At 40.6% G+C, this 142,145-nt stretch overlaps 8 protein-coding genes and 2 long non-coding RNA genes across 18 annotated transcripts in view; 4 read left to right on the top strand and 6 right to left on the bottom strand.

The window, feature by feature from the left end:
- Positions 1-19,415, bottom strand: part of map3k20a (mitogen-activated protein kinase kinase kinase 20a) — a 22,736-nt gene extending 3,321 nt beyond the window's left edge. Inside the window, exons 1-16 of one of the 4 annotated variants that reach the window (XM_085764263.1) lie at positions 19,218-19,415; positions 17,165-17,354; positions 16,134-16,221; positions 11,922-12,023; positions 10,947-11,012; positions 10,804-10,832; positions 10,009-10,146; positions 8,389-8,475; positions 7,301-7,375; positions 7,098-7,204; positions 4,818-4,953; positions 1,319-1,363; positions 1,200-1,230; positions 945-1,084; positions 773-835; positions 592-681 (exon numbers count right to left, since the gene is read on the bottom strand). In XM_085764263.1, coding sequence (XP_085620389.1) covers positions 592-681; positions 773-835; positions 945-1,084; positions 1,200-1,230; positions 1,319-1,363; positions 4,818-4,953; positions 7,098-7,204; positions 7,301-7,375; positions 8,389-8,475; positions 10,009-10,146; positions 10,804-10,832; positions 10,947-11,012; positions 11,922-12,023; positions 16,134-16,221; positions 17,165-17,323 — 1,356 coding nt within the window. In that variant the 5' untranslated portion in view covers positions 17,324-17,354; positions 19,218-19,415. Of the gene's footprint in view, positions 1-591; positions 682-772; positions 836-944; positions 1,085-1,199; positions 1,231-1,318; positions 1,364-4,817; positions 4,954-7,097; positions 7,205-7,300; positions 7,376-8,388; positions 8,476-10,008; positions 10,147-10,803; positions 10,833-10,946; positions 11,013-11,921; positions 12,024-16,133; positions 16,222-17,164; positions 17,379-18,076; positions 18,695-18,719; positions 18,828-19,217 lie in introns of those variants that run through there. The other 3 variants (XM_085764265.1, XM_085764264.1, XM_085764266.1) reach the window with 3 other exon arrangements.
- Positions 19,416-19,875: 460 nt separating this feature from the next.
- rapgef4a (Rap guanine nucleotide exchange factor 4a) lies at positions 19,876-56,498 on the bottom strand. 2 transcript variants are annotated; one of them, XM_085764521.1, is made up of 31 exons: positions 56,389-56,491; positions 51,638-51,780; positions 51,421-51,509; positions 50,657-50,803; positions 39,388-39,460; positions 33,145-33,209; positions 32,027-32,077; positions 31,797-31,903; positions 30,844-30,965; positions 30,558-30,741; positions 30,375-30,459; positions 29,880-29,940; positions 29,697-29,773; positions 29,449-29,595; positions 28,630-28,745; positions 27,268-27,353; positions 26,813-26,891; positions 26,548-26,698; positions 25,032-25,120; positions 24,778-24,808; positions 24,603-24,681; positions 24,104-24,250; positions 22,499-22,596; positions 22,066-22,191; positions 21,695-21,873; positions 21,494-21,584; positions 21,358-21,408; positions 21,033-21,120; positions 20,844-20,908; positions 20,712-20,766; positions 19,876-20,616 (listed from the first exon to the last, which is right to left on the bottom strand). In XM_085764521.1, exons 1-31 carry the CDS (start codon positions 56,454-56,456, stop codon positions 20,489-20,491), a joined length of 3,078 nt encoding a protein of 1,025 aa, XP_085620647.1. In that variant the 5' UTR covers positions 56,457-56,491; the 3' UTR covers positions 19,876-20,488. The 2 variants fall into 2 exon arrangements, with proteins under 2 accessions (XP_085620647.1, XP_085620648.1); XM_085764522.1 differs by lacking the exon at positions 32,027-32,077 and having other exon boundaries at positions 56,389-56,498.
- A 5,578-nt stretch (positions 56,499-62,076) lies between these two features.
- ppp1r9ala (protein phosphatase 1 regulatory subunit 9A-like A) lies at positions 62,077-83,139 on the top strand. 3 transcript variants are annotated; one of them, XM_085765715.1, is made up of 20 exons: positions 62,077-62,243; positions 62,742-64,834; positions 72,761-72,893; positions 73,191-73,311; positions 73,741-73,845; positions 74,250-74,382; positions 75,199-75,351; positions 75,503-75,556; positions 75,880-76,109; positions 76,806-76,902; positions 76,998-77,133; positions 77,319-77,470; positions 77,816-78,140; positions 78,227-78,284; positions 78,378-78,449; positions 78,646-78,853; positions 79,420-79,464; positions 80,413-80,529; positions 81,366-81,554; positions 81,816-83,139. In XM_085765715.1, exons 2-20 carry the CDS (start codon positions 62,900-62,902, stop codon positions 81,972-81,974), a joined length of 4,422 nt encoding a protein of 1,473 aa, XP_085621841.1. In that variant the 5' UTR covers positions 62,077-62,243; positions 62,742-62,899; the 3' UTR covers positions 81,975-83,139. The 3 variants fall into 3 exon arrangements, with proteins under 3 accessions (XP_085621841.1, XP_085621842.1, XP_085621843.1); XM_085765716.1 differs by lacking the exon at positions 79,420-79,464; XM_085765717.1 differs by lacking the exons at positions 79,420-79,464; positions 80,413-80,529.
- A 1,095-nt stretch (positions 83,140-84,234) lies between these two features.
- On the bottom strand, positions 84,235-92,254 carry pdk1 (pyruvate dehydrogenase kinase, isozyme 1). 3 transcript variants are annotated; one of them, XM_085765711.1, is made up of 12 exons: positions 92,010-92,254; positions 90,118-90,257; positions 89,842-89,983; positions 89,682-89,753; positions 89,387-89,571; positions 88,467-88,562; positions 88,275-88,352; positions 87,962-88,038; positions 87,768-87,866; positions 86,793-86,903; positions 85,795-85,908; positions 84,235-85,687 (listed from the first exon to the last, which is right to left on the bottom strand). In XM_085765711.1, the coding sequence occupies exons 2-12, from the start codon at positions 90,224-90,226 to the stop codon at positions 85,547-85,549; spliced, it is 1,224 nt and encodes a 407-aa protein (XP_085621837.1). In that variant the 5' UTR covers positions 90,227-90,257; positions 92,010-92,254; the 3' UTR covers positions 84,235-85,546. The 3 variants fall into 3 exon arrangements, with proteins under 3 accessions (XP_085621837.1, XP_085621839.1, XP_085621838.1); XM_085765713.1 differs by having other exon boundaries at positions 92,044-92,062; XM_085765712.1 differs by lacking the exon at positions 92,010-92,254 and adding an exon at positions 91,855-91,981 and having other exon boundaries at positions 90,118-90,270.
- A 1,154-nt stretch (positions 92,255-93,408) lies between these two features.
- On the top strand, positions 93,409-95,904 carry nup62l (nucleoporin 62 like). The gene is made up of 2 exons (XM_085765710.1): positions 93,409-95,359; positions 95,463-95,904. Exons 1-2 carry the CDS (start codon positions 93,728-93,730, stop codon positions 95,619-95,621), a joined length of 1,791 nt encoding a protein of 596 aa, XP_085621836.1. The 5' UTR covers positions 93,409-93,727; the 3' UTR covers positions 95,622-95,904.
- Positions 95,905-96,244: 340 nt separating this feature from the next.
- itga6a (integrin, alpha 6a) lies at positions 96,245-114,673 on the bottom strand. Its single transcript, XM_085765709.1, has 25 exons — positions 114,388-114,673; positions 106,021-106,145; positions 105,739-105,818; positions 105,363-105,624; positions 105,148-105,279; positions 103,933-104,146; positions 103,551-103,744; positions 103,369-103,463; positions 102,983-103,110; positions 102,811-102,900; positions 102,656-102,717; positions 102,404-102,573; positions 101,415-101,558; positions 101,214-101,323; positions 100,736-100,898; positions 100,320-100,406; positions 100,148-100,227; positions 99,951-100,028; positions 99,756-99,858; positions 99,474-99,647; positions 99,299-99,394; positions 99,101-99,208; positions 98,912-99,010; positions 98,699-98,824; positions 96,245-97,117 (listed from the first exon to the last, which is right to left on the bottom strand). Exons 1-25 carry the CDS (start codon positions 114,579-114,581, stop codon positions 96,953-96,955), a joined length of 3,279 nt encoding a protein of 1,092 aa, XP_085621835.1. The 5' UTR covers positions 114,582-114,673; the 3' UTR covers positions 96,245-96,952.
- A 2,525-nt stretch (positions 114,674-117,198) lies between these two features.
- On the bottom strand, positions 117,199-125,864 carry LOC146965012 (uncharacterized). The gene is made up of 3 exons (XR_015034634.1): positions 125,725-125,864; positions 117,768-117,813; positions 117,199-117,321 (listed from the first exon to the last, which is right to left on the bottom strand). It is a non-coding gene; the product is annotated as an uncharacterized LOC146965012 (long non-coding RNA).
- dlx2a (distal-less homeobox 2a) lies at positions 124,330-125,877 on the top strand. The gene is made up of 3 exons (XM_085765707.1): positions 124,330-124,866; positions 125,219-125,403; positions 125,550-125,877. Exons 1-3 carry the CDS (start codon positions 124,548-124,550, stop codon positions 125,874-125,876), a joined length of 831 nt encoding a protein of 276 aa, XP_085621833.1. The 5' UTR covers positions 124,330-124,547; the 3' UTR covers position 125,877.
- A 1,722-nt stretch (positions 125,878-127,599) lies between these two features.
- LOC146965009 (uncharacterized) lies at positions 127,600-138,620 on the top strand. The gene is made up of 3 exons (XR_015034635.1): positions 127,600-127,719; positions 129,080-129,166; positions 138,520-138,620. It is a non-coding gene; the product is annotated as an uncharacterized LOC146965009 (long non-coding RNA).
- Positions 131,765-134,442, bottom strand: dlx1a (distal-less homeobox 1a). Its single transcript, XM_085765708.1, has 3 exons — positions 133,850-134,442; positions 133,392-133,591; positions 131,765-133,089 (listed from the first exon to the last, which is right to left on the bottom strand). The coding sequence occupies exons 1-3, from the start codon at positions 134,157-134,159 to the stop codon at positions 132,838-132,840; spliced, it is 762 nt and encodes a 253-aa protein (XP_085621834.1). The 5' UTR covers positions 134,160-134,442; the 3' UTR covers positions 131,765-132,837.
- Positions 138,621-142,145: the final 3,525 nt, after the last annotated feature.

The following is a 142,145-nucleotide window of genomic DNA, read 5'->3' as shown; positions in this document are numbered from 1 at the left end:
CCGAACACACTGAAAGAGGACTATTTATGATGGGACAATGAACAGCTGAAAGATTAAATAACGTTTGCCTTTTAAAAAGAAAATGACTTCTGGCTAAATGGGCTATTTTTGATTAAATTCAAACAGCAAGTGAAGAGCCACCCTTTCTCCACAGTTTGAGACCCTAACAAAGGGCTGTGCACAAGTTGAGGTGGATGTGGTACATGGCTGAGAATGAGATGTTTATTTTTCTGGTTTTTATACATGTCTAGTGACGCCTTCAGTGGCCAGTGTAGCATCCATCATTGCGAATCCTCAGAACAAAGAGCTCCAGTGCAGGGAGGCTGATTCAAATCATGGCAAAAACATGATTCAGATCTATTCACAAAGTAACTATTTTTGCAAAACTTATTGGAAATGTTAGCATTTAATACCAACGCTGATCAAAGGAGATGGCAGACTTCTTTGTGACTGTCCCTGATCTTGTAGTTGTCCTTCACAGAGCCGGTGATGTGCTTCATCACATGCTCACAGCTGCATACTATGTTGCTGCAGCGCGTGTATGTGTGTGTGTGTATGAATGCGAGTGTGTGTGTTTTGCTGCAAACTTACAGAATTCCCAGTTCCTGGTTTCCAGTGGTACCCAAACACCAGCTCCAGATTAACTGTTTTCTTACTTTCCACCTCCTGTTCCAGCTCATCCTGAGAGGGATGGGAGATATGTACTGAATATATGTATGTATGTACCAAAAAGCAGAAACAACTTCCCGACCAAAGAGAAGAAACTCCATACCTTAAATAGTGGTGGGAAGTGGAGGAACCCAAGGTAATCATTTGTGAGCCTTTCAATTTCACCCTGCAGAAGAGAACATGTAAGATTCAAGCTCAGACCTCACTCTGTGAATTATAATGTGGGTAAAAAAAAAAAAGTTGACAGTTGTGGTTAATGGTTAACTGTGTCTTGCCTTAAGGTGCATGACATGACCTTTGGACTTGACCCCCATGTCTCGCATGTCGTTTTCTGTGAGCAGCAGCAATCTCTTCCCAGTGATGTGATTTTCTTTAAACAGGTCAGCGTACCGCTGCATGTCACATGTACCTTCCCCTGAGAGAGAAAATGAAAAAACAACCACAGGGCACAAAATAAAGTGTTTGAAGTTTCCAAAGTCAGATTAAAGAGGATCTTATAGTGTAAAACTTCACAAAGTAAACAAACACACCTGCAGAGAACATTTGCTGCATCCAGAAATACTAGAGAAAACAAAGTATTCACAGATTAATTTTTAACAGTGATGTTATCAATAAGGAAGTCAGTAGGTATAGTATTATAAATACTGACCACATGCTCCTCAGTCCAGGCGTAGATGTCAAGGGTGGGCAGCAACTGCATGGAAACACAAGACAAATAGATGTAACAGTAATAGTATCTGGATGGATTCATTCATCATGTGTGTCTTTTGACACAAAACTTAAGTAAATGTTATTAAAATGGAAAATAGCCATGTTTTTCATGTCTTCAAGCTATTACTTTTCCGGTTATTGTGCTGCATGATTAAGAATAGTCTAATGGTCTATACCAAACCGAAATGTCCATCTGACTGATCTAACGTGATCTGTTTGAATGATAAGTCATTTATTGCTCATTAAATGCAATCAGGCAGAAACTTGTCGTCCAAAATAAAGATTTCATCATTGTGATTATGAGACTGGTGTGTAATGACAGAAATAATGCAATGGAAAATTGGAGGAAAGATGACTAAATGAATGAGTAATCCCCATTCACTGTCTTCTTCCCACGACAAAGTGAGCGGCGGTCTCAACACGCAGCCGCTCACATACATTTTGATGCAGCCTCATAAAGCCACTCAGCCCTGCAGCATTTCTCACCTCCTCCAGTGCTGCAGTTTAGGGAGTGAACAGATCCACAGCCACAGTGTCACTGGAGTGACTGATCTGAACATAGTTTGTTTTGAAAATATGCTGTCATGCTTCTTCGAGACATGGGATTGACAAAAGGTAAAAAATCCCAAATTTAAATTTATAACAGGGCACATTTCTGATTTTTTTTCCTGATTTTTACGTGTGGAAACGACAGAAAAAAAGATTTTGACTTGGGTTTATTTCACAGAATTCTGGCCCCATGTGCCCTCCATAAAAACGGCCTGTGAAGAAATATATTTTACAATCTTATCAAAACGGTGGCAGTTGAACTCTGTCAAACTCTCAGTTTATCAACAATAGTAACAGAACAGCACAGTTTTTGGGAAATATTTGTCCTTCTGTGACTATTTCTTCACACTTGGGTGGTTATAAAATCAATCTACGACAAACAGGTAAGCAGAGAGAGTTGAAAGAAACTGATTTATTGACAGAACAACGAAGGATGCAGGAAAATAAATCACATCAAGAAGCTGCAGGTCGTGTGACTTCGGTGGAAGCTCAAGTGTGGAGGGCTAATGTTTCAGGATGTGGCTTGATTTCACACAGGGAAATGTAAATACTGGTGAGAGTCGGTGTTAATTGTTATGTCTGGTCTAATAACGTCTAGGGCCTGACGGCACATGGCCATGCTGACAATGTTTGAATAGGAATATTAGCTTGTGGCAGGGAGCTAACAAGCAACAACACAGGAATACAGAGGATTACATCCTCATGAGACTAACTGATGATAACAATTTAATGGGTTATGCTCAAGGAAGCATGTCCCTTCCCCAGATGACGCATAATACCTAACTGAACACTCATGCTAATACGATTTTCTCTACTGTAAAGTGCAGGTCTCTAAAATTCAATGCTGTTACACTGTATATAAAATGCATCTATATAGGGAAATTATTAGCCACTAGTGCAGAAACATTGTTATTATTCTAAATAATTTCTTTTATATTTTTTAAAAGTCTCTTTGGCCTCAGGACGAAGTCTGTCAGGAAAAGTAAAAAGTAAAATGAGAGAATGAAACTGACAGTCGCACAGCATAGTCCCTCTCCTGCTGTTTTGAACCTGGGTCAGTCAGAAGAAAAAACATGTACTTTCTCATCCCGCGTCTCAACAACTGCACTCCACCACATCCAGAACAAATTGGCCAATCTTAATGTCAGCAAAATGTCACTTCATCATAAAAGCCTCGCCTTCTCTAAGCAACTGGCTCATGAGGCTCTTTCTTCACAGCATGGCACTATACATCCAGTACATTAGGCATACAGTAAATGACATCCATAATATCCATAGGTGGAGGGTTTCAAATATATTCTATAATATTCCTCTGTGCTACAATGATCTATTACTGAAAAATACAGCGTGAATACACCTTGAACGGCAGAAGAAATAGTTTACTGAGACATGTTTTAAGCAATGATTGTTGAAATGACAAAATCGTCAGCGTGACTTAACAATTTGTTAAGAAATAGTGCTTCCACAACACGAATAAAGTGAGATCACAGTATTTGACAGATGCAGCTGTGGCAACACCAAACATTGCAGGGGTTTATTCGCTGTCGTCTGACCAAGAGAAGCGTCCTGTCCCCACAGTCATGTTGATTTTGTGTCCTTCTCTGACACAGCTCGACTTGGAGGAGTTCTGCTTGGCCTGCATGTTGACCTGCATGCCAGAGTGCAGGACAGGCCGGCCGAGGTCCGCTGAAAACATGTCCCCAAAGCCTTTCATCACCGACTGCAGATTCACCTCCTCGTTACTGGAGGCTGTGATCTGACATGACATCTGCGAACTGTTTGATTCCTCCGTCTTTGACTGATAGAACGACTTAGCGCTTATCTTTTTTGCCACGGGTAAGAAGAGCTGAGAGGCAGGGAAAGGTGAAGAGCAGGGACAGAGGGGGTAAAAGAAAAAAGAGAGAGAGAGAGAGAGAGAGAGAGAGAGAGAAGATAGAAAAGAAAAGGAAGAAAGTAATCAGTTTCAATCCCCCAAATAAAGTGTAAATAAGAAAAGTGGACAATTTTAAAACCCAACAAGAGATGTGATTTAGAAAACAAGACGGTAAAGGGAGGTTAACGGAGCCGAGCAGTGGAGTAAAGGTTTGATAGAGCAAGAAAGGAAACACATGAAATGACTCCAGTGTATTCGATTCAAAGCTTTTGTAGGAACTGTGTATTGTCAAGTGAAATCCTCCAACGTGACTGCACTGTGCACCACTGTGCCATGCCGCTTCAAGTAAACCATTGTGTATCATTCACAAAAACACCAGTGAAAACAAGAATAGACAGAATTGGACTGATTGGTCAAATCATTGACGATTAATCTGTAAATGTTTTGATAATCAACTGATTGATCTTTGCATTTTGGACTACAGGTCAGCTAAACAAACTGGCCTTATGTTCATAATATGCTTTTTTCCCCCCAACTTTCTGACATCTTGTGATTATCAGTCATATTATCATCTGTTATGTTTTGTGTGATGTTATTGCACATCAACATTTTCTGCATGCAAAAAAAAAAAGAAAACACAAAAGTAAACAGCAAAACCGTGAAGAGACTGAATGCTGACAATCCACTACAAATTCTTCAACCATGCACTACACCGCATGTAAATGCCGTACGGCCAATGGTGTCTACTACCCCATAATGTTCTCATAATGTGCTTCCCCCTCCTTCTCATTCCACGCGTTTTATTTTCATTTCACTGCTTTCCCATTTCCACTTCACCCCAGAGCAGGAAAAATTCTGTCCTTCTCTTAATGTGAGTGAGGAAACCAGGAAATACACGTGTGCACAGCAATGTAAAAGTGAGGCGCTGCTGCTTGTGACCACTTGACGGTGTGTGACTGCTGTCCTGCGGGGGACAAGGTGAGACAAGGTGAAGAGGAGATAGCGAGGAACTCACCGGGCTGTTGGACTGTTCGATGAGTTTGCGCTCCCACATCTTCAGACGACGCTCTCGCTCCTTCAGCTCCTGCTCTTTAGTGCTCAGGTCCCTCTCCAGCTTCTTAAGTCTCTCAAGAGTAGCTTCAATCTCACACCTACAGTACACAACAGGAAAGACCAAAAAATGAGAATATAATTTTAGTCTGTCTCTCAGTATATTCCCCTCCCTGTCAATGGCACTCCAAGCTCATACGAAAAAAATCTTTACAGTTCACAAACGGGGTAAATTTGTTCGGGGACTATTTTCAGTCACAGATAAATACACATTAGATGCACAAGTGGGTATTTGCAGCAGCAGGATGGTGTAAGTGCATCTCATCGTTCTGAAGGAACATGCACCCAGTGCAACTTGTGTCCATCATTTATGTGTTTTTATAAAATATTCATATAAGAATCCAATCCAACCTATTATTATTAAAACCCAGTTTTCAACACCCATGTTTATTATTTTTTATAGCTGCATCATTCCATATTGGGTATCTTTGTAAACTTTCACTGATTTACTAAATTATCATAGTAAATAGAACTACACGCAATAAAAAAAATAGAGATAAAGAACATGATTTTAACATTGGTGACAGATTTACAGCATCAGGGCAGTAAGCACTAAGCAGTGACACATAATAAAAAAAATTACAAATGAAACTCTTCTGTAGGCTGCCCAGTGATGCTCTGCAGGCGGAGGGTGATTAGGCTTGGAGTGTGTCTGATGCTTTGAATGCCAAGGACAGGACAATAGTCTCGTGCTCACTTCACGTTGAGGAAGTTTGTTTTGCCCAGCAGGTGGGGCTGCACAGTGTGTTTCCCCACACTCTCTTTTTCATAAACGCACAATACTGGACCAGGCTGGCAGGAAGGCCCACCCTTACTCCACCGCTTCCTCCCTAACCCCTGACGCTTCCCCCCCTCGACCTATTTCTACTCTTACTCCACCTCCCAAACCTCCCAAAACAGTAGTTCTCTTGCTTCCCCAATACATTTTTGCTCAGCATTTCCCTCCACTGACACGCCAATGTCACATCTTCTGCAATTTCCAATGCAGCTATGCTTAAAACTCTAATTTCTATAACTGTTTAAGGTGCAAGATGAGAGAGGGAATGACAACTCCCTCTTAAGGGCTGTGCCTAGACTTGATATAACTGGAGACTTCTATTGTGTATCTCTATTTAAATTAACTTTCAATCCAAGTAATTAAAAAGGGGATATTAATACAGTGGTATTAAGACATAAAAACACTGCGAGCTACTGGCATCTCACTTCTATATGGTACAATGTATTATGACCTTGATATTATGTAATAACTTTGAAGTGTCAGCATTAATTTGATGGTTTTTACATTCACATTAGATCAACGTTATAACGTTTTAGTAGCTATATTTATTCTATACACATACGAAAGAGAACTTAAACCTGATCATCTTCTTTCATTCTTGTTAAATGAAATGAGACGTAACAACAAACAATGAAAAACATGCACTGTACCGACACATTAGGCCTGTAAATGGACATATACACTGTCCATTTCTGCGTGTTTCAGATCAGCTTCCTGAGAACAATAGTCACAACAACAAGTCTTTTCTCTTTCAAAATAACACCTCTGTACCACCTCTGGTAAAGCTGCTTCCTGCCATGATCAACCACACGTCTCTGCCTTCACTCTGAGCCAGTTAAGATGATAGTACCACACTTCATGGGTATAAACAGGTGTTTCTATCTGTGTAACAACTTCTTCGTTTCTGTTTTCCAGCAGTGAGATTCACTCCAACCTGCTCCACCTGCAGATGTCTGCCTGGACATGTTGCAAACAGCACAACTTCTGAGGAAAAACCTCAGAGTACAGACAAGCCCCGCAGAGAGGCAGACAGAGAATAAAGTAACAGCTGAGACTCAGGCTGTGCTGAACATCACCAAACCTCCAGCTGCTCATACAGGCCAATTAAACACTTCTACTTGAAAAAGATGGTGATTATTTTTAGGGCCTTATGGGTAAAGAGAGGAAGTATATCCAGATGGATGATTCTCTGGAGGTTTTCATGCCTTTATGTAGCTATCAGTGTAATTATTAAAGATCTATATGCACAATCTCAAGTCCTTTTTGTATTTCACGGCCCCCATCAGCTACATTTCCACATCATTCTTTGAAAACAGTTGCACATTTCCTTAGGCTGAGGCGGTATATTGGTGAAAAAGAGGGTTATAAATACATTTACTGGGGTTGGAGAATGGGTGATCACATTACCTCCATTCAGCCTTGTTGTGAAGGAAAGAGTTGCACTGTTGAGGAAGTTGGCTGTCGTTAGACATGGACTCCAAAGTAGAGAGGATCTGCTTGAACATTGGCCTTTCCTAAGTAAACACAAAACCATTTGTCCCACACGTGATTCAAATGAAAATATACATATGCTGCTCATACACATGCTGAGTCTTTGGTGTATTACTCACTTTTGGCTCTGTTGCCCAGCAGCTTCTCATTAGCTCAGCAAAGCTGACAGGACAGCCACTTGGGATGGTTAATCTCTGCAACACACATGATGAGATGGCAAAATGAGCTGCTGCTTTGTAAATGTACTGAAGTGGAGGGATGCTGGTGTAAAGGGAGAGCTTGACATTTTAAAAAATATGCTTATTGACTTTCTTGCAGAGAGTTGGATGAGAGAATTGATCCCACTCATGTCTCTGTTATGAAGTAGTTGCTAAAGTGAGCTTAGCATTTAGACTGGAAACAATAGGAAGCTGCTAGCTTATCTCAGTCCTGGACTCCCCTTTGGTTTCTACATGGTGACAGGAGTATAAGAAGTCATTGTTATTGTACTCAACAAACAAATGGTTGTGTTCATTATTTTTCTCCTTAACAAAAGTAAATCACCTTTTTGAAGGTCTAAACTGCCTAAAAGTCACAACACTTACATGTGATAAGAGTTTTGCACATGGGTGTGGTAATAGTGATGACATTGACTTGAAGATTTCAGTTACCCACTTCCTCACCCCACTTTAACCTACAGGTACGGAAATCGGTATGTATATGGCATGCCATAGACAAAAGGGTGTCTTGCACCCATACCAAAAACAGGAAGTCAGCCACTTTGAATTTCTGTTGCTGTTTTAAGGATGTGATACTTTGACAAACTCCTCTGATGTAATTCATTATGTCAATGTTATTATTGGTAAAAAATCAGGAATTTGCTGTAACTCAAATATAATTTCCCCAATCTTGAGTAACCCTTGACAGACAATCACTCTTCAATTTACAGGTGTTTCACTGGTTTACACTTGATGTATAAGAATATCATGCCACAGTGGCCCTGATCAACACTGCTTGCAGCAAATCCCAGTCCAATTGTCTTTCTATTGACTCTGTATGCTATTGTATTGCCATTGTTTCCCCCCTATTTCCACTTTTTATGCTAAACTAACCACACAGTGTCCTCTCTCCTGCTCCATAATTAACATACAGGTATGAAAGTGGTATTGATCTTCTCATAGCTCTCTGCAACAAAAATATATAAATTCCATTATGAGACCTTATGTACCTCACATTTCTCGACCACAAGCCAGGCCACCTGTAGGCCTTCCAGGCCTTTGAAGGGTATCTCACGGGTGAGCATTTCCCAAAGCACCTGCAACAGAGGTCAACAGCCAAGGTCAGGAAACAAACAAATTCATTACACTGTAAAATAGCGCACATACTGTATGTGTGTGTATTCAAATGCAGTGCTGTTGCAGCCAAGGATCTACTGTGTTGCTCCCCCACACGCTGGGATTTCACAGCATAAATACTGCTGAGCAGGTAAGTATGTTTTATCTGTTAATATAGCATGTATATTCATGTACTCATACATACAAATAGACATTACAAACACTACTCTGTCGCTCTTGGAGACCAAATGCAACATACAAAACAAACAAAAACCTTCACTTGACTCATCAAAGGGTGCCATGATTTCTGAAGCACAATAACATGGCGCCCTTGAAAATATAAGTTCTTTTCAATTGGTATTCAGCAACATCAGCAATGACAACCTGTGTTGACATCTCAAAAGAAAATGAGATCATGAAAAGGGGGCAGAAGATCCATTTTCAAACACCCACGGGTTTTACTGTATATGTGTACCTTATTTTTGCATTTTTGCACTTTCCAACTGCTTCTCATTACATGTATGTGTGTTACTATAGAAATCTGTTCACCACAAATGTGTAAGGTGGTAGACTACATGCTTTAATCGGCAATCATTTTGCAGTAACTCTAGCGTAATAAGGCATTCATCATCGCAATCATAAACATTGTCTGTTTAGCTTGTAAGGTCTTGCACAGATCTAAGGAAACCTAATCTTTTACATATGTCTTTGTAAATGCCTTGGAATTGTACTTCCCAATTTACTCTTGTGTAACAAGGATTGCAATTTTAAGCTGGTTGAGGGTAAATCGTAATGTCTTCAGACAGCAACAGCACAAGAGTTTGAAGCATGAGAAAGTCCCAATAAGTGTCTAAGAGGCAGTACTTCTGCAAAGGTCAAAATCACTGCTTTTGTCCACTTAAGCACAGAAAGAAATGCAGAAATGAAGAATGGGACTGGTTTACTTGGCTTTAGTGCAATCTAAGTGTATTACACTGATTCTGAATTGTTCAACTTTCACTGTTCTTGTCGATCACTGTGATCTTTGATGTGCCTTAATGAATACCTTCTCACAGGATATGATGGGAGCTTCTTCAAATAATTTAAAGAGAAAATGACACAAATCAACTCGTCTTCAGAATGAGTCTTCCTAGATAAAACTTATGTGAACAATAGCAGATACAATATTTGGAATATACATCATATAATTTAAGATAAGTTAAAAGGGGGCTATCTAGCTCTCTATTTAGATGTATAACCTATATTGTCAAGCTGTAACACAACCACCTGCTGTGACTCCTAACCGATTTATTAGATGTCTACATTTTCTAAAATAATCTGTAGCTGGGACCCACTTTTAACACGTAAGATTGCTTGCGCAGAGCAGCTATTCTCAAGAATAAAGGGCCCATAGCATCAGCATTTGTCTGATGAATCCTGGTCTTTATAGTGTGTGAAAGAAAAATATGCCAAACAATAAACTGTACAATAAAAAAATGAAGATAATGCATAAGAGTTTCCTTTGTGTCACTCACCACACCATAGGAGAAAGTGTCACATGTCTCAGACACTGGCAGGCTCTGAATCACTTCTGGAGCCATCCAGGGAAACGTGCCAACCAAGGACATGTGTGTTGTGTGGGACAAGAACTTAGATGCCCCAAAATCACAAATCTGTGGAAGAAGGAACAGAATCGAGTCTAATTTTGCAGCTAAATCGAAATGTTTTTTTTCTATTCATTGCCTTCTGTGATCAATGTAGTTACTTTATGTATGCAAGACTTAACATGCAGCAATCAAACCAGCAGTGCTGAGTTTTTCTTTGCTGAAAAAGAGTGCCTGCATCTAGATGTGATGCTAACGTCAGTAGATGCTATAAATATGGTTTTCTACTGTAATCACATCATTCAAACCTGCTATTTTCATCTCTGGCATAGGTGTGCGTGTGACACCGCCGGCTCTATCATACATCAGTTACATACAGAAAGTCCCTGAAGAGGTTTCAAAATACGTTTGCAGTAACTGAACAGTTTTCCAAAATACACAAACTACACAAATAAATGGTTAAATATTGCTGAGATTTGTCATGATTTTTTGATACATCTTTTCCTTCTTAGGAGTAAGACAGCACTAGTGCTGTCAGTGGTTCCTTGTACATGCAGTGACAAGTTAGTCACTGCCCTCTTGTGTCCATATAATGTAGGTAAACCACATACAAGGTTTTAGGTCTGTATTCTATTCAAATAGGTATAGATAAAAGATTACATATCCTTTTCTGACTCACTGCAAAATGACTTATCACCAAACTCAATCATATTAAAAAAAACCTACCTTGAGAACTTTGTCTGCAGCTAAAACAACTGGAAGATAAATCAGGATTTTTAGATCAATAGAAGCAGCAATATCTAACATGAAAGCAAATGAATATTCATTTTTGACATGATAAAATAATGCTGTTTAGTCAAATGTGTTACCATTCCTGGACTTCAGGTCTCTGTGGATCACCTTAACAGGTGCTTCTGAGTGTAAATAGTGCATCCCTAAAGAGGAAAAAAGAAAATACAGATACATTTTTTAGAGGGAGATCATTGGATACACCTTCATGTTGTGCCTCTTTTATGGCTCTAATAGCTCTAATTGATCATATCGGAAAGTGAAGCATCTTTCAGCTACTTATAGTGTTCAGACTCAAACATGTTTGGAATGTGGATGTGTGAGTAGGCCTTAGGTAGAACGGTAAAAATAAAGACTGAACAAGCCTTGTTTATGTTTCTATTTTAGTACACCTACGCTGCCTACACAATCCTGCACACACCAAACCACACAAACTTGTTATCAGTGTAAACATCAGTAATGACAACAGTTACAACTAGTGAAGGCTGAAGCTTGAAGCAAAATGTCAATTACAACTTTTTTAATACAGAGGCAGCTAAGTGGGCTTTATCTACAACTCTGATTAAAACTGCTGACAAGCTGGTTTCAGAAATATGACACATGGACTGTTTACATAAGTTAGCATAATACTGATGTTAATTAATCTATCACTGATATCCTATATCAGTATGTAAACATTCTTGCAAGAACTGGCTTTAGGAGGATTGTATGTAGCTGGTCAATATGAGACCTGCAAAACTGTCTTTAGGTGCTGTAGCTAAAGATGTGACAACGGACACTTTGGAAGCAGAAAATGTGTCACTGAAGAACGTATAAACAGTTGTTCTTGGCCTCACTTTTTTTCATCTCTTTCGATTGGTCACAGTTTCATTAAACCTGTTTGCCATTAAATAGGAAATCGGTATAAACACAGGCCGGCAGCATGACGTTTTCATTCATAAAGACACAAACATTTCACTCCAGCCTTGTTCGGTGTTCAAATTCAACTATAAAAGAGCTTGTTCTCTGTGTTAAAAAAAAAACCCAACCCCAAATTTACCATTAGTCACATTTACCTCTGGCAATGTCTGCAGCCCATGTCATGATCTGTCCCATGTCCATGTCCTCGCTGTTGTCGCTGGACAGGTAATCATACAACGACCCCCCGCTTGCATACTCTGTGGAGAAATGTGATTTGATTTTGAATGATATGGACTGGACAGAGTAACAATTTGTGCCCCTAAAAAGTAAGAAAAAAAAGTGACACAACTGTTCTCTTGAGGTGCTTCATTATAATGCACATATTAGTGTAGGATGTGGCAGCATCACGTAGAAACAATAGATAGTTGAAAATCAGACAGTGTCTTCTTTAGATCACTCTCATCACTGGCCTGTCGCTGTCGGCAAGCTCAGCTTATCACGGTGAAAAGTGGCCGCGAGGGCATCGTGTTCTCTCAGGGAGATCTGTTGTTATACTCTGGTATTTCCAAAGGTTTTATATACACTTCTAGTTGGGCACATCTTTGACAACCATGTCTTCTTTTACAAAATCCTCTTCACATGACTGTCACAAGAGATAAATGAGGCTTTGTAAATGAAGGCAAATCACCATTTTTTCTAGGCTATCTTGTGGAGTAAAGTGCTCGAATGAAGATTAGCAAGCATTATCATACTGACTAAAACAGTGGGGAACCTCTGTTTGTGTATAATAACCCAATCATGTCCAAACACAGTAATGTAAACATGCACAGGCACCAAGACAGGAGTCTAATTAACAATCATAACGCATGCCAACCGATTTTTACTCTCATGGGTCTTAATTCTGCAAGCTTCAAGTTACTGACAGCAAATGCAGAAAGTGTGCTTTGAATATAAAAGAATGCAAATACAAAAAAAAGATGACTTTACTTCACCTATGCTTGTGTCTGAACTTTGCACTTGAACATACTCAACCACATTCCATAGATAATACGACCTGAGGCTGTGTTGTAAAGCGTGCTTTCACTTTAGTCTCATCCACCCCCATAGAGTGAATTATCTTAATGTCACAGAGGAGTTTTAATTCACTCGTGTGAAACAGTCTTGCAATTAATCTAACGGGTAAATGTACCTTTACTTCAAACCGATAACTAACCTTAATTCATTAAGTTTATGAGGGTGCTGAGTGACAGGAGATATTGTTTAGCTCCTGCAGGTCAACAGAGACACTCAGGCCTCTCAGACAGGTTGGAGATAGCGTCCGTGTGAAAGCAAGACCTGCACTGACCGGATGCTGTCTGTCAACAAGACAGGGGGAAATTTATAACAGAGCTGATGAATGTGGACATTGCATGGTCAGGATGGCAATAAACAAATTTCCATGTATCCAGAACTAATTAGATTCTGCTGTAGTAAATAAAAGCCACCAACAAATCCTTCTTCTTTCGCTCCTACTGCTGCTGAGGGGGAACCACACACAACAAGTTTTTCCTTGCTCTAAAACCACAAAGTCAGTGATCAAAACATCAAATCCTCTCCTTTAATTATTAAGGAGCCATGGTTCTTTCCACAAAGTTGTTTACATTTCTTTTTAGAAAGTCCTCTTCACTTCTCACACAACTGTTACACTGAAAGAATCTGTTCGGGTTGGGTTGGAATCAGGTTGTAATGGAAAACAGACTTTATTAACAGATTTTATTTCATTTTTTAAATTACCACCAAATAATTTAAGGTGTTTTAAAGAATGTGTTTTTCCTTTTTCTTTTTAGGATGTCAGGTTTGTGGAGGTTTTGACCACACAAAACAATTTTGAAGATGTATAGTTATAGGTATTTATTTAAGTTGACCTATTTTTCCTTCTATAAATCTAATATAAACCAGGCATTGGATAAAAACTGTAAACTGTTTTTATACGACATACACATATAAATAAAGAGCTCACTATGACCAGATTACAATCTGCTATTTGTTTGTTGTTGTATTGTTATGGAAAGTGTTTTTACTGTGTGTTATAGTTTGTGTTATTGTCTTACAGTCTCAAGTTGTTGCTGCACATAAAATTTCCTGATAAACTGAAAAAGATTAACTTGGCATGAACTAACCTGACATGTTTCCTTTATTCATCTACTACTGATATTATATTTTAGCTTTCAATTTGCACATTTCAACTTACAGAATAACACTCCCAAATCAGTGTCAACCCCTTTGCCAAAACAATCAGAAAGCAGCAGTGACACATGCTTTCTATTTACAACATTTCTAGGAGAAAATACACTCTATATGAATGTATGGGGGAAAATAATGATTACATCAAAAGGCATAGCAGTGGTTAACCCAATAGACCGCGAGTTTCTGCATAAATGTTTCCAAATCTTGCTGAAATACAGATTAAATTCACACAATACTCTTCTGGTAAAATGCTGAGATTTAACAGTGACATACAGAAAAGCCAAATTAGATTGAAAGGATGTAGCACGATTGTTACCGTAACTGTCAGTAACATCCTCACAAAGGTAAATAAAAACCACAACCCGTCAGTGTTTCAGCCTCCTAATGTTGTTTACTAACATGAGATAAAAGACAAACGCAGACAAAAAGCGAATGAAATGTAACAACACCCATAGTCATGGGGAAGAAACAATTCACAGTTTAATGTATTCAACAACACATTAGATTTAGTGAGGACAGATAGAGACCGTGGGTTTGTGTTTATCAGCTTCATTTCTTTTTATTTATCCAGGATGTTGTGTATTGTCCACATGATGAAAGGAGGTGATTCTCCCTGTTCAGGATGTGAGTGGGGACTGGTATGACTTTCATTCAGCGCGTTCTACTGTTTTCCTGGCAGGGGAGCGATCTTTGTAGCAGTGTGGACGAGGCATTAAAAATATATGACCTGTGGGGCAGCCAGTAGGTTTCTCAAACATGCAGTGATCCCTGAATGTCACAAACCTTTTTCTAATGGCACAGTCGAACAGAAATAACTTTGTTAGTTCGCCCCAAGAGGCTCAGAGGTTCCTCCTTTCATGTACAGTGAGTAAACATGTTAAGAGCCTATAACACAGCTTCCTATGTAGACCGAGTTGTTAGAACTGAACTGCTGCTCGAGACCCGATCTGTTGTTGTTTCAAGATAGAGTTTGTTTTGTGTTATTGTCCAGAAACTGGGAAAAGTCCTAGGGTCTACAACTGAAAGTAAGTTGGTCTGTGTTGTAACTAAGTGCAATCTTGAAACCATAGGTATATCAATCGATAATTTGATTTGATTTGAGAACATTTTGCAAGCAATTTTGATTATTGATTGTTAATTAATCACCAAGAAATGTGTTTGCTGTTTCCAGCACCTGTTTGACATCACTGTAAAGTGAAGAACAAAACTAAAATTCTGAAACATAACTCTGGACTCAGATGGGCATTTTCTATTGTTTTCTGACATCTTAAGAGACTAAAAATGCTCAGTTAATCAAATTAAACTGATAGATTGATTAATTAGTTTCTTCTATAATTACATATGCCTAAATCTACACGTGTAGCTGATGGTAAAAGTAAACCCAGGTGAGGGTCTTTGGGCCTTGTTTTTGCCGCAGACGCCTCGGTTTGACTTCCTCTCTCTCTCAAGGTTTTTACCTGGTCCTGTAGAAAAACCTACTCTCCCTTGCTAATCTCCAACTGTCCCTCCTGTCAGTGCTTAACTTTTCATGTTTCCACTCTGTACTAGAGTGAGTTGTATCATGGATCGTGTAAGGCTTCCAAAGAGCATGTGATGTCCCTAAATCCTGATTGCATACTGTATACTCCTCTTAAACTCAGATTTACGGCAAGCTTAGTTTAACAGATGAACGAGACAACGGGCCCTGTGTATACATCATTCTGCACAGTGAAGCTCAAACATCCAAGTGAAACATACTTTTGATTAGAGGGGGGACTTTAAATGTCATTTCCACAGGATAACTTCAACATTCCTGCTAAATGAAAGTTTGTGCAGAGGCATCGTGGGCCCCTTGTTTTCTACAGTTCACGTCTACACGGGCTTTAGAGGGTGCATTATTCTTCTCAGCCTCTAAATCACACACACATACACACACAAAAACATGGGCTCACAACTACTGTATCAATGTGTGCACTTCCTGAACCCTCTGGCATTCACTAATGCTTCCATAGAAACCTCTGCAGCCTTCACTGTTAAGCAAACTGTGCAACTGGTGCAAACAGATTCAGCTGCTGCGTTTTCTAACATGATGCAGTCCAGGGTCGATCCCGTATACTGTTTATCGGGTGTATCAGTATCAGTATGAATGTAAAATAACTTACCAGTGACGATTCCATAGTTGGGAGCCTCAACGATTGCGCCATAAAACTGAATGATATTACGGTGGCTGAGGACACTGAGGATTTCAGCCTGAGCAATGAGCACACAAGGACAAAACATAATTAGACATTTTTCATCCTGTTTAAATCATTATAAAAGTATGTGAAGAAACAATGAACAACAGTGTAATAGTCAACAGCCATTGAGCTAGCATGCTGATGTTTAAGCTTTATGTTTACCATGATCTCCATCTCATTACTATTTGTTCATTAGCACGAAACAAAGTACAGCCAAGGCTGGTGGGTATGTCGTTAGTTTTGCACATATTTTGTTATAAAATAAAGTGATAAAGTTCAAATTAGGATGAAAGAGTTAAGGGACTGCCATCATGTTTGTACCACCTGTCATGGCTATACATCCAATAGTCGCTGAGACAGTTCAGTTCAAAGGAGAGTGCGAATAAAGACATATTAATATAATATACTGACCCAGAAAGCCTTACATGTCACCACTCAAAGAATGAACCGAAACCTGACAAAACCAATTCATTTAACTGTAGTCAAACACTACAATTAACAGAACAATTGGTTCAGTGTGAAAGGATTACGTTATTATTTTCACTGAACAATCATCTCTCCAACACTTGAGTGAAGTTGAATGGATATCTGTGATCTTTTACCATTTCATAAAAGAAACGATGAATAATTTTCTGAATATCCTATCACCAGCCTATACATGTAATACAATTTCCCTGAAAAGATCTCAAAGATAATTCTTTTTTGTCTTAAAGACAAAGAGCCTGAGCTTTCAAAGGGATTTCAAGAACAGTCTCTTCTGTAATTGGGCCAAATACATGCTTTCATTTGGCAATAATGTTTCTCTTGCAGCACGTGTCTAAGAGTGGGGGAGTATAATGACCATGAGTGATAGGTACAGAAGTCACCACATCCCACTAAGTGGGGTAGCAATTAAAATGATTACTATACTGACAATTAAAAAGTATATGAAAAGCCCAGGCAATTATGACTCCTACCTCGTTTTCAATCTTCAGCAGTTTTTTCACAGCCACCTCTTTGTCCTGGGAGATCCACCTGGCTCGGTACACACTTCCAAAGCTGCCACCGCCACAGTTCTCGTAGAAGAGAACATCGTCGAACTTGATTTGCACGAAGGAGGCGCTTGGAGACGACATCTCATAATGACCCTCAGCACCAACTCAGCTTCTGGGGGGGATCACAGGAAGGGAAGGAAGTCTGGTTCATTCAACAGAGTCCTCTATGGTAAAGCAAACTTGTTCCTGTGCTTCAAAGAACAGCACCACAGAAGTTGTGGGTGTGACTGCAGGTTAGACAGGACTCCGACATGACCCAAAAGAGGCCGCTTATGCAATTGGCTGATTTTGCATGTAGTGTCAGTATCCTGCTTTTAGCTCTATGCTTTACTGAACATCCTCAGTCTCGTTCTCTTTTCCACACACAAGCCTCAGTACCAGTAAGCAATGAGCTCAGGGTCCAGACTCTGTTTGTATAAGGACGATGGCATGCACGGCATGCTGTGATCACGCAGCCAAAGTAACTCACAGACTATTCCAGCACAGTCTACTGTGTTCGGTACAAGTAAGGCCAGAAGCAGGGAGAGCCAAAAATAAAAAAAACCTGGAGAGCCCCTCATATTCTCTTTATCTTTTCAACTATAAAATGAGCTCTCCCTGCCCATGAAAAGGCCATACATGCAGTATTTGTGTAAGCCAGGGTTAGGAGGAGCATAATGCTCCCAAACTGGAGTCCACACAGATTGATTATCACTTCCTTTTGTTTGTGCGTAACAGCATAAAAGCATCTTGTAAAGAAATAATTCCATCATTACAGGAAATTGTAGAGCTCTGTTATTGTTCATAGGTTTCCCATTTACAGCTGAGCAATTATAGCTTTTAAAAGCCTGTTACCTGGGTCTCCATTGGGATTGCTATCCATCCCAGCGGGAAATGCCTCCATTGTCACAGAGGGGAGCCATCGCTTTCTGCTGATTTACTTCTATTCATGTTATACTTAGCCTCACAGCAATCTGCTCAGTGGACCAGCCCTCCAGTATTGTCCATCCACTCAAGAAGCCGGGGTTACTGGGATATGGTAACACTCCTGCACTCGCTCCTGCCAGTTTCTCACTGAATAGCAAACACTGTTTTAAGCACTGCAACAATAAGGGCCTGATGGCCATATGTCAAACTGCAGGTAGTTACTGTAATCAAAACTAAATGAAAAATTAAATCTCACAAATCCAACAGACAGACCTGTCAGCCACAACAGAAAGGTTACACTTCATCACAGATATCAATACTTATCAATTAGGCCTGTTACACAGTGGATGACAGTCAGAGTTATCTCCCCGAACAGTACCGAGCCCCGAGCAGCTGCTGTTGCCATGGCCACAGCTTGTCTGTTTGCCCCACATATTAGCTAACTCACGAGTTAGCAACTGGTAAATAACGATGGAAAAGCTCAGTTTTAGGGCCGGAGGAAGCTGTTTTAACACTTACACACTTACACCACGCAGTGACGACACACGGTCTCTCACTTACTTTCACTTACAGGACTTTTACTTGACGCATCGTGTAAAAGTGGGGCTAACCCATCCCAAACATCTGGCTAGCGTAAAAGTCAAACGCCCCTCCTGTTCTTCAGCGGACTTGCTCGAACTAGACCCGAACCAGACCCGAATTTGTCCGAACTCGACCTGAGCCGAGTCGGATGGATACACACCTTCCCGCCTATGTGTGTTATTTTGTTTCTTACATCACTGATAAAGTTTCATTACCTCAAAACGACAAAAGACAAAAGGAATGCGATGGATTACTAACGGTCTCGTTATTATGACAGGACCTGTTATCATAATACTATAATAAACCAGATAAACAACATAAGCCTGCGCAAATGTCACACGGACTGTAAATTATTATAAACAACTTTCGGTGTTTATTTTACAGCCTGGATGTCAGGGATGCCTGTCAGACAGACACCAGTAGTAGTATGATCATGATACTAACTCCTGCGCTCTCTCTCTCTGTCTGACGGTACAAACATACGTACCGACATTAAGTTCAAGGAGTTTTCGGCTTCGAGCTGCTCGTCCTCCTCGGTGCAATAACTTCAGGTTGGAGTTTCCGGGAAAGCTCATGTGACGTTTTTTTTTTTTATGATTTCTCCACTCACTTCGCGGTGGTTTCACCGGTTGCACAACTTCTCCCAAAGACAGCCAGTCCCAACTGGGCTGGTTCCTTCCCAGTAGGTTTTCTTATGACAACAGCTCCGCCCGCTGGAGGAAAGTGGGACAACCTCTCTGAGCCCGTCTACCGCCACTGTCCTGGGACACTGGTGGTGTTCAATGTGTGGTCGGTGGACCAGTACAGGTCCCCCGCTTCATCCAGTTTGTATGTTTCTTTTTGCAACTCTGAACAGATTCCTATTTCTTGTCTGAAAATGAAGCTGCAAATATGTGTTTTTATTATGCTGTTTGTTCTCATTGATTTTATGTTTGGTTTACTTTTAACTTGTCACGGAATTTAATGCTAGGGATTTATTTTGTTAAGCATGTTCAAACCTGTTTTTAAAAGAGTATGTCATGCCGTACCATACCAATAATGGTGAGAGGGAATATTTATATTCAATTTGTACCTGGTAACTGCATGCGTTAATGTACAGACCCATGTTTACTGTATGATGAATTATAGACTACTACTGGCACAAATACATCTAAAATATTTAATATTTACAGCACACAAAAAATTTCCGGACATTCAGACAAAGATAAATGTGTTTACGTAAATAGAAAGTCAAACAATCATAATCTTTTGCATGCTGATGTCAGAATAAATACATAACAAACACATAGGAATCTCACAAACTTAAATATGTATAAATATTGTTTGATACAAAAGCTATGAAACAACTGAATATCAGGAATATAATTGAGACTTTGCATTTTTAAAGCATCAGCATCACATAGTGTTTACATCTGAAATGTTACACAATAATCTGATGAATGAGACCCCCCCCCCCCCCCCACACAAAAAAAAAACATCTTTCAAATGTCTCTCGTTTAAGTTGGAGATTATGATATCTGCAGCACAGTGATATGAGAGGTACTTCACCCGCCAACAATTACTGTTGTCAAAATATCACAAATTACTGTAATAAAAGGCTTCACAAGTCAGGCAATGGCATCTGAGACAATGTCTCATTACATGATACGTCATTAGTGCCTCCATGTGATCGTCTGTAATGGAGTAGATTCATCAATGTAAGAACACATCATGTAGTGAAGCAGCATCCGAGTGTAACACTTCTGTCCCTGAGTGGGTTCAAGACCTGCGAGGCTCAAGTCTGTGTGAGAGCTGGGTTAGCGTCCTTTGGTTGTCGATCACGTTGAGCTGGCGAACGTAAGCCTGAACCTCTGGATGGTTCTTGCTGGTCAGAGATGAATCTGGACCTAATTACACAGGGATGGAAAGTGTTGCAGAAAAATTGGGTCAAATCATGAGGAAAAATGTCTCGTCTTTATCGGAAGATCAACTGGGAACTTACTGAATGGCTGGCTCCTACAGAATCTCACTATCTTCACCGTGTTGGCTATCATTCGCTGAAAGACAAAGGGCTATATAATCAGCAATCGATATCAGGGATAAAGATAAAAGATCTGCACCTTTAGAGCCTCACCATTTTTTCAAAATTGACCAAACTATCGATAAATGTCTTGTTGCCATCGTGAGTGAATGTCATATCTGAAAAAAAAAAAAAAAAAGGGCGAGTAAGGTTAGAGCAAAAGGCATATCAGTTTTTTAAGAAAAGCACAAAACAATGATGTCACATTAAAAATAAATGGTCATCAAATGAAATGGCGCTGACCTTTGATCAGCAGCGGCATGAAGGGAATGATGGGAGGCTCCAGCTTGGCAACTGTCAGTCGGTATGCTCTGTGGTTCCTGGACGGGTCCTGTGGAAAAGGTCACACTGTTCTGAGATCTGTCATTGCTGCTATGTTAAACGCATCCATCACAGTCCTCCTGGCCAAAGTGGATGCTGCTAAATCCACACTCAACTGCAGTGACCAGCTGACAGTGCAACAATCCTGATGATTTCTTACTCGGCGTTTGTTTGGACTAAAAAGAAAACCAATAGCAGATGGAGAAAATGTATGCCTTGGAGTAGAAAATTAGTCATTTCTGCTCACCATCAAGTTTTCAAATTCACTGTAAAACTTCTTAAATTTGCTGGGAAGTTTCTGTGGACACAAATAACAGGGGAGGTTAACGCATTACTCTCTAATAAAGACTAATTTAGAGGAGATCGAGTTGACATATACCCACCTCCCAGGTCTGACTCAGCCTGCTCACTGCTGGGTTACTCAGGCCCATTATCACGGCAAAGAAGGTGTTTAGATTCCTGTACTCCTTACAGCTTTGACAGTAAACATGAAAAAGTAGGAGAAGGGAGCAAATAAACAACAGTGCAATCAGGGTCAAATTAAATATAGATGAGAATGGACAGTGGAAACGAGGTGCACTCACTGGGCTGCGATCTTGATGAACTTCTTGAGAAGTTGCACCCGCTTGCTCAGCTGGGAACACATGCACATCTCAGTGATAACCCAAAACTGAATTTCATTGAACCTTCTCAGGAACAGGTCCAGGTTCACGGTGGTTTTCTTGAGGTTTTGCCTCCCAAATGTGTGATAGATGAGTTCAAGCTGTAAAATACCAAAGAAAAACACAACTGATCTTCTTGTGAATAGAAAAGCAGATTAACCAAACACAGCCAAACTAATTAAACTCTTATTTATGTTATACCAGTGCAACAAGTCTTTAATTACTTGTCAACCAAGCTTGACAAGGAATTAGTGAATAAGTTCTGCTGAAAACACCCGGTCTCTCACTTATACCTCATGTACACAGTGGAAAAGCTCCCAGTCATAGGCGGTCATATGGTAAGCCACATCCTTAGAGCTCATCAGTTCGAAGGTTGCCAGTGAACCTGTAGAGGGACCTTCCTGCTCAGGTAAAGGGGTCTAAAAACAGAGAAAACACTGTTGTTAATTGTTGTTTATATTTTACAATTATGTAATTTACTGTTTTGGGAATTCTGGTTTTGAAATGTAAAAAAAACAAATCAACAGAAACACGTGTTGATGAGTCAAAACAGAGCAAATGTTGAACAGAAGTTAACAAAACAACATAAAAATAGGTGGGAAATTATTTAAAATGTTCATTTATATGGCTGCCACAACCTCTGCATTCACTGGATTTCTCAAAAGGTACTGTAGGTGGCTGTGAAAAGCATGGAAAACCTGTGTGTTTTCTGAGACTTTAACGCACCAGAGAATCCAGCTGGTCCCTTCTGCAGGCAAACAGTCGACCATTTATGCTGAGAGTGGAAAACACGGAAACATCGTTGGGCTTGAAGATCACTTTCTCTGCAAGAAGAAAACAACATAACACATCAGGGTCGTAAAATTATTATTATTTGTTATTGTTGTTTTCTGGAAAATGCTGCTCGCCATTCATCTAATGCAAAGTCCTTCATGGCTCAGCCTGACATTATTTTTTCATAATGCCCAGTGGAGGAAGTCTACTGACTTCAGTGGTCATGTGACTTTTCTTTGATTTGTGGTTTTTAATAAAATGTCTTCACAACTACTGCTCGGAACTGCCGTAACATTTGGTCGTCATTTGGTCTTTGTGCCAATGTCAGGTTATTGCATTACTATGTCTTTGTCTGAAACTGCTTTTTCACCTCGAAAAATACTCAGAATCTCAGTGTGGAAAAATCTTTTTACAGAATACGCTTCAAGCCTTTGCAGAGCTAATAACACTGAGGGAGGATGACAGTATGGGACAATACCCCATTTTCATTGAAGCTGCCTTGCAGCAATGGTCACTTGAACTCATAACCTCTGACACTAAGAGCCGTCCCCTAACACATGGAGCTAATTGGCCAGAGGTAAGAACTGGTGTGTGGCTTCACAAATGGACTCAGGCAGTCACCAGGGTGACAGCAGTTGTCAAGGCAGATTTCAAAAATTGTCAAAACGTCAAAAATTTTGTTACCAAGAGAAAAATCTGATAGAAATTGCATCTTGACAGCATGGAAATGTTGGTCACTTGTTTTTTAACAATAAGTGTTTTCCTCCATAAGTGAAAATCTGATGTTTAAAAACACCATTCTTACATTGACTCCAGTTGTTCACATAAGAGCCGAATTCAAAACATTTTCAAAAATTCAGGTTTTTTTAAGAAGATTGAAAATGTTTATAGCAAGAATTTGCTGGTATAATGTTTACAGTACTACAGTGTTTACAGTCAAATGTTTTCATGCACTGTTGGCTCAATTTCTCAAACATCAAAACCCCATGTGGTATTTTTGTGGAGGGCAGTCTGAAGATGTAGTGCAGTAAATTTGGTGTCAATTGAGTAAAAATTGTGGGAGGAAAATGGCTTAATAAGTTTTACAGTTTATGAAAAAAACAGGGATGGACTTCATATTTTTTTACTGGATTTAATCGTACAAAAGTTTCTGAAGTATTAGGGACTACATTTTGGCGAAAGAAAAAAATCAGAGCAGCAGAGAGCAGCTTCTGCTTTGTTCTTGTTTACTTGCAGGTGGTATGTGAATGATGAGTGCAGGTCCAGTGTGGACAAGTACTGTAAGAGCTGCAATAGTGCAGAGACAAAGGAAAATCTCTGCAGTAAGGAGAAGCCAACAGCCACATGTTGAATGTTATGGGAAAAACTGAGCTCAGTTTTTTTTTTCTCAAGCTGTTTTAAAGGCCATTCTTTAGCACCTACTGTTCACAGTCAGCAAACCCACAGCAACGGGCGGTTTGATTCCCACTAAATCAGCCTGGGATTAATTAGTTTAACACCCTGCTTTGGCTCTCCCTTGTGCCGTCTTGGTTAACATGTAGCTGCCGCTGATCTCACCTCCTGCCGAACTGAGGCCGACCAGGAGCAGGTCCTCTGCTGACCCCAGTTTGTCAGCCACAGCACCGATGACCTCCCTGACTGAGGTGGCCACTGGGGCTCGGATTGTGGTGTAGGTATGGTCGCAGCAGTAGACTTTGAACAGAACTGGAGTCGGGATTCAGAACAAAAATAGAGATCGTCAGTGGTGTGTCAAGCTCCACATGTTAATTCAGTATGTGTCACCAGGAACCGATTGGAAAACAAAAAATATTCAATCAGCATCTGTCACCATTGCCAAATCAAATTTGTTACACCAAGTCTCTGAGTCAAGGAGTGAAAATATCTGTGTTGATACATCCACTACATAGCAGTGGTCATTCCTGCTGCTGCTTTAAATGTACAGAAACAATACCCACTCCAACACAAGTGTTTGTCTGATTAGGACCAAGGTAAAAGGAACCCACAATAGGTTTGATATGGCAACATTAAACTTCTGGGAGACGCGTCCTTTACTTACTTTCGTCATTACTCTTAATGGGCTGACGTTTCTGAAGCTTGTCATCTCCCATACTGAACTGCCTCAGTAGGATTTTGTGCTGTGACAAAGTGCAAAGAGTTCAGAAGTGTGAACATTACAATAAAAAAAAAAGTCCATCATATTTTATTTGAAAGTAAAAGCACTGGCCTCATACCTTTTTCAGTGAGACTCTGGCATCATCAGAGCTGCAACATGAGAAAAATAAGCCAAACTTAAACCCAAGGTTCTGTTGAACCAACCATGTTACAATAACATGGGGAGGGAAAATATTCACAAATATTGAGGATTCAAGGGGGTCATGGTGAGTACAAAATATTAGGAATGCAAATTGGGATTAAGGTAATTTTCATCCAACTTAATCCTCCACCATGAAAAAAGAAGAAAAGAAAAAACAAAGTCATAACTTACTTGCGCTTTACAATTCTCTCAAGCTCCGTTACCTGATCCCTGAGGGCTGGAATCGCTTTGGCATCATTAGATACCGCCATGAGAAACTCCTGCAAAAGAGAACCGTTAAAGACATTTCAGAAGTAGTAAAAACTGCTTTGGTGTATCTATGTGTCAGGAATCTTGTATTTACCTTTACTGCTGTTAAATAAAACTATTACCTGTCACAAAATGACCATCAAAATGTATTGCATAAATCCCTAATTTATCAGGCAGCACATACACATTCAGGGGTCAGATTAGAGACAAAAACATGGTCTAATTGCCAAGGAAGTATAATTTTTAGTCTCCAAACTAAAGGGACAGGAAAAGTAACACAAAAATAGCCAGACCTAGCTCTGCTCTTTATTTTCATGAGATAAATGTATAACAAGTGTCCATTTACTTCTAGTAACTGACAATATAATATACGTGGTCCTGATCAAAATGCATTTGTATTTATTTACATGACTCTTTAACATGCTTGAAATTAAGTGACATAATTGTGCAATTAAAAGTACATCAATGTGTGTGTGTCTTCTGACTATTTTTGGGTTTGTCTCATTACCAGTTGTACTTCTTGTTGTCTAAAAATACGTATGTTACAGCTTTTATAATAAAAATAATTTAACTCACTGGCCTTTTTTAACCATATGTCACTTCACCTTACGACTAACTGATTTCCTAGAGAGGACACACCTTCTGACTTTGTGCATTGTTACTGTACATGTTGCTGGTCTGTAAATTTTAATGCAAAAACCTAAAATACAAATAAATATCAATAATTTAAATTTTTGACTGAGAAAGGTACTTTAATTCATTGTGTATGGGAATGTCCCAAACTGGTAACTTTTTGGAAAATGGTTGTTCACACTCTAAGTAAAATTACAGGTATTCAGGTACCCTGTGTAGCAAAACTTTGTATTTTAGGGATATACCCAGATTGCTTTTCTGTTAATGTGTAAGACTCTGATCAACTTTGGCCTCCTGCAGGCCAGGAAGATGGTTGCTTTGTCTTGGAGAGACACTGAAATATCATCTACACAATCTTGGATTAGAGAGATGGCAATGTATGTTACACTAGAAAAGCTATCTTATGTAATCAGGGGTAAAGTACAAGAATTTGAAGAAGTGTGGGCGCCCTTAATGGACTTTCTCAAGCAACAATAGATTATATTTATCTGTAGAGCTATTCTGTGTGTGACAATTTTATTTTATTTTATCTTATTCTATTTTATTTATTATTGTTATTATTTTATGTATGTATGTTTGTGTGCGTGTTTATCTTTTCTGTATGTATGTGTATGCAGCGAGGTTCACCTGCATCTCATTGTGCAACTTGTGTGGCATATGTCAATGTGCTTTGTATGTTCTTATTGGAAATTAATAAAAACATTGTTAAAAAAAAAAAAAAATCAATAATTTACTCTACATTGATTATCAAACATGGCTGCCGTTGCTACTGGTGTCATATGAGCTGTCCTATCTAAAAGCTGACCTCTAGGAAGGTCACCAAATCCCCCTCCTCCTGCAGGTGATCTGCGTGCACTGTGGCCCACTGCTTCGCCAGGCGGATCACCCTGCGCTTGTTGTTTAGCATGTAATCCAGCTTTTCCTGTTCGGAGCCCTGCAAGGCCTGGGCATGATAGGTGCGCAGCAGTTAAGGATCAAAACAATGTAGTTGAACTAGTTGTAACTGTTTTGGTTTTCTTATGACAATTAAAAAAAACAAAACATTAGTAAGCAGCCTTCTGAAAGGATATTGGGCCATCAAAACTGGACACAGTCGACTGTTTGGGATGAAGACACAGTGCATGAGGACAAAGTCGTCTAAGGCTGAGTCTGTGACAATAAAAGAGAGAGAGGGGCTCATGTCAAACCCCTGTGATGCCAGAGTAAGGGCAGATCAAAGAGTGTCCAGAGCCCTGAACCACATGGCCCTGTCTCTGTCACCTCTGCAGGAAAAGGAAAACCATATGTATCCACACAAGCGGGAGTAATTAGATCAGCTCTGTGATGTGTGGCTAATTAAAGATGAGAACAAACAGGTCAGTGCAGAGCAGCAGGGCAGAGGACAGAGGCTGAGCCGGGGAGAGCAGAGGAGACAGTAAATACACCGCATGGAAGGAAACCCTTCATAGCAAATGGTTGTCATATTGATAGATTATATTAGATGGCACTAATATTGCCGTACTGAATTTTTTATACTGCGCTGTACCTGACTCTGTGAATTGAGAATCCAACCGCATCATTTCGAGGAGGTGCTCCAAAATCTTCTCCGGCGTCCCCGACATTACCTTGTATCTGGAGCAACACAGAATAAAACACACCCTTCACTAATCAAGAAACACTGGCTCTTAATGCTTAATGACACGGCTATGGCCCTCGACCGATTTGTGTTACTTGAACATGTGTCTGTGATTGCTTCATTTGATAACAATCCTATTTACAATCACAGAGTTCTTGGCCGGCGTGAAGATTGAGGGGAGACCAGGCTAAGAGCTGTCAGAGAAGCCACGAAAAAAGGAAAAAAAAGGTGGGTGGCATCTTCTTTGTGAAGGAGAATCAACACAATCCAGCCTCAGCTGTTTTCATTACTTGATAGCAGCAACACAAGAGCGAGCTACACAAGCGGTGTTGTGCCTTCCCCACTTGTGGGGGAGAGCGCGGTCTTGACACTCTCATGTGTGAGGAGCGGAGCTGATTAGAGGGTGACCCCGGACGAGTAATTGTGACTTGCCAGGCCTTCTTGTCCCCTTAAGAGCTAGACCATCATTACCATTAATGTGTTTCTCCATATTACTGCAACTGTTGAGCAGTGACAGATGCCTCTATTGAGATAACACTTGTTGGCTGCAGTTCACAGGATTGCTCTGTGCGTCTGCTGTCTGTGCCATTAGGAAACATTTTCATTTGCTTCCAGTGTCCTCCAGGGAGTTGCACTGTTTTTAGGGATTATATTCTGTTTGTTTTTTTTGTTGTTGTTCAGATATCCTTTGAAAAGACTAAAACCTACTATCTGAAAATAAATCAAAGAAAAACAAGAAACTAAAGCACTTCTAAATCTAATCCGTTTAACTTGAGATCAATCCATCCATCCACTTATCTGTGATTCAACCCCAAACCGTCATCACTGCTCCACTGTGCTGTCCTTATCCTCAGCTAACTAAGCTTATTTTCTCATGCTAACAGGTTGATTAAGATCTCTATCTATCTATCTATCTATCTATCTATCTATCTATCTATCTATCTATCTATCTATCTATCTATCTATCTATCTCTCTCTATATATATATATATATATATATATATATAAAAACTTCTCAGGATAATGAGATAGAATTTCAAAAGTTCACAGGATGAATGGTAAACTTAAAGATGAGTGTGGTTCATTTGATCACACCAGAATTTAGGCCTCAAGATCAACAACAGCAACAAGAGGAGACACTTTTCAGACAAAGAAATTATTGTTTCTGTTTTAACTACGACTCCATTTAGTTCAACAAACAACTGCCAGGTGAATGTACACTGTGATGTACACCTGTTCAGCAGAGAGCAGCACAGTGGTGGGAACATTTACTTGTAATGTGAGGACGAGGTTCCCTGGGCGGAGGTTCGACTGCTGCTGAGACTCTTCTCTAACACCAGAACGTCCTGACCGTGCTCCTTCAGACGCACAGTGTTGGCCTCAACGTCCTAAACATATACACAAACACACAAACACGAAACACAGAAATCACGCAATTTCAGAGTCCTGAACTGTGTAGATGATGTTTGAGTTGATCGTGACAGTTAAACAATATGATATAGCCATGATAATCACAATATTTACAATGAACTGAAGGATTGTGTGTAAGTTCTATCTGATTGTGTGAAGTGGACATGAGCGGTCTCTTTGGCAGCCAAGTGAAAATGACATGTCAGACTGAACGCAGAGTTTACTCCATTACGCTATCACCAATCATCTTTAAATTGCATAGATTTGAGCCTCGCCGCTCTGAATCGGAACTAGCTGTAATTGTTGCTACTGCAGATATAGTGGCATAACACTGGGCAGATCAGCTGGAGCATGACTCTGTTGATCGTAATAATTCAAAGAAATGCTGAATTAATTTTCTAGCAGGTAATTTATGATGGTGTTAAAGCTCCCACATGAAAGTTTTTTACGCAAACAAGTTTCTATCCACAGCTAAATCAGCCTTTTATCTCTTGTTTTAAGTGACATGCATCATTGTAAAAAAAAAAAATTGTATTTATTGCAATGAAAAAGCTTAAGGGTGCAGAGGACTGGTATGGTTGCCCAAAGGCTGCTTTATTGAGTTTTCACCAACAGAGGGCAGTAGTGCTTTTTTGCTGTTTCTGTAATACTATCAGTTGATGTTGTTGAACAGAAACTCACTCTCAAAATCCTGTTGAAGTCCTCCTTGTCTACTCTCAGGAAGTGACAGTTGTCCTCTCGCAGGACAATGGAAGCAGCACGGGGGGCGTCGTTGACAAGTGCCAGCTTCCCAAAGTCGTCTCCTTCATGGAGCGTGCAGACAACACCCTGAGGAGAACAGCATGCTCATCCGTTACAACCACTCATCAACACACTTATCTTGAAGCACTGACACATTCTTAGGATGTTTATTTTGAAGAAACACCTACTTTTCCATAGATGACGACGTTGACTGAGCCCTTCAGAATAATATACCACGATGTGCCCTCCTCCCCTTGATTGAACACTGATAAAATAAAGTGTCATCTGGTATTTGTTGGCTTACTATTGACTCTGTTATGCATCTATGAATTAATTACACACAACAGTTTTTTTTTAATTGAAATACTTACACACTGTCCCTGCCTTTGCATGAGACTCAAAGATGAGCACTCCTGCCAGCTCTCTCTTCACCTGGGCAAGCAGGGGAGAAGATAAAAGACAAGAAGAGCGATATTAAAACACATTTGTTTTACTTACTGGTACAACAGGGAGCAACCAAAAAGAGTACAAGTGCAAATAGAAAGTTTTACTTTTCTGCTATTCAGTACCCACTCATGTAAAATAGATTTTCCAAAATCAAATCTGAGTAATATTATCCATAAAAAAGGGACACAGTTTCCAGAAATTCACAAAATACTTGTTTTTAAATTTGAATTAATTGCAGCAGCAGTGACACACAATTGACTTTACCTGCAAAACATTTCCCCAAACATTTATAAAGACTGTCCATGATGAAAAACATATACATAAAGTGCGTGTTTGTATTCTCGGATCTTTTCCTTGATTTGTCACCACCCCCTGAAATCTGACAAAGAAGGAGTGAGGGGCTGAGCATTTCTACTCACAGTGGTGGACAGATGAGATAAGGCCTTTATGTGGAGCAGCTCTTCATAAATGATCTCTAAATCATCCGCTGTTCTTTCGGATGGACTGGAAAACGGGAAACACATAAACAAACTCATACCAGCATCTCACTGATTCACTTTATTAAATGATGCTCTCGAGGGTTCTGCTTTTAAAAGCCTTACTGTTTCCTCAGGATCATCCTCATGTGGGCGTCAGGTCCAATCTGTGAGAGGAGGAGCAGGGTGTCCTGCAGCTCCTCTTGGCTCTCCTGTCTCTGCTCCTCACTGGGCACAGGGGCGTCCTCCTGTTCATCGTCCAGGAAGCGGTAGAAGAGGTACTTGTCCTGGAAGCTGAGCTCCTGGTCCACTGCGTCACAATGACAACAGGCAACAAGGCTTAGATTTAAAATCTCTGGCTCACACACGTGGCCGACATGTGCACGGACGCAGGCACCACGCTGTGTCTCACCATGGTTGAGAACACCTTCCTCCAGCAGCGCCTGCCACATGCCCACAGCCTGAACGCGAGAGTGGACGCATGAGCTCTGCTGCATTTGCCAGTCGACCAACTCTGTCCCGACACAACACTGCCTAGGAGAGAAACACGTTATTATTAGTCATGTATTATCGAATATTGGTTCATTCTCTGTTTGGGACTCAGTTAAATCAGTTCCATTTTTGTTTTTTTCCTATTCTTCGTCTTCTAAACAGGTTGAAGAGCTTTTATGTTTCTCTCACAGTATAAACTGTGTATAAATGGAATTAATCTCATCAAAATAATGCACAAAAAATAAAAGGATTTGATCATGCAATGAGATATTATTAAGCAGCCCACCCAAATATGAGTATACAACAAAGGAATATGCACTTGGCAGCAACACAACCAAACATAACCTTCACCTTCAGGTATAAACTGATTTGGACACTGAGGTTTTACAATAAGCTGTAAAGACAACACTGACATGTAGTATGATAACATTATCATTTATTTGGAGGCATGTTTGTGTCTATCTGAGGAGTGTAAGTCAGATATTCACTCTTCTTCAGCTCTGCTTTGTGAAAAATGACTGTGGCAGGTAGCAAACAGTGGGTTTTGATAAATGTTTTGAGAGCTGCTAGCTGTGTCTGAAAACGATGCAGATGAGAAGTGAGAGATTCAACCAAAACAGTACATTTGTGAGACCAAAACAGTAAGCTGGAGGAGGGACTGCGGAGCTTGAAGAAAGGTCAGGTGGTGATTCTCTAGGTGGTGTGAAATGTTTAAGAATAATCAATAAGAAAATAAAAGAGTTGAAGCATCATCAAATGTGTGTATGTGAAAAAGTAAAATAAATATGTAATATTAATATATAAAAGGGATGGGGGGGACCAAAGGCTAAATGCAATCTCTCCCAAATCATTTGCATTAAAATGTCCACCAACCTGTATGTTTTCAGGTGGTACTTCCTGTCTCTGATCATGTGAGGCGCCCTGGACAGGATGATGTCACGGATAATCTTCCCAGCTCGCAAGATCTTCTCCGAGGGCACCTGCACAGTAGGACTGGAGTCAAATCACAGCACAATAGAGTCCTACTGAGCACATGCACCACCTTACAGTAAATAGCAATGATCGACATCGATCTACAAACAGAAGGTCACTGGGTTTACTACCTGAGAAATGCATTTGGGGTGGGGTTTGGCTGGACTTTCAATGAATGACTTCTGCAAAATAAAATAAAACATAAATAAGTCGAACTAAAATAAAACACTTCATGGATGACAATGACATTGACAGAAAACTTAACATCACAGGAACTGGGTGAAATTAAAGGGTTGTTGATGCCAAACACAGCAGTCCAGTAATTGGAAAATAAAGACATCAGGGAAACAACATGTCAGACAAGTCAAGGTAAATAACGGGTGTTTTTCCCCTCACCGTGGGCCGCAGGATGTCTTCCTCAGCGCTCGGTTTACATTATGTGTTTATTACCTGTCAATTTTAATTGAACTCACGGCTTTCTATAATGCTCCTGAGTTAAAATAATAGTATGTTCCCAGAGTCTTGACTGATGCATTCAAGTGCGTAAATGGGACACAGATATTGTGTTGTGCGTGTTTTTCCCCCCACTGGGACCACAGGGTGGGCTGCAGGGTTGTGACATTTAAAATGCATTGTGCATGCCTCAGTGAGCATCGTTAACTCATGCATTTATGTGAAGGCTTTAAAGCCTCATCATTTATTCACAAAAATATTAGTCCACTCAGTAGCCAAAGACGCTGGGCTTTCATAGTTATAATTTATATGTTAAAAGTAAATTCAAGCTGTTTGTTACATAACAGAACAATCTGGTAGCCATGCTGTGACCTTAGGAACAAAACAGGGAGCACCATAAATCTACTGTAGTGCCACGTTATCAACCCAGTGGCCAGGAAACAAAAACAGGAGAAAGGTGGGGCAGGAACTTCTGGATGGAGACAAGGACTCCAGCCACCTTGTTATATTTAGACCAACTTTAAGCAAACTTCACATCCCGCGCTTATTTCCAAACTCTGCTGAAGAGGCCACGAACACTAAAGGATGCTGTTACGTCACGTAAAATAGAAGCAATGACAAAATGAGTTAGAGCAGAGATTTAATCTCTAAAATTTCCAATGACACCCTTCAAGATAGGAACCAGGCCAACAGCCACTCTCCGTCTTTCATAACATGTGGTAACACTACATTAGATAAAGTTAGCCTGTAATAAATAATCAGTGTGTGTCAAGTTGTTGAGTGTCGGAGGAATTACCTTATTCTGGTGTTTGGAGACCGAAACAATCGAGTTGTTGCTTATGTTCTCTTTGTCCGGCGTTTCTGGATGGGGAAAAAAACAGAGAATATATTGCAGTACATTACAAGAAAAGCGACTCGAAGAGATAGAGAGAGAGAGAGAGAGAGAGAGAGAGAGAGAGAGAGAGAGAGAGAGAGAGAGAGAGAGAGAGAAAACATTACTATCAATGAGAAGTGTGTCAGCAGCTTGTCCCATTTTTATTCAAACCTCCTCTATGTAACTCTAACAAATAGTCCAACAGATCCCCTGCAGGGCCTCGTGATGAAGGGGAAAAAAAGTTCAACTCTCACTTTTAAAACTGAGAAGAAGATTCAGCAGTTTCATACAGAGAAATAAAGGTCACCAGAGCAAATAAATAAACAAGCTGCATCTAACCTGCCATAAAAAAGCTGATTTAATCCTTGAAAATGAATTTCAGGAAGACCCATCTTAAAGAACAGCTCCTCTTTAACACCTCCAACACACCAACATGTCTCAGTAGGGTTTTCTTATTGCATCATTTCACTTCTTTACCTCATTTCCCTGCACATTGAATAGATGGAGTACTTCTCTGTCTCCCACTATGCTGAAGCTTCGGCGCTGTGCTCACTTGTAAGATGTTTTGGATAAAAGCTTCTGCCATATTAATCGATGTAATGTAAATTCAAATAGATGTAAATAGACAACAACAAAATCATGTTTTACTGTACATTTAAATATATTCTAGATAACTTTAAAGCAATGAAATAGATGCAAAACACATTAAATTAGCCACTTCTTCATTTCCTGGTCAGTGTCAGTTTTCCTCGTTGTTTAATTCTCCTTTTTTTTTACCTCTGGTTTGAATGCCATGTTATGTGGTTATCATGTATTAAAAAAAACAAGAAATGTTTAATGTCACTCTTTTCTGTCACCTGGAAAGATCTGCATACTTAACCAGAGGTCACTGTTTATTCATCCACCTTATTTTCCCTCCTTTGAGTAACTATCCACTTTTATTTTAGCTTATTGTCTTAAAGTTACAAATAACAATGGCCTCTGTTACCCTTTAGAGAACATACATACCCTCAAATGTACTGAAAAATGAAATGTTCTTCTTTTTGTTTATTAATTAAATGTGTTATTATACTCAAGTGCTTAACCTGGGGGTATGGCTGTTTCTGTACAACGGCAGCAAAGTGAGGGAAAAAGAAGGGAACTACTGGGGGAATACTTTTAACAGAGTTTATATTCTACATGAAAATCCTGCAGAGGAATTGTTGAAAGGGTTGTGGTTATTTCTCAATATTCAGAGCTTTAAGCTTGTACTGTACCACTCCCCTCCAGGACAAATACTCAGTCAGGGCTGCTCTGTCACAACTGTATCTGCAGGGGGAAAAAAAACTCAGCTATTCTTAGATGTGCCTCAGACTGCTGATACCACAAGACACATACACGAGGCGCACAATACAGAGAAACTGGAGCATAGCTAGAAATGTAACATTACACTTGCGGTAATCCTTCCAGGAACAAAAGCCAAGCATCAGTATCTTGATATCAGTCTGTTGACAGTTCTCTGTGTAATTTCTGGTCATTTTAGTAAATATTCATCCCCTGAGAGATTTTTCTGATGTTACTATTTAGACCATGTGACCACTAGACAAACTAGGTCTGTCAGGGGAAACATTAAAGGGACAACGAGGAGTTTTGGAAAGCGAAGTGTTTTCATACTACATTTACCATGAGCACGGTGAAATTCTTGGACTGGCGCAAGACGGACGTCTTGCCAAGAATGTTTTCATTCATCAATAATGAAAGTCAGAGGTTCGAAGTAGGGCTGTCAAACGATTAATTTTTCTAATCGCGATTAATTGCATTTTTTCCATAGTTAACTCGCGATTAATCTCTATTAAAAATATTATATATGGCGCTTTGGACTTTCAACACTCCAAAGTGTTATAATCTCTAGACAAACAACTTTTAGACCAGACCTAGTAGGCCTACCTAATCATAACACATGATGCATGAAACTCACACAGAATTGAAACGAATTGCATCCAGTGGAAATTGCCCTTTACTTTGCTACACCTCTGCCTGGCCATGTGCATATGTTGACAACAAAGCCGTCAAAAAATGAATGGATGGAGCTGTGGATATATGTTAGACTGTGTATATTTGTGTAGCAACCAACTTGAAGGTGCCTTACCGCCACCTACTGGACTGGAGGTCCCACACTCCAGTCCTCCAGTCCAGCAGACAGAGGACAAAATGGGCCGCGATTAACAGCGATTAAAAAATTTAATCGCGTAAATTTTTTTAAATTAATCGCATCACGATTAACGCGCTAACTCTGACAGCCCTAGTTCGAAGACAATCAGATACCGCCGTAGTTCCGACCATAAACGGCGATTCGGCTGCGTTATTCCAATGACCCGCGGGCAGCGTCAGCGAAACCGAAAGTAAGGAAACGCTGGTCGGCTCGCACAGCATTTCCAACATTAATTATAATAACTAAATAACGATAGACACAAAACGATATTTATCGAAAAGGGAGCCATTAAAAAGTGTGGGTAGCGTAGATTCATCCACATTAATGTGAGACTTTTTTATAACCAAATACAAACTCCTCGTTGTCCCTTTAGTAATAGAGAAATATATTACATGATTCAAATGTAAAAACTGTCAAATTGAAAAACAGGTTTTCTTTTAATAGCTGATATAATATGGCTAATATGAACAACAATCAAATCTAGGATACTTATTTCTTTCTCATGCTGGGTGAAGTTTATTAATATCAGAAATATTTTTGATTACCGGAGGAAGGTCAGACATACAGTAGGATCTATCTATCTACACTATTAGATAGATAGATAGATAGATAGATAGATAGATAGATAGATAGATAGATAGATAGATAGATAGATAGATAGATAGATAGATAGATAGATAGATAGATAGATAGATAGATAGATAGATAGATAGATAGATAGATAGATAGATAAGTCAGGCAGCTAAAAATGACACAAAACATGAACACAAAAACTAAGCATAATCCTAAACCAAGACTACACACTACAAGTAGCTTTAGTTAGCTAAATAGACTAACCAACTGACCAAGCACATCAGGAAACACTCACATCATTTACTATTACAACATATTAAATGTATTTTAGTGGGTACTAACAAATAGGGCTGTTGTTCTAATGCAGGCAGAGGCAGATCATAAAATACTAAAGGGTCACTTGAAAACCACTGCCAAGCAACCTATGTAACAGAAGACCCATATGTTTGAAGATTTTCACTGGAGGACATGTTTTTCTTTGGATCCTGGGTTATATTTACATTTTTATTTTGCTGTCGGCCATCTTCTTGAACATTTCTTGGAATGTATTTCTATTTATATGATGTGTTGTCCGTCTGTATACGTTTTGTGCTACTTTGACAAGTTAACACAGCTGCCCATCATTTTGTATGTGAAGCTGTCATGCTGGACCGTGTGGCATCATTGCGTTCATTCAAGTGTCACATCAAGTCCGTCACATCAGTGGGGGATGTAGTGTACACAATGCATGTGAGAGGTTAAAGGGATAGTTCAACATTTTGGCAAATTGGCCCATTGCCATAATCGCTATAGTCATAGCAGTAGGTTCGTTACCTTTATTTGTCGGTGTAAGCTATTTTTAGAACGGAGGAGCGGAGCGGCAGGCTGCTCAGAGCTACGCTATGGAGGCTAATGGAATTTCTTGGTTTCCCTCATCAAACTCATCAAATACAAAATCCCCAAACTCCAAAACGCTTTCATGGACAAGTTGTGACCTGCACAACCACCACGCTATGAGATAATAATGGAACGTTACGAAACGGAGCCGTTTTTGAGGTAAATACAGGGTAAATACAGAGTCTGCTTGCTGAAAAACTGTCCCTGAACGCAACACGCATCAGCGGTTTTGCATGAATTTACTTCTAAAACAGCTCCGTCTCGTAACGTTCCATTATTATCTCATAGTGTGGTGATTGTGCAGCTCACAACTTGTCCACGACAGCCTTTTGGAGTTGTTGGGTTGTGTATTTGATGAGTTTGATGAGGAAAACCAAGAAATTCCCTTAGCCTCCATAGCATAGCCCTGAGCAGCCTGCCGCTCCGCTCCTCCGTTCTAAAAATAGCTTACACCGACAATTAAAGGTAACGAACCTACTGCTATGACTATAGCGATTATGGCAATGGGCAATTTGCCAAAATGTTGAACTATCCCTTTAAGATTAGGTAAAACCATGGTTGTATGCCTCTGCCAATCAGACAAGTTGCAGGACAAAATCAGTTATAATAGTTACAGGAGTGAGTTGCTACTGTTTTTGCAGAACATTATGATGTCACGGTGAAGTTGACCTTTGACCAATTGGATAAATCTCAACATTATCCTATTTGTCATCATCAGTGTATCAACTTGTCACTTGAGGCCAAAAATGTGTGTCAAGTGAATTGTTGTGTCAGGGGTAATGAAATTCCTTCTGGGTTTTCTTTATACTTCAACTTCACATGGATGTGAGGTCACACTGATTGAACTTTAATCTAAACCGTCAAAATATGATCACGTGGTCATCGAATCCAAGTGAATGTTTGCTACAAATGTGAAGAAATTCCTGCAAGCATGGATACAATGGACAGACATAGGGATGGACCACCCAACACATACTGCCTCCAGCCCTGGATAAAAATCAGAAGTTTAATTTCCTGAGGAAGAAAAGCACGTTTCATCTGAACACTTCAGGGCTGACAAATAACTTAACAAATAACTGCAGCTATTATTAAAAGGCCCAGGAAGAGTTGTGCTGAATGTAGTGAATGAAACAGCGCAGACTTTAAAAGCATCCACCTGTTAACACCGAAGTGCTGTAAAAGCAGAATGTGTTGTGACTAAGAAAACTATTTAAAACATGTTTAATTCATGTGACTCGACCACTACAGTTACAAAAACCACAGAGCAGCTGTGCATGTTCTGTACAGGAGAGTGCATCCGCCTCCAGCTGCTTGATGCTTGTGTGATTTCTGTCTTTGTGAATTCATGCATTGAGCGCAGTACTGTAAATCCCCTAAGTATTGTACTGCATGTTAGAAAAACACTCAGAGCCGTGCTGCTACAGTGCTGCTCCAAAGCACAAAACAGTGAATATTAAAGCAGACATATCCACTTTTAAAAGTAGAACAGGCACTACAGTGGTTAATGCAAATCCATGTTTTTGATGAGTGTGGGTCCAGATGTCACTTTAAGAAGCCATATTTGTTTGGAACATAAAATAGAGAAACATTTCTTTCTAAATCCGTCCATCATTTATGAACTTTCCTTAAAAATGCATAACACACAGTTAATCCCAATGCCAGGAAGCCATCAGGCTCTGGACTCTGTTGTTCGTCATGTTTATGGCACATGACTCTGAAGCAAGTTTAGTGCTCTGTCAGAGCTAATATATAATAAGTTACCTAGCAACAGAAAAAAATGAAAATGAAAATATATTGCATATTGTACAAAATAAGAAACTATTTGTTATATAAAAACTGTTTGAGAAACACAAAATTATGCAAAAGAAGTGCTGCAATCTACCAGTATTGACAATAACCATGATATTTTAAAAGGGAAATATTAATACAGTGTTGGTAACACACATTTGTCTGCCATTGCATAACATGTGATGGCAGTGATTGAGCTTCATGGCTTTTTAATTAGTTTATCTTGCTGACTTTTCTATATCCATTCAGTGTCACTGTTTTTTGTACTCACTTGTGCAACATTATGGTTAGAGACTGTCTTCTCCTCACTACACTCATCTTTAGAGTTAAACTGAACAAAACACACAAACAAATTCAACATGAATTTTCACGTCTACACAGTGGACAGTTGAATGATGCTTTTAAGTCCAGCTAGAATTAAACTGAATTTAATTAAGTATTTCAAATCAACAACAGCCTGTGTTAACCATAACTGTGATGCGAGACTAAACCGCTCAGGTTGAAAAAAAAAGTGAGCACACTCCTAAAAGTCTCAAGTTCAGGTATAGGTGCACGGCAACAAAACTAAGAAAAGAACAGATAGCCAGCACTCTATATAATACATAAAACTTCTTATTAGTTTCTCATTTTAATCTGTTTGTCTGTCGTGTTTCAGCCTACTGCTTTCTTCAGCCCCTGCTTTAAAAAGGAGAGACTAGACCACTCAGAAATGTAAGCAGCAATGCAAGGTTACTTACTGTCAGCACTGCAGCCACTTTCCATCACACCATAGGGTGGGGCGAGGAGACCTGCCATGCACTGATGATATTTCTGTAAAAATAAAGAGAATACCAGAATTAATTCATCTCAGCCAGTAACAGGCTCCAGCTGACAAGAGAACATCGATCATACAGATTATGTGACGTAAACCAACATATAAACAACAGAGTGTCTATTTACTTATAGCTGCAGCTGACATTAAAGTTATTAGTAAAGCAGCGATTTGTTTCAACATTATGCCCAGACATGGGACATGCCAAAATAAAATCGTCCAGGTGGCACCTGGGGAATCACAGAAGTCAACAGGGTACATAATATTTTACAATATTTAATTTCATCCCATCCTTGAAACCATACCACTAGCATAAATGTTGCTAAAATGCACTAAATCATCTTTTAATGCAGCATGTTACATGCCATGTCATAAGATAACAGCAGTGGTCATGTATTATACATCATACCATCAACCTGCGAAAAAACGAGCCCATAGTTTGTTTGTGCAGGTTTTTATAATCCATAGTTACTTTTTGTTGTTAGGCAGCATCTAGTGGCCATAGTAATTATGACTGGAGCAAAGGGGGAAGTTCAGTGACGTAGTAGAGTGCTCAAGAGTGAACACACGCAGATGAATCCATCAGTTGCAACATTGGGTTGTCTGTTTTATTTGGGAGCCTTAAACAAAGTTAAGCAATTAATTATATATAGTAACAATGAAAACAGAGATTGTTAACTATAAGGAAATACTTGTTTTAACCAAAATCATAACATTTTCCTAAATCTAACCATGTAGTAGCGTATTAGGCATCTTTTTGTTAGGGTTAACACCAAGGTCCATTACATGTGCTGCTGTAGGTATGATATATGACACTATGAATTGTATCAGAGGGTTGAAAATGACCTATAACATCTATAGTTGTTTTTAAAAATGACGTAAAGAGACTTGCATCCCAGTAAAGACCCTGATATCATTATCTTACTCCTTACAGTACAAGATTATCTCTGCCAACAAGAGGTAAACTTAAAAAAAGCAGATAAATCTGTCAACTTGAATGATACAGAAACACAAACTATGGAAAGCAAAGCGTCTGTGGTTTGTTTCTGGCTGGAAGTCGTTGTTGCATGTTATTTCCCTTCTGTCTCTTCCAACGAGAGATACAAGAACCCTTCTGTCAGCGTTTGCCTCCAGGATGTGAGGACAAGGAGAAAGTCATTGAGAGTTTGGGGTGTTTGCTGATATTTAATTTTCATCCTCATTAGTCCAGACACGCAAATGTAAGTAGGGTTCACTGAGACATAATCACAACAACCCGAGGAAAATACCAGAGGAGTGTTTTTTATGATTCACTGTGAAAACTGAAAATGTGAAGATAAGATAATGTACAGTAACTTAGCTATTAAAAAAAACATTTGCTGTACATTATAAATAACTCTGGCTCCATTCTATACTTAATTCCAGTTTTGAATACTTGTTTGAAAATGTTTATTGTCTTTCTTTTTCCCAGTCACGCAAATTACATATTTCAACTTGTCAAAAAGCAGTTACTCCTTCATGCAATGTGCAAGCCGCAGAGAGCCACAGAGCAAACGGAGCATGTCAGTACAACTGTTACGTGTCTTATGCTATCACTGTGCCCCGCAGCATCACAGATGTTATGTAATGAACATCATGCAGCCATATAAATGTCAGGTTTTTGTTCATGACACCGGTGCGCAAAGAGGTCGATCCAACCGTAGCCATAAGGAAATGTCACATCATGCACCTTGTGCAGGTGGAGAAGTGGTACGAGACTGCAGTGGGAGGAGTACGCATCTTTGACAATGTGGAACCAACAGGTAGTGTCTGGAAATTCAACATCATCTAAATCATTTAAATATATTCCCTGTTATCTGCTTTTTGAAATGGGATTTACTTGCTAGCACTGTATTCTCAACACTGCCTCACTCTACTACAGTAATACTGTGGTAATATTTTAATGTAAATACCTGATAAGGGGATATAGGAGCCGTATACAAATGGGAACCACATGTGGCTATAGTTATTGTTGTTGTTTTTCCTTTCCCCACTCTCTTTGTCATGTTTAAAACCTAAAAATTGTCTGATCTTTAAGTTCTTTTAGGTCCTTTACCACAACATAATCTTGAGCCAGGCTTACACGACAAATTGTTTAAGACCTAACCTAAACCCATTACGTGCGACAGAAGCTGTGTTCTGGGTCAATAAGAAACTGATTGAGGACCACTTAGTGAGTGGCCGGTTCTCTCCGCTTTCATATCTCCTGGTCAGAGGAGACTGAATGAAAGCTAGAACTCCTGAGCCATTTGTTCCTGGATGGTAATGTACTCTCAGAGGTCATGTTTTAAATTCAATTCTACCCTCTGAAGTCAGTTAATCACTTTAGCAACCCTCCTGGGGCACACAGCTTTTCCCCCTTAATTATGTAGGAGTTTGGAAATGTCTCGGTGACCTCAGCTTTTAAAAACATTTCCATGTGCCTACCCCAAAATTAGAGCTGACTTCCATCCTAGATTAAAGTCAACACCATATTCATATTATGAAAATTGTGCGGAGAGGTATTTGGACACACAAACAAGAAATTAATTAATTTTTCAAATTTAATCAGTGCAGGCGACATGAAGCCTTCAGAGTCACTTCAACCAGCCTATCTGTATTTATCAACACTTAAAGGATTTAGGATTAGGGAGGAGCACTTAAACTGAACCACACATGAACAAATGAACCTAAACCCACTGAGCTAATAAAGCCCGGCTCCCTGAGGGGTTGGATCTACTCTGCAGGGTGGGGATGTTGTTTTAGAGGAAGATTAGGACTGTTGTCAGGTGTGTTAAAAGCACTCAGTTTCTATCTTGTCATGTGATGATGTCTTGCCTCTTAAGGTGCACGATACACCTGTTCTACATCCCCCAGTTCCCTGTTGGCCACAGTTTTTACAGGTATCAAATTTACCCTTGCTTGTAAATTTGCTTGCTTTTTCTCTTTGACATATATATTTTTTTGTTCTTCTTTGTCTAGACTTAAAAACAATTAATTGATTAATTGATTAGTCAGTTGACAGAAAATCAACCAGTAATTGATAATTGATGGAGTCATTTAAGTCATTTGTATATGTGCTCTGATATCTTGCAATTTAATCTGATTATGTTTACGATGTTTGTGTTATGTTTGTTTTTCATTTTTATGTGCTGGACTCGAGGAAGATTAGTTGATGCCAAGGCAACTAATGGGAATCCATAAACAATAAACAATTTGTCAAGCAGCATGAGCTTTTCGACTATACTCGAAAAACTATAAATATTTATCATTTTATATTAAAAATATCATGACAAGAGGCTGTATTGTGAGCAATTTAAAACATTATGAATTTGTTGTTTTGAAATATTTAAGAATGGAAACTTTTATTTCTGCTACTGGAGATCCCTGTAATATGCAAAACAAATGAGTTTGTTGTATTTATCATTACACTTCCCAATCTTAAATCAATGGATTTAAAGAATGTGCTTTAACTTCATTGTAATTTAACCAATAATAAATTGGAAGTAGCCTACATGTGCACCTGAACCCCTGGAATTAAAATGATGCTGTGCTCAGTTGACTTAATAGATCAACATCCTCTCATCTAATTAAAAGGAAGACAGCAAATGAGCATAAATTTCACAAATGTGAAACCCAAACTCCTTTAAATCAGTCCTATTATCCATTGCCCTTTATCATTTAATTCCAACAGATTATTTGAATATTAAAATCAGTTCAGATATAGAGATAACACTGCAGATTTACTCCAATTATAGTAAATACATCAAAACTGACTTAATTTGCCTATTGACTTAATAGTTTTGTTTTTAAAGGCATCAAAGATTAAATGCACTTGCAGCAGAAAAGAAGATAGCAATACTTCATGTCACAATAAAACAGCCACAGTGTGTGATTTGTGCAGCTACTTCCCTGTTGTTTGTCACTTTATGACCATAACACTGACAGAGCTTTCCTTATCGTCCCTTATCTCCAGTTGTAACGGGAAGGCAGAGCAGTACATCGCTTTTTAAGAGCTTTTTGGCATCACTTTAGTTGTAACGACATGTCAGTGTTTATTGGCAAAGGGACAGTCAAGAGTCAGAAATAAGCACCACTGGCTGGGACTCACTGACATCTCAGCACAAAATTTCCACAGTGCAAATGTTTACTGAGATAGACCTAGAGGGGTTTTCTACTGAGTCAGATAATCTGAAGAGCACAATGGTTTAGTCAGAGAGGTTACGGTCTCTGAATATACCTCCAACATATTATTACAAATTCATTATCATTGTTATAATCATAATTCAAGTGAATTTACAAGACAAGACACCTGACTGACAAGACAGGTGGATGTGTAGCAGTCCAAATCCCATGACATTAAGTAACTAGGAATAAAAACTCACATTCAACAGATCTATGGTGATAATTTCATTCTAATACAAAATCAATCATCAAGCAGACAACAGCATTAACAAAATGCCACCATACACGATTTGACGACACATTACTTCCTCACTTGTAATGAATTATGTTTTTGAAACCGATGCAAAATCTGCATTTGTTTATGCGACTTTATGATATAAAAAGATGAAGAGTTTCAAAGCCTCAGGGACTCCTTAAAGCAGATGAATAACTGTTGTAGTGTGGAGGAGAGATTTTGAATCTTTTTTTTTTTTTTTTAAGTTCAGAATCACAGGGATCAGGAACCCACAGATAAACTCAGTCTTATCTCTGTCATAACATCAGAGTGAAGACATTAACCATCTCTTATCAGTGCATTTTCAGCGCAAGCTCATCCTCAGTCTTTCATGCTTGAGCACATTATGGTATTGTGAGCATCAATGTGCATGAATGCACCCCTGTGTTCAACCCAGATTACATAAGCAACATGGTGCAAACTGTCCTCAAAGCATTCAATAATTATTTTAAACAGTGACACAAATCAGGACCACTTGCGGAAATAACCGAGGAAGGAAATTCATCTTCTTAAATATTAGAATTCCTCCAAAAACAGAGAGTTATAAAATAAATTCAACAAATTTCCCTTTTTTTGTTGTTGTTGTTGTTGTTGCTAAAACTAAAACTCTTTAACATTTTGAAATTCTGATTGCAAAGCCTAAATCCAGGTAGTTTTACATCAAAGTAATATTCTGCAGGAATTTAAATCCAGCCATGTTTTACCTACCCCAAATCTTACAAAGTATTTCTCATGAATCAAATGCAAATTTCCAAAAGTTTGAGAAAGATTACCTAAAGATGCTAGCAGCGTCCCATGCAGCTTACTATGGCTGTTGATCACGTAGGTCCTCCACGCTCACTTAATCCAGGCATGTAAAATCCACTCTCAAGATTCCCAGAGTGTCACACTAGTCATATAGGCACCAACATGATCCAGTAGTGCACTCGCAGCCTGCACACACCGCTGTGAGAGCTGAGCGAGCGCTGCCTCAGACCAGCAGAGTGCCAGTCAGCTGCTCACTTCTTCTGAGCAGCAGTTGCTAGGTGATTACTCAACTCCAGTCAGTGAGCACACAGGAGAGCATGCTCAATCTCTCTCTCTCCCTGCATCTCCCTCTCTCCCTGTATCTCTCTTTCTCTCTCTCCATGTATCTCTCTCATTTTCTGTATTGATTGATCAATAAGCAGAAATGTTTTTGTTTTTTTTAAATATTGCAATAATGTCTCTGCTGCTTTCATCATCTTACAACTCTTCAGGGAAACCCTGTCCTCAGTGGACGACAGAACTGTCCGGTCTCGACCCTCAGATGTACAGACATTATGATCTGGTGTCCTGCTCCAATCACTGAGCCACTGACTCTCAAGGACAGAGACCAGATGGTGTCATATTGTTAACCTTGTCACTCGCAAAGACACAAGACAGCTGCTCTAACCTCCCTGAGCATTTTCCCTCTAAGAAATGACCATAATCAGTGTTTATCAAAAGTATAATATCTTTACTCAATCGCAGATTTGTTAAGGATTTTTTTTTACGAAAGTGTAATATCAATCAATTTGATTTCTGCATTTTCGTATCACCTTGGTATAACTTTAAAACTAAAATTTATATCGGTTATTATTTCTAATAATCATCATCATTATCTGATATAATCTAACCTGCACATTTACAATTGGCAATTATTTTTTAATTAAACTGTATTTCTTTTCTTGTCCTCTTCATTTTTTCCTTCATCCGCATATTTAAAATTAAGAGATGAAAACACGCAGATTTCAAACAAGATGGGGCAGAAACAAAGACAGTGCAAGCCAAGGGTAAATGTGTGCCACTGAATCACTGTCAAGTTTTTGAGTTAATCTTGCTTTTTGATTTTATGTTTCCTTGTTCTGTTTACTAGTGTGGACTTTTCACTTTTGTTCTTCATGCTTAGTATGATTCCCTTTTCCAGGTTTTTAAAATCTCACCTATACAACCTGTTAATTGTATTTTAGTTATTTTGGTTGCTTGTTTATGTAATTGTGCAAATAAAATAAAATAAAAACACTTTGTTCTTTACTCTCCCAACTGACGTCTACAATTCCAGGAAAAAACATGATGGTAAAAGTCTCTTGTTTTGTATTTGGCTTATGTCATCATTCTGAATTTGTTGGAATCAGGGTTTGTACTGAACAGGTACTGGTTTAAGACTCAGATAAATTATATTTCGAATGTCTTCATGAGGGACAGCAGCAACCTGCAGTACTGGACAGAAGAACATATTTCATCTTCCTTGCTTTCTCCTCATGTCACAAATTTGATTTGAAATTTGAAACCGATGATGTGGTTACAATGGAAGAGTCAGGTTCAAACAAAGTCTTTGATACATTTTTTTCCAGACCCACATAAAAGTGCTGCTCTTTTTTGAGTCGGACTAAACTGTTAAATAAATCCTGTGAAAGCAGTTTAGCTTAAAGGTCTTGATACAAAATCAAACAAGACTTAGAGTCTATCACCAGGCAAACAGCCTTGTGAGGCTGTGATGCTCATTTTTAGACACTCAAATGGTTGAACAGTTAAAGTGAAGTAGATACAAAAGTACTGGACAGATCTAAAGGACTAAAAGACTGATTGTCAGCACCGATCTGCCGACAAGGGAATCTCTATTTAATCCTCCTTTAATTTGGGATTGTTATCAATTTACCAGCCATTGAAGATTTTCACTCTGAATCACATATATAAACCTCATGGTGGCGCTAGAGGACAGGCTGTTGGATCAACAAACAGTAGACTTCATCCTCTGTGGACCATGAATATGTGCAAAATGTCATGTCAATCTACAGTAGAGATGCTGAGATCAACATTAGAGCCGTGTAGGACGTAATACCAATAACCAGCAATGCCCACTGCTGTTTTTATCCTAGTAAAATGTAGTCCTGTCATTTCACAGGTTACAGTTCAGATTGCAGGCTTTTGATGATGTAACAACTGTGTGAACAGAGATAAGGGAATAAAACACAAATGTTTTTGATACAATCTTCCTGTTCTTTGCGTGCACGTTTCCGCTGTACACTTGGAGGGACTCTGGCTCTGGATGTGACATTGTACTTGGATGTTAAACAGCCAGAGTATTCATGTGGCCTTGTTTTTCCAACCTCTTCCACCCAATCCTCAGACACCAGAGGGCATGCTGCGTCCCTGCCACTTCCTGTTCATCAGCTTCCCAGGCTGCTTCTATGAACTGATAATAGTGACACACCAATCCCCCCCTCCCACACTCCCTGCTCAGCCCCCCAGCAGATATGCTGCGAGGGTAAACACACATGCAGAATACATACAGCCTCGTGTAATGCATTGTTTCTTCAAGCATGTGCAGTGCAGATGCCAACTGTCCTCCTGTGATGTGTAACAAAGCTTTCTGTCCACGACACATTCATGCTCACGTGACTTACAACCTTAAAATCACAAAATACAGTTGTGTTTTTTCAATCACAGTGGCCATCGGAAGCAGGAAACAAAGTGAAGAGCAAATTGATGATCAAGCCATCTAAGCTCCAGTCAGCGTGCCTGTGTGTGTGTGTGTCTGTATGTGTGTCTCTGTGTGTGTGTGAGCTGAGCTTGGCTCATGTCAGCTATATTAAACAAACAAGCACAATGCCGCTCATTCCCAGTAACAAAACCCAGCCTCTGTCACGTGCATGGCTGCATGAAAGCCCTTAACATAGTGACTGTAGCAGTCAGCAGCCCAAGAAAATACATATTAAAGTTGCATGCATGAGTGGTGTCCATGGGCCACGCATGCAGGCAAAGAGTCTCTGTATGTGCACTTGTCATATGCCACAGTCACATGAAAGAAAAACTGAAACAAAAATATGCATTAGGTCTATGCATGGCAGAAAAACACACTTACAAACAGATTTACTTTAGGAGAAGACTGGAGAAAGATATATGTTGAATAATTGACACGGACAGCCATGAATAAAAAATAGTATCTTTTGGTTCATTAGGGCGAAGCTGTGCTCACTCTGGCATAGTTTTGTAAAAGTCTTAGGCCACGGGCAGGAGGACAGAGCTGCGTGGGAGGAGGTGGTGCACAAGTTAGTTTCCTCAGGCTTACTCTTCCGCAAAGCAGGGTAAGTGGTACCTTCCCCTTAGCATCACTCCTTTACTGTCTGTGTCTTAATATCAGCGGGCCAAAAGAAATAGGTCTCTGTTCAGCCTGGTTTTCAGGGCTGTGAGAGATGAGACACAGCTAAATGGTTCTGTGCATCACAAAATGTACTTCTACTTTAATAAAGCATGTGTGAAGTAGCTGAATTTCATTTATTTACATAGCCAGAAAACCATGCAAGGGGAGGGAAGGGCCCCCGGGAAGTTGGTGGCAGTTAACAGACAGTCTTAAATCGGATGCCACCACTAACAAGAAAGAACATCAGACTTTTTTTCTGCATTGCTGTAAAACTGAGAGGAATAAATAAGGAAAGACGGCAGAATAAGGCAGAATAATTTGGCAAAAGTGTTGCAAGAAAAACAAATTGCAAAATACCAGAAGCGAGTGTAAAGATTTATTCATCCATGTGCTGAGTTTTTACTCAATAGACCTTCAGTCACTGTTTTGTTGCCCATGTGAGACAAAGGCAGCTCAGCACATCTAACAACAGAGGATCCATGTATTGATGCTAATGCTGTAAACTGTTGCCATGGTTTTTGGCTGAAGTATATCTGGAAACACAACGGAGAGCAAATATGGTGAATATGTCATTTGGACAACCCGTAAGTCGACCTGAACTGCATGAAGTGCAAACATTTTTAAAGAGGAAACATTAAAGATCCCCTCCAGACTTGTTTAAAGACATAATAAAAGCTCTCAACTTGGAATAATGACTTGTTCATGTTGTTTGTGACATCTTTCCTGCCACACATACAAAATTACATGGTTTTGAAAATTACACACCGTAATTAAAAAAAAAAAAAAAAAATTACATATAGGCTTTCTCTTCTCAAGATGATTCCTATTATACTACAAAATCCACTTTGCACCGGGTGTTACCATGTTGCAATGGTGCTCACACATCCAAATGAAGAAACAATAAATGAAACATATTTTTAGGGGAATCTGGGCTTTGAGACAAAGGAGCGGTGATAACACCTTCAGAAAAACGACTCTCCAGTTTAATTTTGTTCCTAAAGCGAGCGAGTTGGAATAGATGTCAATGACAATATATTATTTAACCAGTGCTATCCAGTCAAACTGTACCTGACCAGTTTAAATTTGTCATTCAGAGATTACTTTTCTCCTTCATACCTTCACAGTAGAGACAAAATTGTAACCCTGCCAAGTATCTTCCAATGCATCAAACTACATCTCATTTCACATGATATCATTATATTACATAACAAGCAAATCCACAGAGATCTGAGGACAACATACAACAATCTGGGCACCAGAATCAGAAGCCGTAAAATCTCAGTTGGAACAAACCTTGGTGAAGAGGTTGCCCCGGGGCAGAGGTGAAATGTGTAGCACGGTAGTATTTCCACGTGATCCTGAACACACATCCAGCCAGCGGGATTAAGTATCTCGTCACACTGCAGCTGGCCAGTGCACGGACACAGACACACAGATCATAATTTAACACGCTTGTGCGGTGCCCTTCAGTCCCAGAGGAAATGGGCTGTGTCTCTCAGGAAACCAGCCCAGTACACGGGGGGGGGGGGGCTCTGCACAGTGTGACATCTCATCTACTCACCAATATGAGCAGCAGAGGAATAAAGGAATGATGCATTGGGACCTACTTTAATTTGTCCATGCACAATGATGCTGGTCTACATCTTGAGACAATTAATCAATACTCCTGCATACAGTGAGGTATACTTTATAACTGGCCTGGCACAGTAAAATCTACCTCAAAAGTATGCAGTATTAATAGTTCTGTAACTTCTGTAATAATGAGTACATGGTTCAAAACCAGGGAGACTCTGTTTCTCCTCAGCACTGTGCTTCCATCTAGTGGTCAAACACTGTAAATCTCCTACACCCCCAATAAAAGCAATATTTTTGGACGGCTTCCATACAAACTCGGGAGCAGAAGATTACAATATAAAAAGTGTGCAGCTCACATTATTCCTGCAGGGAGGACAAACAATAAATTCACAACCCTCAGTCTACCAAACAACACGCCACCTTGACTCTACACCACCTACGCTCTGGCTTGTGCTCATCTCAATTCGTCACAGTTTTCACATTCAGCGTGTCATTTTCAAGACTAAGACAGGTGGCTGTTCCCTGGCTTACAACAGACTCCTCCACGGTAGATGATAATATTAAAGGATAAACGTATATTAATCTGTGTGGCCTTTATTAAGCAACCCACTCTGCTGCCTAGAATGCACTGAAATGCAATGTGCCCATGGATTTTTCTACAGATTTTCAGATTACTGCTTCTTTATGGCCTCATAATAAAGCTAAATTTTCATCCCTCCTGATGAATTGAATCAATAAAAAAAGGACGAGCCAGTGGGGACTCAGACGTCTGGAGCCAGGCTATAGTTTCATTTCGGAAAACGTAGTTAAATTCATCTTTCATTTTCTGTGTTAAAGATTTATGTAAGGTCTCTAAGCTTAATCTTCTTGGTACAAAGAAACAAAACAGAACACAGTATATGGCTCATTACCTTTTCAGATACCTTGAGTTTACCTCCCAAATGTGTCACCATCTGTAATGTAGCCAAAGACTTCCTGTGGTCTGACACATTTACATATGAAGCAGACAGTGGTACTCACCTCCCACAGAGTCCTGAACTCCCTCTGTTCAATGCGTAGGAGCTCACTGATCTCCCGTGTAACAATGGTGGCATGTCGGGGGGTGTTATCAAGGATCGACTCTCCAAACGCTGTACCAGCCCCCAGTGTGCATATAGTAACAGCATCCTATAACAGACACAGATATGGAGAGATGGTGCCCTAGGTGAATCACCCCTTTGTTAGAATAAAATATCGATAAAAGGAACACTGTGCTAATGTAATGTCCTTATTCTTCAAGTAATAATGCTATTGTGCACTGTACTTCAGAAGCAGTGCTCTGCATTGATCAGATCACTCTCGATGGTTAGAAGCAATCACCTGAACACTTGTGTTAGACGCACACACTTCAGTCTGCAAAGAAATTACTCCAATCAGCTCCCAGACAAACTGAGACACATAAAGATGCTGCATTAAGAAATATTCAGCCATGTCCCTGAGTACAACCCACACTCCAAACAAGCTTGGATAAGGACTCTTTTGCAATGGATTACATTGCAGGAATTTCAAGTGGGGGTTTACTATTAAAATAAATTAAAGTCTGCACAGAAATATGGGAGGGAGATGGTGCATATTTGAAGTCTTAAAAATAGATAAATTTGAGAACATTTGAGAACATGTTCGTATGTGATATGCTAATAGGCTAGATAGACAGAAGAAGAAAACCTTTCCGTCTTCTAATTTGTTTTGCCATATTTCAGTTAAAACTGGGGCATCATATGCTTGTAAAATCACATGAGTAGTACCTGATAACTTGATGTCTCAGATACTTTAACATCCAGTGAACCAGAGAGGACGGCATACCAGCTGGTGCCAATGTCTCCTTGGCGATACACTGAAAAACACAGCACAGTTTGAATAAATCAGCAGCTGATTCAAGAGGAACATTGTTATTTATTCTTTCTGATGGACCATTTTGCACTCAGACATGAGACAAATTTCAGATTTTGTGCTTTGACCTACATGTGATGCCTTTCTCCAAGCATTCATAAAATCCACACAGGCAAATCTGCTGCAGCAACCTGGGGTGAAATCTCTCGAAGGCCTTCACATTTTTCAGACGTGCAAGAATTATGTCAACATCTTCTCCAGAGCGCTCTGCTGGTCTGGGGAAATAGGAAGAAAAAATAATATACAGGTAAATTACAAAGTGCACATGAATGAGTCACTCTTGTCACCTCCAAGTAGGCCACCAGACTCCCAGGGCTGAAAAGTGAGAACATTACAGAAGTACAAAAAATGTCATAAAACACATTCACGCAAAAAAACAAACAAAAAAAACTACATTTTCTGTCTGTGCACTCTATTACCCAGAAATTTCCTGAAAACAGGGTCATTTAAGTTTTTATGTCACGCATAATTAATGCCACTTAGACAGTTGGCTGGCAGCTCAATAAATAACCCGCCAGTACAGTAGTTCATTTGTGGTGTGGACTCGTGGAGGAGTCTTTCACGCACACATCACACCGATAACACGGTCAACCTGTTGATTGACTGACCGAAATGTGTTTTCGTGTTTTTGAGGTGCGTGAAATCTCATTATTTTGTTTATGTTAGCAGTAAACAGTGAGTGTGTGGGCTCACCAGGCATACCTGACGTGTTGCTTGTTAGCTCAACTCCTTAACTACGTGGTTAGCCACCTGTGCTAACGATGCTAACAGAAGCTTATTTGCCTAAATTATTAAACTGGCCAAAGTAACTACCGGAATAGACCCAAAACCAGCCCCGGGGGCGTCGTCCATCGGTCTGGTTTAATCAGAGGTGCTGCAGATCCGATGTCAGGATTGGGGGGCTTTTTTTTTTTTTGTCCGTGTCTGATTTCAGGTGTCGTGCTCATCTGGCTCATCCCCGATAGTGTTCCCCCTCGCCGCGGGAGCGCGCGTGCACTGCGCTTGATTTCATCTAGGAAACTAGTACGCACATTTGCATTGTTTGTTTAATCGTTTTAGTGTTTTAGTTTTATCAGCGAGGTTTTGCAAAGTCTATCAAAATAAATGATTTAATCTGTACGTGTTATTCAACGCACTATTCACTACACTGAATTGAGAACAGGCCTACTGAAAAACTGAAGCATGCACATATTTGTGTTAGGCTACTATAACTTGACATAATGCGCTAGCCTATTTGTTGAATAAAATAAACACCCCTTTTCAAAATCAAGATTGCTGTAATTATTTGCTCATTGGATCAACATGATCTGTTTCCTCTTTTCCATTCAAAGTTACAGGGTTCTGACCATCAAATCATTTATTCTGTGTATAACTCAGACCATAATAAGTAACCTTGGTGAACATGAGCTACTTTCCAAAGTTACAGGGTCTTTTCCGCCTGCCATGAAACGTATCCCCCCTTATGGTGGACTGGTGAAGTCTGACCACCAAGTAATTTATTCTGTGTATTACTCAGACCATTTTAAGTAACCTTGGTGAATATGAGCAAGTTTCCTCAATTCAGTGTCAAACTATCCCTCTATGTACAATACCAGAGGCATGAATCAGTTTTTATAGCCTGATTTTTATATTGTAATGTCAAACATTATTTGTTCCACCATTTCAATCATTTCTTTTTAGATGTGAATCTAAAATGTGAAGAATGTGAAGTCTGAAAATACATTTGTTCAATTTTGAATAATTTAGGGTATTTATTGGGGGTGACAATTCATATTTTTCAGAAATTGGGGGGGACATGTCCCCCCCGTCCCCCCCGGGATCTGCACCCATGGGTTTAATAACAAACTATCTATGGTTGGCCCACGCCAGTGACTGTATCTGAGGGTCTGCAGGAGGGATGTGACACCAATTATTTTCTCCACAACACTGTCGCGTAGTGGATGTCAAACACATTATGTGATAGATGATGTATATTACAGCCTGCAGTTGCATCACAGAGTTGCTTCTGTGAGAATTAAATACTGTGCAATGACAATTTAACAACACAGATGGGTTCAGAGTCAGGCATTAAATTGGAAAAAGTTTTCCATTTGTAATCATGATATTGATATGACAGTATTATTTACAAATTATTATCTCACAAATGAGAGTGGGCAGCTTTGGAAGGTCTGAGGATTCAAATAAAACTAGATCAATTAAAAAACTGAAAAAGACACACAGTGTACGATTCATTAATTCATTATTCTTAAGTCGTTTTACTAAATTGAAAACAATTCTGATTTACAGACAATTTCAATTCAGTGTTTGTTTCCATTGGCTCATGCAAAAAAAAAGATTAGCTTATATGTAACAAAGCAAAGAATAGCTTTTAGATAAGGTGAATACACAGTGCTGTCACTATTCACTGTTCTTTATTACTTTGAGCTCTAACAGTCTCTGTGACTTTACACAGTAGCAGAAAGTGCTGATCACAGTGTGTGCTTTATCCCTCTGCCCCCTCCAGTGCCTCCTGTATTAAACTGCCCCACATTAGTTACACTGAATCCAGGCCCTCTGATGTAACATGTGGGTGGTTGCACTGTATTGTAGCTTACATCAACTTTGAATCCATATCCAGCCTTTAAAAAAGTGAAGCCAAACAGTATTAATAATTCAAAAAGGGAAACAAAGTTTTGATTCACCACTGCCAAGAAGGCTTAATGTAGCGTTGAAATCAATATATTGTTGTATATTATCTGCCCTGTCTCAGTACAATAAAAGTGTTTACACTGAGTAACAGCTTGCAAGCGTGACTCTTCATCATGAATTCTCTGGAAAGCTTTTAACTTACTGTAGTCACACAGCGTTATCGCCATACTGTGCACTTCCCGATAAGACTGTATTATCACACCTGCACATGTAACGTATGAGAGCCCCTTGCCTATACTGCCAAATTGTTTTTGAAGTGAAGGGTTAAGTCTACTCTCCATTATTTCAGCACCGGTGTACTTTATCAAACACACACTGCACAGTGAGGACAGGGAGGCAGGAGAGAGAGAAAGAGAGAGAGAGAGAGAGAGAGAGATGTGTGTGGGAGCTTGAGTTTCAAATATGAAGCCAAGGTGTCTATTTGGAAACCAGCCAAGTCAACAACAACAAAAAAAACCTTTCGAAAACTGCTGATGTAGAGACCGAACGAGGACAGACTGTTTTCATCCTTAGGAAGCTCAATACTATAAAACAAACAATGATGAATATCCACTTATATAAATTTGTATTAAAGATATAGAGGTATTGTTCATTTCTGCATCTGTCAAGCCTTTTATTCAAATGTAATAATATAAACAGTTTAAATAAATTTAAAAAAAGACACTCACAGCCTTTGTGTTCACTCATTATATGAAGAGTGCTGTTCACCAAGTTTTCAGAGAATGTGTTTCAAGCTCTGAAATATACATATTCATATGCTATATTTCATTGCAAAATTAGCAACATATTGATAAAGTCAAGCACAAATGCAATCTGCTAGGAAACCAGAAACCTGCAATTAACCAGAGGATATTGCTGTGTAAACACATCTGGCACTCACTGCGTCACTTTGCTGTTTGTAGATGATGGACTTTGGACGTCAGTATGTGATGCACCCCTCGTTCTCTCCCTCTTCATCCTGTGAGTCTAAAGTGGTCCATTTACATTTGAGTTACATACAGTATCCCTCTCGTCTGACACACACTGCACTCTTAACCTGACACCACAGTCTGAATGTGTGGATTCACAGTACGAAACTTATACAGAATGTAGCACTTATGTACATTACCCCTGACAAGTGAATATTATTTAATTTGCACATTTTGTGCTAAATTACATGCACTCTAGTTCTTCGCCCATACAGATAGATGATAGACCTCTGCATCTGTCAGTGGTGACTCAAAGGGATGATGATTCATAAATGTCTGAAATCAAATGTTCCCTTTCCAGTTTCTGAGGCTGGACATGTCAGAATCTGCTTGTTGGTTCAATGGATCTTCTTAAGAAAGGTGCGCATAGCCTACATCAGTGTCAACAACTGCTTTACAGTGACTCGTGGCTGGATTTAGTCTGAATATAAATTAGAAATCAACAGGTCAAGGCTGTAAGACAACTCAAAATAGCATATTATGCTTTAATGATGAATTTCATCTAAACCTCTTGAATGTTATAGATTACATAATGTCCAGCGTAACATCAATGTAGGTTAATTTCAGGGAAAATGTTTCTACAAGTCATACTGAAACTTTCTTTTAATGTCCATGTTTTTTCACGTGTAATCTCCATGACTGTTGTGTTCATCTGCCCAACCCTGGGAATAAACCATCACCTAACAATGATCACTATGAATATAATAACTGAGATATGGAGGTTAGATTGCATTGGCAAAGTGATGAATGCAGTCAAATAAATATGTAACCTGCCTGGTTGAGGTGAGTAGCCTATAGCCTTGTTCTAAACGTTGCTCCAACATTGAGTTTGCCCAGCCCTGAGCTACAGTTGTGCAAACTAATATTGTTTTAAACCCTCAGGTAGCAGAAGCAATAAGGTAACGCTGCATGCTCAAAACACTGGGATGAACCCGATATGAAGGCAATAATCTCACACATGACGCCCTCGGGAGTAGTGAGTCTCAATCCAGTTGGGAAATCAAAAGTATTAATCAATGTTTTTGTACAGGTGTTGGATCACAACGCCCGAGCGCTGGTGTTTGTGTGTGGAGGGGGGAGAAAAACGTCAATATGTCCTCAATCCGTCGCTCACACAACCACCTCAACACAGTGACATTGACGTGATGTGCACATGCATTAGCCTACCTCTTATCAAGACAAATAATCCACTCGGCAGATTCCGACGAATGGGAAGAAGTGTGCGCTGCTACCATCTTGCGATCCCGCTGCTGCTGCTGATACTGCTGCTGCTGCTTCTGCGGAGGAGGAGGAGGAGGAGGAGGAGGTGGTGGAGAGAGAGGAGGAGGAGGAGGAGGAGGAGGTGGAGGAGGGGCTGGACCAACACTTTATCTGCCTTCACTCACAAACTGTCGCCTCTGCTGCTCCTGCTGCTGCTGCTGCTGCTGCTGCTCACCTGCCCAGCATAGCAGATAGCCTAACACACTAAACAAATAAATAAATAAATAAATAAATAAGCTATTGTGGATGTGAAGCCAGTGAAAACCTGTAGTTCAGTTTTAAAATCACATTAATTTGAAAACATTTGATTTGGGTCATGTTTGCCCAATGAAGTGAAGTGTAAATCTGTCACAAGTGATTAGTCTCTCATGTGACAGTAGCCTATTACAAATAGCCTACACTTCATCTTAAAAGTGATACAGTAGCACCTCATTCCAGCTCATGTCTTCACTCTGCTGTCAACACCTGAGACTTTCACGCTCTCTTGTCACAGATCTGCAGTACTAGTCACTTTAGCAGAATTGAATTAGTCTAAAGAACCCCCCCCCCCAAAAAAAAATCAGATAAGGAAAGACGTAAACAGTGAACCATATGAAGAATACTGAAATGTGAAATAATCATGTGATTGAAAATGTTAACCACTTGAAGACACAACCTTCAATCTCCTTGCAGTTACTGAGCAGATGTTCAAGGTTACATGTGCACTGCAGTATAGGGTGACCTGTCAGCACAGTGAGTGACTTCTCTGCAGGATATCAGCATCGTGTTTCAAAAGAGAAACAGAGGGCATGATGGTGAGTAACCTTATGGGTTGGCTCTACACCAGAACATCCATAGCCTATTATCATATTGACTCTTCACATGACAACCCATTAGGAATATGAACAAGAAGCAAACAACACAAACTAACTGCATAAATCCATGCCTAATTAAACGGTGCTTGTATAAGTGACTCCAGCTGCCTCCTGCAGCACATTATACAGGGACTGATGGCTTGTCTCCTATCAAAGCGGCAGCCTTTCTATAATGGCCCTGTGAAAATGGTGCTTTATAGAACGAGGCTGCATAATAATAGGGTCATTGGTCTCTCTCAGCTACCGTGGCAACAAAAACTGCAACTGTGATGGAAAGATCAGTGGTGCAGATGTTTGTGCTTCTCTTGTTACATTTTCTTTTGTGTCACTTTATACAGAGTTTATGGTTTGTTTTGTTTTTTCTTTTTCCCCTTTTCCCTCTCTTTTGTTTGTGGTCGCAAAATAAGAGTTTGTTGGAGGTTTGGCTTGAGGCCTAATGACCATCTGAACTACAACCACGATTGCTGAAAGAATTATTGCAATATTATAAGTATATTTTTATAATTGATGGGACAAAGACATGAAATTGGGGAGGCAGAGAAAGGAGGAATTACATGCAGCAAAGGGCCACCAGATTCGGGACTCGAACCAGGGCCGGCTGCAACGAGGACTGTAGCCTCTGCAGATGGGGCACCTGCTCAAGACTTAACCAGTTCAGGACTAGGACTGGCACTGGTACTGATGCTGATACTGACACTGGTACCAGTACTGGTATTGATAAACGTCCCAATTCACTCTTCTGGTTCAACAATCAGGATTGTGAATATAGAAATGATGAAATTATTCATCTTTTTCTGTTTACTTTTTGTTATTTTATTTTATTTTGGGTATGTTGGGGGTTTGGGTGCAAGTTGACTGCTCTTGGTGTATATCCCACTTTTACAATGTTTAAGATTCTATGCTCCTATTTGCCACAAGATGGCAGCATTTACTGTGTTCAAGGAAAGAAAAGTTTTCAGGCATCAGGCCAGAAGGTGATGCATTCACCTTTTCCGGAAGCAAGAGGAAGAACGAAACCTTGTCTGGGGTAAAGTTGGAGACATAAATATTGAGTTTTGACTAAATATATGAAGTGAAGGTCCACTGACAAGCTTTTCCTATTTAATAAGTGACCCTTAACCATGTATCTTTGTCTGGCCAAGGTAAATAGTGGAGATACAACACTAAGCTCAGGCTGGGGCATGCATAAAACAAAACACACATTCCTGTTACGCTGCATACCACCAACACGCAGCAGACCAACACATAACAATGTGTGCAGATGTCAACATGTCAGTATGCACTGCAGCTCTTTACTACTACTCTTTTGTTACGACTTCACTGCACTACCAGGTCACAAACAATCCCAACGTCCTAATCACACATATTTGATTCTCCATTTATAAAATTTGAGAATGAATGTAATCTGCAGCAAGTAATTTTGAAAATTATCCAGTATCTTGTAAAAAACATTTAATTGACAGGCATCCTGAAAAGCAAAAGCCATATGGCAGTGTTTTAACATAACACACATTTCTGCAAGGATAGAAAAAAAAAACCAGGAAGAGTTTCGTGTTATTAGTTGTGCCACATGTCTGGACTGAATCTGAGACATTGTCTCAAAGGTTCCACTGGCCACGCAGACCAGATATCTCCACCTGCTCCCGTTTCCATGTGGTTTGTCTTGTTCACTCAATGTTGTTTAAAGTGTTGCTATAGGGACCACTGGCTTGGTTGCAGTGTGCCATGTTACTCCTGGGAGAAAGCCCACTTACTGAGTATATATGGCTTTTTAGGCCCACAGTTGCTAGGGGATGATCCAGCGAGCTGGAAGTGGTAAACACCCGGACACATGCAACCCTTATTATGCACACACAGCAGGATTTCAGGTGCATTTGGAGAGATTTTGTTAATGCTGGCATGTAAGAAGACATGAACTCTATTCAGTTATAAGACACTAAATGTGCTCATGGTCAAACTTCTTTACAGGTATATTTCTGTTCTCTTGTCACATAATCATTTTGAGATCATTTTGTTTTGTGAGGCATGAGTCTTACTTTTAAGAGCCAAGTTTAAATTCCACAGTCAAAATAAATGCTGTTAAAAAACAGTGCTCTCATTGACAGACACTATTAAAAAATGTTTGACTCCCAGTCTGAGAACTGAGAAAAATAAATAGAGTAATGACGACAAGTCATTATGTAAAGGGTAAGCAAACAAGAACTTCCATAAATTATGCACATTTGAGTGCTTATAAGAAGCCATATAAAACTTCATATATCAGATAACCAGATCTCTGATGGAATGTGAGGTCAGATAACTCAAGAGGAAATGCCAGAGGACTGGACTTTTTCCAGAGACGTGTTTGAATGTTTTAAAACACTAATTTATAATGTTGATATGACAGGGTATAGTAGCCCACAAATGGAATGAAATTACCTTAAAATTTAATTTTATGAGACTGGTAATCGAGGAGAAAAGGGTGTCCCCTCTAAGACAAAAGACTAAGAAATGCAGGTTCAATATTTCATGTTTTGTACAATTAAAAATGTAAATGGGATTACACTTTAGGCAACTTACAAAAATGCCTGATAAATAGATCACCATCTGCTTAAGCCACTTGCTACAGTCTGGTTCATATGTATCAATTATTACTACCCACATTGCATTTGTTACATAATGCTGCACATATTTAGTTGCATACATAATCATTGTTACATATTAAAATGTATGAACATAATGATCACACATTTATAGTACACCAAAACATGTCCAATACATCCAATGCATGTCCATACAAAACCTCTTAATACCACGACCCAATAAACATGCAAACTTGGATTTAAAGCAATGCATAAGAATCATACTGTATAAATGTTGCAATGTTGAGTGGATGTCCACACAGGTGGAATTTAAAGTATATCTTTTCTCGCTTGAGCTGGCTTCTGTTTCCTAGGTCAGTTTGATTGGATGGTATTTTTGCAATGTAGGTTTTCAGCCACCAAGGAAATCTGACTACTCTCATTCAGTATCTTTGCAGCTGATCTCAATGAAATCAGCTTCTTTATTTTCTGAATCAAAGCAGCAGGCAGGCACACAATGTAATGTAGTAAATATAAGCTTTGGAGCAGAGAAGTTCAATTGCACTGAAGTACATCTACAGTATATACATCTAGTTCAGTGAACAAGTCTGTTTAATAGTTCTATTTGTTTAACCTCAGCTCTGTAATATTAAATATGAGCAAAACTGTCCTGCCGTCTTTTAATTTGACAGCTTAAATCAGCATAATACATGAGAAACTAAGTAGCTTGTTGAAAATAAGACAATGCACTGCACACCGGAAAAGCAAATGTATGTAGAATATAGGATTCCTGCATGCTGACCTATTTTTATTCAGGCCATGCATACTTTTAGTAGATAAACTTCACCCACTGTGTTATGTGAAGCAAATATTGAGCCACAGTCACTGCCAGGACACATGTGACACATCTGCTGTGATTTCAGAAGCAATTGTGGAATAACCTTATTGAGGCTCCCAGTAGGAAAACTGTCGTATTAAATACATTTAGGTGGAATAACCTTCCAGTAGACTGGATGTAAAGATAGACAAAATCTACCAATGTCTGAACTCTGAATGTTTCCCGCGATCTTTACTTTATTGTATTAAATGCTGACATGTCTTTGTGAATATGTGTTAAAAAACAAACTTGCTGGTTTCACCTTACCAGCAACTGTGTGTATTTAAGAATTATGGGCCATTTGAGACACATAGGGTGCAGGCTTAGGACCATGGATGGACCACAGAATTATTTTTTATTTATGGTGTATCGTTAATCAGTCCATCTCTTTGCCTGCAGTGAACCTGAGGTTGGTTTCTGGGGCCCAGGTAGTTTCCCACTTTTTCTAACTGAGCCTGGGGCAATTATCCTGCCTATATTAGCAGTGTTACATCTTTTAAAGGGAAGCAAAATATAAATGGCAACCCAGCAATTTGGTATTGGACTTCCATGAAATTGCAAGATTTTGAACAAGCATGGTTAAAATCAAAGCAAGGCCAACATAAAGCTTACAGCTAATGCAATCCAAATAGCAACTTTTATTAGAGCCCTTTTGCCCCCTCACTGTCAATGTCTTTCAAACCGTACACTTTCAGTCCCAAGTCAAAGCCAAATAGACATCAGCACGTCTCCATTCAGAGCCAAAACATTATACAACCTCTTAATTTTTTACAGGCTGAGCAGTAGGCCTACTTTCCCTGACAAGCAAACTGAACATGTATAAAATCAGTGTAGCATGCTTTTAATGCTAAGATACATCAGCAATGGCTCAGTGAAAACACTGCAAAGGCTTATGGAAATGTGGTAAGGTAAACCCCCTTTTTCCATGTCAACTGGAAACACTTTACAGCAGCGGGTTGTAGGCCTACAGCATGGGAGTAGTAGAGGACTGCTGGGTTGTTTGTGTAGCCTAGGTTAGGTGTGGTGGACTTTTGCCTGTGTGCAGAGGTCTAGGTGAGCTCTAATGTACAGTGAGCTCGCTCTTTTCCCACGCCTTTGTCCTACTACAGCTCCTTGTGTCTCAGCAGCAGCAGCAGTGTGCAGTGGAGAAAGAAAGGGGAGGAGGGAATGGACTGGAGTGGTGGGTTACACTCCTGGAATGTGTGCGCGCTCCCGACTCTCTCTCTCGCTGTGTGTTCTGTTCTCGTCGGTCGGGAGCGCGCCGCACCGAATACTACTTTGAGTGCGCGCGCAGCCCCGCGACAGGTCTGGAAGTAGGAGGAGGAGGCAGGAAAGCGCTGCTGCTGGAGCGGGGGGAATGATGGCGGTGAGCTAGAAGAAGGGACGAGTTTGATACTGTAAAAACCGGGACGTTGTTGTGGGCGAGGGGGGCGAGCTTTCGGCGCCTACACACGATGAAGCAAGTACGAGGTGAGTTGTTTACAAAGTTGTTTACCTTTGCTCCGGTGTTGCGTGTTGGACTACTGTTCACATTCCCAACGGCTCGTAACTGAAATGCCACAATGAATTCGGACGGAGGCTCCAACGTTCGGGCTGTTGGCTCGCAGAGTTCAACTTTGTCCGGTCTGTTTAGTCTGGGCTGTAGCGTCAACAACACATTATTCACCCGGTCTAACTCAGTGCAGCAAGCTCATAGCAAGTTAAAGTTAACTTTCCGTGTTAATAGTTTTCTCCCAGCTAAAGGCCAGAAGTCAGATAAGCATCGAAATGCATACAAACGGCTGCACGCGCCAACCTTCCAACTTTTACAGTTAACGTTAACTCAGCATAGCTAACTGACGTTTTTATTTGAATTTTGAGAGAGGGATTCAATTATAAACCAGTTTCAAACGACTGTCTTCAGGGGGAATAAGATAATGATGTCCGCTAAGAGTTAATAGTTCTTTGCTGTGTGCTTTCTCTGTGTAGGCGATTTGGCTGTGGCTGCTTAGTTGAGACAACAGCGCTCCACAGAAGCTCCGTCGGACCATGGCACCGCTTGCGTAAAGTGGAGGGATAAAAGCTTCTGTCTCTCACCGAAACCGACTTCTTCTTCTCTAATCGGGCTGCACTCATAATCAAGAAAAATGATCAAAGCGGAGGGCAAGGGAGGCGAGAGGAACCTGAGGAGCGCGTCGCCTCACAGAAACGCATACAAGTCTGACTTCCACGCCATTAAATGCTCCTTTGATGGGCCGAAATCCGAGGGTGCTGCCAGATCATATACAAATGGCTCCAGTGACACCCGGGAAGACTCGAGGGGTAGGCCTTTTGGGACAAGGGTCAACAAGATCAAGAACATATTCCTTCAAATGGATGGTCAACAGCAGGAGTGCCAAGAACCAAAATTGACTGTAAAGGCTGAAGCATCCCAGGTGTCCCCACCAAAACCGCAGTTCCCAGTCAACACACACAGAGTTAACTCGAACACGGCCACCAGCCCCGACTCACTCACTTTAGATAAAACACCCAAGGGAGAAGATGTTGAGATTGACAAAGTGGCTTTGGCTGAGAAGTTTTCTGTGACCAGAAAGCTCTTTGAACGGGGCATCAAAGAGCAGCCTGCAGCTGAAAAGCAGTCTCCAAACCGAGTGGTGAACCGTTTGTCTCTAGGAAGTTCTTCTGACGAGGGGAAAAGCACAAGGAGGGTATCTGGATCCTCTGAAACCACTATCAATTCAGAGCAAACTCCTACAGCTAAATGTAGAACAGACGAGAAGCCTGACGGTGAGAAAAAGCATGCGTCTAGAGTTTCACTGAATGCAGGACCCATTTCTAGGAGGTTGGAGAATTACATGGCTGACAATGACTCAGAAGACAACAACACGGCTGCTGCAAAGGGGGATGTGATGTCTGCTAAACATCACAGTGCCACCGACCACCTATTGCCTACCTCTCCAACAAGGGACGTCGTACACAAACCTACTTCTCCTGTCAAAGAAGCCACTAACTCTTCGCCTTTTACAAACACCACTCATAAAAATGCATCCCAGGCAGCTTGTTTAATCAACAAATCGCCATCCTCTGGGTCTAATGTGGGACTCAAACCAACAACCCCAGTTACTAATGCAGCTTGCAAGTCTGTTTCTCCAGCTGATGCCACTCACAAACCCATTTCACCAGAGCAAACAAGCCCAATTAGCCATGACTACAAGCGTTCCTCGTCATCTGGTGATGGATTTAGCAGGACATCTGTTGGCGGGGATGAGGGCAAGCCACATAGTCCCCCCCCAAGGGACGTAAAGCAGCCTTTTCCATCAGCTGGCACCTCTCAGAACACCAACAGGGCTAAATACCCTGAAAAAGCCAAGAGTAATGACAACAATGTGGTTCACAGTCCTACCAGGGATAAGCCACCCAGCCAGACCTCATCAGTGGACCCCAGAGGGGTGAGCATGGTCCGGGCAGAACTGGTAGTTGTTCAGAATGAATCTTCGGAGAGTGAGGAGAACGAAGATGAAAGTGTCGCTGATGATGTGTTTAAGGAGGAGAAAGTGCAAAGGTCAAAAGACCCAGCGACAGACCTGAAAAGAACTGTTCCAGAAGAGAAACAAAACTGTAACACTTCTCCGCTCAAAGTTACAGACGGTGCAACAAAAGAGACACAGAAGTTAGTAGAGACCGCAGGCGAAGGTAGGATCCTCGATGACACAGAGCAGTTTAAGTTGAAAGAGCAGAAACGTCAGGACAGTTTAGTTGCGAGTCAAGAGGGTGATGAGAATCATGAGGAAGATGATGAGGTATTAGAGGAGGAGGCCGAAGTGGAGGAACAGTTAGGTCACAACATCCTGGATCGAGCCTCCCCTGTGGTGTATGGTATTGAAAACGCAGCCTTTGTGGATGACAGGGATGTAGACCAGGTCCTTAGGGAAGAGGAGGAGGAAGAAGAAGAAGAAGAGGAGGAGGAGGAGGAGGATCAAATGTATGGGGATTATGATGAGTGTTATGAAGTCGATGGTCTGTCGGATGAGGAGACGCCTCCTCCAAGGAGGAAAATCCAGTTCTCTACGGATCCAATTCTGGTGAGTATTATGTGTTGCGTTGTTTACATCTCAACTACTGGTGCTCACCTTAAAAACACACATTACAGGCCTGTCATTTCAATCCCTGTGTCATTGACTCAGCAGTGGTGTGTGTGAGAGTGTGAGCGAGCTAGGTGTTTCCTCGCAGACACGAGACAAATTAGTGTGGGCTGTAACCAGTGCACAGTGTGCACTGTATCATCTGACAAGCTCTGAAATGGTTAAGAAAATCTAATCTGTGGTTTATTTAATCTTTGTGACCAAGGAGGTGGGTAGACAACATTATTTACTCAGTGTTGCAGAAGATCAGCAGAGATTGGAGAAGATTTTGGGGGGGGGCGTGTAGGTAGCAGAGTCATTTGGGATATTTTTGGAAATATTGTTGACTTTGCATAAAGGCATGTGAGAGCGGGGCGGCTGGGGCCACAGCTGAACGAGGGCAGGAGGGAGACGGAGACATGTGAAACATAAGACTGTAGAGTTAGAAGTAAGAAATCGTGGTCACCCTTGAGTCATTGCACTGCATTGGTATTTTTACTTGTTCAGAGTGGTTCCTCTCTGTTCATGAATCATGTCTTGCACTAGTGGGGGACTTTTTCTTTATGTCTATAACGTGGGTATGAGGAATTCAGGGGTTTTATCCATCCATATGATTTCTTATGCAGACCGTGGAGAAGTTATCTCATTAACACCGTAGGAGTTCCTGACTTTTATTATCCATTAATTTATGAAGAGTATAAATCTTTAATGAAAAACAGAGTGGCACATTCTGTATTTTTCCTTTTCTCTCAATTTCCTCATGCTGGTCATTGAGTGGTTTAGTATGTCTTTACACAGAATAGATATTGTGTTTGTAGAGGTAAGTGAAATAAAATAACTAATATTACAATAGTTTTGATTTATCATAACCAGCGATATACCAATATGATGATATTTTACCTTCCCAGAATAATTGGCTGAGTTTGAAGAAATATGCAACAGTTAAGTCTGTGAAAGATGGCGTTACACTGCAGATTTTACAGCTGCTGTATCTCTTTTGGTATTGCCACACATCCTACGCAGTAAACATTGCCAGTGGGTATTTTATGGGGTGTGTTGGAAGTGCCGGTAGTATCTTCCACCATGTACTCCACAATCACCATATCTAATCAACATTTTTGTGTTTTTGTGTGTGTAGTAGCAGGGGAAAACAAATCACTCCAGTGCATTCCACAATGCTTGCGAACAGCTCAGTGTTTATCCAGGCATTAAAATGTGCTGTTATCTCAGGGTGTGGATCCCCCTCCCCATCCCAGTCATCCTGGCAGGGGGTCCTGGGAGAGGGGACCAGAAGCTGACCTGGAGTGGAGGGGCCACAAACAACAGTGTGCTTCCTCCACCCTAAATGGAGCTGTGACAGAGATAGCCACAGTTGTTTAGTTCACAACAATATGCTAGACTGCTCTCTGTATCAGCTCACACATGCTTTATAATGCACATGCAAAGAAATTAGTGAAGCAAAGGTGTTGATATTTATTCATGTGTTGGTGTACGTCCTCACACTTGATCGCTGGGAGCCTTAGTGATTGACTGACTTTTGTGTTTTGATCATAGATGCCCCATGGGTCAGGTTTTTATGTGTTAATCTGATTGAGTCCAAATGTCACAAAACCCTTATCTTACCTTTTATAACCAGCTGGCCTGGTCAGTATTTTATTTACAGTATTTATTTTTTTTGGAGAGGTGATGAATGTAATCTACGGTACATGTAAAATTCAGTAGTAGATTGTCTGAACTAAAAGTACCGTATGTAGTATTGAGTAAATTTGTAACATTTTTTTTTTTTTTTTAAGTATGTACAATGTTAAAAAGAATTTAGACACAGTTTTAGGTCCTTATCTCTGTACTTTATGATCCTCCTCAGAGAAATGGTGATAGATGTGAAAAAGGAGCGAAAAACAAGTCCAAAATTCACACTCATTCTTTTCAGTTCGCTGTTATATGATGTGCTATGATTAGGCCATGTGGTCAAAGTTACGCTGAATTGTGTATTAGCCAATTAAGCCACACAAATGTCCCTCAGCCCCACATTTCTACCTGTGGCCTGGCTGATAAAAGCCTCCCGCTAGCACCGGAGGATTCTTCAGTCTGCCAGTCTGAGCTGGCATTGTGATCGAGCGCACTTGAGTCATGGCTAACTAGACGAGAGAGGAAGTGCTTTGTGTTTCTGGCTCACTGCGGGATTAGGTCCCCAGTCCCCTACGTAACCTGAGTCTTCAGAACAGAGGAGCTGTCCTGTGTGGAAGAAAGGTCCTTTTTATGAAGGAGATGAGATGTCCAGCTTCAGCACACATCACCCTTATCATGGTTGAAAGAGAAACTTGGATGAAGGGGGGTTCTCTTAGGCCGTCAGGACTGAAGCACACTGCTGCTCACTGATTTAATGATTCCTAAAAGTTAAGGATTTGTCTCAAGCCAGATCTGGGACAATATTTGCTGATTGACTGCTGTTGAATACTTATTGTTGCATCATGATGTATGCACTGTTGGGGGTAAAATTTAACTGCATAGATTAATGGGGAAAACAAATATTGATTGTTCTATACCTTGTGTTTTGAGAAAATATTCCTCTGCATAAGAGAGTCACACCTTAGTAGGACATTGGAATGCTGCATTCCCATTGCTGCTGCAGTTGTTACACTCTCTGGCTGTATGAACAGTATGAATATTTCACCACCGCTTTACATAATATATTTCATCCTTTACAGTAGAGGTGGTTTCCTCTGTAACGGCAAATAAAAACTGGGCCTGTAACATTTGATTTGTGACTCCAGGCATGACTTATCCAGATAAAATGTTCAACCTTAGATCTTATGGTTAAGTATATAGGTCTGTTGTAATTCAAATGCACTCTGAAGTAAAGCAAATGGCAGAGTTATTGAGTGAATAATGATCTCAGCTGGAGGTGTGTTGTGTGTGTTATCTTAAAGTCTCAGGGTAGTTATCTTGGATCTTTTTTTTGTTTTGCGTGTCATGTACGAACGTTCAGTCAGACAGGTAACCAAACTGAAAACAATGTGTGAAAGCATGACCTGCACCTGTTGCTTTGCCCCACCCCCACTGAGCCACAGGAAGTAACATTGGCAGTTACTGGTCAACACTTTGTCCCTTCTTGTACACAGGGTGTGGTGAAGATTTTAACAGGTCATTGTAAGTGACAGAATCCAACATTTCTCTCTTTGTTTGCATTATGGATAGTGTACTGTCCACACAAGTCCCTAGGTCACTATCCAAGCATGCACACTCTTATCACGTTGGTGATAGCCTGCAGTAACATTCGTGGTCTTTGTCCAGTATCTGTAGACTTTTCACCAGGTGTCAGAGAGGCAGTGTCGTACACATGAATGGGAACCAAATAAGCATGTCATGTCATGTGTTCCTACTTCCTAGTGGTGTTGTGGTGTTGAGAAATTCAGAAAGTTCAGTGTTTCCCACAGAATTGGATTCTATTTCTGGAGGCAGCTGACTGTGAGAGGAGAGGGAGGGGTGGGGGGCAGTGAAGAGACAAAGAGTGACAGTTTTGTTTCTTCATATTCACCAGCCATTGATGTTGTGGGATTTCTCCAGGTGTTCTTGATGCCCAGTCTGTGTATGACAGATGGGTTCATAGACGATGTGAAAGAGGAGGGACAAGGTCAATCAACATACTGTCCACTGTAGACGGTGGACTACATTTGAAAGAGACCAGACAATAGAAAATAAATATGTGAATATGTGGGAGCGAGTGTTGATTTTGTGGCAGGCTACCACAAATAAATAAAGGTATTAGTTTGGCAACTGGATATTTAATCTGTGTTTTATGTGATTAGCGAAAAGTGAAATGGGCATACTCCATGTTTGGACTGAGGCCTATTTGGCCAGCCCATCCCATAGTGTTATGCTTTCCACTTCCTATCTGAAATGTGTCTTCTGCTCGCCAGAGGAATGTGTCTGGCAAGACTCCACCCTCATCCAACCAGCAGAGAGGGCCTCCCCTTGTCGGGATCCCAGTTCCCTCCAGCCACCTGGGCTGGCGGGTGACTAGATGGGTCTGAATACTAATGCTGTCCGCTCAATGCTGTTCATTAAACAGCTTGGCTTGGGATGAGTCTTGGGCTGATTGTGATTGCCTTTAAAAAGGTTCATTATGTGATTTGCGAGTGCTGTGTGTTTTTCATTGAAAGTTGACAGTAATTGTGTGTCAAACTTTTCAGCAGCTCTTGCAGGACAAACGTAGCTTTTGTGAGCGATTTATAAACAAACCTGTTCAACCTGTTTATATTTGCTCCTTTTGGATATCTGATTCCATTATCGCGCTCTGCTGCTCTCAGGTCCCACCTCCTCCTGCTGCCAGTCGCACATAAACACTTTGAAGATCTAAACTAAGCTAAACATAAACATAGTTGTTTCAGTTTGTAGAGTGATCATTGATTGACTCAAAGTGTTAATAAGTCAGAGGGCATGCTTACAGGAAGTACTAGGTGTATATTTTATTCTTTTTCCTGGTGTGTTTACACAGGATCTAAAAACCGGGCCCCATGCCTTCTTTCCTAATTACTCTATGATGTGCGCCAGGCCAACACCCCTGCCCCAACTCACTCTCACAGCATGTTTTGATTTGTTGTCTTTTTGTAGGCCTGCTTACATGAAGAGCCCCCCAATTCAGTGGTCAGCCCTCATTTTGCACTGGCAAGAGATTTCTCTGGTTTGCTTTTCCTCGCAGCTGCTGACTCATTTCCCACATTGGTATTCTGTTGTGGGGAGGGGAATGTGGGAAAGATGGAAAGGGTTTCAGTTTGGGTGTGGGTGTGTGGGCATGTGTGCATCTGTGTGTGTGCGAGCCGAGCAGCACACATAGGAGAAGGCAGACTAGTGCAGTTGTTGAAGATGGATGAAAAGACCACACATACTGCTGAAGGCTAGTGCTTTGGATCAAAAATTTAAATATGCCATAACAGTCTGATCCACAACACAACCCCACAGACCAAAACAATAATTTAAAGGAAGACATTGACATAAAAACACACAAAATGCCTTGTTCTGTATTAAAGATAATATTTCCCTTTGGTCTTAATAATAATTGTACGTCTAAAGAATTGTTAGAGTCGGCCTGATCAACAGTTGTTTGTGTGTTTTGGTTTCAGCCAATTGCTGCACCATACATTTACTGAAAAAGTTGTAGCTATGACCTTTAAAGAAAATGTGTGTTTAGTCTGATAACTGGAGACGGTAAGAATTAGGCTTTTTTGTGAGGGAAAGGTTAATAAAAAGATGGATGTCTGTCTTTCTCGTGAAGAAGACAGTGGTTGAGTGATTAGGTTTCAGCAACCAAACATTGTTTGAAATAGACCCGGGAGTCCATGGCAACAGAGGAGTCAGACATTTGGGATGAGGGGGAGCTGCTGCTGCACTTCTACTGCTCAGCTAATGCCGGGGCTCAGGATGCGATGCAGTGGTGCTCCCTATATTCCATTAACCTACATTTTCATCCCTTAATTACTAAAGTCTCCAAAGTCTAAACTAAGAGGCATCTTTCATCCTTAATGAATTTTCTGCCTGCTCTAGTTCTGTGAATCCATTTTAACTGTCTAAATTAGAAGTTGATAAGCTTTGTCAGTCCTATTTTTAGAAGTGCTTTCAAGCTTGTTGTTGAGAGACATGCAAAATTGGTTTTAAGATGAAAGCAAGACAAAAACCTAGCGTGTTGGATATTTGGAATTTTTAATCACCTCTGTGATGGAGTTAAAATCCATTAACCATTGGAGGAAAAGTACAATATGAGTCATAGAGTATAAACATATGCCAGCATCAGAAAGAAGGAGGAGGATCCTGACGGTGGATTCACTTGGGTTGATGGAGATGTGAGGCTCCATCATGAATAGCTTTCATGCCTATACTACAGTTCCTCAGCAGTGTGAACAATCGGCCAGTTTCTATCTTTCATTTGGTTTGAGAGGCACAGAAGGAGGATACCTGCAGGGGTATCAGATCAGTACACTGTTGTCCATGTGCTGATTTGATAACATTTGCACATAGGGATAACATTATGACTGTTGGTATGATGTTGTGAAACAAGACTACATAATTCACAAAATAAATTGAAAGAGTTTACTTTAGCCAGCATAGTGAGTCTGTAGTGGAAACCTGCCATTACACTGTTTTGGACTTCATCCAAAGGTAGTGAGGAGACAGAAAGAGAGGGGGATAGGGAGATTACCTTGTGGTTGACTCCTCCTGTCTTGACATGCTACAGGAACTAGACCTCAGAGTCTGTTGCCTGAAGTGAAAATGTCTATTTGATGACATCATACATCCTCATACCAAATGCCATGATTAGTCAAGTCATTCCATTGTGCAGACTGTCTCAACCCTCACATATGACTTTGTTGAGCCTGGTTTGTTCGCATCAAATCCTGGTTCCTGCTCTTGAAAGAAATGCTTTGTACAAGCTCACTCTCCAAGTTATCTAGATGACTTCATCCACAGAAAATAATATCTTTGAAATAAATGAAATCGAACCCTAAACTTCTGTTCCCAGAAAAACATTTAAAAAGAATTTTTACTAACAAAATGTGCTCAGAGTGAAAACACTCCTTCAGGCACTAAGTTGTAGTTGACAAAGAGTTCATGCTCTATTTTTTGCCACTGTGAGCACTTAAAGCAGTCTTATGTATGTATTCCTGTTTAAAGAAAAAAGAAAAGAAAATGAAGCTCAGCAAAAGTTCAATATAAAGACGTGTACACTTTCTCTCTCTTTGTCTATATTCTACCTGCAGCTCATGTACTTCCTCTCTAGTTACTTTCCCCACTTTCCTCTGTTTTACTTCATCTAATCAGCAAGTTTATTCAGTAAAATTACCATCCCCCTCTTATGCACAGTGAAACCACATTATCAGTTTGATCATGATCAATTTAGTCGGCTACAACTTTTGATATTCACTCCACCCAGATTACAAGTCACCAACTCATAATCAGACATTAGACCCTGAAGGAATCTGCTGAATTAATCTTCTTTCTTTTTTTAAACCAACAATCAATTTTATTCTCAATATTATGGTTCTCACTTTAACTTCACCCTGGAGTGTTCTAAAGGCTGGAAGATGAATACAATCCCTTCTTGATGCTATCAGTGGTATTCAAGGTGACTTGCAGTCTTGCACAGAATGCAGCTCTATGCAGTAACCCTTAAGGCTGGAATTAATCACTTGGTAGTGCTTGTTGACTGAAGGTTAAGGGATTCATTATTTTGTAACGTTCTTATTTTTATAACTTTACCGGGCCGAAGACATCACTTGTCTCGTCCAAACATTGATCTTTGCTACATCCACTGCTTAGTTCTTCCCAGCTGTGTCCTACTTTCCACGCTGCTCATGTTCTGCCGTATTGCGTGTGTGCACTTTATAATTCCAACCAGAAAACAGTCTCTGGGACACATCCAGTGCTTTGTGAGGCCTGCTTGCAAAGTTCACAGAGCCTTAAAACTCATAAAGTCTTCTGGAGTGTGTCTTGGAAATACATCTTCTGCTTCGTATCACTGAGATTTGATTTTTGCCCCGTTTTCAAAATATGATGTAGTTATTAAATTAATAAGGTATTATTTCGTTAATAAGTTCAAGCATTAGGCTGTAAGTGGTGAGAATTATCAACAAAAAGGCTAAGCTGTCCTTAAGCAGCTTTTGATTTGTACAGTGGTGTAAGGAGAGACTTACAGAGTAGTGTAATTCTCCCTGTTCATGCAATTTCTGCCAACCAAGGAATGTGTCCTTGTTAATTTTGCCTAGATAAAAAAGTGAAAAAGATACAACTGTATCTGTGCAGTTACTGCAAACACCCATGAACATAATTCTGATGCCTTTACCTCTTGCTAAGGATATAGAAAGTATTGAAGCCATGCCCTTGATGTTCCAGGTCTTCAGCACCTTCTCCAATGGGGATTATGATCGTCGAAATGATGATGTGGACCCAGTGGCAGCATCTGCAGAGTATGAGCTGGAGAAGAGAGTGGAGAAGATGGATGTGTTCCCTGTGGAGATTGAGAAAGGTGAGTTTAGTTAGGCTGACAATTAATTCCTATTAATTTCTATATGTCTTAAAAACTAGTGAGAGTGGGGGGTGGGGGTGGCAGCATGTTTTCACCAAGGTGCCTGAAGGGCAAACAGCAGTGACTTGGTGTATTTTAACAATTTAAGATATGACTGTCAGTCAGTGATATCAAATGATGTGGTCTGTATTAACATGAAGGTTCTTTCACAGATAGTGATCTTCATCTAGTTATGTTGCAGTTGCTCACAGTATTAAATGTGTGAAATTTAACTGTTATAATCTCTCTATAATTTAGGAGACAATGGGCTTGGCATCAGTATCATAGGAATGGGAGTGGGAGCTGACCAGGGTCTGGAAAAGCTTGGTATTTTTGTGAAAACTATCACAGAGCGAGGAGCAGCTGAGAAAGATGGACGGTGAGTTACAGTAAAATCCCCCCCCACCCCTTTTTTTTTTTTTTTGCTTAACCCTACATTTTGTTACAAGAGTCACTCTCTAGTCATTTTTGTGTATAACCAGAAACATGACACACTCTCTCTGCACACTGCACCACAACGATTTTTAATGTCACGTGGTATGAATTCCTCCTCCCACAAAAGACAAATAATCACATTTATAACCTCATTAGGAATCTATAGAAAATGGTGTCTCTACTGTTTCCCAGACATCCCAGCTGCATTGAGGCTGCTGTATGTTTAGGGGTCTTTGGGGTCACCTACCTACCTACCTAGAGGTCACCTACTTGAAGATCTATTTCAGCTATACTTTGTTGCTGATGGTGGTGCATAACTCTCAGCTGGAAATTCTGAATATATCATTTCAATCTCTGTCTTCTGTCTTTCTAGCATACAGGTGAACGACCAGATAGTGGAGGTGGATGGCATCAGTCTGGTGGGTGTCACCCAACTGTTTGCTGCTACAGTCCTGAAGAACACAAAAGGCACCGTCAGGTCAGCTCAAATTCCATCTCCTCCATTATCTAGAAAAAAAAAACAGATTTCACTGTTGACGCAAACGATACACTGTTGTGTCACAGTGACTGGTAAACAGTTGAGTCAGTTTGTTTCCTGATAATCCAGAGGCAACAAATGAATAGTCTGTTTTTAGTCTTTCAGGTGAAAGAGAATTTAAACAAACCCAAAGTGTGGCGGCATGTTAATGTTTTTTTTTATAGGCAAATGAAATGTACACACACGTGACGCGGTCGGGCTTAAACTGCATCCTAGAATTTGCATTATTCAGTGGTGTGAGTAAAACATGACAGAAGCTGCTGTGTGGCATTTCCTGGTAACATGTAAAGTATTCTATTAAACTGGGCACTAAGATGTTGCACTCTGTAAAAAAAAAAACAAAGGTTCCTGATTGGACGAGAGAAGCCAGGGACACAAAGTGAGGTGGCTCGCCTCATTAGCGAAACACTGGAACAGGAAAAGAACCAGCAGCAGCAACAACACATGGACGATCCCTACGAACACTCCACAGAGGAGGTGAGTTGACTGGACAGTTTCTACTCGGCTCTAACACATAAGTACAGTATGTTAAATGGGATGGGTGGAGGAGATGGTTGTGATTTCCTTGTGCATGACTTACAGAGCTGGTTACAACTATTAACCTTTGATCAATTAACTTTTTGTGATGATCAGGCACATCCTGATGATTAAGCCGGACTATCTTTTCAGTGATAATTACCACTGCTGCTGGATAATCGAATGCCATTTACGATTATCCAGCAGTAGCCTTTTTGCTGTGCCCAGTCCAACCCCACCTGGGACAATCAGGAAATGAGCAGCAGGATGTGAGTAAGTCATGTGTCACCATGTGCCACCATTTGGCCTTTTTAAAAGGTGCTCACTTACCTGATGCCTGTGTGCCAGAGTTGTGAAATGTTTGCTTTCTGAAGTCCAAGCAGCCACAAGCCTTCATCATTATGATAGAGAGACTGAGCAGAGTAATATACTGTACGTATATGTGAGTCACTGGAGCAAACTAATATGAAAAGTTGAAACCCTTTAGTGAAGAAGTGGACACAGTTTCTACTGGTAGTGTGGTGCTATTATTAGAAAAATGCCTATGTTTGCACTGTAGGTGTGTTGTACTTGTTAGTGTGTGTCTGTGACTCAGACATGGTACAGACAGGTATTGCCAAATTAGTGCAGAGGCTCACCAGAAGCCAGACCATGGTTATTTGCTTATGATGTAACTTAAATGTTCCCTCCAGAGGGTGGTGGACTGTGCCACTGGGCTTGTTGTTGGGTGTGTTCATGTTTGCAGTAGGTGATGCCATGTGCGGTATCCTATTTCAGGAGGAGCACTACGAGGACCAGGATGACGAGAGGATTCTGGGCTCCAACTTCTCTCCAGGGCGAAATGTCGAGGTGTTTGAGCTGCCTGACTCGGAGGCCTTCTTCCTGCCTTCCAACATGGACAACTCTCAGATGGCCTTCAAGTTCAAAGAGGTATCAAACGCCCCATGACCTTAAGTCTTATTTGATTTCAAATCGAAATCAAAATTTTTGTATTTTGTTCATACAAGTTTTATTTTTTGGTTATACAAGATTCAATAACATACTGGGTGGGACCAAATTTATTTATTTTTCCTGTTTTCAGCTGCAGCTCAAACACGGCATTGCCACAGCTGAGATAAATCAACTAAATGAGAAGGTATGATGGAAATTGACTCATTTTTTTCATTGTCAGGATATTCAGTACATGTAAGAAGTGTAGAGTATTTTTCCCCACTGTTTTTTGCTTGAATACATGTGTTTTAATAGCCTCTTGGCAGGTAGTACACTTGATAAGAAGATGTGAAATTTTGACACTATTAGCTGTTAAAAAAAATATGGATAATGCTCCACATGTGGACTCGATGTGTTGCCTATTTCTTTTTAATTATTTAAAGCAGTAAAGAGCACACAGCCTTGAATAACTGCCTGCAAAAAAATCTGTTTAACATGTTACTGAACATGTGAACCATCTCCTTACAGCTAAAGGCATCAGAGGAGGACAAATCATTATGGGAAGCCAGGGAGTCTGCACTGGAGCAAAAGATTGAAGATAGCAATGATAAAATCCTGAAGTTGGAGAATTACTGGCTGGAGGCCCAGGCTCTGTGCAAGGCTGTGAATGAACAATTAGCTGAGACTCAGGCCCAGTATGAGACCCTGGACAAGAAGTACAACAAGGCCAAGAAGCTGCTCAAGGACTACCAGCAGAAGTGAGTCTGTCCGGAGTTACACAACACTTTCCTGTTGCTATTGGATTTAGTGGTTTTAGCAAATTTGTGATATTGAGAGGGACAGTGGTTATGAATTATGCGCTGGTATTAAATCATCTGATGCTTTAGAAGCATTGAGAAGTAGGCAAAAGGAAAGTTAGTGCAACATTTTTTCATATGTTCATTTAGTTTTTTTTTTTTTTTTGGCTTTTTCGCCTTTTTTTTTTTATTTGATAGCACAGTAGAGATAGACAGGAAGGGGGGAGGCAGAGAGAGGGGGAATGACATGCAGGAAAGGTCTGCCCGACACGGGACTCGAACCGGGGACGCCTGCGTTGAGGACTGTAGCCTCTACATGGGGCGGACGCTTTAACCACTGCGCCACGCACCGCCCCTTCATATGTTCATTTATGTGTAATTATTCATGTCTATGGGGAATTTGGGGAAATAAATGAAAAATATATTTTGCTCTCCCTGTTTTCACACTTTACCAGTATACCATGTGTTTTCATCTATAGTTCCTTTCAAAGCACAAATGTATATTAAACCAATGTTAAACTCTGGTAATTTAGTTAGGAGGATATGTGCCAGTGGGATTGTGTACTATGAAATAGTTTGGTGATTATCACATTAAATGGAGCATGTTTACAAGTTACAGTACTGATGGGAAACCACATTTCCTTGTTTCCTCCCCAGAGAGATAGACTTTGTGAAGAAAGAGGAGGAGCTGAAGAAAACTTTAGATGAAAAAGACAAGTGGTACAAGGAGCAGCTGGACAGCCTACAGAACAGGGTAAGACTCCGGCTAAGGGAAAAAAAGTGCTTATACTGTGCACAGCAGACTTACTAGAGACACTGAAATGAGCCTTGGTGTTTGTTTATCCACAGATAGCTGTTCTGGAGTCCAGAGGAGACTCAGGTGCTCAACACCAGAGCACTCAGGACTCTGCTGCAGAGGAGAGACTGAGCAGCCCTGGCCCAGCCACCAACACACAGTCTGATGACTCACTGCTGGATACAAAGGGTTATTTGTTTTAAATTAACTTCACACTGGAAGTACACGTCACATTTTTATTGTGTGATCTGTAAAACATTCACAAATGCACATGATTAACTCCATTGAGTCCAGCCAGGTGAATGATTGAAGCTGTAATAATGTAACTTTCTACTTGGTGGGGATTTGTTTTCTTTTTTTTTTCTCTGCTGTAGACCAAACCTGGATCGAGTTAGTCCCTGAGACTGAGCGATTGGACACCAGTGCTCACAAAGAGAAAGGCTTGCTGGCACAGAAAGCCAAACGTCAACCTCCATCTCGGACTAAACTCAAGGAGAGCCTCACTGTAGCTTCGAGTCACTCTCAGGTCAGCCAAGAGCAGCTGATTCTGTTACATTACTTAATCTACATACACAAGCTGATACCCACAGCTGTTCTAAATTACAACAGGGAACATCCTTGAATGCCTTTTAGTGTTGCAGAACAACAACGTACCTTTGAAACAAAATTATATGATATATTAAATGTATTTATATGGTAATAATATAATGTTGTTCTTTCATTTCCAGCCTAATTTTGGTGTTCAATGTAGTATATGTGAATATATAGCTCAGCTAATTAGAATTGAACAGCAGGGCTTTCTGTTATATAAATATCTCTTATCCCTTCTTCCGTGCATTGTCCTTGTAAATAATTAGCTTTGTCTCCACAGGAAACTGAAGACGAGGATGAGCAGGAGGAGCAAGAATCTCCCAGAAGGAGGAGGTCCATTCAGGAGAGCCTGGCCCTCCCAGTGTCTGTCTGCTATCCTGGGAATGGGCAGAAAGATAATCCAGGTGAAGCCAGAGACGTATCCAGGAGTAGGCAGGAGCTCTGCAGCAGCCCGTCTCTGTCACCGTCTCAGGGAGACAGCGTCGAAAGCATCGGAAGTCCTTCTCTGTCTCCTCTCAGAGACAGTTCCTCACCGCAGTCCCCCTCGGGATTGATGCGCAATGTCAAGAAGAGAGAGTCCAAAGGCAAGAACAAAGAGCTCAAAGGTACGCAACACTCAAATGTGATGGTTGCAATAGCAAGGTTTTCCCTCACATTGCTACTGAGACTGATAATTATGGTTTCATTCCAGAGGAGTTAAATGAGTCTTCATCAGGAGGAAAAACTAAAAGACGATTTCCAGACTTTGGGTAGGTCTCTACAGAATGAAGTATGTAGTAGTTTGTCTGGAGGTTCTCGCCATCTGATACTAACTGAACAAATGTTACCAATGATCAAAACAGTGGCCTCCGGAAGTCAGGTGGCAAAGGGAAAAAACATGACAAGGAGGCAATGAGAGCATCTTTGGACAGCAGGTACGGTATTACTAATATCAGATATAACTATTATTATATATTTATTTGGTGATTTGTATTTAAAGGTTTTTTGGCTTTGTTGTGGGCATTTTTCCAACTTAAAAAAAAAAAAAGACTTGTAGGATTTGATATTACGTTTTCACATATGTAAGATGCGCTTCTGTATCTCCTGTATCTTTTTTTTCTGTAATTGCAGGGGGTCGGCAGAGTTACTGGAGGAGTCTGGAGGGAACCTGTCTCCCGCAGACTCAATGACCTCCATCCCTACCTGTATGCCCTTCACCTGGTTTGGAGACAAGGAGAGGGACAGGGACAGAGACAGGGAGCCCTCCTCCTCCAGCAGCAGCCTGCCGTACGCTACGACTGAGACCAGCAGTGAGCAAAGTCACGAACGCAAGAATAAGGTACGTAACCTTCTCTTAATTTAGTGGGAAAGTAAGTGTCCGGCACAGAGTTCAAGTGTTAACTACGTAGTGTTTTGCTCTTTATGAGTGAGATGTAACATCAGTCGGGTAATGAGCTTGATGCCTCTATTGCCTATCCTTCATAATCGCAGTGTATTTTTGGCTACACTGAAAGGGTAAAACTGGTTGACACATAACGGGAGGCAGTTTACAGATGTCTGTCGTCAAAAATAAGCAACGCCATGCAGAGGCTAAAATAACTGGATCCATATGTTCACCATCAGACAGAGCGAGCAGGGGAAGGATCCAGTGGCTTTTCAATAAGTTTGCAAATAGTGACACATCAAATGCATCTACTGAAATGCTTGGCGAACTGTCATGCAGGCTGCGGTCGGGCCGATGTTCCCATGAATCTGCTTTAATGAGTTCAAGACATGAGGTGAACCAAAGAGAAATTATGACCAAGAGAATGGCTTTGGTTCTTTTGCTGTTTACATTATGGCTATTTTGTCAGTGCTCTGCTGCCCTGGACGTTTATCTCACTGAACCGTGTTTCCTTTAAACAGACAAATCTCTCCTGGTCTTCTTTATTCAGTCGCTCATTAGATTTGGTACAGTATACACACTTTTGTTTTTACCTTTTGATCCTAGATGACACATTAGAGCATCACTAACAAATGCAGAGCTGTGATTTATAATTTCTCACCTCGCTGCATCCAATCAATCACTCACTGTTGCTTTTGTAGTGGGTATGTGGTAGTGTCACAGGAAACTGATATGGTCTAATTTTCCCTTTATTTACATTAAGAAAGCCTTGTGGCTTGTATTAGAGGAAGCTTACAAAGCCAAAAATAAGTGGTTTCTAGGCCTTGTTGCATCAGCTAATCGATGTTTGAACCGAGGTTTGTGTCTCTAACTGCTCTGGTGTAACTAACTTTTTTTTTCTTTGTGCAGTCTCTGTTTTTATAGTCTGATTCTCACAATGTGTTGAAATTAAACTGCACATAGCTGGTGCAACAGCCTGTAGATCTTACTCCAAATTAAACCCACATTGGTCTGGAAAAACAAGCCATGATTTAACTCTAAGACTCTTGTTACATTTAAAACATTTCACTCACCAAATCAATCAATCAATCTATCAATCTATTACAATCGACTTACTTGACTAAATTAAAAACATTACCCCATACCTGAAGTGTGTATTATGTGTGTGTTCTTTTATTAGAAGTAGTGTTAGTTGTAGTAGTTTTTAGAAGATGACGGGGCAGTTGGTGGTGGATTGGCTTGAGTTTTATTCACCTTCGTAGTAGATACTCGATCTTCTCCCTTCCTTCCACATGTCGAAGATCCACGGTCACTGATTGCACTAAATCAGTGACCTGGATTACTGCCACTGTAATCAGTTTAATTCATTTATCATAGTGTGAGTCCCTATTAAGAAACACAACTCCCCCTCCCCACAGCTGAAGTGTGATATCTGTTTGCCTCTCTTAGCAAAGAACTGTTGTTTGGTCTTGTGTGACTTTAGTAAATGCGTTCCTTGTTTCCACTTGTTCCAGAGTTTTTCAGTCATAGATGATTCTAACGCTGCCAGTCCCAGTTCAGACATCTCTGGGTTAGTTGCTGAACCCAATCTGTCTGGGCGCTCACACACTTTAATCTTCTCTTCCAGCGAGGTGAGTGCTCTCCTTGTTGCACAGTCACAAAAGCTGTGTGGGACGCCTTGATGCAGCTGAAAGGGGACATTCTCAAGCATGCTCTTTGAGCCTCCCCCCCTTTCATAGCTGAGATTAAACCGTGAATGGAGAGCGACTAGAAGAGAGCTGCATGTGTTAGAGCTGTTTTGTTTTGTCTCACAAGTCTTGTGGCTTAGCTTCTCTTAAGTCAGCTGTGATGTTAATAGTTTGTACTTTTGCCTCTGTTAGAGCTGTCAACCAGCGCTTCATGTTCTTTACAAGCTTTGACAGACCACAGAACAATGTCGACTGCTCTGCTGCCTGCTCAGTGGTGTTTTTGTTCATTTATTGATTTACTTTCTATATTAAGTCATTTCTTTTCAGTCTCTCAGTGAAACATTTGAAGACATAGATTGACATATATTTGGGAATGTTGATGTTTTTGCTGTTATTGCACGTTTGTTTTCTCAGCACTAGCTTGGTGAATTTGTGCACTGCACGCAGGTTTGCTCATCAGCTCTATACATCTTTTTTGTTTTGTTAGAGAGATACACTATGTTTTATTTTGGCCTTCCAGCTTCCATTTTTTGACTGAACTGGAAAACATGTGTTGTAACATGTTAGTTATTGGTTATAGGTAACCACCATATTTATTTTGCCTTTGTAGTCTTTATGGTAGCGCTCTTTGTCTTTTACTGTACAACATACAACACACAATAAAAACCACAAGGTGGGTTTCAGAGTCTTGAACATACTTTTAACAAAATCCTCTCCCTAAAGCAACAGTGTACTCACTTTTATACTGTTGTGTTGTGTGTTTGTATTATCCTGTGTAGACGTTGGACGATGAGCCAGTGGCCACAGGGAAAGAGTATCAGTGGCAGAACCGCCCTGTCTCTGAATGGACCAATCAACAGGTGTGTCACTGGTTGATGGGCATGAACATGGACCAGTACACACCCGAATTCACGGCTAAAGGAGTCGACGGCCAGCAGCTCTTGCACCTGGATAGTGACAAACTGAAGGTAAGTTGTAATGTAGTCAGGCGTTGTTGGACTGTGACTGCCCCCTAATGGCCAGAAGCAGACATATCATAGTTATCATCATAGTCATTGTTATTTAATGCGTCACACTTTTGATCAACTGTATTTGCTCCAACCTATAACCTATGTGAATATTCCCCACTGAAAAGAAAATACAGAAAAATAAGTCATGAAAAACATTAGCCTCAGCCTTACTTTACCTCCTACTTACCTACTTTTCCTAAATGTGTGCACTTCCTTCAGGCACTTGGTGTGTCGAGTCAGAGCGACCGTTCAACGATCAAGAAAAAGCTGAAGGACATGCGCAAGGCCCAGGAGAAACTGGAGAAGCAGAGAGAGAAGAAGGAGAAGGAGGTCCGACGCAGTGGGAAGCTGCCACTCAACAGCGACTCGGTGTGCTGAGGTCGCAGCTCTGTACGCTGAAACTATGTAGCATAAAGTTCATCATCATCACAGAACTCTGAAACCTTTTTTATACTGACAGCGCAACGCTCTTCATGTCACATGGTGTTAACGCCAACAACCACTGAATGTGACCTCGAGGGAATCGATGCTGACTGAGGTGCCAATCATGATCTATGTTCAAACTGTACATCCCATTTCTTTTCTTTTTTTTGTTCCTCACTAATTTCTCCCAAACATGTTAACAAACTTCAGCTTAAACCTTTTTAACTGAATGATGAGGAATGTCAAACAAACCAACCACAAGCTGGGTATGTGACCAAAAAGGTTTCCTAACATTTTCTACCACTAAAAAGCAAGAAGCTATAATTATATAAATATTAAAAAAAGAAGAAGTCTGATATCAAATGATTTGTAGCTGGTTAGTTGTTGCAGACCATGCACATATTTACCTAAGTCAAATGTATAGTGCTTTTTCAGCATTTTATATTTTTACTAGTATAACTTGCCTGTTTCCATGTACAACTATTTTGCAGGAATGATTATTGTACAGTTCAGATAAAAGCACTATATTTGTCTTTTAAGCTTCAGTGGGCGACAAGGTTTTAAATGTATAAATAAGTTTTATACATGTGCCTATTAACTGCATATCTTTTTTTTTTTTTACTTAAAACGTTTGTTCATTTTATACTATCAAAATTTTCTACTAAGTAGAATAGCCAGGCAGTCGTCTTTTTGTTGTTGTTGTTGAATGGAAAGCAACAAACAAATCAAGTAGGGACAAGGTGAATGCTGCTTCTGCTGTTCCTGACTCTGACTGTGTGTTGCTGGTACCAGGATGCTCCATGTAAATACACACAGGCTGCAGGTCTGCAAACACACACACACACACACACACACACACACACCTCTGCTCCATCGGATGGTTTAAGAGGAGCCTATGACAAGGACTTGTGTGAGTCGGGACCACAGCGTCTTGTATGAATGTGAGGCTGAACGACGAGTGTTGGCAGCCGAGCTGAAGTGCTTCCTCTCTTCTTAAGCATGACTCCATGTTCTGTAGGATACAACATGATGAACTGCAAGAAAATTATATTTTCCACCTACTTCTGAATCAGAGAAACGTTTCTTGGTACATAAAGCATCAATAAACTAATTTTCACTTCACGTCATGTGTTTTTCTTGGCGTCCTGGCAGCTTCTTCATGACGTGAGTTGTTTTGGTTTTACGGGGAGTAACAGGTAACCACAGGGTGTGTTTGTTGCAGGATTACCCTGTAATACATTGTTTACATTGCACAGGTGGCTGTTCTCAGGTTGCTCAATGTAATCTACACTGGATCAGACCAGGCTGCTGTCAGCTGCAGTTCCACAAAATACATTTTCCATCAGATAAGAACCAACATTTTTTTTCCTTAGCCCTGGAGTCATTCTGCGCAAATGTCCACTTCCGGAAAAGCAACATGTCTTAAATATTTTTCCTTAAGATTTAAACTAGGAATACACATAAATAACAGTTGAATTCTTTTCAATTTTTCATGTATTTTTTTTTTTTACTTTAACTGTCACTGGTGTTCCTTTACTCCTTTGGCAAGAAATATTTCTACTACAGCAAGTGGTCAGAAGAACGAATATGTTTCAAAGATAATGTCTTTTTCTTATATTTATTTTAATCTGTGTGTATGTATCATAACACAGTAACACAACTCCGGGAACCAATAACTTCATCATATTCTCTCTATGTGGATAGTTTAAATGTCATTTATAGCATTGTAACAAATGTTGCAAAAATGTTGGCCGAAGGAGAATGATGTTTTATTTTATTAGTGACGTCTTTACATGAGCTGCCCTCTAACTATTCGACACAAATGCTCTCAGCATCAGTGACCTGATGTAAACTGTAACTCTAACTTTGTGGTGTTAAGTCTTGCATCAATAGAAGACTCTCAATCATTTGCAGTAATTTATTCAAACACTTTAAAAACACAATAGTTTCCACAAAAATCTCTGTTTTTGTTTTAATGCCCTCAAACCTCCAAATGATGTTAGGACTCATTTTTACCAACACTGTCACCGAACCGCTCCCTTTAGTCAAGTAGGAAAAAATAATCCACTGTCCAGATGGATACTAAGAAAATAATAATTTAGTAGCACATGCACATCAGATTAGCTTCTTCTCTTTCATTCACCTCCAGCAAAAATAAGAATCTATGGTATTTATTTGTTACAGAGCCGTATCAATGGTGCAACTGACCTCATAATACAACCACAGAAAGCAAAATACTTTATTTTGTAACAACACTGAGTGATACAACTTTGAGAGGAAAAATAAGACTCATCTAGCTCAAGCGTTGCTGCAGCTTATTTGCAAATTGATAAAAAGAAAGGTAATTGCAAAAATATTTTGCCACTCATTCCCACCAGCATGCTCATTGTTCTCCTCTGTTGGCCTCAAATGATCTTTTTCCATTTGCAGTAAAAACAGGTGCAAAATTGATCCTTTTCGCTTTAACAAAAAACATCAAACTGAAGAGGAAATGCCCTAAATGAAAACATTTAGACAAAACAAGACTTATCTGCAGAAATCTCCAGCACAGAAAATAAAACAAAAACAAGCAGCAATCCATTGTGTAACATGTTTTCCTTTCCTTTCAAAGTATCAAACGCCACACAGAGGAAAATGGATGGACAGACGGTTCACCTTTCACCACAATAAAAAGCAGCAAAGAAAACAAGGAGAAGCCGTAAACTAGTAAACTCTATAACTTAAATGTAAAGTTTTACAGCTCAAACTTTAAAAGATGAGCTGAACCAAATGACAGAAATATACTGTTTCAGGAAGTGGGGTGTTCTGCTGATTCTTCTGCCATCACTGCAGCCCAAGACAGATGAATTTATTTTGTTTTTGATCAAGTTTCATCTTTAAAGTCGTATTTAAAAACGACCACTACATTGACAAGATGTACGTAGCTTATCACAGGTATATTATTATTGTTCATAAGAAAAATTAGAGTGTGTTGCAGTTCCATAGTTTGTCCACCAGAGGGAACTGTTGAGTTTCACACTGAAATGTCCTGTTCAGTTCTCCTCAGGGATTTAAGTATTGTTTCTTTTGTATGTTCCATACTTTTCTAAAAAGGTATTGTTCAAGCATCAATATTTTTAAGACTCAAATACTGCTGGACGTTTGAATTTCCCCTAGGGGATAAATAAAGTATATATCTATCTAATAGCAATAAAAAAGTATTGACCTCAGAAATGTAGCATTGGTTGGGCTTTACTTTAAACAGCTGTGTGTGTCTGGTCCTGGTAACTCCCAGTAGTAGGTAGGATTTGTTTTTATTGACAGTTGCTGAACTCCATAATCTCCCAAGCAAAATCTACTGTTCTATATCAAATATACAGTATGGCACTAAAACTTTGTTCTAGGATTCTTTCTATGCATTTTCTGGACAAGGAGGTTTTAACTGATGGACTAGCATCTCACACACACACACGCAGACAGACACACAACCGAGCCATTCAGTCACAACTACTTGCACTTTTCCCTACAGGACCATTTGATGTTTGAATCTAGAAACTACGAAACTTTGTCATGTCCTTGGGCTCTTTGCTCGGGACGCACCAGTCGTCGGCCTCGTGGATCGTCTTGTAGTGTTTCCACGCCGACTTGTTGTAGACGGGGAGCCTCTCGATGGACTCTGTGGAGAGCGCCTGGGAGACAATGGATAATGAAATGGAAGATGAAAACATGTTCATTCATCCTGCTTTTCTTTGAGAGAGAAGCAAAAAATAAATTAATTTAAAAAAAACTAATTTACCCGAATGTAGATCACAGCATCGGTTCCATAACCCTCCAGAGAATACAACTTCAGGTCCCCTTGAAAGTAGCGTGCATACAGTCGAGAAATGGGCAGGCCGTACCCATAACCAGCCTGGACAAAACACAACTCAACATGTAAGACCCGCAATTTACAACGACATCAGTCAGCTGCTTATAGCAAAGATTCAGTGGATGTTTATGGTACATTCAGTGAACAGGAGGCAGAATGGCAGATGCTTCTTTGTTATTCTATCTGCTTTTGTAAAGCAATGTCAGTGTGATCGGTGTGATATGATTAAAGGCTCATGAGTTTTCTACTCTGACCTGCTGTGTTGGTTCTGCTTAGCACAGTCGTTTCAGTACAGGGACACACAAATAGGATTTTTTCAGCCACACACATTGGGAATGGGTAGAGTCGCTGAAATCAGTATAACTATAACGATTAAAATATGGGTTAATGGGGCGGTGTTTAGCTCAGTTGGTAGAGCACCCGCCCCATGTGTTGAGGCTATAGTCCTCGCTGCAGGCGGCTCCGGTTCGAGTCCCGCGTTGGACGCCCCTATCCTGCATGTCATTCCCCCCATCTTTGCCTCCCATTTCCTGTCACACTCTCAACTGTCCTATCGAATAAAGGCATGAAAAGCCAAAAAATATACTTAAAAAAAATAAAAAAATATGGGTTAATAATAAGATCATGACGTTACATACGATTTTACATTTTGTGTCACTTCATTATGTCAGCTCGATGTTGATGGAGAGATTCTCCCACAATATAACGGCCTTCAAAAAATTCAAAACCCTTAATTTTCTGTACTCCCTCCTGTTGACTGGGCTTGTTAAAGTAAACTCTACAATGACCAAAATGAAACACAGAACCGAGAACAAGCTACACTTGACAGCTTAAAGACCTTTACTACGCTGACTGATTCCGCATCTGCAGCTACAGAGGAGGAAAGTGTTTCACTGCTCACATCTGTCCACATCAGGAATACTGACCAGAGGAGCTGCATGCGAGCCACCGATGCTGGGCCGCGGAGCCGTGGAGTACGTGTAGGTGAACAGCCTGTCAATCTTTCGCAGGGGCACGCCTCCTCCGCGATCGCACACCTGAGGAAGAACATACAATATGAACACAACAGAGGGAGAGAGTTTCATCTACAGATCTGTGGCTTGAATAAGAGAAGGTTTAATCTGGAAGCACAATAACCTGAGCCAACCAGTCAGGTATCAGTTTACATCCGTCTGTACAACTCATAATTAATGAGGTGAAGAGTTTGAAGGAATTTAATAAAAGGGGACAAAATGCATGAAATTTTTAATTCAATTTATAGTATCAAATTAAGTTAAAAACAGTCTAAAAAAATCATTTAAAGCAGTACTAAAGAACTTTCAGTTTTGGTTGAGTTTGGCGGCGCCTGTGGACCAAAGCGGTAGTGTTTTGCCTAAAGGAAGACTCCATTTCCCATGAACACTAGCGTGAAGCCCTGTAAATATCCTGCATTAAAATTAACAAAAGACATCAAAACTAAGTTTCTGTTTCCAGTGGATCATTTCAAAGTGAAAACACAAACATAATCCATTGCTAAAGTGCCGTTTTGCCTGTTCCCTCCTTGTTGTGACTCGCAAAAGTGAAAGTGAAACTTAAGTGAGAGCAGGGTTCCTACCATGCTCCTCAAAGCTGCTTAGTGCCAGAGAAAGAGATACAGACCCCCTCAGGCCATGACAGAGGTGTCATTCAACTTGTTGTAAGTCGATGTATCATCACAAAAGTTATGAAAATATTTTATGAAGGTTGAAAAGTTCCTTAGTGTTGGTTTAAATTGATTTTTTTCAGTCAGATGAACAAAACTAATTTAGGAAATGATGTAAAATAGAGTTGAGTTAATTGAAAATAAAACAACTGTTGGTCACAGCTGTCACCAAACGCATGAGGGAAAGACAGAAAGTAAATCAGAGGTGGATGTTGTTCACCTTGACTGTCATATCTTCAGTTCCCAGAGCAATCTGTGCATGGACAGGAGGATAATCCATGGCATCACCATACAACTCCATGGTGGCACGCATGGCATTCTGCAATAAAGAAAAACACCAGGAAGTTTTCAGTCTTTGTAGTGAGGAAGTCATTATGTCTATAAATACAGAAAAGTCCAGAAGGCTAATCTTACCTTAAAAAGTTCAAACACCATATGATACAGATGAGACGGAACGTAGACCATATTGATGGGCTTTTCCTTCTCTTTGGCTGTCAGGATAAACGCATCAATTCATTTTCATCAGACGTTTATCAGTATGAATCAAGCAATTCATACTTATCTATATTTATTTGTCTATTCCTTCACAATGCAATTTGAAGCACTTGAAGTCACAAGCAAAACAGAAAGTGTGACATGGAAACAAACGTGTTCACTTGTAAAGTTTACAATTAAATGTGCCTGTGTGACTGTGTGTATTGTTTATGTCTAATAACCAAACAGTTACCGTTGAATTCCTCCAGGATCAGCTCAGGAGAGTTCATGTAATACCGGTCACAAAGATTTCGTGCATTTTCGTAGGCGTCTACAAGAAAGACACTTGGTTCAGGGATGAACGAAGAAGACACTTTGATACTTGAACAGTGACATATTTGAACCGGGTCATGGTTTGTGTTCTTAAGAAAATATATTACATCACCTCTGATCACATCACTGACACGACAGTGTGGATCAATACTGCCGATCTGCTTAGGATGTGCTGGGTTCACCTTCACCTTCCCACCAAACAGGAGCGCTAGGAGGAAACGCAGGGATGTCAACATGCAGGACAGTATAACGTGATCTTTACAACACAGACTTTACATTTCCACTATTTCCACATGAGAATCAATGTTTGTGTGATTTCAGATTTTATTTTTTGAGACTTTTCCAATTCTGCTGTAATAAAGATTTATTTATTATCCTTTCCTGCATATTGTGCATTAATCTTCTAATGGTTTTATGTCACATTGTGAGAGATGGCTCTCATAAAATCTTAGACGTAATCTATACAACATCAGTTTAATGGCACGTCAGACTTTATATACCAGAAACACTAATATAACACAATGAAATATGATATCAGTATGTAATAACAACTCTTTCAGTCTTGTTTCCATATGGATAATTTCACAATCATACTACCTTTGTTGCATTTTTTTATTCACTTGTATATTTTATAATGGCCCTGAAATAATAATAGTTATTATTCATATAAATTATTTAAAACAGACAGTAAAAACATGCAAAATTTAAATGGAGGCATCTCAAACAAAATATCTGAACTACAGTCTTTTCTGTCTTGTAGGTTCATGCTGGTACACAGTGTCTTTGTTTTTTGTCTCTGGCTTGTATCAACCTGTTGCTTCATTCAACAGAACAACAACAACAACACAGAGTTTGTGTGTTGATTCCTAATTTAACAGTAAAATACAGACATTCAACCTAATGCAAAATCAGGATGGCTACCACCAGGGCTGTGTTCAGAAAACAAAGCTTTGATCTGGTGCTAATGGAGTCACCTGGCTCTCTGACACACTGATGATGACAGTTTCATGACAAAGAAGAGAATATACTCACTGTGCTGGTTGAGCAACATCCTGATAGATATTCTACTCATGTAGAAACGATCCAGGAAATACTGAACGTTCTGGCTGACGACTGGGTCTGTGCCGTACGCCTCTTTGTACTCCACCACTCCCTGAGCCATGGTGGGAATGACATCATTGTGTCGATTTCTGATATTTATCACAGCGTCTGTGAAACTAAAGAAAGATATAAGAGTTATATGAAGACACAGATCAACTCCTAGCACTGAATAAAACATTGTAAGAAGGAAAATACATCTGCATAGTCGGTGCTTTTATTTACTTACTCATAAGTGACTTTTTCATCATCTGCATTTTTGTCCTTGAACTCAAGAATCTCCTCCAGACTTTGCATGTACCTGTGTAGGGAAATAAATCCCATAAATGAAAACCATGGAATCAGTGTCATTTGAGAGATGACTGAGAAAAAGCAGAGCCTACACATACCAGCTCTGCACCAGCCGGACTGATGGAGTCCTCAGCAAGTTGTCTGGTAGTAAGTTGATCTCTTTCATGATGTTTGCCAACCTCACAGGGAGCTCGTGTCTGAGGAAGGCGAAGGATGTTTTCTCACATGCATTTTCTGAGCCTGGAGAGAGGAAATAAAAAGAGAAAACTCTCCTGTTGCAATCACAAATATTAATGTAGGAGGCAAACTTGTCACAAAATGACCAACATGACATTTAAAAAATAATACATGCAGCAGTGTGCACCACTTCTTACCAAAATCCAAGAACTGCTTCATTGAAAGAGGGGAGGGTGAAAATTTAGAGTAGTAGTCTATGTCCTTTCCTATGGACGCGCTGCTCCTCAGGAACCGTAAAATCCTCATGGTGCCCGGTGCCGTGTCCGTCTGTCACCAACTGAAATAGTACCAGAGACGTTCTAATATGAGGAGACAGACCACTCTGCCCGTTTTGAATGGGGAAAGCTGCGACGCCAAAGATGGCGCATGTCCCGCCCCTTTTCACCAGCAGCCAATCACCTGCTTTGCCAGAGCTGAACTAGGCCAATCATGTTGTTGCACCAGCGCATGCGCACAAGTAGATTTACGACAGACAAACCTACCTGGTGGCAACAACAACACGGCTTTAGCACCGTGTGTACTGTATGTGGTCACTGGTCAGGTTGAACATTTACTCTAAGGTTTTCGGAAAAGCCACCGGCGACCGGGAGCGGCTCCTCATCCTGGAGGAAAGCTGTTTAATTACCCGCGGAGTTTTAGAGGTTTACTGCCGGCTTGTTAATTTGGCAGCCACATTGGTTGGTCTTAATGAAAAGTGAAGCTTCAGGTCTGTGCTGCTGAACGAAAGAGCTACCTCGCTACGTATACAGAATTCACCACATTCACATCAATAAGTGTTTTACAATGAACCGATCAGTCCACCTTTTCTTTCATTTAACTTTTGAATGTATAGTTTTGTTCGTTTCATTTTTTAACCTAAACATTCAAACTGGGCCCCTTCCCCTGGGGGCGTTAGCCTCCTGTCCATGATAGCAGCAGCAGCAGCAGCAGCAGTCCACTCCAAAAAAAAACAACAACACACACACAGTCCGGGTGAAGCACTGGAGCCGTGGACCGATAGACACCGTCACCATTAACGAGAGCCTCTCGTTTTATTGTACCGAGTACGAGAGGCTTGTTGTGAGCTGAGAAGCGGCTGTTAGCGGCGGATGCTAACCGAAGCTAGCGGCGGATGCTAACGCTACCGCTAGTCGAAGTTAGCATCGAGCTAGCTCAGCACAACGAACGCCCCTCATACTTGTTACCGGTCGAGGCTTTAGTTGTTAGTGATGGTCGGTAATCAGTCCGTGGCTCCAGCGGTTCACTCGGACTGTATTTATTTATTTTTAACTGACTGCTGCTGCTGCTGAGACGACATGCTAGCACTAATACATCCATGCTAGCATTCGATAGCATCCGAGACAGCTAACGTTTGTGGGGATCGTGGGAGGGGGGAGCAGACACAGTCACCACACACAGAACTAGGAGCCCATAGGTGATTATTAAGACGGATTTCATGTAAGTCTAGCGTTTATTTTTTAGCAAAAATCTCCAGACTCAAGCCGATATGTCTCCAGGTAGAGCAGGGCAGACCAGGGGCAGACCGGTGTAGGTATGCTCGGGCTGCTGCTAGATCACGGATTTAGCCGTTACAGCCGTACAGTAACGGCTGTGTCGTAAATCCGCGCGCATGCGCAGTTGAGTACTCCCTGTGGAAAAATAGCGATTTAAACGTCATTCTGCGGTAAAGTCTATGTTTTTTTGGTTTTTATTTGTATCTTATTTCACTGGCTAGCACGTCTGTATGTTTTTTCCGTCCTGCTATCACGTTAAAGGGTGGATTTGACCACCCCTCCATTCAATTAGATAGGGGTCTGGTCTTCTTGGGCTTTTCGAAGCGTCGCCAATATGGCCGCCGAGTGGCCTGACTTGCCTAGAAGGACTTTGATAGTACCGATCCAAGTTTAATGACAGCAGCTGGCAGGTACAATTGGATATCCGTGTTGTCATTAGCTTGGCCGCTAACTTAAGCAGCTAGAAAACACACTTGTTAAAAACATACGGCCTGTTTACTAAATGGTTCTGATTAAACGTGTGCATCCATATTCACCTCTTCCGTGTAATGTCTCTAAATGGTTCCTTACTTCAGTTTGCTTGTTGTTGCCAAATATTTGGAGGTAGGAGCGTCAACATGTCAAGACGGTAATAGGGCAACTCTGTGGGCAGCTAGCTAACCCAAAGACTCACAACGATGTCGAGATGACTCCCTGCCTGTCGACCCCGTGGATACAATAAAATAAAAAAGAAGAATGTTCAGTAGAAAACGGAGGTTAGTCAAAGCCTATCGTCAGTATCTTGTTTTAACAGTTAATTTTGTTCTGTTTTGTTTTGTTTTGTTTTGTTTTTTACTTGCCAGTGGGTTTTTTTTTCACTTCCTTATCGAATTTTATAGGTGAAAGCCACATTCAGGACACACTAGAAAATTGGAAATTACAAACCAGATCGGGAAAAAAAACGTTCAAATGCACGAACAAACAAGTCGAATATTTCTCTCGGAAACAGTTTCATTCATGACTTCCAGTGTGACTGCTTATGACATCACAAGCAATATTGGAATTACTGGAACAAACGATGCAGAAGTAAGTGATATATTTGTGTTAATATAAGTCTTAAATAGTTATATCTTCCGACAGCAATCACTTACATAGAGTGTTTGGACCGAAACACGGGTCTGTCAGTCACTCTGCTCTGCTCTGAGCCGAAGAGAAAACATTTATCGTATCCTACAGTTTTTATCCAATGAGGAGAGAGAACGGCATGCAGGGCTGTGTGTGCAGCCAAGGGACGCCGTGAATGTGGCGACGTAGGGACGAGGACTGTTATGGTGCGTTCAAGGAAACTCGTATTTTTCCGACCGTGAAGTCGTACCAGTTCGATCTGGTACGAGTTCACCGGTCGGAAGTTACGAGTGGCCGTTATAGTGACTTTCACCGGTAAAACAGGTCGGAAAAACACGAGTGGGTTGCCTGAAACGCTACAAGGTCGTAAGTTGTGACTTGAAGCTGTAATTTACGATTTCAAAAGCCTGCCTGGAACGCAGCATTAGCGAAAACGACCGGACCACTTACTTCTGCTTTAATTTATGTACGCTTCCATGTTGTTTTCTGAAACGATAACGTAAATATTATGAAGGGTTTTTTTCGGAACTTCCGAAATTTCCGAGCTTACCTTAGTTTTGAATGGAGCAAAGTAGTCCGTTATCCTCTTTTTGCGTCTAGGGATAGTTTTGTTTTGTCCACTGTTTACTCTTTGGTAACGCCGCTAGTTGGTTTTTCCATCCCTGAGACTTGTTTGCCAGGTTTCAGGCCCAGCCAATTAAATGTGTGGTTGGCTCCAGCGGGGGTTGTGATAGGACATTATATCTGTCAGTCTTATGAAGAGAGGCGGGACTCGGGCCGTGACAGACCGCACTCTGGGCAAAACTGTGACCCACTTCTCCCCGGTCCCGGTAAACGTCACTTCCTGTAGTCGGCCACAGAAATGGCTGCATGACGAAGCGATGCGACTACTAGCCACGTTTTTGTCAACGACGTGTTGCTAGTGTGTGACCCCCGTCTCGGTCGAGGTAACGCCATCAAACATCTGATCGATTTAATTAACGTCCGACGTCCGGAAAGTGTTGGTAGGAAGAAGCGTTTCCTCGGTAACGGCCGTCGGAGCGGCTCGTGTTGTTGTGACCCGCCAAAAGCCACAGGTCCAGACCGGAAGTGCCCATTTTGTGCTGCTCAACTTCCCTGGACAGCGTTGTTGTACTTGTGACAGAGAGAAATGAGTGGTGGGTTTAACTTCGGGCAGCCCTCTGGGGGCGGCTTCACCTTCGGGACCCAGAAGCCCACCGCCGCAGCCCCCGCCACGGGCTTCGGGATGCCGGGCTCCACACCGGCGGCGCCCGGAGCAGGAGCAGGAGGCGGCGGCTTCAGCTTCGGTAACGTGACCGCCGCCGCTCAGCCACCGGGCAACGTCGCCAACTCCACCGGTGGTTTCAGCTTCGGTACCCCGGGGAAAAGCGCCGCAGCCGCCGGCGGAGGAGGAGGATTCTCCTTCGGGACCCCCACCACCGCCTTTGGTATGGGCGCCGCTCCTCAGCCCGCGGCCGCAGCGGGGCTGACGCTCGGCACCGCTCAGGCTCCAGCTCCAGCTGCGGGGACAGGGTTCACCCTGGGCGGCGGGCTGTCAGCACAGACCACCGCAGCCGCCCCTCCAGGAGGAGGAGGGGGCTTCACCTTTGGGACCGCTGCTCAGATTCAACCCCAACTTAACGCAGCATCAGCAGCCCCCACACCACAAGCGGCAGCGGCGGCGGCAGCAGCAACATCAGCAGCGGCGGCGGCGGCAGCAGCAGGTGGCCTCGGGTTTGGAGGCTTCAGCTTTGGGGCGACAAAGGTCCAGGTGACCTCAGCTGCAGCCCCCACCGCTGCTCCCACCGGAGGCTTCAGCTTTGGCAACAGTGCAGCTCCACCCAGCCTCACCCTGGGCGCCCAGCCGCAGCCAGTCTCCACCGCTGCAGCCACAGTAGCTCCAGCAGCTGGTGGAGGATTTGCCTTTGGGATTAAACCTTCATCCACCCCTGCTCCTCCTGTATCCATCCAGCCAGCCCAACCTACAGGCCCCACTCTCTTTGCAACTCCCATCACTACAGCTACAGCTGCAGCTGCAGCTGCCCCTGCCACAGGTACGGGCTTTACTCTGGGTGTAGCTCCAACCGCAGCAGCGAGCATTGCCCCCGCTGCAACAACAGCAGCAGCTGCTGGAGGCCTGGCCTTTATGCTCAAACCTCTGGGGGCAGCTACTGCCACCACGGCCACCTCTGCCCCTGCCTCTACTGCCGCAGCCGCTGCTGCAGCCGCAGCCGCAGCGGCCACAACAGGTGCTGCCACAGGCTTCACACTGGGACTCAAACCTGTGTCCGGCATTGGTATCACAACAGCGGCCACAGCCACATCGGTCACTACAACCACTGCTCCTCCAGTGATGACCTACGCCCAGCTAGAGGGTCTCATCAACAAGTGGAGTCTGGAGCTTGAAGACCAAGAGAGACATTTCCTGCAGCAGGCCACTCAGGTGAACGCCTGGGACCGCATGCTGGTGGAGAACGGAGAGAAGATCACATCCCTGCACAAAGAGATGGAGAAGGTGAAGCTGGACCAGAGGAGGCTGAACCAGGAGCTGGACTTCATCCTGTCGCAACAGAAGGAGCTGGAGGACTTACTCTGTCCTCTGGAGGACTCTGTGAAGGAGCAGAGCGGAACCATCTACATGCAGAACGCCGACGAGGAGCGTGAGAGGACGTACAAGCTGGCGGAGAACGTGGATGCGCAGCTGAAGAGGATGTCACAAGACCTGAAGGAGATCATTGAGCACCTCAACACATCCAGCGGCCCAGCAGACACCAGTGACCCAGTAAGATGAGATTAGATGTATTTAAACTGGGTTTGATCAGTTTTGATGCTTTGACATTTATTGTTGCAAATGAATTTACATTTACTCTTTTTTTCTCTCTCAGCTTCAGCAGATCTGTAAAATCCTCAACGCCCACATGGATTCTCTCCAGTGGATCGATCAGAATTCAGTTCTTCTGCAGAGACGGGTGGAGGAGGTGTCCAAATTGTGCGACAACCAGCGCAAGGAGCAAGAGAAAACCTTTCGTTTAACATTTGACTGATCTGAAATCAACATATTTGGCCTGTATATTGACATCGTTCTAATTTGACAGTAGTCATAAATGGGGGATGCTTTTCTCAGCATCGAAATGTGTCGGATTTGCTTTGATCACAAGTCCTTTTCAACTGCTTTCTCTCCTCAACTGTTTGGAGTCGTTTGTGTTGCATACAGATTGATATTTTCAATGCAATAGTTTTTATATAGATCAGTGAAAATGAACATTTCCTCCCATGTAAATGCTTTGCTTGTTTGAAAGAGTATCATTAAATAAACCTTTGGATTAAGACTCTGTGTTATTGGGTAGTAAAGATAAAATACAAAAGCTGCTGCATTCATTATAGTGGCTTATGTATGACAATATATCTCATTTGTAAGAGCCAAAGGCTAATAGGATTAGTTTTAGTTTTTACATGAGCAAATTTACAGAAGATTAGATATTATGATAATTGATTGTTTCTTACAGAGCTGAACACAAGCCAAGCAAAACTATTGATTAATTGATTGTGTCATCATCCTGCTCAGGATTGTGGATGATGTAACAATCAGTAAATTAATAAATTGCAGCCCTGCATTTACAGTATATCATGTATGTAAATGTAAAGGGATTCAAAAACAGGTGGAATTGGTTTTTAAAACATTTAATCATATTTACCATCAATAAGTGAGACACTGATCTTGAATTAAATCTATAAAAGATACTTTTCAGTTGCTTTTTTCCATCTTCCCTTTGGATTCCTCACATGACATGAAAACCTCAGTGATGACCTACAGTAATACAGTGGATGCTACCTGAACGTCACAACAGTGAGAAGATGTGTGAAAAACAACCTGCACTTGTATTTAGAGTCAGCCGTGGTCGTTTGTACAGTGACATGATAATGTACCTAAACGTCTTTCTAAGGAGGACTGAAGTATTTCATTTAGAAAATATTGAAGCTAGAAGCATAAAAAGTAAAAAATGTAAAATACTCCTGTACATTCATATTACACCGAGAAAGCTGTACCTTCCTTGCATACAGTTTAAAGACAGTACAACTTCACAACAGTAGTAAACTTTGCCCTTCACTCTCCAGCTCCAGGGCAGACTTACGACTAAAAAAACTCTTTGGCTCCATGACATTATCAAAAAAATAAATATACAGTGTGCATTAAGTATTTAAATATATACAAAACTTACAAAACAAGGTCATCGACTGTACAGAGTAAAAATTCAAAGGTGTGAACTCAGCTGGTTCAGAGTCAAATCACTAAGCATCATGTTCACAACAAGGAACAACAAACAAAGTTCAGTGTATTTCTGCCTCGACGCTTGAAGGAAAAACATCTAACACATCATGAGTAGCTCTCATTGTCGATCCAAGTCGTCTTCCACTGCTTTTTTTCAAAAGGATCAAGCTTGACTTTTCCATCTTTGTACTCGGGAGTTTCCTTTCTTATCCGCACTGCGTGGTAGCGAGGGACGCTGCTGTCCTGTTTGGAGCGTTTGAAGAAGCCACACTGAGAAGAAAGAAAAAAAAAAAATACAATGTTTAAAAAAGAACTGATAAATGTCGGGAACATTTATGCACATTGTAAACAACAGGGGGAGGGAGAGAGCTGTGCATGATTTTTTTAAGCATGCTTTGCAGTTTTTAAGAAGATGCTTCATAACAGCCAAGCAGTAAAAGTCATATCAGCAAAAGCACCTGCAAAGCACAATTCAAAAAAAAAAAGAAAAGAAAAAAAGGAAACATTCAGCCTGCTCATAAGAAAATGCATTAATATTATATATGCAAAATTCAGAGACACATATTGTAACAAACACCTGAAGACTTATGACCAAGTGTGCTTTTCTACTCATACTGTATCTATTCCATATTTATTCAATGTTAAACTTTTAAAAGTGTGTGATGTAAATTTTCCCAAATAACATGCAAAGTCATCAGCTTCGCACAATATGTGTCTGATTGAATTTTTCCGCCTCAAATCAGCTGATTTGGTTGCAAAGTGAGTTCATTAGTGACTGCAGTAATCACACTCCATGCTGACAGCTCATTTTTACCCCTGTTCAGAGTATAAATCAGGCCTCAGCAGAGAGTTTGTCTTTGTCAGAGGGCTGAACATGGATCTCTGCCTTGTGATATGCAGCATCATATTCGTCTTTGGTTGCTCTCTTGAAGAAACCACACTGAGGGAGGAGTAAGGGTGATGAATGGTTAAGAGTGACAAACTGAAGAAGTGGATCACATGATTTCTTCCAGAAAAACACTAGAGAAATACATTTTGTTAAGGAAACAGCTTTATCTGGATTCATCTTTCCGGTGTCACCAGATAACAACCAGATGTTTCTTAAATTCAAACAAAACCTGGACCTATTTGTTCTCAAAGACTAACACACACCTGATCATTTCTAATACATTGTATAATACTCACTTGTTAAATCTAACCACTACTGAATACTTTTACTACTGTGTTGCAATTTGAAGGACTATAGTTTGATATTTTTTGGAATTACATGTTTTCAATTATAGTTAGACAGTGAGATTGATGCCACTTTTAAACAAGAGCCAGGAAGTAGGTTAAACAAAGTTGGGTTAAACAAACAAGATATAATGACTTCATGTTCCTCCTGTTTCCAGTCAGTAACTTGAGTTGTAGCCTCATCAATCTCTCATCTAACTCTCAACATGAAAAGCAAATTAACGAATCTCCTAAAAAATGTCAAACTATTCCTTGAAATGCAACTGACTGAAGCAAAAAAAATCGTTTTATTCTGATAACCATTACTTCAAACTGATAACGTTGGTTTTTTTTAACCTTTAAGATCTGAATATCTATTTTCAGTCACTGTAAAACTGCAACCGATTACCTACATTGTTGTTTAATGTCTTTTTTTATTATTATTTACAATTATTAAAACAAGTATTTAGTCTAAAACAAGTCCCAATAATGGTTATCACAGCCCAAATGTTCCCAGAATAAACCATCACTGACCTACAGTAATCTCTTGACAAGTTTGTGCTCTATCTCACTTTTTTATTCTCTGTTTTTTCAAATTTTAACTTTGATGGCATGACGATGTAGCGTCCATGAACTTACCTTCCAGAGCAGAAACACCAACAAGGCCAGAATCAGGATGCCTGCCAGAACAGCCACCAGTATGATCCACCAGGGAACTCCTCCATACTGTGCCACTGCGCTCTCTGGGGACACTGCCACTGTCACCTGCAATACAACAAAGAGAGGAAAACCAAGTGATAGTGAGAGTCAGGATGACGGTTGATGACGTGTTGTGGTTGTCGAGCCACTTACTTCCGTGTCAGGAGTTGTCAGGATCATGTTTGCAGCCTGATCATGAAGCACGAGCGAGGCCTTCGTAACAATGTGCAAAATGGGAACCGAGGCAAAATCCTGTGTAAAAAAAACAGAAACATCCACACAGGTGAGACGGTCGTACCTCATCAGCTGGCTCGGTGTGATGAGAAAAATTCAATATGTCACCTCAATAAAGGTGGAGTTCCACAGACGAGACCTCAGCTCGATCGTTGTACCGTCCAGCCCCTGCAGAGGGCACTTGAGCTCCACACATTTAATCCCATTCTCACACGACTGGAAGAAAGAAAGGTCCTGTTACACTCAAATCTACACCTTTGTTTAAAAAAAAACAATAATGTGAATACATCCACAACAAAGACTCACCAGAACTTTATTTTTGTCTGACAGAGACGACATTTTTCTCACTGGCTTTCTTTCTTTTCTCTCAATTTCCCGTTTTGTACGGGACACAGTGGACTCCTGGAAGAACAAAGCAGTGACGGGAAGTTTCACCATGAGCACATGAAAACAAACATCTTCTTCATGTATCCTACTGTACCTTGAGAGAGAGAGAGTCGATCTCAGACTCTGGAGAGCACTGGATCTTCTCACGTCCTGTAGCTGTGACCTTCACCAGGTACAAAAGCCATTTCCCATTTCTGTTGAATTTAGGCCACTGAATGTGAAGCGAGGCTGTAACAGGGGGCTCCAAAGACTTCCACACGTTGTGTATCTGCGGGAATTATCAATGCAGGACTCCTAAGTTATGTCATAAACTATCATTTTTTAGTAGTAATACTTGAGTTCATAATATAGAGAGGTAGGCAAGATGAATATATACTCTGAATGTGTAGGTAATCAAGCTTCCTATCTCTTCTTCTGTCACCATGGCACTTTCTCCTTTCACAACTCCTCCAAAAGAAACCTGGTTAGTGCTGGCCTCCCTGAGGAACACAAGCCAAGCAAATATTTTCATTTCACATTTACTGTGTGTGTGTACAGGCAGCAGCATCACACAGCAAGGAAACACACTCACCCACTGACTGTCAGTGGCAATTCAATGATCACGTGAACCTTTACTTTCACATGGGCAATGTTTTCCTGCACGCTGGTCCTGAAAAAAACAAAAAACAAACATATATTAGTATAGTGAAATGCGGTATCACAGTAATTCCTGAGATGTGCAGAACATACTACAAAGCTCAGCTCAGCATCCGCAGCAGCAGTACTTACGTTTGGAGCTGCAGGTCCATGTCAATCTCTGTCGTCCGCGGAGTCATACCCACGGTGCTCAGGATGACGTTAAACGTAGTCTTGTCGAAAAAAAGGAGGAATAAAAAAGTGTCTCACAATTGAACAACTACATGTCAAAGTAAGATTTAACGTGAACATGACAGGCTTGTACCTTCGAGTCTCTCTTAAAGGGATTTCCCAGCTCGCACTCTGCTTGAGAGCCGTTCTGGTTGGCACTGCAGATCACTTGCTTTTCCAACTGGGAAGAGCAAATTTTAAGATTTAATCACTTTTTAAAAAGAAAAACTGTAAATGAGAAAATCTGAAAGTAATTAGAGAGTATTGTTTCTGCAAAATTATTAACTTTGTTAATGTCACTTTTCACCAGATACGACTAGGACTGATCTATGGTCACAGCTACTTGATGGATTCCTGTAAAGTTTTGTACAAACACGGAAGATGAATCCCAATGACTGTGATACCATAATATTTCATCTAGGGGCACTATTAGGTCAAACTCTTGTTTTACAACCTACTAATTATTCTGGCGTGTGAGGACTATGCTTGTATGAGGGAGTGTAGACTTACCGCTGTTTGATGTGAGCGGACTCCAGAATATGACAGCGCATCTGAAAAAGTCCCGACCAGCTTCGCTTCATAAGCATCGTCTCCATTCATGTTGCTCACTGTCACCTGCAGAACCAGGTTCTTCCTCTCATAGTTCAGATGAAACACAGGAACGTTGTTCTTGCTGCAGAAACACAAAGATGTCCATCCCAACTTCCTGCTTGTAGTGCGTTTTCATATTTTAAAATTGACTCACTGAGCTGTTAAAGTAAGCGTTTTGAACTACTGCCTATTGTCACATTCACAGCAAACTCAAATTGCAGCACAAGGACCTACACTAGTAGATGTGGGTGTGGACTTTCACTGGGAAGTAAAAGCAATGTGTAAAAAAATAAATATTGTTGACTATTAATTTATTAATAACTTTAACTTTTCTTACAACAATTTTAAAATCATAATGTAACCCACTGCTCAAAGGAGTAGAAACAGAAGAGCTTACATGGGCAGTGGGGATTGCGCATTGTTTTGTTTGTAATATAATTTGTACTCCATCTTCAGTTTGCTCCGACAAACATGGTCACTTCCACATCCCTCTTTTACAAAGTTGACCTGCAACGACAACAAAGCCAAAACTAAACACCAGGAGAAACATTTTTGCATCAACATAATGATGAATACTAAACACAGTTGACATGTTTACCTCCATGACTTCTTTGCTGGGTTGAGAGGAGTCTAATATTGGCATAAGCTGAGGGAGGCCGTTCCTTGTCCTCTGACGCTTTGTACCCAAAATTTCAGCAGACACCACGATGGGAATGCTGCGCATCTTGTCCTTAATATTGTCCTGTGGAAATCAGAAACATAATAACTAATTTCTACCTGCCTTAAGCCAAAACAAAGAAAGCATTACATTTGTTTACCACTAAACACATTTTTAAAATTGATGTAACCATCTTTAACTGCAGGCTGTATCACACCTGGTTTTGCTGCTGACTGGCTTTGCTCTGTGCTGCTAGAGGAGCTCAGCATTAAAAGATCCAGGCAGTCAGAACTACTATCATCATGAGACTGTGAAGATTTGTGAAAAATATGTTTTAGCTTTTACTGTCACTGAACAAATGCAGAAACTGCATGTAATCTCATCTATAGCTTCACATTTTTTGACATATGTAAAGACACATTTACTGAAGCAATTGTAGCAAATAAATGTATGTGTGGTTTGTGATACAAGACATTTTACTAACTGTTCATTATTTTCTTGATTAATTGATTATTAACTTGGACAATAAACATCTGAAAATATCTTTATAATAATCTTAATAATGTTTTATCAACAATTCATACCTCAAATATATTTAGTTTCTTATGTTATAAAGAAAAGAAGCAAATTCTGCCATGTCAGAAGCAGAAAGAAATCATTCATAAACATACAGGCCAAGTATTTATCAGTTGAATAACAAATTGGTTAAGAAATAAATCGTTTCAGCTTTAAAATGCTTGTAGGATAGGATTTTAAAATATCCTCAAGGGCATCAAATTCATTGATATCTTAGTGCTTGAATGTGATGATACCAAATATATCAACTTTTCAGTTTTACAGTATTGGCTGAGTCTCATTATATTTTTCAGTATATTTACTTGATTTGTCCACTGTGAGGATTATTATATCCTGTCATTGATATGTTTTACCTTAAGTCTGGCTTTTATCGTGACGCATGTTTCTTGCTTTTGGCCACGGAGCTCTAATGTGCTGTTATACTGGTAGTCTGCGTCGTTGCGGGACGAGTTCAGAAACCTCACTCTGGAGGGCAGCCCCTGTTTCCTGAGCTCTCCGTCTGCCTCGACAGAGTAGCTGATAGCTGCAGGGTAGAGGAGAAGCATGTGTAAGAAGAACTGGCTCAGAAATCTTGTATCACAGATCCTAAATCTTGTTATACTTACTTAGTTTAGGGCTGTAAGACGTCGGATTTGCTGTGTAGGTGAAGCATGCTTCCACAGTGAAGCTAAGGATGAGAAAACGTTTTTTTTTTTAATAACTCAAACAGTGAATGTTTTGACTAAGTTCTGTTTAAATATAAGAATATTAGAGCACCTACCAAATGCTGTTACCGCAGGTTTTGATTGTAAGGTCAATTTCCTGTGGAGATATTTTGACATTCCTCCTGATTCTAATGACGGGCCGTGCCCTGAGAAAAAGGTTGTTAAATTATGCTGTGATTGAAATCAGTAGGGTTTAATTTCACTTACAATGTATGAGGGAATAATTACCTGTAAATTAGAGCTGTGTCTGACAGAGAGCCTACAGCCAGGTCTGGATAAGAGTTAATGTCCAGGTCCATGCCTCCTGCCAGGGAATAACCGAAGAATTGGAGGTTGTGCTTCTTCCCCGAAAGGATCTGTGAAAAAAGAGGAAACATTTTACAAGGAAGTTTAAAAAGCCAGAACATGGCCAGAAAGTTAATAAAATAATATATTACTGATATTTGGTTCTTTAGTATCAGGAGCGAGAATGATTTGCAGACATTTGACAAGCTAGCACTTAAACTTCACAGTCTGGAGTCCAGACCATGACACACTTTACTTATCATCAAAGGTAAAAGCTTGCACAGGAGACTGTCTGGAGAAAAAATTCCTATAACCCTAAAAAGGCTGACCTGTGCAGGACTGGTGTTGATCCCTTTTACAGATCCATGATAAATGTAGACTTTTCCTGCCCCGCTGTCATCATAAGGAGCTCCGATGGCAATGTCTGAATGGAAAAATAAATAATTGAGTATAATGTGACAGCAACCGATAGAGAGAGCATAAACAAGATACAAAAAGACAGCTAAATTACCTTTATAGTGGTCTTGGTTGACGTCTCCAATGTTCTCCACTGCTAGTCCAAACATCGAGTCCTTGGTCCCGTTCAGACGGATCGGAGTGATCTTTTCCCACCGTCCTGCCTTGTTGATGTAGACATAAACAGCTCCTCCTATGTCTCTGTCCTTCATGTAGAACTGCGGGGCTCCTACAACTATGTCCTGCCAGCTAGATTAAAGAAAGGAGGCGAATGTTTATCAGTACCAGATAGAATGAAGCCTAGAAGATAAATAAACCTTGAAAATGTACATCAGTAACAGGGTGGACAGATTATAATAAAGAAGGTACTTTGAATTACACGTCTGATTAATTAAAACATGATTAAATATATAGAATAGGTGAGAAATACTACCCACCCATCATCATTCAAGTCAACCACAGCCACGTCGTATCCAAAGGAGGATCCCAGTCCCGGTCCGTACAGGATGTGCTCCACAGAGAGTCTGGACGAGGAGTCCCTCTGTTTACTCAACAGGACCACGGCTCCACTGTGATTGGCTCTCGGTGCTCCAGCCACCACTGTCAGGCCCCGACCTCTGGTGATGTTGTGCCCCGAATCAAGGGAGAATCCTAAATTGTGGGACATTAATAAGAGAGGAGGTTTCTAATTACCTGTTTTTTTCCCCTGATTTTGGAATATCACCCTCCCAGTCTTGGCTCATTTCAGTTGTCAGGCTGGGGATTGTTTTGATAGATATCATTTTCTTTTTATGCATAAGTTCTGGGTTTCAGTGAGACAGCACAACACGTACATGACTCATAATATCATCCTATCTTGTCATACAGGTGACAGTTCACAGTCACTAGTGCAGCAACAAGAGCACAGTCTATACAGTAAATGCTAAATCTGTTCATTGCATCAGTTCCCAGCCCAAAATATTCACGCCCATCCAGCTCAGAAACTAATTACATTTCTGTTGACTGCTTAAAACACTGAGGAGACTAATAACAAAGCCTGATTAGCATCCGAGTACCACTTCCTGCCAAACGAATCAGCTCCGAAGACTCTTTTCCCTGCAGACACAACAGGAAAAACAACTGGTGCAACTTTTAACACTGATCACTCTGTTCCAGCAGTAGTTATGTTAATCACGTTATTACAGTAGTTACACCTGTGTCTTAAAAGTCAAAATGTCTAAAGTTTAATTTCTAACATTGATTCAACTTTTGTTCAACTCCATTAACAATTACTGTAACAGCTACAAAGTGTGACTACGAACTTTGATTTGTGACCATGATAGTGTGGTCAGGTCATCCTCAAGTACGAGTGGACACGGGTGGAAACATTTGAAGGGGTTCCTCTGAGGAGTTCTGGAGATGTTGAATTCAAAAGAGCTCAATGTGACCTTGACGTTTGACCTCTGAGCCCTTCTGAAGTTCCTTCAAGGCGTTATTGTGATATCCTGTTCACAACAATGGCCAAAAAGACCAAAAGACACTACGACAATGTGAACAACGCAAAACAACGTGCTGTGTGTCACAGGCGTGGAGGCATAAAAACCATCAAAATATAAGTCGCAAACAAAAATAGCTACTGGACATTTTTGTGTTTTGCGGGTAGATATACTGACCGAGGTAGCTGTTGGCAGGAACAGGCACCAGCTCAGGGTTCAAGAGGTGCTCATCTCCAACTTCATATGGGCCGTCATCATACACTCCCATCTCCAACAAAGTGTTGTTCTTTTGCTCCAGGCGCACAATGCCTGCACAGGATGTCGATGTTAACCGGTGTAAACAACAAATCTTTATGTGTGTGTGTGTGTGTGTTTGTGGTTTCGTTAGTGACCTTTCCAGTTGTAAGCTCCTGGTGCTCCAAACACCGCATAATGGTAGTCCTTGGTGAAGGTGGCGGCCAAGCCCTGCTGACACGAGCCGAACATCTCATGACCTCTGGGTCTGCCCTCACAGAAGTTCCAGTTCCCTCCGTCCTCATCGGAGGACGAGTCGATGGTCAGGTCCTGACTCAGCACATAGCAGCGGCCGGTGATGTCGCGGGACTCCTGAGCGGTGTTCACAAACAAGCGCCTCTGATAGCGGTGAGCACATGTCTGGAATTACAAAACAGGGGCAGTGTTATATAGTTTGTGCTTTGATAACAGATAAGACCTCAGCACGACTCAAGGTTACTGGGGACGACAGAGCAGGCGCTCAGTTTTACTCACCACAATCTTTCCCCCAGGACCCTGGCTCTGCACCGTCACCCCCATCCACTGATTCTCCTTGTTCTCAATACGTACGTCCTCTTTCAAAATGTAGCAACACAAGACAAGGATATGAGCAATGATAGTCATTCTTCACTTCTTGATTTTATTCTATTGTCCATTTTTGGATATGCGTTGAGACCAAAATGGAAATGAGTCTTAGACTTTGTTTCTGTCTCCAAGTCAAATAAACTAAAATCGACTCTTTGAAACATTATTTCAGAGGTAGAGCTATTTTCTCACCGTCATTATCAAACTCGATGCGATCACAACCACTGGACTGAGAGATTTCACATTTATAAAGCCCTCCTGTGACGCTGGCTTTCTGATTTCCGAGGGCTTTGGCTTTGGGAGCACCGATCAGCAGCCTGAAAGAAAGAAAAAAAAATGAACAATTTTATTTTAAAGTACTATTTTTGAAGGCATTACAGGATTAGGTGCTAAATACTAAAATTAGCTTTTTTTGGGCTGTAAACTAGTCACCTGTCATCACTCTGAGCTGCTACAGTTTCTACATTTTAAAGAGACCTTTCAACAAGCACCAGGGCAGCAGCTTGTTGAATTTAGTACATGTATGTGAAAAGAGTGACAGTGATGAACAGCAAGAACGCAGAAGTTTTCCTGTCAAGAAAAAGAACGAACCATTGCTTCGAGCTGCTTTCATACATTAAAAATATTGTTTCTACTGTTGGCAGACATAATTCATCTTACTTTACTCTTGTTTTTTTGTTTAACCAGAGAAAGTACAACACTCTGAAAGACTCATATAAAATTCAAATGAAGCAAATTATTATTTGAGAACAAATGAGGCAGAATTTAAACCACATACCACATAACCTTTGTGGTTGTACGCCACCCCCCCCCTATGTTTCCTGTATCTACACTGCCATTATCAAATAGAGGACAAAGGTTTCTGTCACTTCATATGGTTTCTTCATCATCTGCCCTCTGAGCAGCTCTATGACTCGTAAGTTAACAGCTGTTGGTAATGCTAACACTGGGTAAGTAGCAATGCCAAAAATGTACAGCAGCTCCTTATATAAGTCACATCAGGTTCAATGGTGTAAAAAGCCATGAGACCATTTCACTAGAATTTGATCCAGGAATATCAACAAAAGATGGAGAAACAGCTACACAAGGGACTCTGGCTAAAAGCTAATGCCAGTGTGTCAAAGCCATCGTGTTCATATTTAGCAGGTTAATGTTTAGCAGGTAAATTAACTTAAAGCAGAAGTAAGTGATATATTTGTGTTAATATAAGTCTTAAATAGTTATATCTTCCGACAGCAATCACTTACATAGAGTGTTTGGTCTGAAACACGGGTGGGTTGCCTGGAACGCTACAAAGTCGTAAGTTGTGACTTGAAGCTGTAATTTACGATTTCAAAAGCCTGCCTGGAACGCAGCATTAGCGAAAACGACCGGACCACTTACTTCTGCTTTAAAGAAAGTTAAGTTGCACACTCATAGCTACCGTGTCGAAATGGGCAAAATAACCTGTTGGTTATGTTTGAACCTTCCGATATTAAAAAGCCCATTTCCACATCGTAGCTATGAGTGTGCGACTTCACTTTCGTTATGTCAGTTTCTCATCAACGCTGATGTGCGCTCCCTCTCTGTGTTACCAGGTAAACTAATTCATTTCAATAGGCATATGTTAAAATTTCTTAGCAAGCACAAAAATCTAAAGTAAAGCTACAGGGGAAAGGACAGGACAAACAAACCCTTTGACCTGATGGTTGCGCGAGATGAAAGTTTAAGGCATCACCAAAGTTATTACAGTTCACTCTGTGGGAGACATGAATCAATATGTGCAACAAATTTCCTGAGCAAAACATTTCCTGGCAATCCAAGTAACAGTTGTCAAGACCTTTCATTGAAAACCACAAACGTCCACCTCATAGTGAGCATATCAAAATAGTTTGAATACTTCGCCTCAATGTCACAAACCACAAGAATGGCTGACTGCCATCGACACCTCGTTGTCAATTTAACTAAATTTAAATAAATTAGGATAATCTCCTTGGTGAGTATGTTACAGGCTACATGTCTTTAAATGGATGATGGACCACCGTGTACACATTATGAATGGCATAGGAAGAATGGTTTACGGTACTTTTAGTCTGTGAAAAGCTGGCAGTGTTCAATCAGTTCGTCAAAGAGCTTCTGTATTTTGAGACAGAAAATAATCTATGTGTACGTGACAGTAGTCTACTGTCCTGACATTCTTCAGAGGGCAAAGGAGAGCTCAAGCAGACAATCTAATTTGGAGCTCGTTCAATAATGTGGTTGTTCTGCCCAACTTTCGCTCGCTGACCAAAGCCTCTCTCTCTCCAAAACCCACATTCTCACAGGCATGAGGAGAGGATGTGTTTCAAGGGCCACTCATGTCAGCAGCAGCTGGGACGAGACAATCAGCAACACTTACTGTGAAGAGTTCATCAGCCTTTCTTTTACACATTAATTTGAAGGACTGAAGTGTACTAGAAACAGACCAAAAAAGTCAAAGAAATCTATTGGGTTATGTGATTTCCTGTCGGAAAATTTGTAAAATTGGACTTTGAAGTGAAATATTTGCAACTTGACTTAGATCTGCGGGTTATGAGGAGAAAGAAAAAATAGTAATGTAATTTTATGAACAACTATTTCTGTCTACAGTCAGTATTAATAGATTGGAATGGACAACAAGCATCTTGTTTGTATCAATGTAGTTTTGTTTTAAAAGCCATGATTATGTTTTCAGTATGATTTCAATTTATACTTTGTGTAACTTGAAACAGACACTGAGGTCTGCACCACCAACTTCCTTTTCGTTTATATTTGTGTACTGTGCAAGATAACTCCATGACAACAGCTCACTGCATTTGTAACTTAACACAATGAAACTCGTGCAAGCTACATAGGCCAGTATACTGCAAGACTTCAGAGTCAAAAAGGGAGAAACGAAAACTTGTAATTTCCTGTTAGTGTCTGTTACGACCTCTGTTCATCCTTTGTGAAAAAGAAAAAAAGAAAAGAATTCTTAGAAGGACAATAGTTTGTTGATGGCACAGTTTTCCATCTGAGTTTTTAAGACTTGTTGTAAATAAAGTGATAGACAAGTCAAGGTCAAGGTAAACTTTATTGTCCCACCAGGTTGGAAATTTGTATTTATATGATTCTGCTGCTCAAAAAAGACGTTTAGGGGCTCGGTGACATAACTGTTTATGAATAACTCAATGCTAAATGAGATTACTCAGCTGTATCTCAGATGTTATCACAACATGTTGGAATGTGTGAGTGAGGAGGGGAGACCTTAAAGGTAGATCACAGTTGATCTTCTGAGTTTCTACTATAGGATCAGATTACTGGATGTGTTAGCAGTGAATCCATCCCTCAGGCCATAAAAGCAATTAGGCAACATGAGATTGAATAATCCAGGTTAACATCTGTCCATCTGTTTCTCACACTAAAGTAAAAAACAGATTACGAATAAAACACTCCACAAAGTGAGTCACTCTACCGTTTGTGATATGGCGACCAGCCCACTTGCATTGTAGGAATTTTCTCAAAGGACTTAGAGGAAATCCTCCCCACCCCTTTCTCCTCAACATGACTCTGCAGTTCCTTCTGTTCCTCAACTATTGATCTATGGGATAGCTCCCGTGGCTCGTCATTTGCAAAGCAAGGACTCCCCAGAGGAGGTGCAATGTATGACTGAAGACCAAACTGTAAAACCTCTCCTCAAACAAAGCCCAATGAAATGCAAATAAAAACAAGAGTCTTTACAGTGTGAGCTTCAATTTAACATTCAACCTCCAGCTGGCTCAGGCTAATATGCTTAAACTGATGCTGAATGCCTCAAGAAAGGCCCAAAATCTGTCTTCTCTGACACAAGACTGGCAACAAGGACAAAGATTACTGCATATTGTAGATACACAATAATATAATGCAAACAATCCCAGAACACCGTGATGTATAGTCACAGATGGACATGGGCTGCACCTGGTTCAAACTATGAGAGACAACAAAGAAATTGTGAAATATATTGACAGAAAGAATGTAATAATGCAATGGAGGCTACATTAGGACCCAAATCTTGAGCATTTGTGCCTTTAAAGACTAAGATATGAAGCTAATGCTCCGAAATGTGTCTTGTGTCAGTGTTGAGATGCATCCTCTGCTGTTGAGTCTGTCAGCTCAAGAGAAGCCAAATCCATGGGGGAGACACGCAGGAAAACACAGCATTTATGGAAAACGTGTTGCACCACCCCCTCAACAGAAGAGCTGCTCAGGAAAGTGACAGTTGTAGAATTTAGCGAGTAGCTGAAATGCAGCACACCTAGTGGAGCAGACACGTGAACTTGTTTTTCAAACAGGAGAAAAAGGAAATATTTTGTGTCTTTAGAATTTGAACTGTTAAAAACGCTAATAGACATAGTGTAACTCATGCAAATACCGCATTCAAGTTAAAAACGGGAATTTAACGCAGACTTGATAGACTTTGGTTATGTTCAGTCACCACCACAGATGTGTCAGTCTTGTAACATATTTCTCAGTATAGGCTAAATGCTGAGAAATTGACAAAAACCTCATTTCTCATTTCTGACCACAGCCCTAACTCTGACTGCACAATATACACTGACCAGGCATAACATTATGAGCCCTGACAGGTGAAGTGAATAACACTGAATAACACTTCATCGTGGCACCTGTGAGTTGGTGGGATATGTTAGGCAGCAAGTGAACATTAAAAGTCCTCAAAATGTATGCTAGATGCAGGAAAAACGGGCAAGCCAAAGGATTCGAGCCAGTTTGACAACGACGACTGGGTCAGTGCGTCTCAAAGACCGCAGCTCTTGTGGGGTGTGCAGTGGAAGTTAATGCTGGTTCTGATAGAAAGGTGTCCATAAGCAGTGCATCACATTTTGTTGCATATTTGGCAGCAAAAGGGACCAACACAATATTAGGCAGGTGGTCATAATATTAGTGCAAAAATCAACAACTCAGCACGTATACTGTATTCACATACTACTGTATAAGTGACCCAATGAAAAATATTTTCAAATCTACATTTAATTTGTGTTCATATATTCTTGTCGGACATTTCTCACTTCTCAAATATCAGTATGATAACCTACAACATCTTGTGAAACCATGTCCCATCATGCAACATGTCTTTCACTGCAGTGTAAAGGGGAATATGTGGTGGCTGCCTGGTGTGGGTTTACACAGTGATCTCACTGATCTTTGTTAACAGATGTGGTCCAGCGCTCCACAGCTGTGCACTCAAACACACAAGAAGTGCTGCAGCTGTTCTAACTGTTTCAGTTTACACACACACACACACACACAAAGAGAGAGAGAGAGATTGGTGCTGACCTGTGATTAGATACACATCACAGAGGAAACTTTAAGTAAAGAATAAAGTTGAAAACAAGTTTTTAACTCACACACGCAAGCACACACACAATCTATTTCATACTTTCCAGACTTGAGTATAAAGTTGGACTGAAATGTCTCAACCGTTGATTCACTTATGCTCTATCAGGTTACATGTGCACAGATGGCTGTGCATGTCCTGTCCAATGGCCTTTTCCTCTGGTTTCATTTCGAGGATGTTATATCCACATCATTAACCCAACACATTATTCATGTGAGAGGCATCCAGTTGCCTCTTTGCAAGATGCCACATTATGACCAGTGTCACGCTGAACCCAGGACCTCCACTTACAGTAACAGAAGTATAAACAGTAAGAGGCACAAACACAGTGAGAGTCCAAGTTGTGCTTTCAATGAACCCATTATTGAAATACTGTGGATAGAGTTGCATAAAGGGTTTCATGCATCATAAAGAAAACAACCCTTTCATCACATGATTTGTTTTTTTCGATTGCAGCAAAGAGACGAAGATTTTTCAGCTGTGAAACACAGAGGGGATGGACGGCTAATTACTGTAAGATTCATTCAATTTGTCTTGTTAGCTACACATGTGTTTCACCAACTGGATTTATAAAGGAGCCTGTAGAGGGTCAAGGGCTCCTCTCTTCACACATGATTTATAATAATCAGATTAATGTAAGCAGTGATGGTCAGTGGAGTTTCACAGCTGCCTGTGACTGTGATCATCATCAAACATGTGTTCAAATAAGAGCAGAAGAGACAGATGCAGAGTGTGTGACACACCACTGACTTGGGGTTTCTTGGGCTCAGAGTGTCAGACTTGTCAGTGTGTGTGTGTGTGTACGTGTCTGAGCTTTAAGTCATGCAGAGCTGTTCATTACCTACTTGTGTGTGTGCTCTACTGAGCTTTCACTTGACTCGTCTGGCTCCTGATTATCTCTGCGTCACATGAGCATGTAGAGCAGAGATCTGGCTGAGCTGAGAAAGCTGCTGTTTACTCCATACTTTCTTTAAAATCTATTTTCTGGATCTAATTTATTGAGAACATAATTCTGACATTGATAAATAACAATAACAGTTGTACTAAAGCTATGATTGGTTGGTTAAATATATCATGTTTGCTGACAAGAAAGAGCAGGATATTTTCCTATTTTAGACACTGCAAACAGCTATTTTTTGTATGCCTGTTAAAAAACAATAGTTGATTATCATAATTGTTTGCAGATGGATTTTCTGTCCATCCACTAATTAACGATGACTCAGATCACTGCTGAATTTTAAGACAGATTATGCAAACATTCAAAACAACATATGACTGAAAGCTTTTGCACACATTAACTGAACCTGCTGTAGAGTGGTTGCATAAAGTGGGTCAGCTTCCACAGAGATCATGCTTGTTAACGGGGCAGATCTTCACTCTCCTCTCACTTTTATTGGCCGAAAAACAAACTCTCAGCCCAGCGTCACATTTCGAACCTCTGTTTGCACAACAAAGTGACTTTCACTGAATCTACACAGTCTTTGGTTTGTTTGGGAACGAAGCAATCCAAATGTGTTTCAAACACACAGTTTCAAACACATTTCTGTAGTGTAGTTGGTGTGTCTGTCTGGTGTATCATGAGCCGCCTTCACACAGGAGCCAAAACAGCAGTCAGATAAAATTCCACAACTTCAGTCTAATCTGTGGGATCTCTGGGAAATCTGCCCCCCACCCCCACTCCACCCCCGTTATCAGGGCCCTCCATCCCTGCGCCGTGCTTCTCAACATGCTGCTGCAGGATCCTATGGCCCATAACCAGCGTACAATGCAGTGGCTTCAGCAGCATACAGCCTCACCCTGTTCGCAGGCTATGACATGCCACCCTCTCCCCTCACTTAACCCCCCCCCCCCCCATCACTCTTTGTGTGGCAGGATGCTCAGGCTCACCACACAGACATTTTTCTGCACCCTCAGGGCTAGCCATAGGCAGTGGTTTACTGTCGTGTGTGTGCACATGGTGGCGTTCAGGAAATGTTGTTGCACTGAGGAAATGTTAAATTGAACTGCTGTTTACTTTTATTCTGGGAGAAGCTGAACCTCTCTTTGACATGGATCATTTGACCGAATGTGAATGAATGAATGAAATGCCTGAAATATGTGACAGATGAAGTCAGGATGACATCAGTCAACTGGACATAAACGTTCATACACTGTTCACTAGTCTCAGTGCTGATTATAGACCTATATCAAAGTGAGTGAAAAAGCACCTGCCAAGTCATTAAAAGAACAATATCCTGGGGTGTCGCGTGGCATAGTGGTTAGAGCGGGCGCCCCATGTATAGAGGCACAGTCCTCGCTGCGGTCGGCCCCGGTTCGAGTCCCGCGTCGGGCGCCATTTGCTGCATGTCATCCCCCCTCTCTCTGCCTCCCCGTTTCCTGTCTGTCTCAACTGTACTATCTATAAAGGCATAAATGCCCAAAAAATATACTTTAAAAAAAAAAAAAAAGAACAATATCCTGTTTAAAATGTTATAAAACAGCAACAAAGCTTTGATCCGTGTATGTTGACAATATTCCTGGGTAATTGTTTAAATGGCTGATTATCAATATCCTTGAAAACTAACAGATCAATCGACTCTAGCAGCTTCAGCTTTACCCCTCAGTCTGACTTTACAGCCACATTTGCATAACAGTTATAACCATTGTTTATTGACTTGTTGTCCTCAGGGCCGCTACTCATTTCACATTCAAAGCATCACAGGGAGGGAGTAGAAATGTTGAATTAGGACAAAGACTCACATCAACTGATGTAAAAGATTGTTAAGAGAACTGAAACTCTTGCAGGTATAATATTGGACATCACCACAGCTAAATGAGTAGATTCGTCTTGCGCAAGCAGAATCCTTCACTTCAGATCACTAAGTTTTACTGTGTTGTACGAGGTCATCATATGTTTTTAGGCTTTTATGACCCAGTAACCATGTTATCCTTTTACCATGTTTCATGACTCCATCTGTGTTTTATGCTTTTGCCTGCCTGAAGCACTTTGTGACCCCTGCTCTTAAAGATGCTATGTAAATTAAGTTACTTCCTTATAATTAAGAAATCCCATCAAGTTTTTACTTAAGGTGCCAGTAATTCTAATGAACCTGCGCTATCAGGTGTCTCATACAGGGGCTGCACTCTAAGTCCACAACGACAATGAAAACAAACAGCAGTGTGTATAAGCAACTGAAGGCATCACTTACATTCTCTTGTCGGGGTTTAGTTGCCGGTGCACGGCGAGAGAAAACCCGAACAGGGAGCCCGGATCTCCGCTCTTCTTGATGACATGAGCTGTGTCCAGGTTGAAGGCGAGCACCAGCGCCGGCTCCAGGAGACAGAGGAGAGGTAAAAGCGCAGCGCACACGGCGCAGTTTGATCCCTGCAGCAGCAGCAGCATCGCAGCTCTGGAGCTCCGGAGCTTCTTCAGTAGTCCACAAGTTGAGAGCCCGCTGACCCCGGTGCTGCTCACCGCTCAGCCCGGTGCAGAGTGACTGAAGGCTGCCGCCCGCTCAGTCCTGGCCCCGGATCCCCGCTGCTGCTCCACAGCGCCGCCTCTGGTCACCGCTGCAGGACGCCACCTGCTCCAGTGGGCGGTCACAGGATTTTTTGGACCATATAAATCTCAATAAGACAATCTATATTTAATAAGTCTTCCATCTGATTTTAATTCAAATGTGACTCCAATGTAAAAGTCTATTGAGAAATAATCATATTATAGCCTACCTTGTATTCAGGAAGTCTTTAGTCATTTTGGGTGTTCAAACTAGTTCATCTTGCAATGAGATTTTTGATAGCTGGATTTTTTTTTTCTTTTGCTGTGGATGGGACAACAGGACTGTGAATTAAACAACATGCATCAGTGTTTATTTTAAACATGGAAAAAATACTGAAAACTGTAACCTTATGTTGATGTCTGATGCTCCTGTGATAAATATAGCCTTAATATAATCAAATCAATTCTAGGACAAATTAGAAGAATGCCATCTGATCATCACATCCAAGCTAGATAACCTATAGCTCCTCCTGAACATTCTTCCATGATGGAAATACCATTAACAGGTGTGTGCACTATCAAAACAAACCATTACAACCTTACTGTACATCACCTGGTCGACCCCTTTGTTTTGGATCATTGACTCCTCATTGATGTTCACTCACAGGTGAACTGAGCACAGAAACAAACAATGATGCCACAGTTTAATAGAATAACGATGGGCTGAGGTCGTATTCTGTTGGATAAACACCGAATTCCCATTTTTCTGTTGGTTAATTAACAGATACTAATTTTATGAGTAATAGCATGAAAAACAAATGGAGCACCCAAGTCGATACTAGACAAAGTTAGTTTTGCTATTTTAGTTGGGTGGAAGCAGATAAACATCAAGTCAGACGTCAGTCAGCTGGACAAATACTGTAAACCTCCCAAATTTAGACAGACAAGAGGACAAGCTGCTGCAAGTCACTGACAGGCTGCAGGAGCTTTAAAATACTCGCAATTTCAGAATCTATTGTTTAATCTGATTTGAAATCAAACAAAACAATCACCCATTTGTTCAGGGTTAACATATTCCAGCTTTGGGGTTGACTGTCCTTCCATAAAGAAAATTAATTAAATATTCATGTGTGCTGTCATTAATAACACCTGCTAAGGACTGGGTTCATCAATAAGTAATCAGTATAGAAACACATGAGAGATACGTAGTCACATCAGGACGGCCCAGCATTTATTTCATATCAGAAGCTTGGTTATCTTGCCACTTTTATTGTCCATGTTTTAACCAGCTGCAGCATCACACTCTCTGGAGAAATTAACAAGTGTTAATGATTTTCCATGTCTAGAAAAGTTTGTCGCTGAACAAACTGCTCAAAGCTTGTCTTTTTCAGCTTCTGGAAATCTGGTATTTAAGAGTCTTTCATCCACCAGCAGCATGATATGAGTCATTGTGTGTCATGTTCCAAACCTGCAAAAAACATTAAACAGCCTCATTGTGTCGCCCTCTCACTTGTTGCAGCGTTATCTACTGGTGTTTGATGGTAGTGTGAAGTTTGAGCCAGCCTGAACCACAATCACACAACAGAACGTGACAACAATGTGGGCTCTGTTGAAGTTAGAGAGCCCTCTGTGAGTCCGTGTGTGTGTGTGTGTGTGTGTGTGTGTGTGTGTGTGTGCGTCTGTACTCGTGTGTGTCAGCAAGGGTCTTAACCACATTCCTAATTGCAGCAAATGATTTGGGAGGTTCTGGTGTGAGATATGTGAATGGCATCTCTGTTGTGGTGGGTTTAGTGACAGATGCATCCAAAGCCTCCTTGCTGATGTCACCCAGATTCCCCATTAAAAGACGGCGTAAGATCCCCAACATCCACTGTCTGCTGACAGAAACATGACTGGCTGTTGGTCATCATACACCAAGTTTGGCCTCTCAATCACTGACTCTGTCTTTTATCCTTGTTATACTCCAACTTCATGTTCTTTGCATTTCCCCAGATCCTTCAGTCCTGAGCTCTGTGATTTAATCTACTCTGTCCTAATTTACTTGATGCAGCCAGAAGTACACTTAATCTTCTGGGTGTGTATATAGATTGTATATACACCATATTTACCTGTACAATACAGAAATACATTTTTCAAATCAAATTTCTCAATCTTACATATTAATTTGACACTGATTATCACTGCATTATTACTCTTAAACAATCTGGAGTGCTGTGGCACAATTATTAGGAGTGTGTCTACATTCATTTGTATAGGATCAAATGTGATACCCATATTGGTTCAGTGATGATGATTCACTGATAAGTAATTTATGTGATTAAGTTTTTTATAAATCCTGCCCTGCCAATTAAAGAAAAAGGGTGGATTGGTCTCCAGTCGCTTGCTTGGTATAGATTGTGTGTGTCCTTGTGAGTTAAAAGGTGCGTAACTGCTTTTACCTGAGTTCAGCCAACCACATAAACAGCACTTTCATGTCCACTCCTTGCCCTGGGTGGCTGTGTAACGTGATCTCTGAGAGGAGGCGAACCTGCCCGGCTTCGTATTGTCTCAGGTCAGTGGGAAGAGGGGAAACTGGAGAGATGGTGCAGGTCAAACAGGTGGACCCCTGCAGCTGACGCAGGCTTTCTTCACAGATTAGCTGCACCTTTGTACAAACAAAATGAACACTGGCTTGAGAATGGTCTGTTTGGCCCTCTGGGCAAATCAGTGGAGAAGATATTAAGTTTCAGTTGTGGGTAAAGAATTGGAGCTCTTTTCTAGTATATATATATATATATTGCACTAGTTCAATTGTTGGAATAAATGAGAGATAGATGAGCAAAAGATTAAACTATTGTTTATTTTATCTTTCTCTTAATCAAATAAACAAAATGTGGAATATTCAACATTATTCTGACTTTTAAAAAAAAGGTATAATAACTCTTTTAATACATAATGATTGAATTTGTTGTTGCTCTCTAGAAATAAAACATTTTAAAAAATGTAGCTGTTACACTCTCCAATCTTTCCATTTTAAATCTTGCCAATCAGTTTGCTCAGAGAGGCCTGTGTCCAGTAATTGTTAAATGTCAGATTACTCACATTTACCACCGTCATGATGACATTGTTTGGTTGTAGAGGCTCCGGGAGTCAAATCCTGTTGAGACAGAAGGGCCAGCTCCTTAAGTTTCACAGGCGCAAGAGACGTAACAGAGACTGGTGGTGGAGGAAACCAAACCCAAAAGCTATCAGAGAGGCAAGGAAGCATGCTCAAAATGCACAGTTGGCATAGGCAATCTGCCGGTGTGCCAAGGCATAAATCCATAGTAATGACTATAATGCAGCACAAACAGATGGATGTTGTTTACTTTCACTTCAAGACTTCTGTCATAACTAAATCAGGGTCGAGTGTGAATGAGTGGGTTTCACTGATTTGCCACCTTCACGCTGACTTTAGGTGTTAGAGGTTTACACAGACTGTAGTGAAACAGAAGGCTCAGTGCCTTCAGTTTCAGTGTAATTAAATCAACATTACCAGTACTGGTGGAGGAAACCAAGCCTTCAAGTTATCAGGGAGGCAAGAAACATACCTAAAATACAGTTGGCATTGGCAGTTTTCCTGCTGGCGTGCCCAGGAATTAATGTCTTACTCTAAGAATACAAACACAGCAAAGTGCAGACCATAATCTCCACTCCTATTCATCAAAATTAAAACAATTTTGGTGGCCAGGAAATAGGCCTGAGATAGAACTAATGTCTGTGTTGAAATGTGGAAAACCAGCTATTCTCGTAAGAAATGTTGAGAGTTGTAACTGTGAAAAGAGCTAAATGTAAATAAAACCATCTTAGTGGAGATGGTATTCAGTCATAGATAGATAGAGCTCTCACTGTTTCACCACAGAGTTGCATGGATGCTGAGCGCAGAGGCTGTGTCTACATCAGTGGGTGCGTGAAGCTCGGCATTAAATCATACTGTGTGAAAAGGGAGCAGCTGATCCTGGTCCTGTTGTGATAGTGGCATGGTCCTTTGTAGAAGCACCATCCACAATAAATCTGCTCCACTCCCCTCGCACAAAGGGTCGCTTCCATTTATGGCTCCTGGGTGGGGGTATGCTGCTGAATCAACAATGTGGGGAGCAGGACCTCTCAGACCTCTCTGAATTCTTTCACAGGGAATTATGGGAATGCCGTCATTAGGCCTGCAAAGTGCAAAATCATTTCTGTGTAAAAGACTGGGCTCTGTGATGTCATGACAATCATGTTATAGCCTACAGTAGACAGGCATTTTAGCTGAATTGGGACTTTCTTATTTTGTGAAAATCACATCTTTCATTGGATCCAATCTAAAGAAGCTTTAAAAATGTTCCTGCTAAAAAAAAAACATGAAACACTCTCTGATCTAATCTTAAAAAGCATTGAAATAAGTTAAATGGGACAGATCAATTCTATTTTTAAAGATTATTGTCTAAAACATATTTAATTGGTGGACTGTTGGTGGACTAAAGCCTACCAGTGACTGCCCCATTGTGGAACATCAAACATGACAAACATTACCTTACATCTGCTACAAGTGCCAAACTGAAAACTTCCTTCCAATTGTTATTGTCTCGCAGCACTCGTCATTAAAGCCTTTGTTGTTAAAAATAACTTCTCGTCAAGGGAAAAGCCACCATGACTAATTCTTAGGAAACACATGCTCAATCATGGACACCCTGCCTTAAGGTTTCTAACTCACTTGTGTCCGGAGCCACGCGGAACAGGCTCAACCTTTTAAATGGAGAGGTCAAGAAACAGTTGGTAGATCATTTCCATGTTTGCACGAGGCGCACGAGGCCAACGTATACACAGACACAGTATACGTTCTTTTTCGCTGACTCGGCGTCTTGAACTCAAACAATGCTATAACGAGTAAACCACCTTCTATTGCACTGGTTTGTCTGACAGCATTTCATAGAGGTATTTAAACATTTAAGCCAAAGCTGGAGAAAAAAAAGGGGGCTTAATGTGATTTGACTAAAAGGGTGAGTTGCCTAGGTGATGAATGCTCCAGTAGACCCCAGCAGGAGGTCAGTGCGGAGAATCCACCAAGAGCCAAATCACTCTACTGAGCCAGAAACCCGCCTGCATTAAACACAACAGGACCATTACTGCGCCTGTTGACCCCGAGTACAGTACATCATGAAAAACATATTAGATCTGGTCTTCATTCACAATTACGTTAAGTTGTCTTCAATTGAAACCACTTAAGTTGTATTTAATATAAATATAATATGATGTATTACATTTAAAAAATCAATAGTGCACTTTTAACAGGTATATGGGTATGGGTTATACAGGTTGAATGTAATCCAATAGTATGCTGTGAAAAATAAATACAATGGACTAATTAGGATTTTAAACTAAATTTACATTATTGAATTTAAAGCACAATTACAGATGTATATAGAGATGGTGCACTAGAATATATGTGGATTCCCAATCTAGAAAAATATACTCAAACATTGCACTCCCATTGTGTCATTAGTATACTTGATCTGTTTCACTCTCTCACAAAGCAAAGCAAATTTCAAAAATATGTCAAATTTGCTCATACCAAAGTACCAACGACAGCCAATGTTAGCCTCTATTCATTCAGGTCCAGTGGCCTCCTCCCACCTGGCCACTCATATAGTGAACAAGTGTAAACAATACTTTCTTCCTGAAATCAAAGCAGCTGCACGACAATATTTACTTTATGGGATGTGTCAGTTTCTTATGAACCACTATCAATTCTCCTGCAGAGATTATGAAAACACACCATCATATTGTTCTGCTGCTCATAATGGATTATCCAGAACACACTATAATGAACACCTCTCCTGCTATTTAGGATTTTCACGTCCTGAAACCAGGAACAATAGGTTAATATTCAGGCCTCCCCCTCTGCCTTTCCTCTTGTATTGTCAACTGCACTATGCATTTTGCACTGGGTCATTTCCAATAAAAACAGACAGTAGGCACTGTGTGGTCATCGGTTGCTGTGTTGATTTCCTGTGCTCAATTATAGCTCACATTGTGATGTGTCAATGAAAAAATCTGAGCCGTTGTTTTCCCTTTGAGACTGTGCAACAACAGCAACAACAAAAGATACAAGATACTCAAGATCAATAACTCCTCAAAATGTCAAGGTAGTTATTTTCCACAGAGACTTCCTGTTTTGTGGACTTTGATTCCTCGTGACAAAATGTCAATATCAGCCAATGTTGCTCTATTTCATGACTGCTTTCTCTTCTTCTCTACCTCTGTGTAAAAGCTGCTATCCAGTCTTGATTGAATAGGCTAGAGTGAAATTATAGAGACAATTTTTCCATTGAATTTGTTAACATAACTGTGAGGAATGTTATGTTTTAACCCTCAGTGTGTTGTCTTCAGAAAGACACACAGTCCACGTTTTAGACTTGTTTAGAGGTTTAGATATTATATGAGGGAGTACATATATTAAGTTGGAAGCATATTTTGTTTGTTTGTTTTGTTTGTTTGTAATGTTTATTTCGAATATGAAAATAGTAAAAGGCTTCCTGATTTGCTACTGAGCAAATTCTTATCCAACACAATATAAAGTGAACACTGAGGAAGCAAATAAGTGACATATTCAAAAAGGAGTGAGAAGAAGCATAGCTTAATATTGAATTTTATATGATCACATCCAGACTGATAATACTTTATAATTCTTATCATATATAAAAATATGAGGCCAAAAAGTGCATTCAAGAAACATTAAGTAACGGTTGGGTATCTGAATGAGCCTCTGGCTTAATTATTCAAAGCAAAAGGTAAGGAGAATCACATCCTTCATGTACATTTCAGTGTAGAGCTATTTCTTTTCATACCAAACAAAGAAATCTGAGCCAGTTGGAACTGGGAAGGATGATACTGAATATATATTTCCTTTTCAAGTTGTTTGAATGGTGCACTATGGGTGAAGTCAGGAGAGGTTTGCATATAAGGGTTAGGGTAATTTGGAATGCATGGTAAAATCTGTAGCCTGTCATTCGGCATCATTTCCATGTCACTGCACACTGGGATGCTGCAATACCAGCTATTGTGGAAGTGTAACAGAGGAGGAAATCACTAACATTAAAATTATAATCAACTAAATGGACATGACTGCCAAAGCAACAGAATTTTTTTTTGATGGCACTGAATGAAATTAGCAGCTGAGAGAAAAGATTTGATATCAGATGTTGCCCAGGTGTTACTGTACGTTCTGTGCCGCCTGCAAATGTTTTGGCACAGCCCTCATGTTGACCCTAAATTCTGAGATTGCGAAACTATGTTGTGAAATCCTCCCTGACCGCTGTCTAAAAAAATGATTACTTGTGCATTCCTCTGAGGAACTGGGAAGATGTTTGCATAAAAACAATATAAATGTTTTGTTTTTCAATAAACTAATAAAACACATTTTCACAATTTCACAATTTACAAGCCATTAAAAAAAATATCAATTCGACATTTAATGAAAAGAATCCTGATTAGAAAAGATAATTATTCGCATGACTCTCATTGTTAACTTCCCTGAATCTGACTGGAGAATTTGTGCTTGCTCTGGTTCGGATGGCAGACGGCTGAACACAGAGACAATGCTGCACTAATGAGCAGTGACATAGAAGCCCCATTGGCCCAGGGTGGGAGAGGATTGCTCACTATTCATTAAAACAATGGGCAGGCAGAAGAGTCTCCCGGAGCTAGAGAGAACTTATCATGCCCTCACTGATAAAGTGAGCAAAATAAAAAAAAAGTGACGACTTGTGAAACAGCAAATACATCAAAGTGAATGATGAGGGTCCAATAGACAGACACGATTACTGGAATTCTAACACTCAAACAAACTATTTAATCTCAACTATTGCTGTGTTGATTTTGACCACAGTTTTGGGTGTTTCTCATGGGAGTAGTAGTAATAAAACACTTAGATACACTTTAATCTTAGAATTGCATCAACTCAGTCATGTATTTGCTTAAAAGGGCTGAGGTCTGATTGCACTAAATGCAGGATTTGTTTAGTTAGGAAAGACTTTTGGTTGCATAAATTAATGAAATCTCTTAACAACTGCTGGATTATCACTTAAACATTTATTTAGTGTGATCATTTTAAAAAACTAAATGCAGCACAAGCAAGGCGGGGCTGTTGGAGGAAACACATCATCAACATCACTTGGACAGTAGAACTGCAAGCTGCCAATGCATTGTGTGCTATTTGTTGAACCTTAGGGAAAACTAAAGTATAATCTAATTCTTGTCATGTTTGCGGGAAAACTGGACCCAAACAAAGATTTTTAAAAAATTTGGTGGGAATAGGAGATTTAGCAAACAAACTGATGATGACAACTAAACTTGGAAGCTGGGCTGATTGGGCAAAACAAGTTAGTGAGGGGTAGACAATCACTGAAGTAGGAAAACAGACAAAGGATGACAGTTCTGGGTATCAGTTTCAGAGTCATAATATTTATGAATGTAGAAAGTTATTTTGTAAAGGGGAAATACAGGGGACAATAAACCACTCAAGAGCTCACTATAATCTGACAGATTGACTTTATAAAGATGCAGTTTTTTCTCTCATATATTTGTGACAATGCAAGAGTTCTTTGCGTTTGGTCCTAATAAGCAAAATGCATAGGCCTACTATTGCTTAAAAGATGCAGTGCCATGAAAATAAGTAACTTCCTACCAGTTGAGTTAATAAAAGGATCTATGCTGCCATCTTGTGGCGAAGGACACGTCTCTGTCACTCCATCAACTTTTTCTCTCCGAGGTAATAACGATGTAAAACGACCAAAACTCTTGACTCCATGTAAAGTTGCTTAATAAAACAGATACCTTTGAAACAATGTACAACCGAAGGAGGTTGGTTTATATGACTCCATCTGTTCCTTTCTTCAGCACCTAATGCAGACAAAGGAGACTAATGGGAGAGAGGCTGTGAGTCCTGTTTCGGACACGTGGGGGTGCTGTAGTTTTCTACTTCAGTCACCCAACACAACCTTCCGCCTCATCCACAGGATTTTAAATCTGCAACAACACCTTGAGATCCCCTTTGACCGAAACAACGTGTGTGTGGTTCTTCTGCCTCAATCTGGTGCCTGTCGCACAGTTTTTAGAGAGTTTGAGACAACTTTTTTAATCACATGTGCAACACTAAGGCCTGTGATTCCACCAAAGCTCGCACTGAAAACCGATATAAATCTGCCATAGGTTACTAACAAGCGTGAAATTCAAATGTAGATGGCTAACCCCAAACCGCAGAGCCACAGAAAAGTAATTGGTCTCGCCAACTTAACGCTGCCTTTTCCTGACATGCAAATACACTCTATCCATATGTGAAATCATACTTTATTCTCTTTCACGCCGTTTGTGATTATATGCACAGGGGATGTTATTACCAGGACCAGGACTGTGTGGCCTGCAGGTTTTGGTCACGGTATCTCTCTTCTCTCTCTTTCTCTCTGGTTCTTTTGAGATGGCTTTGATGGAAAACTGTGTGCAGACGACCGGGCCAGACAGACCTCAGCAAATAATGGAGGGTGGACGCGGTGGGGAGTAGTCAGCGGTGCAGCCCTTACTCATTGGTTGCCTCAGACACAGTAGCTCTCTCCCTCTCACTCTCTCATAAATGCGCTCCCACCACCGACCGTAGCAGATAATCACAGGCCACTGTGAGAGGGGACACACCTTCCGCTGATTTTGCCACAGTTTACACTGGGATGCGTTTTGATTCGCGAGAACGGGGTCATCAGTCCATGATTTGAGTCGTGTTTTCAGCTCGCGGTTTCGCAAATTTTTCTTTTGCGTGTGTTTTTTTTTTTTTTTTTTTTTGCGCACAGGTTACGACACTGCTCCGCTCCGAGCCCGAAGATGACTGGGGTTTTTGAGAACTTAAATACTGATATGCATTCGAACCAGATTACCTCAAGCAATTACCACAGCTTGCACAAATCGCAGGAGTCCCCGACTTTGCCGGTGTCCACGGCGACGGACAGCAGCTATTACAACAGCCAGCAGCCTGGCCACTGCGCAGGGTCTCCGTTTGGCCAGCTCGGCTCCTACCAGTACCACGGCAGCGCCACGAGCACTGTGCCATACAACACCAAATCTTACGACCTTGGTTTCAACTCATCTTATGGTGCATACAGCTCCTACGGCTCCAACTCCTCTCCCACTCCTGTAGATGCAGGTAAGGAAGCTCTTTAATACCTCCAATGCAATTTAAAAAACCCTGTTTATGGCGTTTAATATGAAATGTAATTATCACCAGGCCCTGATTAGACAATTACCACTCTTAAAAAGTTGGAGTTTAGTTAATTTCCTTAGACACGACTCAAGCACATTTCGCCTGGTTTTACCTTTTGCACAATATGTTAAAACCTGGTTAAATCAAATTGATTAGAGATATAAGGCGTACACATTGTCTGCATAACGCAGACTGACTAACATGAAAAATGCGTAACAGGTCTGTAATAGGCTACTGAAAATTTGCAAAAACCTATCATGCATTTAACATCAATTGCATTTGAATGTTCCTTCAGAGAAAGAAGAGAGCGAGCCAGAAATTCGGATGGTTAATGGAAAACCAAAGAAGGTCAGGAAACCTCGAACCATTTATTCCAGTTTTCAACTGGCTGCACTTCAACGGAGGTTTCAAAAGACACAGTATTTGGCTCTACCAGAACGGGCCGAGCTGGCAGCCTCGCTGGGCCTTACGCAAACACAGGTGGGTACATTTAAGACATGTGGTCATACGCTGTCAAATATCCATTTTATGTGTATTATGAAAACCCATTAAAACTGTCAAATGGGATTTCAAGCCGAAAAAAATACATTGGTCAATTTTAATGCCTATATCCTTTTCTTTTTCAGGTCAAAATCTGGTTCCAAAACCGTCGCTCCAAGTTTAAGAAGTTGTGGAAAAGTGGAGAAATCCCCCCAGAGCTAAACGTTGCTTCCAGTGAATCTCCCCCCTGCACCTCTCCGCCAACTACTGCCTGGGACTTTCCACAGACTCAAAGAATGAACAGTGTCAACTCCAGTTTACCTCAGAGCAGCAGCCCTCCCAACACGACTGCGCCCTCGTCGTTTTTGGCAAACTACTCCTGGTACTCAACCACGAACTCTACCACGCATCTGCAGCCTCCTCTGCTCCAGCACCACCACAACTCCGCCATAAGCGCTGGGACGATATTCTGAATAGAAAGCAAGAAAAAAATAAAATAAAGATCGGGTTTAAATCGGACAATACTGGTGAAAAAGAAAAGAAAAAATGCCAATACCTTCATTTTACAGACCTCGTGTGTGCGCCTTGCGAACTTTACGCGCAAGCATCTATAGGAGAAGTTAATGGAGCCGGACAGGTTCATGGACCAAGCCAGATTTTATGCTGGCAAAAATGGTAGACACAGATTTCTACAGTTATTTTTGTATTTATTTATTTTGTTTATGTCGAGGGATGAATGAACCACTATTACCCAAAGCAATCACAGACTTTTACGCGGACGTCACTTTTTTGCCATTGCTGCAAAATACAACCATTCATCGCAGGACATCCTGTCACAAATGTAGCACAAGTTAACTGTATCGTGCCTTTTTCAATATGACCTCATTTTGTTGTGCGATAAAAAAAAAAACAGCTTACCTTTATTCATTCCTCATGTCATTAGCTGATTTGAATATATTGAGGGGTAAGTGTATGGATCCACGTTTGTAAATATTTTTCCACAGCTTTTTGATAGCCCCATGACGCTTTGACTTTATTTTGTTTTTATTTTTTTTATTTAGGCTATTGGTGCAAATCCATTATCCACCGTAAGCTACTGATTGTCCTACCCTCTGATTTAGGCTACTTGTATCACACTTAATTGTATTTTTGTCTTATTTATTTTAGCAGTGTTTCATATGGCCAAGCGTTATTTAAATAAAAAATGTTTTCTGTGCATAGCCCATGAATCCCATTTTCTTCCAAGAAAAAACAAAACAAAAAACATTCTCTGTGCAATCAATGCATTTCTGAGGAGAAATCCTCAGATACTGTAGCCTGTAGGAGAATTTGTGTTATGCTGTCTTCCTTCTGCAACGGTCTTTATAACAAATTGCCTTAATTCCTGCATGGGGACAATGTAGCCTATTTTATTTCATTTCAGTCTATTTTTTATTTGGGTCTATTTGGTATATTTCTGTTTTATTTTATTATATGCTAATTTTAGGTAGGGTTGGGTTATGTAATTTCAATTTGAAAAGCAAACTGAATGCTTGGCGAGTGCTGCACGATTTTCCAACTTTACTTTATTTCATAAAGTGGAAAATTAAAATAGGCTAGGCTATGCCATATAGGCTAATAACAATGTTAGCTTACTGCAAATGTAGTATTTAATGTCTATATATTAGCCTATATTTATATAGCCGATATATAAGACATACCTGTGTTTTGGCGATGGTTACCTGAAAATGGTCTAAAAAAAAACAAACACACACATAAATCCACACCTGTAGCTGCTAATTAATAGCCTAGCTGTTATGCTAACTGCCGGTTACTTAGCAACAGTCGAGAGCTAACTTAGCTGGTGTACTTTAAGCTACGATACTTGAAGGGTTACACTGATTAAAGGGGGTATTTCTTATTTGCACTAATTCCCTAATAACACAAGTGTGTTGTTGGGGGGTGCTGTCGAAAGCGTGGACAGGCTTCCCCTGTGTCAGCAGCTTACGTTACTTTCCCCCGGTTCCCTCAGTCAGACGGTGATTAGCCGAGCCGGGGCTTAGCCGAGGCCCGGGGCCGGGCGCAGGCCGAGCTGAGGGGGGAGGCAGCACCACAACACGTCCTGGCACGCTGGGTGAGTGTGTGTAGGGGGGTGGGGGGTATGAAGGAGGCACAGGATCCTCAGACTCTCTGGAGTCAGAGAGTCGCTTTCCAGACGTTTTATGAAGTCAGCCTAACAAGAGAAAAGGAGAGAGAGAGCGAGCGAGAGGGACTCGGTCCAAGACCAAGACGGCCCGGAGCTACAACATCATGGAAACATTTCTCACGTCTGAAAAAGTAAAGTCTCTGATCTCTGAAGACGAGCAAATTGACCTACATTAGGTTACTATTAATGTGGCGCTTGTAGGGCCTGTAGGCTACATACATATAGATAGATAGATAGATAGATAGATAGATAGATAGATAGATAGATAGATAGATAGATAGATAGATAGATAGATAGATAGATAGATAGATAGAGGGGGGGGGGGCATCACCAAGTTTGCATTCATGATGCTCTCTGCCTGTCCCACGCTTCTCTTCAAACGACCACGGGCCATAAAGTGGGATCGTTTCCTTGTAGGCTAGAGCTAATTAGGTCTGTAGCTTGTCAGCGGTTGCTATATCTCGATGATGGTGGCCTCCTTCCTTCCTCCCTCCCTGGGGCTGACAGGATCAGATCCTGGGCATGCAGCAGCTCTGTGCTGTGCATCAACACAACATTGAATCCACATATAAAATATACAGGCCTATGCCCTATACATCGTTGATGGGATCTCTGTAGAGTTTAATAGTCGATCATTATTGTGCATGCTTGTCCTGCAGTATCATAATATAGCCTAGCCTACTGACTGAAATGATAATATTAACTGGTTTTCTGCTATAATTTACTTCCTTTACTTATACACCAGTGGTGAAGTGATAAGCACAGATTCCTCAGTAATACTTCAGTAAATTATTTTACAATATTTATCGATTGACACCTAGAAAGTAAAAGTGTTTTTTGTTTTTTTTCGATGCTCCATCATGTGACTTCATTCATGGATTAGAGCTGCTGTGGTTCTACTTCTGCATTTCTCTAGGCAACTTGTAAATGCCATACCCTCCTAATTTATACCCTGATCTGTAATTTCATCCACATTTGCTCTGGTTTGAGCATTCTGGCTTTCAAATCTGAAAGCCTGCAATTACTATATAATTCTTCGCAATTTTAGATGTCCTAATATGGGGTGTAATTTTTACACAAGACAATTTCCCGCTATTTCAAGCATCAACATTGTCAAAGTTGTATGTACATAATAAATGGGAATATCAATGCATAGTTTTTAGCCTAACATCTTGACTCAACGATAATTATATCCGTGTGGAGCCTACGCAGAATTAGCCTGAATTGCATGGTAACTGCTGCTTTAAATTTTAAAAAATTACTCATAATTTCCCCCAAAGATTACCAAGATCTCGAGTGCACAATGTCATCAGCGTAATGAGGAGTAAACATTTATGCTAATAATCTACATTTTTTTCCCCATCAGCTATAAAGAGGGGAAATAAAGCAGACATTTTCAGTCATATTCTGAACTCTGCTGCTATAGCTCAGACCAACACATGGGACACATTTTGTGGGATTTAAGCGCTCATCGTGTGCCTTGTGCTGCAGGATGCTGCTTGCTTTGCTCATCTGCCTCCATGCTGGTTTCGGAAACCCCCTCAGAGGGAGCTGGCCTCTTCAATGTCAAGCTGAAAGGTGTGTATTAAATGCTTATTTCTTACATTTTTAATTGAAAGTAGCGTGGCGACTGAATGCAATCCGAGATCTTTGAAAACAGGAACCAGGCTTGATGCTCGTCACAGGCATAATTCATCCATTCCTCTCCTCTTGCCATAAGAATTAGCTCTTTTTTTCCTTCTTTTTTAAAAATACTCTTATTCATATCAGTGAATGTTGCTGATTCTTTGATGATCCAAAACAATTTCAAATGCTAGTTCCTTAGTAGTGAAATCTTAGATCTATTTTATAACTTTGGTTTAAGACAGAGAAGTGTATAGGAGTGTATTTAAGGTGCAACCAGGGAGCTTCTTTTATGGAAAAACTCGTATAGCTCAGCAAGCTGCGCACACCGAGAGGAAATGTAGTCAAGGAAGGGGGGACACACAAGTTGTGTGTTCATGTGTGTGTATGTGTTTTTTTTTTTTTTTTAATTTGGTCGCTGCTTTCATTACTCTTGCATTGTGCTTTGCTAATTTTGAAGCCTCTTCGCATTGACAACTCAGTGATGTACACCTGCAAGCAATTTGCCAGCCTTATACATAGGGGCTAAGTCTAAGGGAACAGTGACGAAATGGCAGCTCACCTATTTCGCTACGGCTTTTTTTCTCTTTCTTTCTATGCAGCAGCAAATTTCTTTCAGAGCACTATCTCTTTTGTCAACGCAAAAAGATCCTCCGTGCGAAAAAAATTGCTCATAATTACCTTAGAGATAGGAAACTGCATTAGAATAAATAAGGGCGAAATTACTGTAATTATGCTGGGTTTGATGGGCTCAGCTCGTATAATCAAGAGGAGAATACAGCGAAATAACACTGACCCTCTTGGATGTGCAGCTGCGCCTTTCTAGGTAGGCAGATTTATCTTCCCTTCAGCAGCAACAGCACAGTTCGTATTCTTTCTAAATAGTATTGGAATATACAGTGGCCTACTCCTATATGTGAGGTTTCCATTTGTTCTCCGCTTTGAATTAAAATAACAATGGGAGAGAGCAAGATTGAAGAAGAGGATGTTCCACAAAGAAGAAACTTAATAAACTATAACATCTTATTTCTTTTTAGTTTCTCTTAAGGTTAGTAGGCCTATGTTGTAACAATAATAATAATAGTCTAACAATAGCTAACAATAATAAAAAATAATTATAATTCTGAGATGATGAATTAATGACTTCTTGTGATTTTCCTGAATTATTTGAGAGATGGAACAAATGAAAATTGAATGGTGAATGGTTAAAAATGTGGTGGTGGCGGCTGTGACCCGTCTGCCCTCAGTGTTGGCTTCGGTCGGCTTTTATAGGGAGGCAGTGCAGACCAGACCGCAGGCCTTGCATCAAATGTGTCATTATAATTGCAAAACATTTATATATTCATGGAGATATGGCAGCAGGAGGAGAGCGCGCACAAGCCGCGCGTTTTGCAATGCGTTTCTTTCTGTCATTCTTTGTTTCCTCTCAGACAAACAGTATGAATATATTTGGTTTATATTGTGAATATTTTTGCTTTGTTAATATGATGTTTCAGTTTTCTTTTAATCCTATGCCCTCATGAACTATTATTTTTTGCAATGTATAGTTCCATCAATGTAGTTTGAATGGACAGTTTCAGTATTTTTAAATTATAGGTAGACTATGAAATAAAATAAAATAAAATAAAAACCCATTGTATTTAGAATGATAAATGCAAGCACAAACATTTAAAAAAAATTTTTTTTTTTAACGTTTTTTAAAAATGTATATCTAACCAAGCTGGTATCACTTTTGCGTTAAAAACGAATCAGATCCTCAGTGCAAAACCGTGTAATGGAGAAAATGAATGAAGTGTGTGAATAAAAGTTCAAAGAAAGGCCTTTGAACTTTTCACTTTCACCGATCTCTATCTGATCCGCCCCGTGTCCCACTTGCGCATCTATAGTCTTTTTTGCAGCACCTGCCTCTTGCGCAATTATTCACTTAACACACTCAATTGATCTGTCCCATTCATGGCAGAAAATGGGGATTGTCAAAGACAAGTAGAGAGAAGATTATCTGTAGGAAAAGTTGAAAAGAAATAAGCGATGTTGTTGAATGAATCCGGGTCTCCCGCACCGCGACGGTTAAACCTCACAGACAGAAGCGATGCAGTTTATGGGCTCCTCTGTGATTTCTGAGATATTTAACATAGCACGTCACTATTTATATATTTTACATTCAAAATTTAAACCATAGCTCAACCACATTTAAGGGCAATTTCACAGGGATGCATAAATGAGTTTCTTTTTTTCCCGTCTTTCTTTCTTTCTTTTTCTGCAACATCAGATTTCTAATTATTTCCCTCCAGAGGTTTGACAACATCTGTAACAGTGAGCAGCAGCAGCAGCAGCAGCAGCAGCAGAAACCCATGCAGGGTGAACGACCATAAATCTAAACGACGAGCCTTAAAACGCACTCACATGCTGCCTGCTACAATAACCAACACGATACTGCTTTGTGTCAGCTCACATTAAACCTGCACCACGCTGAAGCCTTTTCTTTCCACGCGAGAGGAGGAGGGTGGTGGTGGTGGTGGTGGAGAGGGGGAATTTGAATTAAACACCTTTCTTGACATAATTTAAATCATTATTTTACTGCTTTTGAAACTTTGCACATTATGTACATAAACTTCAGAAACAGATCAATAAATTAAAGTGATCAATACAAAACTAAATATTTTCTATGTTGACTAAAACACATCTCGACAAATACAGAAAGCCTAAAACCCTGTTTCACAGCGTATCCAGTACAGCACAAAAACAAATCTGAAAATTATGTACAAAATACAGTGACATGAGCTGCTTACCCTCAGGATTTTTTTCTATAAAGCAGCAAATCGTCAGGCCTTTTACATTTTTCACATAACATCGGGGCACGGCATAGAAAAGCTTTGCTTGCATTAGTGCAGCATTAACAACACAGTGTTGTTATTTCAAACACACTTACAAAAAATGAACACAGACCGACCTCAACAGAAAAACTAGTCTGAATAATTTAACTTAAATAACAAACACATATAAACAACATAGTAGCAATTTGAGGCTTTGCACAATATGCTCCGTGGTTGAATGTGCTGTAAGCATAATGGCCGGATGGTTACAGGTGGAATTTATAAACTGTTATTATTTGGTCAGAGAGACGCCCCCGTGGCCTAATTAACCTTTAACTGTTGATGAATGCAGATTGACTTTTAGGTCGTCATCACCCTGGGCCCGACATCTGGCGTAAACAAACACGTGCTTTCTCATAAACAGGTAGCCTACAGCTCAACAACAGAATAACTCACACAAATATGATTTTTTTAAAAATAGAAACTGACACAAAAGTGATAAACAGCAGCCAAAAAATGATCCATTTGTCTTCGATTTCCGCTGACTGTCACGGACTTGTTGCCCTTAGGCGCACTGGGTGCCTTTTCAGTCTCCCAGCTCCCTCCTCCTTGTCTTCCTTCTTCTGCTTCTTGTTCGCTGCTTGCCGTCATCCGGTATGAGGAGGCCACTGTGTCAGCTAGCGGCATGCGGCAGCAAACTCCGGGGTTGGTGTTGTGCATTATCAGTGCTGGGCCGCGCTACAGCGGCTGTGAGCCCCTTCACCGTCCTGACACACGAGCCACGAGCAAAGTCGAGGGCTCTGAGGTCTCTGTTCACATGAGCTGTGACTGTTGCATAGACTCTTGGTGCGTGGTTGGATACCATGAGGTGTAGCTGGGTATGTAAGATCCGGTTGTGCCCACTGAAGTCTTCACGGTGGTCGGCGAGCTCCAAACAGGTGCCACGGAGGGAGAGCCGCTAGAAAGTCCACGGCCAGTGGCTAAAGCGTTGGTGTCAACCGTGCCACCGCCTTGCTTCATCAGTTTCTTGAATTTAGACCGCTTATTCTGAAACCAGATCTTCACCTGGAAAGACAAAATGAAATAAAATGAAGCTGAAGCTTAAAAGGAAAAGACTAAAAATCGTGTAAACAGAAATACGCACGCTTTACGCATGCTTTACGCACGATAGAGATTTTACGAAATTAGGTCAAGATCAATAAAATGTATATAATCTAATTCACTGGTTAATATATATAGTAAAAAAAAAAAAGAAAGTACAATACATAAACAACAACATACCAACAACATGCTGATAATAATAACAAAGATGTTTCTGGACGTTGCTGCAGAGTGAAGCTATTTGTGAGTCTGTTTCATGGACTTGCCTGTGTCTGAGTGAGACCCAACGACGCTGCCAGTTCAGCCCTCTCCGGTAATGCCAAATACTGAGTTTGTTGAAATCTTCTGTTCAACGCTTGTAGCTGTAAACTGGAATAGATAGTCCTTGGTTTTCTGATCTTTTTCCCTTTCCCGTTGAATCGCACCTCTCCGCCTTCGACCACTGTGTTTTTTTCTGTTTCTGGCGCTGAGGGAGACAGAGGAGAGCAAAGAAGGGGAAAAATGAGGAGGCAGTTGTGGCCAACAGCGTCGCGCAGCAATGAATACTCCAGTGCTGTACTTTAGGTATAATTATCCTTAATTGCATACATTGTTTATAGCGTTACGCAATAAATAATTACCAAGCCTAATTCCAACGTCTGGGTCCTCTTTTTCAAAGCAGCGAGGTTTCTATTAAGCAGACAGTCGTGCCTACAGAGAAAGTTAATATTTGTTGCACACTTACCTGTATCCTCTAACCGCGTCTGTGTGAGTGCCGAGCTGTTTTGGTAGGTCTGTACTGTGCTGAGATATGGACTGGTGGAATGGCTGCCGACAGAGTTTACGTATGGATAACCCAAAGATCTGGGGAACGATGAGCCTGGACTGTAGCTGTCGTGCTGGGTATGACCTGCAGAATGTAAACAGTGCATGGGATAGTGTCCGTGAGACATGGAGGAAGGCGACATTTGTTGACTCGGGGGTCCAAACTCCATGAAAACGGTTTTTCCTGAGGCAGGGCTATTAAGACTTTCTGGAATTGTAGTCATTGTCATCTCTTCTGGCGGTTCCGCTTGTCTTGCTTTTGTTGTTTTCCTTCTATGATCTCAGTGAAGGATGGGTCCCAATTTAAGCCGAACTGATTTTTTCTCTTTCCATTCATAAGAAAATGTAGTTTGTGCCTGTGAAAAGTCCTAGGTATGATGCTGTGGACGAAGACAAACTCGCTCAAAGGTTTGAATCTCGGACTCATGAATATTCATCAAAGACTGTCGCTGATTGGTCCACCCTCTCCAAGAGGGAAGCCGATTGGCGACGCTGGGGCTGGGTCCGAAGAAGCTGATAAAGTCAAGGAAAAACCACAAAACCTCAGTTTTCCTCTTGACATGTCAAGATTCACCATTATTATTATTATTATTATTATTATTATTATTATTATTATTATTAACCATGGGAAACAAATAATAATAATATTTGATATTATATTATGTTTATGCATCTAAACTTTGTAATGGTAAATCAAATGTTGTCATTTGCATCAGTGCAGCTCATTAAAATCAAGTCAGTCATATTTTATTCAGAAGTGCCGCTTGTCTTATATCCGTCTAAATGTCATTTAATAAAGTTAAATAATATTTCCAGCCTCGTTAGAGCTGCTCTGTCTGCTGGCCAGTTCAGTTTGATTAAAGCTTTTTTGATTAAAGCTCCTAATGCCCTATCAGGAGGAAGGTGTATTTGCATAACACTGGCGTTCAATTTTCATAAGTAGGTCTGTAATTAGTCATGTATTTAACACTTACAGTGGCTTGAGGTCTCAGTTACACCTGGCAGCAGTGGGATATTAAAACACTTTGGTCTGATGTCAAATGAGAAGCATTATTGGTTCAGGTAGAGATGTAAAGATAACAGCTGAAAACGTAGAGCATCATACCAAAGTAAGAAATACATTTTTTAATTAACTACTGGACATTTAGCTGTGGCGTGTAATTAGATTTTTAAAAAAATTATATAAACCGTGTTAATATTTCAACGAACCTGCCTTCGTATTAAGTTGGAATCATTTAGAAGATGACAGAGCTACGGTATAATCATGGGAAAATAGTTTATTTCCTTGGTCGGATAGATTTTTCCCTCCCAAGCTCTCGCCTGTTTTACAACACAGCCATGCATGGATGCACACAGGCCCATTTTCTTATCACTCTGAAATGGTGTCCTAGCGACTTTACGCGCCTTCTATCTCAATCAATTAATGTTCAGAGTTTTGTTAAACACTGGCACCTTTGATTAGCGTGAATCTAAGTGAGGTTGGGGGGGGATGCGGCCAGCCTCCCTCAGCCTCACAAGAACAATTATCCATGGACATTTGATTTAATTGAACTGACGACTGACAAAACAGGAGACATTTTTCTTGAGCTGCATTGCTCAGTCAGACCTCCACACCTCAGAGCTCAGACAGGATCACTGCAGCAGCAGCAGCAGTTTAACCAGGCCACATTAAAAACAACAACAACAATATCTTATTGTCAACCCAGCAGCTTAAAAAATAGAGAGAGCAATGTTTGTCTATACTTACTTATGGGCAAAAAACAAAAATCACGTGATGGAAAAGGAGCAGATAAATCCGGGGTCAGAGAGCGTCCATGGGATGCACACGGTGAAAGAAAAGGAAGAAGAAGCGGAAAAAGAAAGTATCCAGCAGCTCTTCTTCATATTATTAGGATTCATTTGCAGGCTGCAGCTCTTCTCCTGGTGTCTGTGCAGAGCAGGAACACAGCCTCGCTGCTCCATCCGCAATCCCTCCAACTCCACCTGAATAACAAATTAAAGGCAGTTAAATTCCGTCACTGTGATTATCAGTGTAATTACATAATTGATCTCAAAACAGAACTAGCAAGTTGCAAAATGTGTTATCAAAATGCAGGCTCTGACATCACGGCGCGTGTGCCACAGTGTGCCAGGCGGCTGTGGATGCCTGAATTTAAAGATTTCTGTGAAATATTAGGCTATAACGAAAAGCTGGTCCCTTGTCCCCTAAAATAGGCCAATTTGAAGTGATTTCTCTGGAATTACTTTCGAAAAATACTTCAAGATTTCCTCTATCAACAACGACAGTGATAATGGTAGTACAACCAATAATTATCATCTTCCAGAACAGAGGACAGATTTTTATGGGTACTTGGTGGGTGCGACTGATAACTGTCATTATTTTCCCACGATTATAGTATCTGCAAACTGAAACGCGCCTGCGAGCAAAACCATTAACAGAATAGAGGCAGAATTTGCAGAAAAATGTAAAATAATACCACGAGAACACTGCTAATAATAGCAATAATAATTAGAGCCTCTTTTTTTTTTTTTTTTTTTTGAAGTGAATATAATTTAGGGCTGAAGTGGCACACGGGATATAGTGCTGCATATATTAGCTATAGTCATTTTTATTGATTTGCAGAACCAATCCATGTGTAAAGTTCCTATTTGCTTGAGGATGAACTCTTTACTTTAAGGGGTTTTCTCAGGGCCATCCTCGGTGTCATTAGGATGAATGGCGTGTGGTAATATTAGCACTTTAATTTATAATTTGCCTCCTGCGCTGGTTGGCAGGGGGGGCAGCACAGGCCACAGCAGCCCCTTCCTGTGCCATGGCAGCAGCAGCAGCAGCAGCAGCATGGACTCTAACTAGCCACACTAAAAATAAAGTCCTCCATGCATGGATGGAGCACGGAGGCAGGACTCATTAGGAGTGAGTAGCTCTGTGGCTGAGGGTGTTTTAACACCTGCTGCTCTTCACCTGAGGGTTAGTAGTGTAGAGGTGGAGAGACAGAGGGGTGGGAATGGGGGGTGGGGGTGGGGGTGGTGGTGGTGGTGGTGGGGGGGTAAACGGGCCAAGATGTCACAGACTTCATTTCAGTCCGGTGATAGAAAGCCCTCCTCAACTACCGTGCCAACCCACATTTTAACAGCCACCAAATATTACCCCGACCGCGGTGCATTGGTAAAGTGTGTGTCCATGCTGTGTGGAGGCTCAGCTCCCTGTGCTCCCTGCAGACTCTGCATGTGAGCACTGATTAATTATTGTCATTGGAGGTGCAGACAACTGTGAGCTTTTTTCTTTCTTTCTTTCTTTCTTCTTCTTCTTATTTCCCTTTCTCGCGAAGGAGACTTGAGCGTGTATTTATGTTTTCATATTTGTGTGATCTGTTTTTGTTTTTCCTGGTTCAGTTTAATCATGTCTGAAGGTATTTGGTCATTTCAACCAGTTCCAGTTCAAATAGGCCTACTGTATCTGCAAATTATGATTATATTTTAATAATAACATTGTGATCAATTTGCACACCCTGTATTTGTTGTCACACCTAGTTAATCTCAAATGTACTAATTCATAACCCCAAATAAATTGTTCCCTCACCTGTGTTGCTTTAAAAACATTAATACAGTAGCTCAACCTATCTCCAACTGCCCATTATAGACGTTATTACTACACCACCTCAGCCACAAATGCAAATGTAATGCGGTGAGTGACTGGCAGCAGAAATGTCACACTATATGAAGGTTGAATTTCTCATTTTAAAGGCAGTGGATCAAACAAGTGAAATTGCCTTTTGTTCTGCTTCCTGTCTGGTTTTTGCTGCTCGCTGCCATCCTGTAATTTGCGGCATCAATGAACGCAAACTAGATGCACTACAATTAACTCGATTCAGTGTCTATTTTCATGTTCACTGTGGCATCAAAATGTGAATTGATTTTGTTTACTGAGTTATATGTAAACAAAAAATGAATCATAATATCTGAGAAACAAGATTGTTATACCAGTTAATTGATTACATTATCATAAGGGCCAGGGGAGACACAGGGAGAAAATATAACTGGGTAAAGTTTTTTTATGTATTGTTTTTTAGAAGAAAAAAAAACAGCTTAGACCAAATTTACTGCCTCGTAATAATTTTATGCATTTTAAAAAACCTTAGCTGCAAGTTTATTTCTGTGTGATTTTCTCTCTTTCTGGTCTCTGAAATTAAATTACTGTTAGAAACAGGTGCATTATTTATTTCTTAGGAGCCCAGTGTGTCTTTTTCTCCCCATATAAATTAAAGTTTATTAGGATAATTTGAATTTTTGAAAGAAAAAAACAACAACAACAAACAATTAAAACATCACCAACCTGTGATTCATTTAATTAGACGACCTGCCAGTTTGGGGGTGAGAAGCAGCTACAAATCTTGTTTTAAATATTTGTATTGAGGCTAATATTTACATTAGATTATGATTATGATATTTATGAATATTAAAAAGTAGATCAAGTCCTGGTTCAAACAGCCAAATTATGTTTTTCTATAGCTAATAAATAATGAAAAAGAAAAAATCAAATATGCTGATTTGTGCTATGAAGTAATGTCTGTTCTGTTTGTTTGTTTTTAGATGCTGATGACCCGACTGCATCACATCCGTTGAAGATGTAAACGCTCCTGGGACTCCAAACAGGACTTGTTGCTCAGAAGACTCCTCTTTTCTTTCTTTCTTTTTTTTTAAACATTGCCTTTTTCTTCTTGGAGAAACAGAACATTTATGAAAAATCACGATACCTGCAGAAGTACACCTCTCTCATTCTCAGCTGGATCAAAAGAAGGAAACTATAATTAACATGTGTCTAATAGGACTTAAAGCTGGTCATTGCAGAGTTGAAAAGTCACATTTCAACTCCTTTCCCCCTTTCAGTCTTTAGAGCAGCTCTCTCCTCAGAAAGCTGGGGTCACAGTGTGGAAAAGCCCCCAGCGAACTGGTAGAAATGCTGTCCCCATTACAGCAGCAGCAGGGGTCAGGCCATGGCAGCAAGCATCCAACCTGCCCAAAATTGGCTGCAAAATGACCAATTACCTGAGTGAAGGCTGGGGAGAAAGGACTTGGAAAAATATGGCTTTTACTTAATTCAGCTAAACTGTAAAAGAAACTAGTGTCACATTGACGTTTCATACCTGCCACATGTAACAGGATGAAATCGTCAACTTATCAGAAAATCAATTTTAAAGAAAATCTAAATTTAATGAACTCTCGGTTCGATGTGAGATAGCAGGATTTTGGAGGATAAAATCAATATATCGTTGCTATAAGATGGGGGATTATTTCACCAACACTAACAACGATTGATTAAACTTGGGTATAATTGAATTTATTTCCCTGCAAATGGAAAACATGCTAATTTGGAGAGCCGGGCTGCTTGACGTTCAGCTGCCACCGCGCCTTTAGTCTGAAACCCCTTTTTAGTTTTTGTTAAGAGTTAAGTCTCCAACAAAGACAGGAAGGAGGTCAGCACTCAGCCAACACCTGAATGCGCCTCTTTTTTTGTGCTCCCCTTGATCCCCACAGTCTGTGCCTGTCATTAGTCTTAATGATGGAAAATTGTCATGTTGATACAAGTCTTGCTCTCCCCCTCTCTTCTTTGTATAAGTAGAAGGTGGAAGCTCCATTTGTAACAAAGTTCTTTGTGACTAAAAGCCGTGGACATTGCATTTGTGCCGGGGGAGAAAAAAGGCTGTAGATGCTCTTTCCATAGCTGGGATAATTATTCCTACTGTGACCTTAATGATTCGCTCTGCTCATCCTGCATCTCATCCACGCGCCAGGCCCTCAGCAGAGCCCTGTGTCAGGGAATATGAAAAACCCATATAATGAAACCATTTTGGCTGATGGAAAAAAAGGGCTACTGAAGCTGCACTTGCTACAAAGACGGCTCAATTATATGAGTAATTGTGATAATTTTCCCTCCATTCACTGCTTTCTCTGAAAGGTAAAAAACACAGATGCTGAAAGGGAAATTACTTGGACAATATATAATCTGTGAAATGGTCACAACAGAAAAAAAGGTGACTGTAAGAAAGTGTAGGACTATAAATAGGTATGTTAATGCAGGGCACATAAATACACCCTCAGAGGCTCAGAGACATAAACAAACAGCGCTACCCTGTGCAAGCTCATGTGAAAAGAAAGAAAACATGGAACAAATGACCATTGAAAAAAAAACATGATAAAAGTAGATATGCAGCTGCCAGAAAATTAAACCTCCTTCTCTCTCCTATTGACAAAATTCAGCTCCTAAAAATGCACCCCCATAGTTGGCTATCATTTGTTGTTCTCTGACAGGAAAAGGATAATTACCTCTCTCAGAGGCAGGAGGACTGACATGCCCTTTAGACTTTGCCATGAATGCAGAAGCTTGATAGAAAGCTTGAGGAATAATTTTGTTCTTTGCCTTCCCTTTATGTTCAAGAGCATGTTTTGTTCCAAAGAACTTGGAGATGGCAGTATTGTAGAGTGCATTAAACCATGGGTGTTCATACTGTAAATATGACATCCCCGTGTCTATCAGCTTCTCCATTCGAGGGAAAAACTCTAAAATGCATTAAAATTTCAATTTCATCTCGCTGGGAGACAGACGAGATAGTGAGATATGCATTACTTTTTCCTTTCACAGTGGGTGTTGGATTAAACATTTCTTCCCTCTCACTGGGGAAAAAAAAAGAAGCTCCTTTCTGTCAGGCAGGGCCGGTGCCGTAAATTCAGGTTTTGCGGGGGCAGAAATTCATTGTATTTTGGTAGGAGTCCAAAAATATACACATCATGCATGAAAGCAAATACTAAATCAACTCTTAAACATGACCTGCAAGAGAGATATGTGCTCTGATTTCCTGTGTTTTAGCAGAAATATCAGTATCACTTCAGCGCTGGTGTATAAACACAGATAGTTAGGATATATACACTGATTGTTCTTTTACATGTTGCTTCTTAATGTCCACAACCTCTTCTGCTAAAGAAAAAAAAAGTGCATAAGTGCTCAAACCTCCCACAAGTATGGCCGCTGACCCCTCAGGCGCTGCAATCTGGAATAAATCTTTCCAGACAAGCCGAGCAACATTACAGCCTTGCAGCTCAAATACTTGTATCACACTCAAATGATGAGTCTCTGTCACACACCATGTCATCAGTTTCGCCCCAACCCCCCAATAACGTCCGTCCCATTGAGCAGCCTCGTGTGTTACGGGGGCCAAGGCAGCCGGAGACCCCCTGGTCCTACCTGATTGTGCCTCCTGAAACATGGAGAAGCAGCTTGGTCCCACCAAGCCGTGCCTATACTCACTCAGCATCGCTTTTGTGTAGCACGCAAACACAAATGCACACACACATACACACGCGCCCACAAACCACCAATCTCAATTCAGTGCACCCCACTGTGCACTTCCTGACAGCCTCAGAAATGTTTTCAAGTTGTCAAGACCCTACAGTAATAGTCCGGGAGCAGGAAATACAACAAAACAATAATCATGTGATCACAAATTTAGGTTATGTAAGCACTGTAAGAACAAAATTGTTTGGGTTGCTTCATACAAGACATTTCATTTACTGTTTTCATTTTGTTTCACGTTGAAATCTGGCACAATATTTAAGCTGTTTGCTCCTTTTGACACAGAACCAAAATAAAAGACTTTCCAGATCTGTCTCTAAGAAGTTGCAGCTGTTGGGATATTTGTGCATGACTTCATTTAATAAACAGGTTTTTGAAATGATTGTATTGCATTTATTCTTATATGTATTGGTGACAATTTAGAGTCTTTTGTTTTGAAAGACGATGATGTTCAGGTAACAGGTGACAAAGTCCACCTGACTTGTCAGTGCTGAGAAAGTTGCTGCTCCAGGTTTACACAGAACTAGAGCATCTTTCATTATTTACCTGCTTTTAATTACTAATGGAGAAACAAGTACCAGTTAAATTATGTATTACTTCAAGTTGTTAGAGGGCTGGTGTTGCAAAGTCAAGGTGGAAATACAAAGTAGTGAATCATGCACTGAAGTGCAAAAACAGCGTGTTGATGTGAAAACCCTAAAAGTGTAGCTATGATCATTTATCACAGGCGTTTACCTTTATATGATCCTCTGTTTTGGCTCTAACATTTGAGAAATTCTCTCCCTGGCCCCATGAAACTCATTTAAATCCTTTGGTTAAAGCCAAAATATACAGAGGTCTGTTTTACTTCAGGACATTATGAAAATTA

This window comes from Trachurus japonicus, chromosome 21 (genome assembly GCF_045865225.1).
Source record: "Trachurus japonicus isolate A0001 chromosome 21, Traja_1.0".
Classification (NCBI taxonomy): Eukaryota; Metazoa; Chordata; class Actinopteri; order Carangiformes; family Carangidae; genus Trachurus; species Trachurus japonicus.
Note: the sequence above shows the minus strand (reverse complement) of the source record. Positions and strands in the feature narration are given on the sequence as shown.

Coding starts and splice junctions, on each gene's coding strand:
- rapgef4a (XM_085764521.1), bottom strand. CDS start 56,456: ATGGTAGCAGCGCACACTTCTTCCCATTCGTCGGAATCTGCCGAGTGG. Junction 30,966..31,796: donor TACCACCTGAAAACATACAG/GTTGGTGGACAT, acceptor TTTCTCTCCTAG/GCAGTGTTGTGTCGGGACAG. Junction 25,121..26,547: donor ATTTGGTGACCTTCCTAGAG/GTCAGCTTTTAG, acceptor TCTCTTTTGCAG/GAGTTTCTCATGGCGGTATC.
- ppp1r9ala (XM_085765715.1), top strand. CDS start 62,900: ATGATCAAAGCGGAGGGCAAGGGAGGCGAGAGGAACCTGAGGAGCGCG. Junction 75,557..75,879: donor TAAATCAACTAAATGAGAAG/GTATGATGGAAA, acceptor ATCTCCTTACAG/CTAAAGGCATCAGAGGAGGA. Junction 78,285..78,377: donor AGACGATTTCCAGACTTTGG/GTAGGTCTCTAC, acceptor TGATCAAAACAG/TGGCCTCCGGAAGTCAGGTG.
- pdk1 (XM_085765711.1), bottom strand. CDS start 90,226: ATGAGGATTTTACGGTTCCTGAGGAGCAGCGCGTCCATAGGAAAGGAC. Junction 89,572..89,681: donor GATGAAAAAGTCACTTATGA/GTAAGTAAATAA, acceptor ATCTTTCTTTAG/TTTCACAGACGCTGTGATAA. Junction 86,904..87,767: donor CTGAAGATATGACAGTCAAG/GTGAACAACATC, acceptor GTTCTTCCTCAG/GTGTGCGATCGCGGAGGAGG.
- nup62l (XM_085765710.1), top strand. CDS start 93,728: ATGAGTGGTGGGTTTAACTTCGGGCAGCCCTCTGGGGGCGGCTTCACC. Junction 95,360..95,462: donor CAGCAGACACCAGTGACCCA/GTAAGATGAGAT, acceptor TTTCTCTCTCAG/CTTCAGCAGATCTGTAAAAT.
- itga6a (XM_085765709.1), bottom strand. CDS start 114,581: ATGCTGCTGCTGCTGCAGGGATCAAACTGCGCCGTGTGCGCTGCGCTT. Junction 103,745..103,932: donor GTTGACTTGAATGATGATGG/GTGGGTAGTATT, acceptor TCTTTAATCTAG/CTGGCAGGACATAGTTGTAG. Junction 101,324..101,414: donor CCAGCAAAGAAGTCATGGAG/GTAAACATGTCA, acceptor TTGTCGTTGCAG/GTCAACTTTGTAAAAGAGGG.
- dlx2a (XM_085765707.1), top strand. CDS start 124,548: ATGACTGGGGTTTTTGAGAACTTAAATACTGATATGCATTCGAACCAG. Junction 124,867..125,218: donor TCCCACTCCTGTAGATGCAG/GTAAGGAAGCTC, acceptor ATGTTCCTTCAG/AGAAAGAAGAGAGCGAGCCA. Junction 125,404..125,549: donor TGGGCCTTACGCAAACACAG/GTGGGTACATTT, acceptor TTTCTTTTTCAG/GTCAAAATCTGGTTCCAAAA.
- dlx1a (XM_085765708.1), bottom strand. CDS start 134,159: ATGACAATGACTACAATTCCAGAAAGTCTTAATAGCCCTGCCTCAGGA. Junction 133,592..133,849: donor GACGCGGTTAGAGGATACAG/GTAAGTGTGCAA, acceptor TGTCTCCCTCAG/CGCCAGAAACAGAAAAAAAC. Junction 133,090..133,391: donor TGGGTCTCACTCAGACACAG/GCAAGTCCATGA, acceptor TTGTCTTTCCAG/GTGAAGATCTGGTTTCAGAA.